The sequence below is a fragment of the Mixophyes fleayi genome, chromosome 10 (assembly GCF_038048845.1).
Source record: "Mixophyes fleayi isolate aMixFle1 chromosome 10, aMixFle1.hap1, whole genome shotgun sequence".
Taxonomy (NCBI): Eukaryota; Metazoa; Chordata; class Amphibia; order Anura; family Limnodynastidae; genus Mixophyes; species Mixophyes fleayi.
The window spans coordinates 25,443,856-25,588,034 of record NC_134411.1 but is presented as its reverse complement, the minus strand read 5'-3'; the positions used below and the strand labels follow the sequence as shown (position 1 = coordinate 25,588,034).

Below are 144,179 nucleotides of genomic sequence, written 5' to 3'. Positions count from 1 at the left end.
TGTCCAATATCTGCACAGAGATTCTGTAATAATTACCTGCATGTGCGGAGACCCCTGGTCATCTACATCCACACCAGGAGTTAGCCAGGGCTGAGAAGGAGGTGTACTGTCTAAACTGTGCACCTCATCACTACACACAGTGTCGGGGCTACATTTGTATTTTCGATTTTTGGTCTGTACCTAAAAGATATAGAATTCTCCTACTAAAGCTATTTAACTTTTATCAGGTGTCATAGATTATTCCATACAGAGATAAAGCATGTTAATATTGCCTTAAATATTACTACAATGTGCTATAATTTGTTAATGAAAAATTGTTTAAAAAAGTAGTTTAAAAAAATAAAATGTATCTTACAGTACAGCTGAATCAGTGAACAAACTGAAATACATTACAGACGAAAAGCAACCCCCCATGGTTCTCTCTTGCCCTTCTTCTTGAAAACTACATATAGAATTGGCTAAAGGTGATCAACTATATTTAATTTGGTTTACACCATAAACTCTATACCACTGTATTGCAAGAAAGATAATTGTTCATTCTATCTATTTTTATTAAGGTGCTAAACCTTTGATGTTTCTTTCTCTAAAATATATTTTTTAAATGACATATATTATGGTATAGTTCAACAATGAGTAAAGCTGGGTACACACTACACGGTTTTTGTCCAATAATCGGCTAAATCAGCCGACATACGACCGCTCGTTCAAAAGTCGGGTCAGTGTGTGCAGTGACACGATGGTCGAAAGTCTGCCCAAATGGACGATTGTCGCCTTATTTGGTTGGTCGTACCATTTAATATTTTCGTTCCAATCTCGTTTCCGTTGTGTAGTGTGTATAAACTTCCGACCGATCCACAACAGTGAGTACGAAATTACAGTCATTGCTCACGACAACATGGCTGTCGTCGCTAAAGGGACACCGCTCTTCCCTTTATCGTCCTAAACAAGGCTAGTGTGTATGCAGTCCATGGACCGAGCGATCGGACCATCGATCGCATGTAAAATCGCTCGGCATAAAAAGTTGGTGGAAAATTCTGTAGTGTGTACCCAGCTTAAGTGTGAACATCTTCTGTTTCGTTCGCACTGTTCTCCACTCATGGTTTGAGGATGCATATTTAGAAAAAATTGCTCATATTAACATTAGAAGTAATCAATACGAGCACACAATTTTAATTTTTTTGTTTTTGAATGTGTAGTGTAGGTAGTGGTCGTTTTTTTTAACCTAGTATTTCAAGAGATTAATGTAATCAAGACGGCACTATCGGTTGGTATTTTACCCCAAAGTATAGTATTGTTTAATTTTATGGTTCATAATCTTTGTGTAGTTGCTAATAAAAATATATATATAAATAATATACATACACTTATAACTCCACTTTTTATCCCCTTAGATGTTTTGGGTGGTGTATAAAGAATAATTGTATATTTACAATAAACAACAGTATCTTTGCGGATTTGCTGTTTCTCAAGCCTGACATTTCTGTTTCTTCCCAGAGTGCAGTACAATTATAAATAACTTAGTGACCTACAGTCTGATTTGTTCAAAACAATGTGAAAGCGATACGCAAGCTCATTGTCTATATTAATTACATTGTAAATCGAGATAATAAAAAAGTTGAACAACATTGGAATAAAATTGTGGTAAAGAAAATAAATATATATTGGAAATTTAAATAGCAAAATACTAAAATTTGAAATTGTAATAGTGTATTTTTTTCATATTTTAGTTACACTTTTTTTTATCTTCCTTCCTGATATTATTTTATTGGGGGAGTTTGAAATTACGATGTTCTCCCCCAAAAAAACCTGTTTTAGAGCATACCAATAAACATTGAAGTTTTAAAATTATACCCAAGTGCACCACAATGAGATAACCATGTTTTCTTTTTACAATAAACATGTTTACTGGGTGTTATGAGTGGTAGTATCCCCAGAATATTATTAATATTATTCTGACAACTGAAGAAATAAGGAAATAAACGGTCAGGGTTTCAAATTATTGATATAAAATAAGTCGGTGCGGTTGGTATTTTTCTTTTTAGTACTATAAAGTATAAAATATGTACTAACAAAATATAAATAAATTATTTGTTTGGAAATGAGTTATTTCTTGACAAATATGTGTTAATATTCTTGGTAGTATTGGTTAATATTGTTTACTTATTATATATTATACATTTTACATTTTAATAATTTCTTTGGGCCTCCACATTTGTTTAAATTTCTGTTTATATCCAAATCATTTTTTTTAAATAATTTTTAACTTCATTACTTATGAATATAGATTAATATGACACATGATGTAAAACGTAAAATGAAAAAAGCAGATAAACGCCGATTGTTTTTACTTAACTGTTTGTCTACAGAGAAAAATGGATGATGATCATAATGCACAACTTGTCTTTCAATCAACAAGATTCACATTTATCGCAACCAAGACTAGCTTTACAAATCTTTCTTAATGATAATAGCTGTACACAAGTTGACAATATACATTACAATATCTATAGTCTCCTTGTCATTGTGTTTCCTCATCAAATAAATCTTTGACATTTGAGTGAAAACATTGTGTTGTTATTTTGTATTGCAATATTTGATTTATGTTGAAGTCCTTGCACTATGTAATACATTTAGGGGTATATTTAATGATTATTAAAATCTATTTCGGTATCATATTTTTATTTAAATTACAAATACAATCCCATTCTTTTTTGACAATATCTGGATAATATTGTAAGTGGTGGGAGGGTTGACGATAGCTAATTGCAAAGTATAAATGCCAGATGAGAGAGCGTATTTGGGCAAAGCGCCGGTTACATTATAAATCTTTATATATGGATTCTATAGGCTTAATATGTATGTTGTAACCCTCTTAATATTAACACTGTTGCTTCATCTCCTTTCAGTGAAAAAAATTAAAATGTGATGTGATAATGTTTCAATCCTTGAAGTCATTTTAATTTTGCACTTTTGTAGCCACAGACTAGGTATATTTTTTGCAATTTCTATCATTATACACCATTTTAAAATGAAAAAAAATGGACTATTAGACTCTATTGTCAGATCATGTTACTTAGAGATAGAAAAACACCCAAATTGTAATTGTCAATACATCTACTTACCAGTGTTTGTTTCTACCTCTCATACAACAACCATATATTAAAAATCATAGGCACTACTTAATATATATATATATATATATATATATATATATATATATATATATATATATTTACATACACATACATACAGAGTTTTATTGACACATTTTTCATCTAATACAGGATGGCTTTGAAAAATAAAAAATACACCATCATGTAATAAAATAAATATTTCTAGATAATAAGATGATGGTTTGAAGGGATGAACTAGCCGTCCTGATATTGTCATTAAATCTGCTGACAAAGGATGGGGGAGTGTTATTTTGAATAAAGAACAATACTGTAGACATGTAAATAGATTATTTAGAGATAAAGATAGATACAAACTGCTGGAATGTGATCATACTATTTGTTATAAATGCAAATTGTATAATTGAAGAAAGCCTTGGAGACCAGAATGCAAAGCAGAATTTTTTTTTTTTATTATTATTCAACATATTATATATTTTTATTATTTACCTAAACTAAACGAACATCAGACAAGCCCATTATGAAGGTTTATAATTTTCAGGATTGATTCTGTGACATTGGGCTTTTCTATATATGTTGATAGAGGATTTGGTAGTGAAATTACCACCTTACCTTAGAGATTCCACACGGATCATTAACATTTTACGACAAAATATTACATTATTGTACTGTTGATGTGTTATCTTAGAGAGTGTTTCTTTTATTCTTGAATCTAATTATTTTGAACTTTTGGACCGTTTTTATTTACTAATACATGGCACAGCAATGGGAACCAGATTGGCTCCCAGTTATGCAAATCTATTAATGGGGTTCTGGGAGAAAAACTACATTTGGCAAAAAGAAAACTAAAATTTTCTGCAAACCTGGTCCTCTGGCCTCATTATATTGGTAACACTGTCTTAATTTGGAAAGAGCATTTTAAATATTTTGAATTCATTTTTATACTTTTTAGATATTAATCCACTGAATTTGAGATTTGAATCTAATAGTGATAAGGAGAGGCGTGTATTTTTAGATTTAGAAATCTACACTAATGGCAGCAGCTTTCAGACTAAAACTTATTTTAAAGCACTGGATGTTAATAATTATATAATTCCTACAAGTTGCCATAACCCTCAATGGATTATATCTATTACCAAAGATAATTCAGAAGAGTAAGAAAAAAACATATATTTAATTATCAAGTGCAATTTTTGTCGTCTGTATATTCCACATCTCCCACTCACGAAGGACAGCCCATGGGACAGCCTGTTGTGTTTAGAATTTAATGATGGCTCCTTTGCTTCCTTGGGCTGCATGATCTCACTGAAGTCCAATTATGGTTCCAAAGAAGAGAAGACAAACAAACCAGGCGTATCATTTAATATCCAAAATATATGTATAGCTAATTTGAGAATTACTAACCATATGTCACACCTCATAACAGAGAGTAATAACTACATACTGTATAATATCTGGATGCTATACCACACTATGCTATATATCTGTACGTTGATGATTAGCTCAATATATTATGTTTGTTTACTATATACCTATGAAAAACAAAGACTTCTAGTTATGGCTCGCCAATGTTACTCTTCACGTGTGTATTTTTGTATGTATGTACACACACTCCAAGTATATAACATATCTATAAGGAGCACAGATATAGTGAAAATGAACATTTTGGTGAAAGACAATGGTTGAAACCTCTGATAAATCCATATTTTACCTATATGTGTGATAATCACATACTAACCTCTATGTGACAATATATAAAAGGTGAGGGTATAAAATTGTGCCTTATTATTCAAAATTGCATTCAACTTTAAATAACTGAAAGGTGCTCTGAAATCCAATTGGATGATAAAAGGTTTCAGTGCATGAACAACTTGTGACAGCACTGTAACTCCATGTGTAGCCAGCAGGGGGCAGACTATACAGAAAATGTCTCATCATTGAACTATGCAGGATGGGGCATGATTTTAAGACAAAACTATGGAACATTGCTTGAAATCCTGCCGTGTTCATTTACTTACTGAATCCATTTCAAGTGTGGGATGTATTTTCCCAGCTTCTAATTCTACCTAAGCAAATGGACAAAACAATGGGTGCTCTGTTATTCTTGCACTCCCAACTGCCGTGCATTTTAAAGGAGATTTGTAGAGGAGCTATAGAAAAAAACAAAAACAAGAAATCAATGACTATTAATGGCAGATAAGCACCAATAGATCCATTTAATCTTCCCATATAGTCCATAAATTATTATTTTCCAAGCAGAGAATTTTTATTCGAAGTCTATTTAAATTTCTTTATCCTTGTGACATCTGGAAGATTATGATAGGTTAAAATAGTATTTCCTTTCATTATTCTCCCAGCATCAGCAGTTTTGCATTGTCCTTTTTATAAATTGTGGCTTATATTGTAAACATCCTTCCTAAATGTTACTGAAATCGATTAAGCTCTATAAATCTTTCTTTGTACTGTAAATATTGTACATAGGACCCTGCATTATTTTTCCATCCTCTACTCTATAACTGTCCTTCTAAAAGTGATGTTTCCAGAACTGAACACAACGCTCCAAGTTGTGTCTAAAGATCCGTCCAGAGAGGGGGAATAACAATATGGGGTGCAGGGGATACAGTGACTATGGGGCTCAGAGATAATGGGGCTCTGCAAAATTGAGCCGAGCTTCTTTTAGAGAATTGAGCGAATGTTCCTTCTGATTGGCGCACAATGGGGGCATAATTGGACCACACATGCCTAGAAGAGGCCCCACACTCTGCTCTATTGAGATTAGAGCGGGGAGCCAAGAGGCAAGAATAACATTGCTGGGTCCCTACCCAAATTTTACTATAGGGCCCAGTGATGCTCTGTTCTATTCCTGATCCAGAGGACTCAAAACATTTCCTCTTCCCTGTTAATCCATCATGTGCAGCCAAATATTCTGCTAGCCTTACGTATTGCCATCTAGTTAGATCAATACCCACAACAGTTTCAGCTTAGTTTGTAAGTTGGGACAATCTCATTCCTGCAGTCTACTGACCTCTGTCATCTGATTATACACAAAAATGAGATTTAGCTTTAAATATATGGGGATCTCTGGCTTCTATTGCCTTACTGGTATGTATCTAAAATCAGGCACAGTGGAAATGTCCCCTCTGGCTCTTTAATTCCTTCTTTTCACCAGCTATAAGTCTATATTTGCTCACACTTATCAGCAGATCCTTTAAATCAGTATTCAGGTCCTCTGGGTAATGAGGCTCATCATTCAACAGCAAATGGACCAGTTTTGACAAGTCTTTCCTGGGATAGAAAGGATAGTTGCCAGTGGCCATTTGGTAGCAGATAATGCCAAAAGCAAACCAGTCGACTGCTGATGTGTAATATTCTTGACAAATGACCCTTGAAAACATGAGGGAGAGAGGAAGAATTAGTACAGTGGACGGTCGGGCAGGATATATATATAATATTCCTGCCGTTACTATGTGTTCAGAATGGATTTGGCTGAAAGCCGACATGTCTAAAATATATTTAAGGGACGGGGCTTGTCTATCTGTCCCCACTCTGCACTGGGCAAGGAGCAGAGGGCAGTGTAAGAGGTCTGTTCTCACTGACTGGCATGAAGACTGTTAAGTAACAGAAATGCTTCGGATAGCTTGCTGGACCCCACGCAGGGGCATAACCAGAGAGGGGGTATTTTCTGCTGATTAAGTAAAATATCTTATCATCACCCCTTATACTCTATATACCCAGCAGCGGGAAGTCATGGAAAGGGTACAAATAATATTTTAAAGCACTAATTTCATTCCAAGTATTAGATACATGATAAGACTGGTATGTAAGACATTGATGCATAACCTGTTCCTCACCTCAGGAGCTGTATATTGAAGAGTCCCAACCATTCCTGATGTTGTGTTATCTCTAAAGACATTGGTTACTGCGAGGCCAAAGTCTGAGATCTTAATATGGCCCTCGCAGTCCAGCAAGATGTTGGCTGGTTTCAGATCTCTGTGAAGAGAAAGTTTGAAAGTTCAGAGAACTACCGGCTGTATAACTTGGTTTGTGTGGAGAAAGGTGCACAGTGTAATATTAGGTTTGTCTGTAGAGAGGATCAGAAGCACAATATGGGTCATGTTAGGGTCAGAGAGATGTAATCCATAGGGGAAGTATAATGTTTACAAGTACTTTCTGTAATTTGCTTGTGATGCAATATGGTCCTCTTAGTAAGCTGCAATACAATGCACCGCCACTGTACGGCAGCAAAGACCTAGTTATACTACTAATAAAATGTAATGTCAGAGTGATCAGCACTGTATTACATAGTATCTCAGTGTGCGGTTACTGCTCTGCCTTCTTACCAACATCCCCATTACTACACAGTGGTTTCCACCAATGATATCCGTCTCTGGTACACTCCATCCTACACTTACTGATAGAAGCTCACCAACTATTAGGGGCAAGTTACATTATTTCCTATGGGAGAGCTGGGACTCCTGTGATACCAATGTCCCAACTCTCCCCAGTGGCCGCAGGATCTAACTCATCCCCCTTAATGGGGAGACTGGATATAGGAAATTACATTAACTTAATAATAAATATGTGTACTAGACGGGGGCAGACAATGTATTATATAATCATTAAGAACATTAAACCTCTACAGTCAGCAGAATAACTGTAATTCTATACAGGGAGCTGAGATATTTCATCATTAAATAAGGATATGTAAGAATACATTAGTATGAAGTCATACCTGTGAATTACACCATTTTCATGTAGGAACTTCAGCCCACACACAAGTTCTACTGCTATAAATCTGATAGGAAAGAGGAAAGGATTTATGAACATGAAAGATGGTGAACACTAAACGAAGCAAATAAGAATGGAATAGTAAGTTCCACCTGGTATAGTAAATGAACATAACAGTCTATGTGACACCGGCTTTACTGAAACATTATGATTTATTCATGACAAGACGGTATTCTACCATGTTCAATCTGGGTTTTATTAGGTTCATAAAAGAGAACTAAATGTCCAGAAAAATACAGGTTTTTTTGCCCTATCAATGCACATATGTTTTATCTTCACTTGAATATTAGATTAATATGTAGCCATGAGATATAAATAAGTGCATTCTATATGAATATTGTATGTAATTAATGTATGTATATAGAAGTCATCCTGAATGACAACCTCATATTACAGTCTAATAACACCACGTTCTTACTTTTATTGACCTCCATATAACTTGTCCTTTCAGGAGTGATCAGTATAGGGAGGTGCTACAGGCTGCATTTTTTAAATAAAGAAAATGTCCTTTGCCACCAATCAGCTCACAGCCCTCCCCACCGAATATACCTATTGTCAGTCTTACCTTGTGGTGTGGATGTTGAATGGAGCGTTGCCTGCAATTAGTTCCTCGAGGTTTGCTCCACCCATGAACTCCATGACATAAAAGATGAAGTCCTGTGTAATAGACAGAGAACGTGGTATATGTTACAGTCAGCGGTCAAAGGGAAAATTTAGAAGTGGAATGTGACAGTATTACAATGATGGTAGTAGGAGAAGTGGTGGTATGACATACCCCATATACACCCCACTCCTACCACTGTGTATATATATATATATATATATATGTGTATATATGTGTATATATATATATATATATATATATATATATATATATATGTAAGTGACTGGAATGTGATAGTGTTACAATGAAGGTAGTAGGAGAAGTGGCTGTATGATATACCCCATATACACCCCCCTTCCTCCATTATGTGGCTCCCCAACTCTTGCTTAGGGAACAGTAGCGTTTGTCTCTAAGCAGCAGCAGCCGCCACTTACCCGCTCCTGGGCAATGCCAGGGGAGCCTGGTACCGTCACCCCACTGTCCCAGGTCCCCCAGCTTTCACCTCACATCACCTCTCCTCTGTCTCTTTCTCTGCCTTAATCTTCTCCAATCCCCCCTCGCTGACAGCCCCTCCTCCTTCTCACAGACTGGGCTGGGTTATCACCATAGCAACCAGCTTGTGTCACTTTGCACAAACACCTAATACCACTTTCATACTGCCGCCTCGGCAATATCCTGGGTATATGATCCCAGGATATTACCGGGGGACAGGCTACCAGGCAGGCAAAATCCCGGGTCAACTGGGTTCACACTGAACATGGGCAGATCCAGGTCTGACAAAAAAAGAAAGAAAGATTGAAAATAAAAGAATAAAAAAGTTCTTTTACCTTAGTATTTTCCTCATCGCTGCCTGTCCGGCAGGTCACATGAAGTAATTACGTCATTCCTATTGACCGGGGAGAAAAGTATGCATTTAAAGTGGCAATAGCGGACCCTACGCCTGTATAATGTAATCCAGGACTTTTTTATTCTTTTTTTTTTTTTTTTTTAAGTAAAATTTTTTTTAAATTCAACTATAATACTTTTTTATTTTTTTATTTTTACTTATTTACACGAGTCGGTGAGACCCGGGTTGCTCACCGTTCATAGTGCAGGCTTAACGGGTCGGACCCAGGAATTACCTCACCAAAAGACCCGGGTCTAATTCCCTGGTATGCCGACTCGGGAATTACCCCTGGAGTCATTCATACTACAGCCTCGACCCGGGCCCCGACAAAAACCTGCGTCAAGGCTGCAGTATAAAAGGGGTATAACTCACCCTCCAGGTGACCCCTACTGCAGTCACATGGTTTATAAAATGCCACTAGTGGGTGTTACATACATTTACAGTGCATACTTCCCAACCGTCCTGACCTTCTTGAGGCAGTCTCAGTTTTCAGTGTCCAAATTAGGAGTGGCCGGTAGAAAAAGGGTGTGTCTAGATGTAGGCATTTGACACCATGTTTACTAGTGTTATTATGGCCTGCCCCCTCTAATTATAGACAGATTACCTCATTATTGTCCTTTAAGTACTTTTTGACTCTCACATTGACATGATACAACTGGTGGGGGAGAGGTGATAAAAAGGCTTTATAACACTCCTGTGTCTGCTCACTTTTAACGCCTTAATTGCTCCATTGGCTATGCCGAAAGTTGTTGATGGCCATTGATAATTCGAAGTTACCTGCTCATTTAGATACTGAGCCTGCAAATTCACCATCTAGTTTTAGTATTTCCTGTACAGGAAGAGCATCTATGTGGATAATAAAGAGCTCACCAGATCCATAAAGGGTTATGTGATCTCACAGTACATGTTATGTAACATTTAAAGGGAGCAGAGACTTTTCCCCACTACAAAATAACTTGTGTTGTATCCATCCTTAGAAGTGGTGGGCATTAGCTCACATCATAATCTCTCATTGGTATACCACTTACTATGTACTATACACAGAGATCTTGGGGTTCAGGTGTACTATACACAGGGGAAGTGGGGTCCAGGTGTACTATACACAGGGGACGTGGGGTCTACATGTACTATACACAGGGAACGGGTTGGCTACAGCTCTATGATGGCAAGAAATCCGACAGAGAAGACCTACAAGAAAAAAAAGATTTCATGATTTCATGAAAAAATTACAGCAATATTGACAGACTTATCTGAAAAATGACTCTGCAGATATCCAATGGCAGCAGAAGGCTGGCAGGACCTCCTTCCGAATGGACAGCTCTCCGGCAGTAGTGTCTGACGTCAGTGCAATCTGAATGAATTTAAATTTAAAGCTGCAATGTCGGGACCACGCAGAGACAGACAGACAGACAGACAGACAGACAGACAGACAGACAGACAGACAGACAGACAAACACACGCGCCATCTGTCCTGGTTCTGGAAGGGCAGTCCCAATTTTGGGGAGGTATGTCGCATTTCACGTTGCACTCCCAATTTGTCCAAGCTGGTTATATATGTAATGCCTGCACCAAACTATGGGGTTAAGTCCACAGAGGTGTTTAACAGGCCCTGTGGGAGCAGAGCACATATGGGGTTAATGCACATGTGGTTTAATATGGTTGCATATGGGCTAATGAGATGTACTGATACATATGGTGTATACAGATGCTGTGATATAAATATAGTGATAGTGTGATGAGGACTGTGATATACATGGAGATTTGTATAATATATATGAGATCAGTTGGGATCAGATGTACCCAGTCGCCCAGAGCAGCAGGTAAGGTAAACTTGGAAAGGCTCCGTAGGGACAACTGGTAGTGTTTTGATTGAGGGAACACTCGAGGAGCCAGAGATGAGAATTGGGCTTTGCAGTCTACTAGGATCTGAAATGGCAGGTTGTGAATTGTGTTGGCTTAGGGCTTGATGAGAGGTGGGGGAAGTTAGATGAGTTAGGGAATGGGATATTTATGTGGGCAAGGGGCTCACAGTGGTATTGGATCATGGGGCAGGAAGGATCGGATTATGAGGTCTGCCGATAAGGTTGGTCAAATTGTTTAAATTTTGGTGGGAAGTGCCCCTTATGGACAGATGCTTTACTGGGCAATAAAGTGTGGAGCTTATTGTTTCCAAACAAGTTCAATCCAAGATGCGAGACCACTTGGTTATGAGGCAGTAGATGATCACTGCTGGTGATATCAAGGTGCAGATTGCAACTTGAGGGAACACAGTCTGATCCACATTCAATGTGACATCCGATATGTAAAGATGGACATCAATACCCTTGAGAATCTATGGAATAATTTGAAAATTGCTGTTCACCAATTGTCCCCATCCAATCTGAGGGAACTCAAGCTATATTGCAAAGAAGAATGGGTGAAAATACAGTTACCCAAAATAGACTCTCAGCTCTAGCTACAACTAAAGGTACTTATATCAAGTACTGAAACATGGGGTGAATGCTTATGTAACCAATTACTGTCTATTTTTGATTTGTAATTAATTAAGAGAAAGCTTTAGAGATGCTGTTTTTTACATGAGCTTATGTATGTGTTCATCAATGGTAAGACATTGATACATTTTCCATGATGTATGAAAGTAAAATGTGCAAAATGCTAAATTGTTGAATACTTTTTATAGCCGGTGCATCTCTGTAAGCAAATCAATCCTCTGTATGTGTCCCATGTATAGAAATCTGTCCCAGGAGGACATAGAGGACACCTTGCAGGAGGTGCAGATAATTGTTTTTCCACCTGCTGTTTTTAGAGCCTGTAAGCTAGAGCTCCGCAGCCTTCAGGAACTTTGCATAGCTGAGAGTTGGGTTTCTATGTTCTTGTCACACTAGAAGGCATTGTGCCAGCTGAGTAATTAGTTACTGTTTATGGGGGATTATGATTAATTAGTGTCATCGGAACTAACACTGATCGTGGTAATATGCGCTATGCAATGGCTACTTTAATCTCTCTAGCGTTGCAGTGACACGTGTCAGCTGGGATGCATAGTGACAGACAGCTCCTTCATTTATTCACGTTTTACAGCTTTGCAGGAGATCTTCTGGGCAGGTATATATATACATTATATATATATATATATATATATATATATATATATATATATATATATATATATATATATATTCCAGTGTATTAACGAGAGTGTGAAAATCCCTTGTAATCGTAGCCACATGTTCACTCTGCTCTTGAGAAAATGTATTTGTCACCAATAACATGTAGCTTTCAAAACAGACTTCTGATTGGCTATAAGTTATCATGAGATAAGTTCTACGGAATTTTTAGCCAACACCTAATTTACATAAAACTTATAGCTCTATACCAAAAAGACAGAGGGGGAGGGGCACATTTTCATACCTGATTTTGTCGAAAGTGTTATAAACGATATATTGCAAATTAGCTTTTTCATGGGATGCAAACTAGATAATCATCATCATCATCAGCAGCTATATATATAGCGCCACTAATTACGCAGCGCTGTACAGAGAACTCACTCACATCAGTCCCTGCCCCATTGGAGCTTACAGTCTAAATGTTATTTTTTTCAAAACTGCATGACACGTTTAATTAAATAAGGAATACACCTATGCTGACAATAGCCTTGTTCTGGAAGGGAGTTAACATTTATTTATCCCTTTTGTATCTTTAAAACAATCAAGTACAATCCATGTGACAGGAAGTTTACTTTGTCCATGAAAGCTACAGAATTCCTACATTTGGTGGCCATTACTGTAAAAAGCTTTAGAAATCTATTCCCACTAACTGTGTGTGAATCTGTATTCCAGAAAATAAGCATTCCAAAAAGTATCTGCCTGAGAAATCGACAGCTTTCCATCCAATACAATCCTACCAACACCTCTTATAGAAAAATCAGGAGATATTAGGCCACTCTTCCAATCCAACCCAGCAACAGAACCGATTGTGTACAAGACCTTTAAATGCCCAAAACATAAGACTGTCCTGCTGAAGTCGGAATTGCTGGCGGTTATGTAACACTTGCAGAAGAAAACATAACTGGCTTCTTGCAGAAGACATGTAAATGAATGTTATGAGAAGGGTCTTGTTGGAGATGCCGCTTGGACTGACTCAGATCATTACATGCAATTTTGAAGGGCAGCATGTACTGTACAACTTCACAAAGCTCACATACTGTACTGCAAAAGCTGTCAACACATGGCAAGGACAAGCCCAGGAGAGTCACCCAAAACGCCAAGTGCCAGAAGCTTTGAATAGCTTAGCACAGCAGACTTGCTGCCATCGTTATCCTGGGCACAGCATTCAGATGTCAGTTTTAAGCTAGTAAAATTCTTGATAAATTATTTTCTACGCTTGGATTATCCACTTCTCCTCTGCAATCTTAACAAGGAGCAAACATATTAAAAGAATATTTTTACTTCTCTTCACTCCATACCCTTCCCATTATGTGTCTTGTAAGCACTAGAGTTGGTCCGTCTAGTCCTGTCTCTATTCCTCATTACTGCTTATTTTAAGTTTATTTAGGCCCTATTTGTTCAAGTTTTCAATTATACTTGTCATATATTTTCTTTATTATAGCAAAGTATTTCTTATAATATAATTGAAAAATAACATTTTACTAGACATCAGTAGAAAAGCCGTATACACCAACTATCTGTTTTTTTTTTAAGAAACAAATCTTTCCTCTTCAGGGGCCCTTGTTTTTTTGGGTGAATTGTCTGCACCCCAATAATCTGTCACCAAGGGTAACTAATTAGGGTAAACTAACGGCATTGGCGGAACTACTATTGATGCTGCAGGTGCCGTGCCACGGGGCCCATGGTGAGAATGGGGCCCGCTGCAGGCAGATGCAGAGTGTCGGGGGCCCGGTTCTCTCTTCCCCGCCTTCCTGCATCGAGGTCCACAGCTCACTAGTTCCACCTCTGACTAATAGTAATATGATTAATAGTATTATTTTAATAAATATTAGCCAAATAACTTTTATAACTTGGTCATTTAAGCTATTCGTGCTATTCACGTTATTTAGTTAAAACCCAATGACATCAGGTATATGACAAGACCGGACATATGAAGAGAACTGCTCATGCCTAGCTCACTGAAGTTCCACTTTTCAGAAAAATGTACAAATTAGACACTCTCTGCTAAAGAGTGTATCTTTTCAATAATTACAGATAATGTACAATTGACATTATATTGGCAAAATAGATCCTTTGGGTCTAGTTTTCACCCCCTGCCAACCACCAAAACAAGTATTGACTTACCCTTTAATAATACAAATTATATAAAATCTTTAAATCTGACCCTGCCATAAATACTTTTACTCAGCACATATAATAGCTGCCTTAGAATTTGGAGTAGGCAGTTGCTGTTGTCAGATTTTATAGGATTAGACACCAGCAACTGCAGAGTCAGAATACTAAATTTCTGTAAGGGTTAGTTATGCATACCTCCCAACATTTGGAGTTCCGAAAGAGGGACAGATAGGCCTCACCCCCCCATTGAGCCCAATCAGCGCCCACAAACTTCCTGTTTGCGCAGTTCGCCCCACTTCCGCCTAGACCACTGGGAAACTGGCTGCCATGGAGTTTGCGCATGCGCAGTAGCGCTTTTAGGACAGACGTATTGTCCCACTTCCTCCTAGACCACCAGGGAAATTGGCTGCTATGGAGTTTGCGCATGCGCAGTAGCGCTTTTAGGACAGACGTACTGTCCCACTTCCGCCTAGACCACTGGGAAACTGGCTGCCATGGAGTTTGCGCACGCGCAGTAGCGCTTTTAGGACAGACGTACTGTCCCACTTCCACCTAGACCACCAGGGAAATTGGCTGCTATGGAGTTTGCGCATGCGCAGTAGCGCTTTTAGGACAGACGTACTGTCCCACTTCCTCCTAGACCACTGGGGAAACTGGCTGCTATGGAGTTTGCGCATGCGCAGTAGCGCTTTTAGGACAGACGTACTGTCCCACTTCCACCTAGACCACCAGGGAAACTGGCTGCTATGGAGTTTGCGCATGCGCAGTAGCGCTTTTAGGACAGACGTACTGTCCCACTTCCGCCTAGACCACTGGGAAACTGGCTGCCATGGAGTTTGTGCACGCGCAGTAGCGCTTTTAGGACAGACGTACTGTCCCACTTCCTCCTAGACCACCGGGGAAACTGGCTGCTATGGAAAAGGAGAGTGGCGCTCAGATACCGGGACAAATTGTAAGTCAGGCGGTTTCAGTGGACTGTCCCACTGGAATCGGGACACTTGGGAGGTATGGATATGTGCCAAAAAAGTGGAAAGCCGCAATGTTTTTGTAACATCATGTACTTTTGTACATGTAACTGAACCCTTGGCTAAATCCCACCCCTTTTTTTCAAAGGAGGGTCCCCCTGATTTTTTTGAATCCAGAATAGGGGAGATTGGTGCCCTCTTCCCCCAACCCTGGACTTCTTAATTATTTCTCTAGTGTAAAAATGGCTTATGATCAACTAAACCACGTCCTGGTTTCTGATGACCTTTTCCCCGACAACTTCATTATTTTAAACATTTTCTGTCTGGCCGGGCCAACTTCTTTCAGAAACCTTACATGACCTTCTCTTAGTCTAAACTAGATCTCCAGCAGATATCTAAGCTACTTTTGATACACGAATGTCCAAGATACAACAATATTGTAATTGCAGTTCACAGCCACGGAATCCTGTGAAAGTGGATGTTGCAGGAGCTCAAAATGACCTCAGTGCTGGGTTTAGACTGTTTGTGGAGCGGACTGGTTGGGACACCTGCTGTTTCCCATCGTCCCATTAGGTTCTTATCCTGTGCCCAATTACACTCAAACATTAATGGGATTGGAAACTAATTAGATCAGTATCTAAAAGAAGTGAACTGTTAGATAGACAAAATTGTTACTTTCAGTTTTTCTCTTTTTGATAGGTTGATTTCTGTTAACCATTTAATATTTATTCTTTTGTCATTATAATATGATGCCATTATGCTATATTATATCACAGCAATAGCCTAATGTGAACTTAGAAAATGTAAACGTTTGTTTTAACTAATATACAGTCATGTAATTGTATCATAATCACTACTATTGTTTTATAATGTTTTATTAGTTATTATGTGAAATTATTTGTTTTACAACAAATGGACTTTCTATGGGAGATTAATCTATTTGTTAATGATTGGTGGACTGGGGTTTAAATAGCCTCCTCTAGAGATGTAATTAATGCCTGTAATGAAAACTGCTGTTAGTGGAGGAATGTGTCAGAACAACCGTTCCAATGCTGGAATTCTTAGCATTGATTAATGGACACAGTGGAACTTTACTGGTCTTGCAAACAGCCAAGGATTATCTGAATTGGAATCATAAGTACATGCTCTAAATGAGCAGATCTTAACAACATACACACTCGTTTTAATCATAAGAGAGGTGTATTTTTGCAGCACTGCATTGTTATTGAATGGTCCTGGAATATTTTAATTCCCACTTTAACCATATAGGGACTGATATACTATAAAAATCAGATTATGGGCTAGGTTTACTAAACTGCGGGTTTGAAAAAGTGGAGATGTTGCCTATAGCAACCAATCAGATTCTAGCTGTCATTTATTTAGTGCACACTACAAAATGACAGCTAGAATCTGATTGGTTGCTATAGGCAACATCTCCACTTTTTCAAACCCGCAGTTTAGTAAATATACCCCTATGTTTGAAGGCATTTTTATGAGCGTTTATATAACTGTCATAAAATGATTTAACTCACTGTACAATTTCCAGTTCTTAGTGTTGGTTACTGTTTTATGAACAGATTGATTTTAGAATCATGCACTTTAAATAATATTTGTATTTTATCTTTAAACTTTGTCTCTTCCCTTTTATTCCAATGAATAGAGTAATTTTATCACTACTCATTTTCTATCTATTGTGTTATCATTATCTTTCAGGACTGCAGAATTCCTAGAGCAGCAGCAAATTACTCTATTTTTCAAATAACGCTAGATAGGTATATGAACCGAGCCTGCATAATATCACAAATGTACTGTCAATATAGGAAACTAAGAAGATGAACTGTAGAGAGCAATCTTAAGACATTATGAGATATATTTACTAAACTGCTGGTTTGAAAAAGTGGAGATGTTGCCTAAAGCAACCAATCAGATTCTAGCTGTCATTTTGTAGAATGTACTAAATAAATGATAACTAGAATATGATTGGTTGCTCTAGGCAGCATCTCCACTTTTTCAAACCTGCAGTTTAGTAAATATAGCCCTATGACTTTGATGGCTTCATAACAAATACATTTATTACTTTATATGTTGATATTTTATTATTACAATAACCACGGGTGCAGTTGCTTGATAGCATGGTGTCAGAAGATGCAGATGGCTAGAGCAGAGAGAAACCAGTACCTCTGAACCATTCTGAATTAAACCCAGCGTGCACTAGGTAACAGACTTTTCTCTATGGGTTTTGCTTCAGACCCTGCCCTAATCATCATCATCTATTTATATAGCGCCACTAATTCCGCAGCGCTGTACAGATGTGCCCTAATGTCTCCCCTCTGGTACCAAATCTACTACATCTGAGTGAAAAGATTATTTTACTTGCAGTGTGGTTTGTTTAGTCGATATGATTAATACACACTTTGTTGTGTGTAATAATATGTTGTATGAGATAAGACTTTGTAAGATCAAATTAGTATGTCATTAGGATGTCAGTCCATATGCGGTGCCTAAAAATGTGCTTTGTTTAGACAAAAACTAAGATAATGACGATGATTGTTCACTCACAAAACATCCGACTGAATTTAGAGCTGTAAGTTGAACTTGGGCCCTGGAAACACGGAACAGGGGTGTTCACATGCAAGTTAATTACATGTAGTGTGCCCCCCTCGATATGTGGCCTAGTTAGCCCTGGCTGCATCTCCTGATACTCCTTTTTGAATACCTAATTTTTATATATTATTCTACTTTTGATTAGAGTCAGTAGAATGTCTGTAAGAAGTAGAGATGCTCAGGCTCGATTTTCTGAAAACCGAACCCACCCGAACTTAGGGAATCCGAGTAGACTTCCGTGCTAGCTCGCTACTTTCGCGCATGCTGGATCTTCCCAGGAGATCCAGCACCATTGCTCACACAGAAACAGGGGTAGCAGTGTTCTTGTCACTCTCCAGTGCCATTGCTCACACAGAAACAGGGGTAGCAGTGTTCTTGTCACTCTCCAGTCTCCAGTGCCATTGCTCACACAGAAACAGGGGTAGCAGTGTTCTTGTCACTTGACTAAAAAATTGACTGGAAATAATTAGAAATTAATGTTATTGAGGTTAATAATAATGTAGGGATACAAAAGAGCCAAATTATGTGATTTTAGCAAAATGAAAACTGGGATTTTAGAAGAAAATCGGGATCCAAAACCAACACATGCGAGGGTGGATTTGCCAAAACCAAAACCAAAACATGAAGTTAATCTAGATCCAAAACCAAAACCAAAACCAATACAGGAGGGTCAGTGAACAACTCTAGTAAGAAGGTCATCAAAAGGTTTTAGGTTTGTGTGTTTTATGAGTGAGTTAGAGAAGTACATATCTGAGGAGTTGTTGAGATAGTCAAATAAAGGAAGCAAATCATTGAATTAAAGGATAAACAGAGCTAGGAAATCATCCACTCTTACAAGGTTAACAAATATATATGTATCCTACAGAATATTGCTTAAGGTTAATAAAATATATATTTTACAAGTAATAGCTTAAGCAATCATATGCTTTGTAGAATTGCATAGATAAATACCTATTTTTGCATAAAAAGTTAATAGAATCTGTTATGAGTTCAATACAATTCATCAACCAACTCGTATGCTGCTGTATTTACCTGATATACTCTGCTGGACTGTGCCTTAGAGAAATAAAGCTTAAAAAAATATCTCTGTGACGATATTGGCATCCTGCGACAACCTGCCCATCTGCCATTATATCTGTCCCCAGGTCCAGACTAAAGACCACATGGCCTGGGGCTGAAAATGATAAAGGACCTATTGTGAGAAGTGCCGTCCCAAGAGAGTTATGGTCAGCTGTGTGTGGGCATGGCCAGCACCATGGAGGGCATAGCTTGCGCTTCCCTCCAACCACCTACATCTCCCTTCCATCTTTCCTTAAACAAAGAGTGCACCACTAACTGGTTCACACAGCATGTATGTAAAGTGAAGAGTGGAAATAGGAACCAGTTGTCCCTCATGTCGGGACAAGCTCCTGGCTAATCTGGACAGTCCCCGTAAATCAGCACTATCCGGATGGATTTGGGGACAGTTGAGGGATAAAGGTATGTTATTTTATTGACCATTGAAGACAAAAATACAAACAATGGTTGATCATACTTATTTATAAAGTGCTTACATGAAAAATGTTAATTTTTAACTTTTAAACTTTGAACAAAGTACAGGGTGCTGAAAACTTCAGAAAAATAAAAAAAAAAATAAAAGTTAAATCTATGTATAAATATATATATAAATACACTGTCTATTGTATGCATAAAGATTGATCCTAATATATAAACATTCACTGTCCACTTTATTAGGTATACCTGGACACCTGCTAGTTAATGCAAATATCTAATCAGTCAATCATGTGGCAGAAACTCAATGCATAATAGCATGCAGACATCAGGGGCTGGCTGGGCTGGGGACCAGGGGCCAGTCCCATAGTGGGCTACCTTGGGCTGGGTCACTGGGCCACGAGCATTTGTTTTCTTTAAAATGTTCCTAATAGGCTGCTGAGTTGAGTCTTGCCCCCCCGGGCTAATATTTGCCAGCCCTCCCTGGCAGACATGGGCAAAACCTACAATTGTAGTTCAGACCAAACACCAGCAAGGAGAAGAAATGTGATCTAAGTGACTTTTACTGTGGAATGATTGCTGTTGCCATACGGGTTGTTTTAGGACCTTAGAAACTGCTGATCTTTATGGATTTTTACAGATAACAGTCTCTACAGCAGGCCTGTCCAACCTGTGGTCCTACAGGTGTTGTGAAACTACAAGTCCCAGCATGCCCTTCCAGCTATCAGCTGGTTGTCTACCGGCAACTGGAGTCCTCTATTTCTCTAAAAGCCTTTGGTATCTGATTACTTATATTTCTACATAGATACTTTAGAGCTTTGAAACAATGGTGTCAAATCATTCTGCTCTGTGGTGGGGTTTGTACATGTCAAGGACTATAGGACGGGGAAGGTGACAAGTGATATGTGGAGTGATGATGATGATCTTGGTGTGGCTCACCTGTTCAACAGACAAATCACGGCTGGGGGCAGTTTGTGGTAGTGGTTAAAGAGAGACCTTTGGGGCCTCCTCACACTTGGGGCAGTTAGTGAGAGAGACAAATATTTAGGTTCGGTACAATTAAGTTATAACTAAGTTAGATACAAACCTGATAATACCTACCTGTGTGATGAATGTCAGATATTACTCTGTAAGATAGACACAAAGGGTCTGATTCATTAAGGAATGTAAATGCCAATATATGCTGTATTTTGCGTAAAATCGTTCTGCACATACCCAGAAACAAACCATACGCCAGAGGGTGCAGCAACGTCCAATTCATCTTTGAGTATAAAGGACCCTACTACAATTTCAGGGGTGGATCAGGGAGGGAAATGGGCGTATGCATGTAGTCAATGTACAGTAAGGGTGTGGCAAGCCCGATTCAAGCTTTGGGCATCTTAAAGGTACGTGTTATTCTGTCAGATCCCTTGCACCAGCTACAGGTCAGGTGTAAATGCTGATTACAAGTGATGATGGTCACATATACATGCTAGAACATGTGTTTGCAATCAGAAGCAACTGTATAAGTGCATTTTATGTACAGTATACATTAATAACATCCTAATAAATGTTTTTTATGGGGAGAAATTTTTTTTATTTTTTTTTATGTTTTTCATTAATAACTATAAACAGGTAACGTTAATTTTTTTATTTTTTCTACTGTGCGTGACTTTATATTTACATATGTATTGGACGTAACCTGCAGTGTATTGTCTGTTCGAGCAGACCTGGGTCTGGGCTTATTTCTGTGGAGAAGCCTGGGGCTACAGCCCCATCAGGCCCATTGTTAATCCGGCCCTGTCTGTCCCAAGTGTAATATGGACCTTTGAACTATCCGCACAGGTGTAGACTATAAACTTACAAGTGGACGGATGGAATTAGTGAACTGGTCCAGATTTTAAGGGGACACAATATGGACTTCATTTCATCTGGTTCTTAAATGAGCCATGTAGGATATATTGACACATCGTGGTTTTTATTTCCCCCTGGTATTACATAATGGTGTCCTGGACACTTCTTTGCAAGAAAACCCCACTCTCCAGCCAAAGTCAGCAACATCTCAAGCCCTCGCCACATAACAAAAGCTTGTAAGAGGTCTTCATAGACTGGAATCAGAAGGCCTTTTAACCAGTTTATGCTAAATTGTTCTGAGTCTCCTTCTGGCTTCGTCTCGTGTGGTGGATTGGTTGAGTTATAAGTCTAAGATAGATTAATTAATATTGGGAGATTACAAGTTCCAGCATGTCCTGGCCCTACTGAGTGCCTGGGCATGCTTGTCTTTGTGGAACTACAATTGCTATCATGCCCTTGGCTGCCGGGGAATGTTGGAGCTTGTTGAACTACAAACACCAGCATACCCTGGCAGCTAGGGCTTGCTGGAAAATGTAGTTCCATTGCAGCATCGAAAATACAGTTATAAACATTTTAAATGGAATGCCACAGCCTCTCAAAAACATCGCCGTGCACTTTTTCATCACACCAAATCCAAAGAGAATCTTAGCTGTAATCCCTCCCAGTATATATCCAGTATATATTACCGGATATGTTTGCTCAGATAAGGGATAGTAATTCCACCTAGCAAGTCAGAGTTTTGTTTCCAAGTTCACACTTTATTTTACTGTTATTTTTTAAATTTAAACATCCATCTTGTAAAGACGTTTTGCATACCAACGCATCCTTTAAGAAAATTGTAGTGATGAATATTTGAAATCAATTTGTGAGAACGCAGCTTTGTATATTTTGCTGGGGTTATGCAATGAAAAGAATTGGCACATATGATGAGCTTGCATGCAGCGGCCTTGGGTAACTTACATAGAAACACAACATGTGTATCCCAAAAACAACCATGATGCCAAGTAATAATCCAAGTAATAATCCGATTGAAATCAATAAGATTGATTTAATAAATGTAGATGGCAGATGATCAAAGATGACCACTAATGGCCTGTGTCATGTTGGAAGTTAACTGGTTGCCGAACAGAGGGGACGAATGAACGGTTGTCGTCCAATTGGCCCACCTACGTCAATGACCAAATTTGACACTGATCCTGTCACTTGGTGCTCATGCTGAGTAAGAACATTGAAACATGTGTGACCAACTTCATTGCTTGGATCCTGGTGAAACATAGTCTTGTGGCTTTCTTTGTACTCTGTAGAGGTGATTGTAGCCGTGTAAGACAAAAGACCTGGTTTCTAGAGTTTTCTCAAGAAATCTGACCTAAAACGATTCAGGAGGTTCAATGAATGAGGTGTAGATAGATATATCAGCAACAATCTAATCTTATCAAACCATCTATATACAAGAATTAGTCTGATGGACTAGAAGAAGTTGTCAGTATGGAAGTACAGGTGGGATTTCTCAAGGAGGGCCTCACGGGGGAATGGTGGCCCCCTTAACCCAGGGGCCTCCATTCCCTTAATCCGGCCCTGAGTAGGTGAGCAGTGAGGGTCAGATAAAGTCAGGTAGGTTAGAAGTAGGGTTTAAAATCAAAATTCTAGGTGTAAGGGCCTCTATAAGGTTGTATTGTTAAAAATTACAGTGGTTTGGGATATTTTAGTTAACATTATTTTATATACCATTATTGCAGGAAAAAATATCTGGAGTCCAGTTTTTGAAAGAAAAAAAAAAGCCCTCCTAAAAACACAAATTAGAATATTAGAATATAAGTGGGTATAATTTATAATCAAACTTTGATTCCAGATCTTGTCATAACGAACCAAGTAGAACCAACCCTGTTTAATTTGACATTATCCAAGGGCAGCTGGATAATGTCAATATTATCTGTATTTTTACCATTATCTATTTATTATACTTCAATCCAGGGACGTAACTGGCAGTCACTGGGCCACACCATCGATGATGCGCATCTACTAACTGCCCAGGGCCCGATTAGCCAATAGACTGACTAGGCTTTTGGTGGGAGCACAAAATATTTTTGGGTGCAAAATTGTGACAGGGAGAGAGAGGTATAAACCGAGAATAGTTGTTCTCAAAATTTTAAAAGAAAATACGAAAGAAAAATATAATGAGGTCTTAATCTTGTCGTATTACCACAGGTAAAGGCTGAAGACAATGGGCCTGACTCATTAAGGAAAGTAAAGCAAAAAAAAACATTTTGGCAAAACCATGTTGCATTGGAGGTGGAGGGAAATTTAAAATGTGGGGACAGATTTATATTTGGGGTAGGGCATGTCCTAGATCAACTTTACATTTCAGTGTAGTAATATTAAATAATTAATTGTAATAATTAAAACTAATTTGCACCCCTTGCATTGTAACATGGTTTGGTCCAGGAGAAAACTTATTCATTTTTTTGCCTTACTTTCCTTAATGAATCAGACTCAATAAGTCTTCAATGAGTTCATACCTCCGTTCTAAGATACAATTCTGATTTTAATGAAAACTAGTCGCAAATATTGCAGTGACCCTTTTAAAAAGCCAAGCCCAGTTGAGTTTCGAAAACATGCAAACATAAACATCGATGAGGTAGAGGGGCAGTGAAGGAACGTGGATTTTAAATTAAGGACACGGTCATCTGTAAGGCAAGGATGAGCTTGGACCGTATTAGCCCGCATTAGCCTAGGGTGGCCTGAAAACTTAATCAGGCCCTGTCACCACCCCAAATGCCCCAGCTCTGTTGTTCTGAGCATGCCCCTGGACCTCTGCTGGAGCTTGCCCGCACCGCAGTAGTTATACTGCTACATTAATATCAGTACCTGACCTTACCATTTGTCACAAAAAAGACATCACATTAAAGCACGCTCTAAGAATATTCTGCATTCTTTATTTCACCTTCCAAAATAATTTTAAGCACTTGCATATGTTATTAAGGCTATATCATTACTTAATATGACTGGAAACAGTAGTCATATCTCTCCATCCCCTCCGTATAGTTTAGGAGACAAACAACAACAAAAAAAGAAAACACTAGAACAATCCGAGCTGATATATCTGGTGTAGAATCGCAGTGGACACTGCACTGACATCTGTTGAAATGATGATGTCACCAGAATATTGGATTTTATGATTCTGTATTCTCGATATGACTATTTGTGTTAAATAACTAAATTCATTAGATTGCACTTTTTCCAATTATGAAGCTTTTCCTTCGAATCCCATCACCTGTGAAGAAAAATTACATTGGATTAGGGGAGCTCCCAGTCTTCTAGAGCCATACGTCACAGAAAAGGTCTAATTTATAACATAAGGTCACTTGTACTTTGCCTTGTCCATTTGTTTAGTTATTTGTCCATCAACAGAACACTATATTTAAATCTGTGTATAATTTATATTTTTTGCTGGGATAAATGTCCCTATAGTGTGGAGACGTAGCTGTTATTACTGTAGATTTTCTCCTCCAGTCTTAATGACTTATCACAGCAGTGTAATTACAGGAACAACGGGTTGGGTATGAAATCCTGACAGAAGAAATACCGACACTTATCCTGCCGACATGAAAATACCTACAGGGTAAATGCCAGTATTTCAATCTCGCCGACATTGATTTAATACCGATATTGTGATTGCTGACAGTGACAATCTTCCACACTAGGAACAACAGGTGCTCTGAGACCCAGAGGCCAAGGCGCTTCTATCCATGTGTTAAGGAAATAAAAATCAGGAGATGCATAGTGATATATTGCCTGAAACAGAATCGTCGCCCCCTTTATTAAGTATTGGCAGAGATATTTCTCCTACTGTCGACAAATTGTCATAGGGCTTCCTGACCGCCGGGTCATTTTCTACAGGTTGGTAATAGATAAATGTAGAGATGATTAAATTCTTAAAATATTCAGAACTGGATCAAATTTGGCTATGTTGTAAGCCTCAAGCAGGTTTTGCGGGTCTTGATTTTTGGGATGGGTGGATTTCGGTTCGAACGCTGCAGCCAAATAAGAAGTTTGAGTTTGAAGTTCGCAGGGAAAACAAAAGACATTAAAATTAACTAAAAAACATTAATTTTTTACCTAAAATGTTTATGTTTAATTATATGTTTCTTTTAATTCTAACAGCAAACATTACTGTTTAGAAAACCATTAAAAAAATTATATACAATGTAGCTATTTAAACCCAAACATGGTTGAACCTGTTTGCCTTGCTCAAATTTAGGTAGCGTTTTTAGACTATCTAGAATTCGAAAATGTATTGCAATTTTTTAACTTGAGAATAGAGATAGAGATAGAGACAGAGACAGAGACATATGTAGTCCAAACTTGTGTCATGGTATCAATGTTTTTTTTTTTTTTTACTGTGCATTAGCAATATTAGTTTTAATGTGTGTTATCAATGCTATTTTGATGTGCGGTATCATTGCTAGTTTTAATGTGGAATGTCAATACTCATTTTAATGATGGGTTTAGAGTGCTTTAATGTACAGCATTTTTTATGTTTTATTTTTGCTTTGTTCCGAATTCATCTATTTGGAACCCCCCCCCCTTAAAAATCCTGCATTTGCCCCTGGCCTTCATTGTGCAACAAACAGACTATAAATAGATGAGTGCATCTTGCATTTTTCTATAATCATTTATAAATCAGGATGGATACTGTATATCTGCTTGTTGTTCAGTGGGGTGACGGGCAGCTGTTTTCTTCCCATGGTGTATTTTGACCACTGACATCATAGCAATGTTGTCAACCAGAGCTTTATGTGTCAGAAGCAGAAAGCAGCTGTATTCTGAGACCCAGTAAAACAGCCTCACAAAACTGACACTTGTGCTCTCTGCATAGCGCTGCTCAGCTGAGCCCTAGTGAGGGGGTAGATAACATTACAGCTGAGGGATGAGGCCAAGCGACGAAGTTGTTCCCGGCTGTGCTGGCAGCTGTCTCAAGAGAGAACAGTACCTCCCAAAACCACCGGATGCAGTGTTAAATTTAAAAACACATAGTAAGCAGCCAGACGTGGCTTCACTAGCATACAGCTGATCCTTGTAATGTGAGCTCCTAAGTGTGGACAAGTTATTTATACACTTTACTCTTCTGTATCTTTAACCTTTTTACTGTGGCAATAAAACTTGCAACATCTCCCCTCCTGTTGACTACTGTGCTGTATATTTTTTTTATGACAACAATGAAATACTTTGCTCTGATCGTATATACTGTACGTTTGATACGTCCACAGATAAGAGGGTTTACAGCGCTGACTCAGTTTTTACACACACTACTGTCCAATAAAACCAACCATAAAGCAGCAATCCCATATCGAATGTTTCTTTTCTTTAAATTATAAGTTAAGTACCTTTTAAGCATGCATCCTATAGTCTTTTTACTTAGCTGTCGTTATACACATTATCTCCTTTTCAAAACCTCTTTGGAGGTTACAAAATATGACTGCCATTTATAGACACAGCTCAGGTGAAGACAGAGGGGGAGGGGGGATTTTACAGTATGCAGAGCTCAGAGGGGCATTCCAAAGCCTCTCTGCTCACTACATCATGTACCATTTGACTGTGGTTGCCATGGTAGTATATGACACTGAGCAAAATTAAAAGTAGTACTAGCAGCGTGAAGAAACAAGTCAATGCCAAATGGTAAATACCAACACTGTGCTTGTAAGATTAAAAAATAAAACTTTCAGTGTTCTGCCTCTGGATGCATGCTCAGTGTGTATTAGAAGTAAAACTTCTATAGACTAAGTCCATGAGCATGCTCAGTGTGTATTAGAAGTAACGCTTCTATAGACTAAGTCCATGAGCGTGCTCAGTGTGTATTAGAAGTAAAACTTCTATAGACTAAGTCCATGAGCGTGCTCAGTGTGTATTAGAAGAAAAACTTCTATAGACTAAGTCCATGAGCGTGCTCAGTGTGTATTAGAAGAAAAACTTCTATAGACTAAGTCCATGAGCATGCTCAGTGTGTATTAGAAGTAACGCTTCTATAGACTAAGTCCATGAGCATGCTCAGTGTGTATTAGAAGTAACGCTTCTATAGACTAAGTCCATGAGCATGCTCAGTTTGTATTAGAAGTAACGCTTCTATAGACTAAGTCCATGAGCATGCTCAGTGTGTATTAGAAGTAACGCTTCTATAGACTAAGTCCATGAGCATGCTCAGTGTGTATCAGAAGTAACGCTTCCATAGACTAAGTCCATGAGCATGCTCAGTGTGTATTAGAAGTAACGCTTCTATAGACTAAGTCCATGAGCATGCTCAGTGTGTATCAGAAGTAACGCTTCTATAGACTAAGTCCATGAGCATGCTCAGTGTGTATTAGAAGTAACGCTTCCATAGACTAAGTCCATGAGCATGCTCAGTGTGTATTAGAAGAAAAACTTTTATAGACTAAGTCCATGAGCATGCTCAGTGTGTATTAGAAGTAACGCTTCTATAGACTAAGTCCATGAGCATGCTCAGTGTGTATTAGAAGTAACGCTTCTATAGACTAAGTCCATGAGCATGCTCAGTGTGTATTAGAAGTAACGCTTCCATAGACTAAGTCCATGAGCATGCTCAGTGTGTATTAGAAGTAACGCTTCCATAGACTAAGTCCATGAGCATGCTCAGTTTGTATTAGAAGTAACGCTTCCATAGACTAAGTCCATGAGCATGCTCAGTGTGTAGTTCTGTACACCGCCTCCCTGGTTCCAGCTGCCTCTGATTTTGTTTGATTGCTATCATTTAAAACGAGGACGTTTCCATCAGAACTTTGCAAAGCTATTTATGGTCTGTTACCAGCTCCTGCAACATGTGTTCCCCTGACCATGACTTATTTCTGGGCTCTTCTCAATTCCCTGATTTCATCTGACTCATAATTACACAGTTTATTTGCAAGTACTAATTGTGTACAACCCCAGAACCAGCATTGTCCATTTCTTATTACTTTTAATACTCATTACTGCTCCTGTTCCAGTGACTGTTTGCACCGTGTGCTTGTTTCAAAATTATACTGAAATAAAAGATTCCTGATTTCATCCCAGTTACTGCTCAGCTCTCCCGCTGGACATAGTGTTTGTGACATTGTCACAGTGATTGATGTAAACATAAAACCACTTCATTTTATTCATTGCTACTTTAAGATGAGTGAAATGTTACAATTGTATAGTTTCATGATTTATTAAAATAGCAATACTATCATAGAAATAAAAACAGTATCTTTATAAAATCACATATAAATGTAGAATGGGACCTACACAGTTGTAACAGCTAAATAGTTGAGTCAATAACTGGAGCAAAGCAGCCCCTTAGGATATAAAATCATCAATGTGGTAATAAGCACTTAGAAGTCATAGGAGAGTAGATCCATCATATCACAAAAAGGTCTAATTTTAGGAACACGAACGTGGCAGTTCTTTTATGGATAATCACTTGGAAAACTTATAATGAGTTCACCTACCCCGTGTGGTTTGTGGACGTAGAGTGCACCGTTCTGTCGGTTGTCTCATTGTTGATCCTGTACAGTTAAGTGTTCATATTTTTACTATACACTTGGATCAAATTTACATTCCAGATACATAATATCCCTGTAAATAGGTTCTGTATTCCGGCCTTAGTATGTGAGGAGTCAGCAAGACACAACATGAAGGTTAATCTATGTATACACTGCAGCCTGAGCACTGAGAGTGTAGATCTCTGTGCAATGTAGCCCAACACTTGTGCAGCCACAGAGGACAGACCGGGCCGCTCAGTCCTTGGGCTGAAGAACTGGACTCTACAGGGAGAAATTAGGGCAGTTTGTTGATGACTCAGTCACCGGATAACCAGATTTTCCTGCAGTTCTGACCAATATTAATCCTGATTCGCAACCATTTGGGCCACAGATGCATCCATTTAAATCTAGATCTCTGCCTATATACAAGTGAACTCTATAACATCTGCAAAACAGAGCTGTCTAAACTTTCACAGACAAATAATACTGAACCCACCTGCCGTCATCCATCACTGTTATTTACTGTGGCACTGCAGAGGAAAAGAAGGAAATATTATTCAGACTTTTAATGATTTCATTGCAAATGGAAAATGATAACTTAAAATCCCCCAACCAGTGTTTGTACTCGTCACCCCCAATTAGCAAGATATTTGGTTCCCAACCCCAGTCCCTTTAACAGTCCAGGTTTTAAGGATATCCATGTTTTATTAATCATTGGTTTCCATGGGGCAGATTATTTAAAGCCTGTCACACTGCTATCGCCATAATCCCTGTTCTACTAACGCCCTCTTATTAACAGAAAGAGAAACTGACAAAATGAATTTATTGCTGCAAGTACATGTTTTATGCAACAAGATGAAAGGAAGCAGAAGCATTTTGTGATGGGATCTCTAATGACTCGTGGTAAAGATCTGCGACTCACCTCGCACCTCCAGCCGGCACTCAGTCTCTGACTCTCCGTGCTCATTCACGGCCTTGCACATGTACACACCACCATCAAATGAACTGGGCTTCCTCAGCTCCAGAGTCAGGACACCCTGCTTACTGAAAGCGCGGTAACGGGCCTCTGCGGAGAGGTCCATCTTGTTCTTGTACCAAGTAATTCTGGGCTAGAAAGAGAGAAAAATAGAAGATATCTAGATGTTACCGCAAAAATATCAATATCTATCTACCTATATATCAATTTATCTATCCCATATGTATCTATCTATCTATCTATATATCAATCTGTTTATTTATCTATCCCATATGTATCTGTCTCATATCTATCTATCTATCGCATATGTATCTGTCTCAAATCTATCTATCTACCTATCAATATGCCTCCTATATCTATTTATTTATCTCATATATCTACCTACCTATCTATCAATCTACCTACCTATCAATCTATCTCATATCTATCAATCTACTATATATTTATCTATCTTATCTGTATATGTCTCTCTATTTCATATCTATCATCATCATCATCATTTATTTATATAGCGCCACTGATTCCGCAGCGCTGTACAGAGAACTCACATCAGTCCCTGCCCCATTGGAGCTTACAGTCTATGTTCCCTAATATATACACACAGAGACATACAGACTAGGGTCAATTTTGATAGCAGCCAATTAACCTACCAGTATGTTTTTGGATATCTATCTCATATCTATCTATCTCATATCTATCTCATATCATCTATCTATCTATCTCATATCTATCTATCTCATATCTATTTCATATCTATCTAATATATATCTCATATCTATCTATCTATCTCATATCTATCTCATATCTATCTATCTCATATCTATCATGTATCTATCTATCTATCTCATATCTATCTCATATCTATCTATCTCATATCTATCACGTATCTATCTATCTCATATCTATCTCATATCTATCTAATATATATCTCATATCTATCTATCTATCTCATATCTATCTCATATCTATCTATCTCATATCTATCATGTATCTATCTATCTATCTCATATCTATCTCATATCTATCTATCTCATATCTATCACGTATCTATCTATCTCATATCTATCTCATATCTATCCATCTCATATCTATCTATCTCATATCTATCTATCTCATATCTATCTCATATCTATCTATCTCATATCTATTTCATATCTATCTCATATCTATCTATCTATCTCATATCTATCTCATATCTATCTCATATCTATCTATCTATCTCATATCTATCTATCTCATATCTATCTATCTCATATCTATCTATCTCATATCTATCTCATATCTATCTATCTCATATCTATTTCATATCTATCTCATATCTATCTATCTATCTCATATCTATCTATCTATCTCATATCTATCTCATATCTATCTATCTCATATCTATCTATCTCATATCTATCTCATATCTATCTATCTCATATCTATTTCATATCTATCTATCTATCTATCTATCTCATATCTATTATATCTATCTATTTATCTATCTATCTGTTTATCTGTCTATCTGTCTCATATCTATCTCATATCTATCTCATATCTATCTAATATATATCTCATATCTATCTATCTATCTATCTATCTATCTATCTATCTATCTATCTCATATCTATCCCATATCTAGCTATCTATTTATCTATCTGTCTATCTACCTACCTACCAATCTATCTCATATCTATCAATCTACTATATATTTATCTATCTCCTATCTATCTCCTATCTATCTGTCTATCTCTGACAGTTGTGGAAGCTGGCATACCCACTCTGATAAGATCGGGAGCAGCTGGCTGAGGGGTCGCACATGAAGGCTCGACGGGCTGCTGTTATAGAGCCTCTTGTTAGCTAATTTGTTACAGATTTCAATTGGTACCTGTGACTTGAGCTGTAAGGCCAGTTAGCCACTGACATTATAAATGTGCTTATACTAGCATAGGTGTAATTCTGGTTACACACCGCATGTCAAACATGATAACTATGTGGTGCCACTGACGTTTTCCTAAGAGGAGAGGGTAACCAGTCTAAAGGGAGGTAGGTAGGAAGCTCAATTAAATGAATAGCTAGCAGGTTATTGATAATACTATAGTTATTTAACAAACATAATAAAACTATGAAATATCAGTCAATTTAGCGTCAACACAGGAAAATGGCAATATTTTGAATAAATAACTCAACGAGAAAAGGTACCTAAACTAATTTTACATACATCAAAATATAGAAAAAAGCAATTCAATAATTGATCTGCACTAATACAAAACTTCAAGAACATTTACATACACGGGCAGTGGTGACTGATGCCCTTATATGTTCACATCTATAATTGTATCTAGGCAACCAATCAGATTGTAGTTGCCAGTTATATAGTGCAGTGTAGAACATTCAAAACAAATGTCTGGTTGCTATGGGTTACAGAACATTTGTCCCCATTGTATGATATTTTTCTATAAGCCCATACGTATCAAGGAGCATGTACCTTGGGTGACCCACGTACTGAACAGCTGAGGGTTGCGTTGTAACCTGCAACTACGGAGCGACTCGCAAGTTGATGGGTGAACTTGGGAGCCTCCCCAAACTCGTGCTCCTTGTAATTGGGGGGTTTATAGGTGGAGCCTGAGGGAAAGAGCAAATATTAGTAAAACTACATGTAAGCACTCAGCCATTCATATATAGATTCCCAAATCGAAACGTTTGTTGGACGCTCTCTTAACAATATCAGTATTCATGTGGCTCGTCCCTACTAGTTTTAAGGATTTATTAAATATGACCGCATCACAAGTAATAATTGTTGCACCTAAACACAACTGATTCCCATAAAAACTAATTTTCCACTCACATACTGTCTACAGGAAATTATGCTTACAGGATAATGTTCTTTTCTTTATCACAAATAAAGGTGACGAAACGCGTAAGGACACACAAATGATAGTAACTTCTATTTATTGTTTATTGCATTGTGGATATGGGTGCCTGAATTTAACAATGATATTCACACACTGGTGATACATTGTGGGCAGGGCAACCAAGAGGGATTTCGGGCCCCGGTACAGCAACTTCTTGGGACAGCTTCCATAGCTGTGGAAGGGGGCGTGGCTACACCAGGTTGGTAGCTTCTCCCTCTACACAGACAGGCCAGGACCCCCAGTACTTTGTAACTGCTCGCCCCGTCTCTGCGCCCTTAATTATGTGTGTACAATGTTTCATTTGATGGGAACACACGGATTATATACAGAATCACCTTGGCCATTTATATCAATTGAATGAAAACAAAGGATGCTTAAAGACATTAACATAACTATAAAGACCATACAGCCTGATGTCTGTTTGAGCTGATGTTTAAAGTGATGAATATACTCTAAGCAATTGCAGCTTATTTACGTCAATAGCAGAGTCTGGAAAGTACAGCTATATGCTAATCCTTTAAAACCCCGAAATTCAACAATGGGATGAGGTTAAATGGTGGATTGAATTAGTTGGGCTATTTTTGTGGTCCTAATGCTCTCATCTCCATCGCTGGATTAGGTTCTCAGGAGTGGGACCTGTTGGTTCCCGATTCATTGTCTGGAATATTTTCATAAATTTTTTAGCCCTTGGACATTATACATTATTTATAATTTATTTGATTGAAAGGTGATATAGCCACATGCTAAACAATGTGATGGTTTTATTATTACATATTATTTTGTATTATTGTTTAACACATTTATTTGCATGTTAATAAATAAGTGTTTAATTTATTGATTAGCGCTTTTAGATATTTTTAGTTGATAGGATGAGTTTATTCCCCATTTATTCCTATCCACGCTGGATGTAATGTGACCCATTAGGACAGAGTATCAAACTCTCCACAGCTCAGCAGCGGCTTAACAGATTTGGACATCTGGATCCGCACCTTGGATACGGCGATGTGCAAATCCGTCAAAAGAGCTGGGACTGGTCTGTCCACTGCTATTTCACCAAGGCCAGAGGTAAAATCTCAAGGGAATGGGTATGGAGAGATATACCTTAAGCATTAACTATATTCTGTAATTTTTGTGGTTTCAAAAACAAAATGGCTCTTGTTCATTAAGGAAAGTAAGTAAAAAAATGAGTAAGTACGTTTTCTCCTGGACAAAACCATGTTACAATACAAGGGGTGCAAATAAGTTTATTACTAAATTTAGATCCTGGCTGTTCTTTCATGTAGCACACAAATACTTGATAGGTGTAATTTTACCCTGAAATTTAAAGTTGATTTAGGACATGCCCTACCCCAACTATAAATCTGCCATAATATTTTAAATTGAGCTCCGCCATCAATGCAACATGGTTTTGCCAAGGTGCAAAGTTACTTAATTTTTTTGCTTTAATGAATCAGGCCCTATGTGTATAGTCGCCTTGTAGATTGGTTGCCAAATTTACTGTAATGAATAATTGAGGGGGGCTGTGGTAGACTAACTGGCTGCATTCTCCTGTGGACAAGTATACAGCTTTACAGTGTGTTCTGTTCCACCAGATAAAAATAATTCTAATGATATGTAAATAACCTCACAATCAATTTGTGGGATATAATAACGAACAAAAAATATATATATATAAATTAATTTTTTAAGAAGATTTTTTTTAATAAGAATAGATATGAATGTTCTAAAAATGTAAAAGACCAGGGGGTAAATGTATCTAGCTAAGATTTTTCCGGCGAGTTTGAAATACCAATCAGATTCTAGCTATCATTTATTTAGTACATTCTACAAAATGATAGCTAGAATCTGATTGGTTGCTATTGACATCTCCACTTTTCAAACCCGCCGAAAAACTCTCAGCTTAATACATTTACCTTATGAAGTCAAATTATTCTCTGATATCAACTAGAATTATAAGAGCAAAGTATTTAATATAAAACTAACATGCTATAAGCCGCAGTAATTTATTTAATTTATTATTAACATAATCCTTCCAATCCAATATAACTATTTGTATTATTAGTTTGTTAGTAAAGTTGAAGTCCGGATCCTGCAGAGTTGCAAACCTTTTAGATGTTTTGTCCATTTATGCATTAATATATGTGAAGAATCTATTGCCCTTTTTTTTTATATATTGGTTATAAGATTGAATAAGTGATTACATGTATGTTAGCGGTTTCCTTGGATTTCTTGTTTGAGGTTGTCAGGTAAAACATCTGATTAGATATTAGATCTGAATTAACACCTTGTGGATTTAATTATTTATGCTGTTTAACACTTTTTCACAGACAGTCCATGCATTGTGGTGAAATAAGGGCCCTAAACAAATGCCGATTCAGCTGCACTGACAGCAGCTTCAGTGTATGCATTTAGTATGGAAGGTCTTTTAGAGTGGAAAGAGAATACATATCGAGACATTACAGAACAAGAGGAAATATAATATGGATTCACGTATAACGATTCCATCAATCCAGACACATATACTGCACAAATACCACATTAACATACTGTACACACAGCTTTATAAGGGTGCTCATCGAATGATCAGCTAGTTTAAATACACATCTTTACCGGGTTTCTGGATATATGCGCTGTTCTTAGACGTTGCAGGTTTCTCGCTAAGGCCACACATGTTCCCGCTGAAGACCCGGAAGAAGTATTCATTACCAATGATCAGATCAGACACTACGCAGTTTAGACGTCTATAATGTTCAAAGACTGTGAACCATTCCTGAGATAAGAAAAAGTTACAAGAAAAAACGCTCACGATTCAGCATAGAGAACACTATAGTGATTACTGCATCGCTTCTCTTATATACATAATTCCCTTTCCCTCATGGCTGTATTTAATCAAAATATATTGACATCCCCAGTCCATCATTCCCCACCGGTGGGTTTCAGTGTTACCCAGTATGATCCAAGAAGAAATAAGTGGGACCAAAAGTGTCAAAGTTTGTAATAACACAAAATTTTTAGCATTATGTGAATAAAAATGTATTTAAAAAAAAGAAAAAAGTCAATTGAGATTCAATGTCCCTGTAGAGCAGTGTAGATTTTCATTCCCATAAACCAGGATTGGATTTATAATTATTCCCAAGCTGTGTCTCACTGATTAAAGTTATGCTTCTGTTATAAAGTGGAAAAAGTCAAGAGCTGGTTTTGATCTGTGCCCTATTCTGGAGGCCATAGCTCCAGGAGGATATAAATACATTAGAGACTGTGGCAGCCAAAATGGTTCATGACCTACAACACAAAACTTACCCGGAAAGACTAAAATATCTTAATATGTATAGTTTGGAGCAGAGAAGGGAAAGGGGGATATGATAGAAACTTTCAAATATATCAAGGGTTATAACAAGGTGCAGGAGGGAAACATTCTACAAAGGAAGAGAAGTATTAGAACACGAGGACATGTACTGACACTGGGGGGAAGTAGGGTCAGAGGAAATCTGAGGAAATACTCCTTCACAGAAAGGGTAGTAGATATGTGGAATAGCCTCCCATCAGAGGTGGTAGAGGATAATACAGTAGAGCAATTTAAACATGTTTGATATCGATATAAGGATATTCTTGCAAAGAACTATGGATCAAATATGGCTTGAGGTTACCATAAGTTGCAAAATGGGCAGACTAGATGGGCCAAGCAGTTCTTATCTGCTGTCAAATTCGATGTTACCATGTTTACGTACGTCCTTAACAGGTACCTAGAACGTATTTTGGTTATGTCAACCTTTCCCATCTCTAGATTCCTAACTGCTCATTCTCACTACTCACCATGGTCTTTTTGTCTGCTTTCTGGACGGTGTAGCCTGAGCTCTCAGCATTTCCGTCGTCCTGAGGTGGAGACCATTCCAGGGCCACATTGAATCCCCATATTTCCACAATCTTCAGGTTCTGAGGAGGGCTGGGCTTGTCTGAAACAGAACATTTCTCTTAGGATCACCTTCGCAGCACATACAGCTTACAATTGTTTGGTTCCTCTCTCCTTACCACGTACCTACAATCTGGATATGGATGGAGGCTGTGTCCTCGCAATTCTCGATCTGGATTTTAACCTGGTATTCGCCAGAGTGGTGCCTCTCGGCTGACCTGATGAACAGGATGGTGTCGGCATCGCTGTTCCGGACGCCAATCTGTTTCGGGTCAATAGGCTGCCCATCTTTCAGCCAGGTTACCACAGGGCGAGGTTTTCCCTGCACCCCAAAAAGTAATAACGTGTTACAGCATATACTAATATTGATGGTAAAGCTGCACACAGAGTAGTAATTACAGATATACACAACTTAACTATAAGATAAACATAACAAGATATGAAATACTGTATTAGCCAACTAATCATTTACACTTTCAGATGTAGCATATACAACAGTGGCTATGTTATTATATCTAGTATGAGGGACAATGACACTATTTCTAGGGGTAGATTTACTAAACATTCCAAAATGGAAAAGTGGAGATGTTGCCCATCGCAACCAATCAGATTCTAGCTATCATTTATCTAGTACATTCTACAAAATGATAGCTAGAATCTGATTGGTTGCTATGGGCAACACCTCCACTTCCATTTTAGAAGGTTTAGACAATCTACTCCCTTGTCTATAAACAACAGTGGTAGTACAACATTTTCTATGTTATTATATTGCAGACAAACAGTTATCATTGGATGCAGATACACACAATGACAGAGGTAGCTCTCATCAATATAATTATATAGTATTATTGCAACAAACCGGTGCTCTGCCATGCGTGAATTGTGTCACTTTCTGACAGAGGATGATAACAAAAACACCAAACAAGAAAGAAAAATAAATAAAAGTAAATACAATAAAACACAAAACTGTCATTATTTACCATTATGTAAACAGCCAAAACGTGTAACATTCAGGTAAACATATCATTGTTGTTTTCAATAATAGTTGTATAGTTTACTAGCAGCTAGTACATAAGCTCTATGTCTCCAGCTTCAGATCAGCCCTCATTTCACAGGCTATATACATAGTACAGTGCATGTTCCAAAGTTACTGCAACTGTGACTGCATTCCATCCACTACAGACACCTTAACCATACTCTCCGTCCACTCTCGCATTTTATCTATTTCCATTGTGAAAGTGTGATATAAATACACCACCTTAAACACATCTCTTCTTACAATTTATATCAACATGGGGCCCTAAATTTAACCACTGCTCTGCCCCTGACCTATATCTACCGCTCTGTTTTACTAATCAGTCAACATCTCCAGAATTCTGCATTACGCCGCAGCTGTTTTACATTCCATTCACTCATCTTCCCACTTCAACTCGCTGGTCACTCATCACTGCGTATCTGTAGCTTAATACACTTAATACAATACTCTCAGCTGGATCCCCTCATCTGAAGGATAGTAATTAAAATGCTATTAATAAAAACAGGTACAAATCCTGCAAAGGACTCAGATCCTGCAAATCAGAAGACGCTATCTCCCTTACGTGGCTAGATTTACAAAAAAAAAAAAAAAAAAGAGATGGAGATGTTGCCTATAGCAACCAATCAGATTCTAGCTGTCATTTATTTACTACACTCTACAAAATGACAGCTAGAATCTGATTGGTTGCTATTGGCAACATCTCCACTTTTTCAAACCCGCAGTTTAGAAAATATACCCCACAGTGTCTACTGGCTGATATTACCTATTTTCACTGGAAGCTGTGCTACAAAAACTGTGTAGGATCTGTTTCCAATGCTATTCAATAAACCCCGTCTTACCAAACGGTTGTAGCATGGATCCATAGTACCACTGTACATGTGTCATCTCACTGTTCTCTCTCATGCTTAGAAGATCATAACACTTTTATCTCTATCTTCTACAAAACACCAATTATTCTTATCTTCAAGCTTTTTTTGGATAAAATTGCCCTCTATATAGTATAACAATAAGATAAATTCAATGACAGTCAGCAGCTCAAAAAGAAACAAGAGAATATTAATATTGCTGATTTATAATAATTTTTTTAAACCTATACCCAAATATGCAGTATTAGCCAACTGTTCACAATAAAGATACAAATGGAAAGAAATTGGATACATGCAACACAATTACAGAGTATATATTAAAACATTCTGAATGTTTCAGTGAGAGATCACATATGACACATGTAAGTGAAGATGGAGGGCTAAGAATAGTTCCCAGTCACATTTAATTTTGGAAACCAGTAACTTAAAAAACTTTGTTTCCAAGAATTCAGATGAGGTTGGACTGAACCAACGCCTTGTAGGGGGTGTCCCAGCCTTCTGGTTAACGGGCTTGTAGACTCTCCCTATGGCATGCATTGCCATAGAGGACAACATATGATTGGTTGCAGCTTGTAGCCAATCATATGGCACCATCTACCTCAAGGACCATCCCTCTACTTTTCAAAGCACTTTTAAAATCAGGGATCAGCATTTACAGAGTGCAGAAGCCCTTTATAAATATAGGAGCAAATACAACGTTACAGCAACTCGTGTATTGCTAGGCTATAGCTTCCAGGATCCTAACCAATGTGAGGCTCAGTTAGAATCATGGTTAATCCCCCACAATATCTTTTTTCTCCTCCCCCAGTTATTATAACTGTAACCTATTACAGCCATTTATAATGCACTGAGATCATTGTTAAGCCTCAGTAACAGACAGCTTGTTTTTGGCTGGACAGTCGATTATGTGAGTGCCCCACGTCTGGCAGAGATCTGCAGTGTTTAAGGAGAGCCACAGGCTAAACACAGAGAGCCTGGTGTAGAATTGGACATATCTGTTTTATTTGTGTCACTGCAGATGTGCACAAAAATTCCTTCCCGTGCAGATCTGGCTGCATCTTACAAAAGGTCCCTTAGGGGGCAAGGGGCTTCTTCAGACCCCTTCGCCTCAAGACTAGGTGGGCCCCTTTAGCCCCTGGGATTCACTGAAGCTTCACCCAGGGCTCGACAACTGGTCCAATCCCCGGAAGGAAGGACAAATGATTGTTTCAGAGGGGCCGGAACCTCAGGGCCACACAGCCCTCCTAGATCTCCCAGGGAACGGAGCCCATAAGAGCGTACCCGCACTTCAAAAAATCCAAGAAACGTGAAAAACATAAAAGTGAAAATGACAAACGTGGAGAAAAATAAATAGTGCCGAGTGGGTACGGCCCAAGCCTGATGGCTGGGCTGGTTATACAAATATTCTCGCCCCGCCAAAAGGCCAGGGCAAAGAATAAGGGTGGTGTTAAAGGAAAGTGGTCAAAAGTGCTTGGGTGCCAACATAATCACGTGATCACTGTATTAAGGCTTTTGCCCATGATTTTTGGCACCCCCAGGTCACCACTCCGGAGGCACAATTGCCGCTTTAAAAGACACAAGCCTTTCAAAGCAGCATGCCCGGACCTCTCGCCAGAGGACCAAGTGCAGCTCTGCTACAACTGCACTTTATCTTAGCCAAAGGCAGAGAAGCGATGGGGCATATACTAGTGTTGTAGACGCATTGTGAGGTCCAACACTACGTGCGTCTGAGTGTCTGTCAGAAGAATCCTGCAGTGTAACGTTCACAATTCCCCCCTTCTAGCCTAGAGACCGGAACATCAGCGACATTTCAACCTGACCAGCCTAGCATGGACTGTGCCCTGTGCAACTTAGGGAGATGGGGCAGGGGTGAAAAAAAATATTTTTTTAGTACACATTGGAGTTTTGTATATCTGCATGGGACACTTATCATTATGTGTAAATTGTAACCTGATTATCAGCTCAGCATGACCCCCCTGATAACCGCCCCTGGTGATTGGATTACACCCCAAGTTTTAGTCTATAATTGCACATTTCCTTCCAGTGTACATAACAATACAGCCACACTCACCTGGAAGGGTATGACGATGTTCACTGTCTCACCCACTCTCTTCAAAAATTTCTGTCTCAAGTATCTTGGCAGCCAGATCTTTGGCCGTTCTAATGAAAGATGGGATTAAAATGATCGGTTAGAATGTTGGCATACACCAAACTGAAATAGCTTTTAACGTGCATCAACTTAACAGATAACCTATATCCAAGTAAGTGCCCTGTGACTAGTTTCTAGGTGCAATTCCTCAGGTACCAGATGCATATACTGACATCTCAGGTGTTGTGCTTTAAATATCTGCTGTCTATTCAGCCTCATGTCTAGACCTTGTGCAACATCTGAGATATATATGTCTGATGATTGAGGAAGACGTGCTGCAGTTTAAAAATAGTTACAGGATACAGGTTACCTGTTTTCTACTTGAATCAGTGCTAAAAAGTGCTCTATTCATTAAGATCTCGTGATTTATCATAGTAAAGACCTCAGCCCTATCACTATTATTATTAAAATCTCACTGAGACAGGTGAGCATAAAATAGTTTTTGACTGTATAAATGCTATCTATCATTGCCAGTATGAGTTCACTTTCAAACGCCCTTGTGGTCAATTTCTACAGCAATAAGGATTACCCTTGAAATAAGCTAAAAAATTGTAGACCGCACTGGGTAAACCCATACAGAAAATATTTAATAAAGTCAACACAAATGTGACCTATATAAATAATCTATTACTGATTTGTGGTGCACCCTCATATACTATAACATGTATGTCCAAAAAAGAAAAGAGAAAGAGAAAATATGTATAGAGGGGCACTCAAAGAATTCTGGTCACTATTACTCATTTACATTTTTTAATATTTTCGCTAATTTTGTGATTTGTCATTAACCCCAAATAATACATGGGGAACTCTAGTATTTTAATGAATACCAATAAAGTTATGTTTTTTTTTATATATATATGAATTTTTCTCAATTTGATAGTCTACATTTAACAATTTAAACCCTTTGAGTGCCCCTCTATACATATTTTCTCTTTCTCTTTTCTTTTTTGGACTTACCCTTGAAATAAGTCTAATTTATTGTCTAGTTCATGGCCTCTTGCGACTATTAATAAGTCTATTTTGTTTCATTGTATATCTATTGAGGGGTGTGATTTTTTTAGCCATGTATTTAGATAATCATCCAGGATGTTTATTATCAGTACCCTTGGATAAGACACAAAGTTGTTCTCTGGCTAAAAGTGCTTCCTATGTATAGGACACAGCGGAGCTGTGGCATATCCAAGGATAACAAAAACAAGGCAATGTATTCGGTACAGTACATGGTTAAGAAAATAGAAGGGAACCAGAAGGATAAAAGAATGTATTTCGTAAATGTTACAAGAGACCGTCTATAAGTCACAGAATATTATTTTAGAGAGGACAACTCAAAAAATGAAGTTGGAAAATGCAAAAAGACCAAGGGATAGATTTATTAAACCTTCTAAAAGGAAACGTGACAACCAATCAGATTCTCGCTATCATTTATCTAGTACATTTTAGACAGTGATAGCTAGAGTCTGAATGGTTGCTATGGGCAACATCTCCACTTTTCCTTTTTGGAAGGATAAGTAAATTTACCAGCAAGTGTCTATGTGGTTGAGCTCCACTCGTGTAGGAAATAAAATGTTTCAATGGACATTATACCATTATAGTTTGAAAATATCTTATTGCAACAACAGTTGTATTTTGTGAGCAGTACTTAATGACGTTTTTGTGTTGTGTAGTAATCTACAAACTGTTGTCCATATCTCAGGTACATGGAAAGGTCCCTGCAACACTCACGCATGATCTCACGGATGGTCACAGGCTCTTTCATGGTACATGGCTCACTGGGTCCTGCCAGGTTAAATGCTCGGACCCTGAAGGTCAGCCTCTCCCCGGTGGGGAGGTCTCGGATCAGAGAAGATGTTCTTTCGGTCAGTCCCTGCAGTGCGGGGACCCATTCGGAGGCTGCAGAGAAACAACAATTTGCTCAGAGAGGCCTCATGTAAACAGGGAATAAGGTGCAGGACATGAGCATAACAACAAGTGAGGCCTAAAGCCGAGGACTTTTAAAATTATGTGTAATGTCTCCGAGAGGCACTTACCATTCAGGGTTAAGTTTTGTGTTTCCTCTTTAGACCCAGCCAATAGGATTCCATTGGGAGGTGTCCTGGTACCCTAGTAAAGCAAGCCCCAGTGGATGCCGGGTCTTTCTGTTTCCTGATCGTCGCTGACACTTCCCTCCCACCCTACTTAGAGATTAAAGATCCAGGTTTGTTTAATCAAATTTTTCTTCTTTGTACAGGGGAGGTGCAGTGGGTAGGAGAACTGTGCAGTGGGTGACTAATTGAAAGTGCTACCCTGATTGACCGCACGTCATTGCCCCATTGGAAGTAACATGACTCTTGATCCTTTTGCATGGAAGGTCCCTTGGCGGCCTTTGTGTGGGCATGCCGAAAGGGGAGCAATCACGCTGACGCCAGATTAGCACCGGCCAATAGTAATGATGTAATTCTTGGTTTAGTGGTTGAGCGATTGTCCCTCACGGTTACTGGTTGAAGATTAGTGGTTAGCTGACTGCTCTGCTCTCACCGCCACCAACAAGGTATAATAACAAAAAATAAACTGTGACCTTAATTTCCAAAAAATAGGAGGGTCTGTGTCTTATTTCAGGTTTTGCATGATTATACGCATACATACGTAGGCTGGTATAGTGCTGGAAGGAAAGAATATATACTATTATTTTATTTTGATTAAATTTGACAGTTTTGGAACAATACTGTACAACGGGCTTGTGAAGAAATAATCCAGGCTGGCACAGAGCAGTTCAGTGGTTAACGCTTATAAATAAAACCTACACACAGTGGCAAAGAATTCACACACCACTAGATTTCTGATACATCTGGCAAACGCTTTAAGTCTTATACTTGCACTTGCAGCCGGGGTATGGGATACATGAATAGATGTGTCATTATTTTACAAATGGAAACAGAGGAGAGCCACTCATCGCTGAGATGCATTCCCAGCAGCTGTGGATAATCTCTTGGCCTCTCTGCGTATCGAGCACGTTGGCACATTCTGCCGTGGCTGCTTGCTGTGTCAAGCAGCAAAGGCGATAGACAGAAGCACCGGGGATGATAAGAGAACACAGCCAGCTTCCTGCCCAAATCACATTTAGTCATTGTCAGCTGTGCAGAAGCCAGAAGTAAATGGATACAGGGTTATGGAGCATTGAGCTGAAAAGCTCAGGTAACACCTGATTAGAGATAGCAGGGATACCAAGCCAGGATTACAATTAATCTGCACATTCCTTGGCTCTTCTCTGAGTCCTATAGTGTGCTGACTACAAAAACACTGGAGTGTTTATCATGGACGAGCCCCAGTTCTTAAGAGGGAAAGAGGAACTCAAGATGGTCTGCTATTAAGCTGCTCTCTTGTAGTGTCAGGAAATGTTTGAAGTAACCCTATGCCTACCTAAGGAGCTCACAACAGGCCAATAATAACATGTACTTGATCCATCATGTAGCAGTGTCTGTCAAGAATATGAGTTCCAAGCAGTCCGGATTAGACAGAGAGCAATATAAGTAAGTGCCTGGGGCCCGGAATGTTCAGGGGGCTCGCTATGGTTCTGGAAGTCGCTCTGTCTGATGTAGTAATTCTAACAATAGTCTGCTGATATAATACAGTCACACAGCGAAATCCAGGTCTACTCTCAGACAGCAGGATTCAGCTACAGATTTCCTGACCAATCAAACTTGTTATAATTATTGTACAGTCAGCAAATCAAGGAGCTACTCTTGTTACAAATGTAATACGTAATACATACAGCCAAACATTATAGGAATATGTCAAATTACTAACTATAATACTAACAATAGGACAGGGGAATACGTCTTTCAGAGGTAATCTCAGAAGCTGACCGCTCCTTTGCCCTATAACTGGACCAGTTAAAAAATGGTATTATGTTCGGCTCACGCGGGCTGATTCTGTCACTCAGGTTGAGGGTTAAATGACAGGATCTGTTTACAATTTGGCCAATCACACGGGTGATCAAATTAGGCCGATACATCAGCTTGCATTGAGGTCATGTAAAAGAGTCAAATGGGGGTTTATTAGCGAGGTCTACAGATGACCATGCAAACAGATTATTATTATAATTTTATTTATTATTTATAACACCCCACATATTCTGTAGCACCAGACAATCGTACAAACACAGACACGTATAAAAGATAGGGCATAAAATTCAGCAAAATACATGAAACAGTTACACACAAGTGTAGGGACTCAGAGAATGTAGCAAAAGACATAACAGAACATATGAGGAAGATGGACAATAGACAAGAGACTATAGGGAGAGATGAGAGCTAACATTCTAGAGGGAGGGGTGGTGAGAGACAATAGGTGCAACTGGGATAAAATGGAGATGGAGGGCAAAGGAAGAGGAGGTGATGGACAAGAAGGTCAAGGGGGGACTGGATAGCGGAGTATGAAGAGGTGAGTTTTGAGGGAGCCTTTGAAGTAGGTTGAAGGAGAATCAGGTGAAGAAGGGGTCACAGGCTGCCTGGTTGACGGTCATGCCCAAATAATAACAGATTATTTCTTATCATAATTTTTCGGGCCTTATGATAATTTTGGGAAGACATGCAGAGAACCATCACTAAATTAATAATGTGCTTTTATATTGAAATTGCTGATTAAAGGACCAGTATTTCTCAATGGTCAGACCATGCGAAGCACGATGTAAAAGTGGTGTAGAAGACAATGTGAATAACACACTTACAGCCCTCCTTGCAGTATTCCACGCTGTACCCGTCCAATCCTCCTGCGCCAACTCTCTCTGGGGGCCGCCATTTCAGTGTAATGCTGGTATCACTGACATCCTCCACCGTCAGGTTAGTGGGTTCACTGGTAGGTGCTAAACAGGTAGAAGAGCAGAAAACCATGTAAATACTTACACAACATGAGCAATACCTGACTGAGTATGCACCAGGATTGATAACCACTTGTGGGAAAACGTCAGACGATAAACGTCTGACATTAAATTGGAATATGCATGCAATTGCTGTATACATTAGTTCTGCATCTACTAACCTATAAACCTTATGTTTTGCGCTCACACCTTCACTTTGTGGTTCAAGCTGCCATTTTCAGCCTATAGGCTTTTCACTTATTACAACAACAATAAGACACAAAGTGTAGCAACATTCACATTGGTTGAATTCCATTTACATTGTAAAGCAGTTTGCTGTCACTATATAATGTCACAGTATCAGGATAATAATAATGCAGGATTTTTTTTATTTTTTTTTAAACAAGTGTTTATTAACGGTCAAAAAAGAATTAACAGTGCAAAAGGATACATGCTATATCAAACAAAATATATTCAGTACATTGGATAGTGAAGTAGAAGTTTCCGTGCTTCAGAGATAAAAATAGCACAGATTCAATGAAATAAAGACCGGCATTTTTATATTTAAAAGAGAAGAAAGAAAAGAAAAGGAGAAGGAAGAGAAAGAGCAAAATAAAAGAGAAGATGAGGGGTAGAGGGGGAGAAGGGGAGGTGCGTGGGAAATCCCTCTTGAGTCAAAGGCAATGAGATGGGAGGGGAAAGGGTTATGCCGGATTTATTTTATATAGTGTTTATGGTTGCAAAGGGCATATAAAAAAACAGATGTGTAACCAACACTCTTAATTGATTTTTATGTTGGTTACAATCTGGAGAAAGTCAAAAGCATTTCAGACACCACACAGTCCAGAATATGGACGGTAACGCTCCAATCACAACACAGCGTCATAAAAAAAACAGTCTGTATTGTGTCAATAGGCATCTCCATAAATAAGGTGCAGAATAGTATAATGTGGATATTACATGCAGTGTTTTGGGCTGATGCAAATCTGACCTCTTTTTTAAGACTCCCTCCACATAGTGGCTGGATTTGGTATCTATTTATATGTGGCTTCATACTTTAAGATAATTTATAACCAGTGAGATATTCTGTATCAGATATGATCCTTGTATAAGAGATGTGAATACGAGCAGACATTGCTCTCATTTAAATGCTTTATTATGGTCCATACAATTGTCCCAGGACCAGCATTCAGACCCACCTTGGTCATTATAATATTATAATATGATTATACTGCCTTGTGTGCTAAATAATTGCCTATTATTACAATGAGCTCTTCAGAAAGACCAGGGGGTATATTTACTAAACTGCGGGTTTGAAAAAGTGGAGATGTTGCCTATAGCAGCCAATCAGATTCTAGCTGTCATTTTGTAGAATGTACTAAATAAATAATAACTAGAATCTGATTGGTTGCTATAGGTAACATCTCCACTTTTTCAAACCCGCAGTTTAGTAAATATACCCCCTTATGCCAGAAATATTAAAATCTCACCATTCAAAAGAACCACGTGCAGAATTGATATACCATGTATGACCTGAGAGGATGCATCTGAGCTGTGAGTTTAAATAACTAGCAAAAATATTGCATACCTTCTGCTCATTCAAATATATGTTTAAAAATAAACTGCATCAAACAAAAACCAAAAACTTCTACAGCCGAATTATTGAATGATCTTCTTTGACAGATGTCTTTCTATTCTGCTACTATGTAATTTTGCCAATACACTATTAAATCATCGTCATAAGACACGATTAATTTTCTAGTATTTTATCAGTAGCAATAGAACACTTGGAACATCTGGAAAAGTTTGAAATTCACGGCGAAGCCAAAAAAAAAACCAGATAATAAAAACCTGCACTAAAAAATAAAAACATCATACAGACATAATGACCAAATACAATATTACAAAAATAAAAAGTCATGTAAATGAGTCTTAATCAAACAAGCTACCAACAAGAGATAATGGCCATTTCTAAGCTTTTAACAAGCCACAAACTTCACCTTAAAAGGACAGAAATTAATTTCATGGTGTAAAACACAACTAAATCCAAATTTTCCTTGAAAAAATGCTGACATCTAAGGTCCAGGGAACATAAAACTAGTTCCACCAGTTGGTGTCAGAAAACTAACCCCTGAAACCAACACAGTGTTACTCCTCAGGATCAAGATATATTAAATATTCCAATGGGATCAGCCCAGACCTTTTATTTCTTTATCAAGTTTCTGTCTCCGCGCTGTCCTTGGGGAATCTACTTGCGCAGGTTCCTCGGTCTTCGATACACGAGTCATGGTGGATCTGACGGAGTCTTCTGATACAGAAACCAAACTCCCGGCTCACAGCACAAGTGTGAGGATGGCAGAGGAAACACCGGGATGTAATAACCCAGGATTTGTACTAGAAAGGGGAGGAGGGGGGGATGATCTCAACAGAAGCCCCTCACCCCACCCCTTCTCCATAGTAAGGAACATTTCTTCCCTGCACTTGGGGCCTTGATCCTCAATCACCCTCATGCTCTCACCTCTAAATATAGAAGACACATTCCCATCAGCACATTTATGAAACTAAAGACAGGCAAGGAATGATTATTTCCCGGGCAAAAAATTATTTGAGAGGAGAAATAAGTCGGGACAACAGAACTTCTCACAAACCCCAATAAACAAAGTCTGTGAATCTATATATATATAAATGTGATATGAGGAGTGTAATGTGGGATACTGTTCATGTCAGTGAATCACATCACCTTCATTATGTAAAAGGTGACTTTAGGTGACATAATATTTTATGAAAATAGATAAGATGCACATTATCTTAGCAACGTGGAGATTATAACAGCTGCTGCTATGGATCTCTTAAATGTCGCAGAGATCTGAGTCATTTGTAATATAAAAATATATTCCGCTCTACATCATAGCTCTTTATTGAGGGTGTTTAAAATAACACAGCTGTGATCAAAACATCAAATATACTCTTTACCATCCTCAATCCTCAGGGTTAGGGATTATCTTCCTCTTTAATCTACTAGTCCCGGACAACCAGCGGCTCTCTAGGTGTTGTGAAACTACATGTCCCAGCATGCTTTGTTGGTCAATATATATATATATATATATATATATATATATATATATATATATATGTATACCATGATGTAATATTTGTACATTCATAGAATGTTAATTTATGGAGACAGGCTTTAATAGAGGTTGTTTTTTTTAATATTACTAATGCAGTAAAAGTTACAGTAGTTTAGGTAGCCATCAGGCCTGCAGCCACGGCTGGCATGATAGATCCATAGTGGATCACAGTAAAGCACAGAGAGAGGTATATTTACTAAACTGCGGGTTTGGAAAAGTTGAGATGTTGCGTATAGCAACCAATCAGATTCTAGCTGTCATTTATTTAGTGCACTCTACAAAATGCTAGAAACTGAGTGTGTGTGGCTGGAGGTCAGATTCTGTGTTTGTAAGTTTGAGCACCTGGAACCCATAGATTGTAAGCTTGCGAGCACGGCGTTCTTACCTCTACATATGTATGTATTACCCAGTATTGTTTTATTGCTGTTGGTTCCCAATTGTAAAGCGCTACGGAATCTGCTGGCGCTATATAAATAGATGATGATGATGATGGAACTATAAGTGGGTTGCTGGCGGCACAGAGCGTAGTAAAGGAAAAGGGAGATGGGGTTAAAGCAGGAAAGAGAGTAGAGCGATCAGGAGTGGGAGCTTTGCATCCCCTTCACCCTTAGGTATGCACCAGGCAGTTATGTACATATTACAGAACATATTTTTAAATATAGTAATAATTTAATCTAAGATCAGTATTAATAAAAAAGTCTAAAAAATATAATTGTTAAACGATGAAAAGCAGTAATACGAAGACACTGAAACGACACTGGTACCAAGGTTAAATCACACTCAAGGTGCCCTCTGTCAATTTGGACAAGTGTCCTTCCTACCTCAGTCCGAGTGCCCAATGCGTCACGTTAGGCTAAATATACTGCAGGGGGAAAAATTGTGCAGCGTATAATGAAATAAAATACATACTGTGTTCTGGTAGACTGATGGCTGTAGACTAATCGCAACACTGCTGTTTCACACAAACACAACTGTGCCCTCATCCAGCTGCAGATTTATATTCTGAATTGTTATATGATTTAGTGCAGCCGTACATCGGGTCTACATGGCTTGGAATCGAGTACATGTAAGAGAAATGTTGGGTCTAGCCTATCTGAGTGTCTAATGTGTCTACTGTGTCTCCTGTGTCTAATATTTGTCTCCAGTTACAAAACCTGAAACCTTCGGGATTGTGACAGGTGGGCGAGTAGATTCTCTGCATAGACAACATTATGACGCCCATAAACAGCTGTGTGAATGGGGAAAGATTCCATTGTGGCAGACTGGGGGACATCAGGACACATTTGCTTATGAAGAAACTTCAGTGCTACTTCCAAATAGTTGTATAACATAATAACATTTACAGTAGGCTTAAATCCATACCATTAAATTTGGTTTGCTATAAAACTCTACTATAAAAGATCTAAGAACTGAACCTAATAGGCGTATTAAAATGAATGAGAGTGGTCCAAAATCTAAAATTGGATGCATTTTGTGCCCCAAACCCATGAGTAATAATAATGTCGCAAAAAACAACATAAAAACGTAGTAATGTGTGTACGTTGAGTCGCACGGATCTCAACATAAGCCCAAATCAAAACACAACTATGTCAGGTATAGAAAGTTATGTCAGATATACAAATACCACTTTATAATCCAATGGGAATCTTATTACCTGCAGTGGTCCAAATGGATAGAACAAATCAGAAATGTGCATAGGCAGCCACACCTTGATATAATGTAGCAGCGATGCTAATAGAGTACTATCAGCAGGAGGGGTTATTAAGCAAATAGCCAATCTGAAGTGGCTAGATAGTGCTGCTGATGTCATCAATTTCATCCCGTATTGTTACACCAGGCTTCAGGTAACAGCAAATGGTATGCCTCTAAGAAGTATATCTGAGATGCCTCTAAATTTAATTATGTTGCATCTCCAGGGAGTCATGTTGCAGTTACATGTCCATGCCTTGGCTCTATTCAACTTGAACTTGTACACCTCTATTCCGCCTCTCCATGCGGTGCTGCAAGTCTTAGATATGCAGAAATCTAAATATGAATGCATTGTACTCATACTTGCTTACTTTCCTAGAATTTCGGGGAATGTTCCAGGACTCCGGGAAGAGTAGGCAAGCCTCATGGATCCTGAAAAATGCAAAATTCACGGCACTGAATATCGGGGACGGGGCTTAATTGCATCATTTCCGCGAAACCCCCCCCCTTAATTCAATGCCGTTAATTTCAGGATTTTATGGTGGGGGCGGAGCTATGTTGATGCAAAGAAGTCATAACACCCCCTCCTACCCCTGTCACAAAGTTGCCAAGTATGATTATACTGCACATGTGCAGTACGTTAATGTGTATATTTATGAAACAAAAATGGACTTCCCTCTAAAGCTAATCACGTATCTGAAAGTGAGGTCTCTGTCTCCTGCATACTAAAATCACAAGCAAATCGGGATTCAGAATTCATCCAAACCCAAATCTTACTAAAAACCAGAACGATTCAGTAAGATCCTAAACTACATCTTGTGTTTAGTGCTTCTCTAGTTTTTTAACACATTTAATAATTCGCTGTATACTTGCCATTACAGAGAAGAGATCCGAAGTTTTAGCACTACGAGCTTTGACTTCTGCTTAGCCATTCCACATATTTGCATTTCACAGAATTTATAGTGTATGAATGGAACGGAGATGATGAAGGTCAATTAATTCTGCTTTTTGTTGAGTTTCGGGTATGAATGGGAACACTAAAGGCCAAATTCCACCTGCGAAACGCGTAAAATTTATCTGCCAAATGCAGACACTTATTTCTACTTGCCGCTCATATGTTAGATTATCTGTTGTAATGGATCATGCAATAACTACACAGGAAAAATGGTGGAGAGTTCTGGTATTTTTACAAATGTATACAAAGTAGTCCTTGACTAGACTCCATGTCTTGGAAGACAGACTACAGCAAAGGCTATTTTGAAAGCATAGTACCTTAAGGTGCCATTAAAATAGAATTTGCCTTTTCTGGATCTGTGCTAGAGTTGTCACCTAGCTGATGTTTCTGGGCCTGGAATAAAGCTAAGTGGACATAAAAGCAATAATAACAATGTCAAAAGTCACACCTTCTTCAGATCCATAGATCAATACACGATTAAGAAGGTTGGTCAATACAGTGATTTGTTCATACGCAGCATAAAGTCATATGAAGGTCGAATATCCAGTTATTGCCTCAACCAACGTTCACCTAATTCAGAAATATGCAATGCTAACTCCTAGCATGCCAACCTGTGGGCCCCCACTGTTACATTGATAACACCACTTGACGGTGTTTAGTCCTAACATACAAAGGACCATTCATCATCATCATCATCCACATTTTTTTATATAGCGCCAACAGATTCCGTAGAGCTTTACAATTGGGAACAAACAGTAATAAAACAATACTGGGTAATACATACAGACAGAGAGGTAAGAGGGCCCTGCTCGCAAGCTTACAATCTATGGGACAATGGTTTAATACACAAGGGTAAGTGATACATCATATTGAATATTTATCCAGCTAGAATGCAAAGGTTGCAAAGTATTTAGTAGGCTGTATGCTCAGTCACACAATTATGTTGGTCAGAGGGTTGTTGTCTTGTCTTAGCTGTGCAGAGATTGGTAATAGGGTAACCAAGGAAGATTAAGATGCTGGTTGAGGAATATTATAAGCTTGTCTGAAGAGGTGGTTTTTCAGAGAACGCTTGAATGTTTGAAGACTAGTGGAAATTCTTGTCGTGCAAAGGAGTGAATTCCATAAAATGGTTGCAGCCCAAAAAAAGTACTGACCATTGGATTATAGAGGGCACAAACGTTGTTGAATATTCAGGAACTAATAGCAAATGAATGGAGACGTGGATGTACTGTGGTTCAACCTACACTTAAATTTTAACAGTAGAACTTTTGAATAACGCTTTGCTCTCAGTGTGATTCACTGCTCCTTTTCATATATAAGACTCAACTATGTGAGTGTACTAGCAGACAGAAATATGGACGTACTAGTGGGGTCTCAGTGGAAGGATTGCCACGTTGTCATGTTCTAACTTGGGTGTCTTTATCACAAGCACTGGATTGGATGTGAGAGTCACGTGATCAGCTGACATACCAGCCTGGGACGACCCTGAGACCAGGTTTGACCAGCAGCATCTCAGTGAATGAATGGTTTCTCCAGCTATGGAGGCCAGCTATGTACCAGAATATGTATCAGTCCCTCAGCATCTGCCCACAGAGAGCCTGTCATGGGCAGATGAAGAGGGGCAAGTGTGTGCAAGGCCGTTTTGAGTAAAATTATCCTCTAATGTAGGGAGTGTGGTAGACGTTTAGTGATATTTGTTATGTTTCCACCCAGGTTGCGTGAGTGGAGCAACTGGAGCATGTGATCCAGGCAGTGGGGTGATCAGGGTGGACACCCCCCTAAAATGTAACTCATCCTGGAGATATACTCCAGAGGTGTTTTCTTCCTTTCTATTTCACCTACTTTTGGCTCCCTTAAGCATTACAGCGCCATTACGTTACATTCATGATGGTTAAGGGAACCGAGAGGAGCTAAAATTAAAAAAGAAAAGTGGATGGTGCCACTGGAGAGGAGATGGTAAGTAAAGTACTGGGGGGGGGTCGGGGAGGTGGGAGAAAGGGCATGGGTTCAAAGCGAGAGGCTCCGGACACCATGGCTCCATGCACATTTTGTTGGCGTATCAGCATTCTGCATTGCTAATGATTGAATTACCAGTTTAAAAATAAAATGAGAAAAAGACAGATCATCGTAGCAGAACGGTTAGAAAGGTGAGCTCACTGTGCTCAGCTTACAAGGCATAGTACTCCCGACACTGAGAGGGGCAATCATGAGGAGTCCCGATCAGCACAGGATGAGGGTTATGTTTCACAGGCATGAATAGATATCCCATAAATGGAGTTTTAATAATTGTGCTTTAATCGTATGTTCTGATTTTTGCTGTTCATTTGCACTTATGCCTTTCAGGACCTAAGGGTGTTTGAACTTTAATGACTACAACAGTAGTTGCATTTTTTACTGCATTGGTTTTGCCTTGAAACACTTTTTGATTTCTAAGCCTAACTAAGCCTGATCATATGGTAAAATAATGAATATTTTTATTTATTTTTAAAAAAATACAGTTTCCTAAATTCTTCCTAGTCACTTTCACGCAAATAGTGCAACCTCCAAACAAATTATTAAATGACTTAATTCCTCTGAAAATGGGGATCTCAGCATGTATGTGTGGGGATAGAACCTATCGGTTTCAGTGACTTCATACCCACTTGCACCTGCTATCGGGAGTGGTGGTGCAACAGCTCCTTTTGGATGCTACATGCTCCATTTATTCATGTTCACTGCAAGTGAACGTAAGGGGTTCGATGGTGCGGTCAGGAGAACACAAGTGCAAGCTCTGGTTACCACCACATGTCAATCTTCTTGAACATGCCAGACAAGCAGTGTCCCTGGCATTTTCTTAATGCCATTGGGAAACCAGTCCAATACACATACTTGCCAATTTTAATATAGTCCCAAAGGGGGGTAGGGGGGGGGTCAAGAGCAAAGGCAGGGAGGGGGAATGGGGCGTGGCGCTTGCAATGTGCCATTATGGACCCAACCCCAGGATGAAATGCTGCAAAGTGTCATAGCAAACAGTGAATCACGTCATTGTGGCCCCCGTACCCCCAATTCACTATGAAGTTGGTGGGTTCTGAGAGAATCCAGGGGGTCCAGGAGAAGATTTGTGAGTACCATGGACATTATGGGAGAGTAAGTAAGAATGTGAATACAGCCTATTACATCAGATTTTGCATCTGATTGCAGGCTCTCATGTATACAGTGTAAATGGGTCTGTTTAATGAATATAACTTCAGTGTATAACACATAGGTCCATATTTAGCATTAAGAGTAAATCCAGTTAGAAGGGGCAATTTTGCGGTTGCAGGGAAGCAACTTGAAAATATGTGGACAGATGTAGCGTTGGGAAGGGGGCTTGCTCTAGCCGAACTCTAAATCCCACTAAAGCTGTTTATAATTGTGTGCTAAATGAAAAAGCAAGCGGTATTTCCTTGTAATAAAAAATTACATTTGCATCCCTTGCATCGCAATATAGTATGTCCAGTTGCAAATACGTACCCTCTGTGTCTTACTTAAGAGTTGAGCACAATGGGTGGCCCAAATGTACGAGTAAAGTGTGGGCCCCAAAATTGCGCTCTTAATTGTGTGTTAGAAGTTGGTTGTACCAAGAAACGCTTAAACCACATTAATATACTTTTGGTGGGATCTACTCTTTTTTAAAAAAAATTATTTAATCTTTTTTTTAAACCCTGCAAAGATCCTGATGATAAATCATCATCAGCTAAACATTGCTTTGTTACTTAGATAAAAAAATTACCATATAACACAGCTACTGTAAATATACAAAGCTACAAACATCTCACCACACTAATGATACGATAATATACAGGTTGACAGCTGTTATAAATTCAAAAGCCTAATATGCAATGTTGGGAGCTAAGGGATAAATTTATATAACCTGATTTATATATCAGATGTAAACTAAGGTCAGGTTGGAAAGAAACAAATGGGATGAATTAAGTCCAAATGAGGGAACGTGTAGTGTTGCACTGGTGCATTGTGGGTCTGTTTAAATGTACAATTGAATCACTGCACATTTAACTGTAGAGTATTAAATGGATTTCCAGATTCCTTTTCATAGAACGTGGTACAACTGCTGCACAAACACTACTCTACAGAGGGGCAGTTGCTAGGTAACCCCCTTTAACTCACAAATTACCAAATTATGCATGTACATGTTTTCGTAACACTTTGTATGCTTAAGATTGCACCTATTATACACAAGGTGGTTGTGTAGGAAGGTTGGGAGGTTCTACAATTACCATTCCAGGGCTCCTATTCCAAAGCTGCAGATATGGGTATGATAGGGCACAATTATAGGCATACTCGCCAACTTAATATAACTCTCCTGCGAAACGCGTCATTGAGACCCTTGCGTCCTGCACACTTCACTAGGAAGTAGACAGGATGCAGGAGAGTAGCCTGCTCTCCCGTGAGTTCAAGAGAACTACCCAAAAATTCGATAGTCTGCCATACATTCCGGGAGAGTTAGGAAGTATGACTATAGTTGGTTTACTGTCTCTAAGCTAAAACAAATGGAGGTCATCTTTATCACACAGTCCTTGGGTTGCAGGATTTCTCTACAGGCATATCATTAAGAACAGGGTGTTGTAGTATGTGACGTACACATATGTGTGTAAGAGAAAAGTTCAGAAGAGCAGATTTAGTGTCGGCGTAGCAGTTGGACGGGGATTTCCGGCCCCCTTCCCCTCCTTGCCTCATAGCCGTTGCACCCCCTGTGATCCAAATAGTTCTACCCCTCACTGCAATCTATACAACATGCAGAGGCCAGTCTCAAACCAAGGGGTAAATTTATCAATCTGTGGGTTTGAAAAAGTGGAGATGTTGCCTATAGCAACCAATCAGATTCTAGCTGTCATTTTGTAGAATGATAACTAGAATCTGATTGGTTGCTATACTTTTTCAAACCCGCAGCTTGATAAATTTACCCCCAGGATCCTCTTCACGCTCTTTGTCGGTAGTCACATACCGCAGTCATGTCAGTCAGGATGAGCACCTGCCAGGGAGTGGCAGATGTGGTATCCTCTTAGCTTCTCTATCCAGTAAGATATTTAGGACAGCAGTAGTGTGACTGAAATAAACACGTCAAATATGTGCAAGAAAAAACAAGAATCTGTATATGTTACTGCTCATGCATGAATCCTGCTAGTACCACTGTGGCAGCAATGCCAGAATTGCAGGATATTATCTCAGTTTATGATATCAAAATACAACAACTGTATATAATACACTGGCTGCATTAAGATGAGTAGCATCCATGCATTATAAACATAGCACTAATTGTACCTCTTCCACTTTTTCCACCTTCTGATAACATTAACTTATTGGTTTGTACGCCCCTTCTGTGATCCTTGCTAAATAAATTGTTTTTATCCCATCTGTGTCTTCTACAAAGGTCTTTATTCAGGCAGAGCTGTTTATGCTGTGGGCTTTGGATACAACACAGAGCTGCTTTATTCTGTGCATTGGATAAAATAGTACACTAGTGCACTGAGAAGTTTTATGTCCGAGGATAACGAACATAAACTCTGCCTTCATTATATATAGGCCTTGGTGAAAAACACAGAAGGAAATAACAAAGATAAAACAACGTATCAGTTAAAAGTTGCAAGAGGGCATGCACAAGCCAATTCAATTCATCATCATCATCATCATCATCATTTATTTATATAGCGCCACTGATTCCGCAGCGCTCTACAGAGAACTCATTCACATCAGTCCCTGCCCCATTGGAGCTTACAGTCTAAATTCCCTAACATACACACAGACCGAGAGAGACTAGGGTCAATTTGTTAGCAGTCAATTAACCTACTTGTATGTTTTTGGAGTGTGGGAGGAAACTGGAGCACCCGGAGGAAACCCACGCAAACACGGGGAGAACATACAAACTCCTCACAGATAAGACCATGGTCGGAAATTTAACTCATGAGCCCAGCGATGTGAGGCAGAAGTGCTAACCACTGAGCCACCGTACTGCCCCAGTTCAATTAAGGTTATATGAAGGTGAAAAGTGCTTTAACATGAAAAAGAACATATAGGCTGTACCATTTTTGTCCAACTTACCAATGGGCATGAACGGCTGGGAGGGCTGGCTGTGGCGAGACATGCCGATGGCATTTACCGCATAGATACGTATCTCATAAATCGCTCCCTCAATCATTTTTTTAGATTCATAACTCAGTTCCTTCACCAGGTCGTAGTTTAGCCGCATCCAGCGGAAACTCTTCTTCTTCTTCCTCTCCAAGACGTAACCTGCAGGTGTGACCCAGAGGCAAAATCAGTGAACACATTTCAAGAAGCAAGATGGCAGCAATTCAAGAGCAAAATATCACGTCTCTTCAGAGATTACACCTGCACTGGTCTTCTACCGGCATTGAGACATTACTGATGGTCACAGAAACATGGAGAGCCTATTGGGATGTGAAGCTGTGGGTACAAATCTTCTGATCACATCATTTATACGAACAAGCCTGCTCCCACTATGCATAAGCATTTAGGAATGTTCCCACATTGAGGCAAGCTGCCTGAGACCTTTGTCCATAGGAGGACAATGTATAACACAAGCCTACCCTAAGCTATGAGGTAGGTGGGCAAGGGGATATAAGATGCACACACATATTTCTCATCATGCTGGTGACAAGACCACGCCCACTCATATGACATCACATGGGTAGTTGGAGCCTGTAGGATACCAAGAAAGTTAATAACAACACTTTATAGGCAAAACAACTGGATTTTTCCCTATATTATATGATTTATTTGGGACGCTTTTACAATAAGATCGATAAATATTACATTCTCTATTGTTCTATATAGTTTCTATAGGCTCTGATGTTCTGGCACACTAGTACAAACCATGGACATTATTTATTATTATAGGTGTAAACTGTACCCCCTATCAACCAATCAGATACTTGCTGTCATTATTTTACTTTGCACTAGACCAAAGGCAGTTGCTGATTGGTTGCTATGGGTCACTGCTCCGTATACAAACTACTGTTCACAAATAATCCTTATTGTGCTTAACATGTTTTCAGGTCTAGCCGTTCCGCTGCCTGTTTCTGATGGCAAATGAAGTGCTTCTCTTCTCTTCCAGTACACAAAGTAACTTAGACTTTTATATTAATTTCTACTTACCAAAAAGTCAGAAATCAATAACGCAGACTTTTGCAGCAAGAAAATCTAGCATATTTTATTAATTTTGTACAATTTGCTGCCTCTCACACCTCGTTGCCTGAGACATCAGTTTAATTATAATCCCATCGCTTCTCCTCTAGTACATTAATATTCATAAGCAAACCCCTCGCTCTTCAATTTGTACATGTTTGCTGGGCCTGCGGTAAGTGAGTTCTCTGTGTGTTTGTTCCTTTTAGGATAACCCCACCCTTTCAAGCACCTGCTATGAGCCTATAAATTGATTGAGCAACTTCCACTTCTGTATGGGCCTGCAGTAAGTGCCATATGTGGTACTTTGAAAGAGGTGGTAAACTAGTATCTGAAATGGAGCACATAGCTGTGTGTTCACCCTGCTCCCTCTTATTGATGTATTCTTGTAGTGGAGAATGGCGATACTAAGCAATAATTTTACGCTGGAAATAGATTGACATCCCAGGTAAGGTGAGCCTAGGAAATCCAGATCTTTCTCTCTATGTATATAGTATTACAAATGGTCTGTAATTTTTCTAAATGGTACATAACTAAAACATATGTCTGACACTTTATAAATAAATAGTAATTATCCATTTTGCAATTCTTTTCCCAATGGAAAAAAATGTGATGAGATTTCTAGAGCAATGCGGTGCCGTGATAGAGGCGCTATAACAAATGTCTGTGCTAATCATGTTTCAATTATTAATCAAGCCTTTGGTGATAGTCCACATCCTAAATTGGGGTCAGCTGGGGTAGTTTCACAGGCCCTGGATTGTAAGGTTAACTAAATGTAGGAATTGACTCCTAAAAACACATATGCATAAGGCGCATTGTCTGAATTATCCTTTGAACCTTAATCCACTGTTGACTAAAGTTTCTGCTTATAATGCATTTGAACAAATACATTTATTTTGTAAGTAATGAGAAAGACATTGTTTTGTTGCCACTGTGCAATCTTTATGCTTACTGTTGTTTAGAGAGATTGTTTTATGAAAAGTTATTTAATAAGAGGGGGTGGGATTGAGATCTTACCTAGGACTGGCATGCCTCCGTTATATTTGGGTGGTTCCCATTGTACGGTACAGAAATCCTCTCCAATGTTAAGGATCTTGGGGACCTCAGGTGGGTCTGGGACCTCTGTAACAGGAGACAGGCAGAAGGTTACACAGATTGTAGAAGACTGTTCCTTTGGATTCTGCAACATGGCAAAGCAATACAGAAGGTTATTTCAGCCTATATGAGGGTGACTCCACAGTTGGAAAACACATCAAATATTTATTTATTGCATGTGTTCTAATTAGCTCTACAATGGAGGTTTGGCCTATAGGTCTAAGGGCTAGATTTACTAAGCTGCGGGTTTGAAAAAGTGGGGATGTTGCCTATAGCAACCAATCAGATTCTAGCTTTCATTTATTTAGTACTTTCTACAAAATGACAGCTAGAAGCTGATTGGTTGCTATAGGCAACATCCCCACTTTTTCAAACCCGCAGCTTAGTAAATCTAGCCCTAAGAGACATAGCCGGCAGCCAAACATATTAACTGACGCCATTGTCTTCCTGCATAATAATAATGTCTACACCTATTTCCTCACCTGATACCTTGGGCCTGATATAGAGTTGCATGTAAGTGCATTTGCATGACATAAATATGTGTTTTGGTGCAAAACGAATGCCCTTTGCATGTACTGAGCTGGTGTTCATATTTAGATTTGCATATTGTTTGTATTTGCAGCCTCTTACACTTGGAGGCGGATCAGGGGGTAAATGTATCAAGCTCAGAGTTTTCCGCCGGGTGTGAAAAGTGAAGATGTTGCCTATAGCAACCAATAAGATTCCAGCTGTCATTTTGTAGAATGCACTAAATAAATGACAGCTAGAATCTGATTGGTTTTTCAAACCCGCTGTAAAACTCTCAGCTTGATACATTTACCCCCAGGACTGTTAACGTGCAAGTGCAGTTCAATAAGGCCATGCAACTCATCTTGTGTGACACAGATGTTGAAATGTGATCAGGCGCGGGCTGGTAAAGTTCAGCCCGGGGGGCGCACAGGTGGCCGCATCACATGACACGCGATGCGGCCGTCTGTGCGCTGACGCGGCCGCATCACATGTCTTGTGATGCGACCGCTTGAAATATTCATTAAATATTGTATTCAACGGGGGTGGGGCGGCCCAAATAGCTGTCGGACTGAGCGGCCTGGGGGCACGATGCCCCCCGGCCCAGCCCGCCCCATAATGTGATAGCTGTGTAAATTTGGGGTTGATTGTGATGATTAACACTTCTTTGCTCTGAATATGTACAATACAAAACAGATGTGGAAACAGGTGTGCTCAAACGCAAATGTTGTGTCTCTACGGTCAACTCTAAATCAGGCCCCTGTGTAAGTATGCTGCGTGATGCCAATATAGGCCAGTGATATCCGGCCTACAGACACACAACTGTTTGTGTTATATTCAGGCACTGAGCAATTAGTGCTTTAACTGTTACACCGATGGACGTCCTGTTTGTCCTTATACGTTAGACCATTGGAGGCCTGGGGGAGAATTTCCCTCAAATCCCCTGTTGCCACCTACCCTTTGGGGAAGCCTCCTTGTGCCCCAAGAACGGTCTGCTCCCCTAGATGGATAGTTTCACATCTAACATTATCTCATGTATAGCGCAGTAAGGCATAGACCATGTCATTATTGCCATTTCAGACCAAAATCTAACGTTGGAGATGTGGTTTACTAGGGGCAGTGTATCAGAACAGTATAATCACCATTCAGCCTCAATCTTACATAATTCTGTCCATGCTGCAAGGTACATTTTGTAGACAAACCTTGTGCTCAACTTAACTTTAACTAGCAAGTTACAGTGAAACTAACAATTTAACATGGAAAGAGATAATATCAGTCCATTCAACCTCATAGCTCCCAAATGTCCCAATTCACATGGGATCATCCCAATTTCAGGGGACTTTCCTGCAGTCCCACCAATCACAACGTTTGTCCTCATTCCAGGACAGTTGGGAAATGAATGCCACTAAGGGGAGTGCTTGCAGCATTGAAAGGGTGTTTTTATAGGAGTGGATAGGGGTTTGGGACAGCCCAGTGTTTCAAATGTGTATTTTGACCATGCCGCCATGCCCCCTACGTTCGCACACATTGTCCCAATTTGAATTTTCCAAAAACAGGGAGATTAATGTATTTGTGAATTTGTTCTGTGTGGGAAGCATTATTCCAGTGGACCCCTGACTTCCTGTTGATAACAGTATAAAAGTTGCTTGTTCTCAGCTAGACAATATAAAATGTTATCATAAGAATAATAAATATCTTAAATATCAAGCAAATATCTAATTAGCATAAACATAATGAATATCTTAAATGTTCTTGTCTATTCTTGGAGGCCTGTGAGCTTGTCTCTAGTGACTCACCAATGACCTTCACATTGATAGTGGCCTTGTCCTCTCCGGCTTCGTTCTTAACCAGAACAGTATATGCCCCTTCGTCCATCTTCTCTGCCCCCTCAATAATGAACACACAGTGGTCGGCGAAGGTCTCCACATGGACTCTGCCATCAGTTTCTGAAATGACCTAGGGGTACAGGTTTGTAAACCTAAATATCATTTTAAAGAAATCAATTTCCCCTGGGACACTGATGTGTTATGCATGGCTACAAAAATTATACTCATTGGATACACAAAAATGTGGATTTATATTAATAGCCAAATTGTGAAGGATAGAAAGAGCACAGTTATGAACATTTAGTGCAAGTCCATTACAAAGTTTAAGATTGGAAACTAAAGAGCATTCCAAAAAAGTCAGAGATATGATTATAGAGGCTCAAACCTGGGGAACACTATAAGACCATTGCAAAGGCATTAAGCATTCCTTGGAGTTCAGCGTGCTCTATTGTCCCACCAAAAAATTGTTCTTGCCCACCTTGAACAATTTTGCAAATATGTGCATGTCGTTTGCGGCTTGTTCTAAACTGCACGCGGCTCGTGGTAATCTGTAGGCGATTTTCATCTTTTAAAACCATCGCACATCGAATGCGATTTTAAACTCTATAGTAATAGATAATGCAGTTTGTGTTTGAAAATTGCATCTAATTCATGGTGGTTTTAACATCATATATTAAACCACACTTTTATACATCTCTCCCTTGGTTAATTAGATATCCAAAAAACAACTTGCTTTAATAGCTGCCAAGGGTGCTTCACATAATTATTGACAAATGGCCGTGAACACTGATTAAATTAAAGTATTTCAGTTTCTTTATATTTTTATTACTTTAGGGATTACTATTATATTTTTTCTTTTTTTGGGGTGATGATGACTGTGTGACTCATAATTAAAAATTCCCTTTAAAAATAAAAAAAAATACCAGGCTCTGATTCAGAATTGGAAATGAAAATGTAACTATTGCATACATGCAAAAACTTTTTCTGTGGCTGTATATTGAGTTTCATATTATCTTTAAATTCATGCAGCTTGAAATCTAGTGTATAGATATGTCCATCACAAAGAGGCTTCCACCATTAGCAGCATGGAAAATTACACCAGGCCTAAGGAACGTGCAAAGATATGCATCCTAAAAGGCATCTCTTAAGGTCAGATGCATCTCTAAGGGACATGGATGGCTTGCGTTTCTGCGCCCCTCCTGTAGTGAACTTACACATGAGCGCCCCTGACACACCCCAGGCGCAACTTGATGTCATCATTAACGTCATCAAGCGAGCAATTACGTTTTTAACATTTGTGCAACTTTAAATCTAGTGTGTAGATAGGTTCAAAGGAAAAATGCGTTCATCACCTTGGGCAAAGTGATAGGTAAATTAAAATTGCACACATCTCTAAGGGACGCGGTTGGCTTGTGTCACACGCTCATACTGTACTGAATATATACAAGCAAGACACAATTCTCTGAGCGAATAAAGGTGTAAGTATAAGATACGCTCTACACAAAATACATAAACGACAATCATTCAGTAAATATGACATGATGGTAGTGCTCCAGGATCTGCTGAAACACTATGGTGCACAACCTGCTTTGATGCTCCAGCGTGGCAGCTAAGCGCCCCTGGGAACTATGGGTAAACATACACAAGGCATGCAGATGAATATTTTATATTATCCCCTTATATAAATAATTTTGTTGTACTTTTACAACCTGATACATATGCAATGTATATAATGCATGGTTACATTGTAATTACATAATGTATCTCTTTTTAAACTCCTAAAGCCACAATTGCCTGTTCTTCCAGGAGTCTAAGAGGTCACGCCACAATCTGGGAGTATCCAGGACACTGGCTCAAAAAAAGACTTAGTAGCACACTGACTTATTTTGTGGCAACAAATCTTTTATAGCACACAATTGATTGTTGTTGCACAAAATATATTATACAGTACCCAAAAAGAGGATTTTTGTACTTACCATTAAATCCAATTCTCCAAATTCATCTGGAGGTGAGGGCGCAGAAGCTGCGCACTTAAGGATTAAACTTCTGAAGGTGGCAGCTACTCCCCTCTCCCAACCTCACGGATCTTCAGTTCAAAATAAATGCCCAAGGAGCTGAGTTGATTTTATGGGGCTGCTATTATTGTTCTTTTAGGGTTTATTATATTTAATTTAAATAAGTTTATCTATATCTGTATCACTGTTAAGACTCTGCCATTATAGTGAAGTTGGCCTGCAGTACCTCTTTACTACCAGAGGTGATACTCAGACCATTCCCCTAACCTGCAGGAATTAGTCTCAATAACTTTTGGATTCAATCCCCTGGGGCTGGCCATTAAGAGACTGCCTTTCCCTGCAACTTGTTCAGTTCATCGTTTGTCCTCGCTGCTGTTGGTTGTCTGTTGTACTGTGTGTTTGATCCTGACTTTCTCCTTGGTTTTGACTCCTGCCTATTCCTATGTTTTTGCACCATTACTTGTGACCCTGACCTCTGGCTTCAATCTGACTTTCCTCTTGCCTATTCCCTGATACTTTGTGGATCTCTCTGCTTTGACCTCCTGGCTTGCCTGACCTTCCTTTGCTTGTACCTCCAGTGGCTTGTCTGGTGCCTTGGACATCTTGGCTACCTGGAATTCCGATACCTGCAGATCATCTGGTGCCTTGTGCCTCCTGGCAAAGGAGTAACTTTGTCTCCTTGTCTCTGCATCTGTAGCTCACACCTGCTAAACCTGTGCTGCAGTCCACCCTTTGTGTCCTGGAACCGGTTGCTTCTTTGGACGTTTTTCCATTCGCTACAACTGTACTTTATTGTCTAATCCGTATTTACGTGGTATTCCTGCTGTTTGCAACCTGCCATTCCTGTGAATGGAGTTGCTTCTTACTAGCTAACTGCACCAATTGACTTTCGCGTATATCTGCTATAATAAAGACACTCTTGTTTTTTAAAACACTATTACCTCTCGCTGGAGTTCATACTAGGAATCGTAACAATTACTGGAATTACAACTACTGCTGGTATATGACTGGTCCTTAATTGCTGCCATTTCGCTACTGTAACTCACATTTTATGGACATTAATGCTATACCTACATCACTACTATTGTGGGCATATCACCGCTACTGCTGGCGTAATCTGGGAAGGGAGTTGTGGGAGGGGAGGTAGGAAGGCTAGAATAAGAGGCCATTGGTCAAATTTCATGAAATATGTGAATGATGAGTGACTTGGTATTATGAAGCAATAACTTTGGCCCAATATGTCTATAAAGCTTAGGAGAGCTGTTGTTTTTCACAGACACAACATACACACTCTATATTCTTTAAAAAGTTTGTCCAGTTCACGTGATATTTATTTTATAAAGTAGTGCATTTTGTTGTACCTCTACATGAATATCGAAAATTCCTTACTTTTAGCCGGCTTCATTTGGTTGTCATGTTGCTTAATTAGGAAATTCTGCCACTGGCGTGACTTAATAGTAATGTAATGATTTAAATTAAGTATTTCTGGATTCAGAAAACAAATACATATTGTACAATATCTCTACCTACAACACTGCAGTGACATTAATTTTATGAAGAAATCTATAGGATATATATCTTAACAAAGACAGCCACACATTTTCCATTTGCATGTGGTCATTTTGGATACAAACATTTCTAAAGTGGACCTGTTGTCTACATAAAGTTGAGGCAGCTATTTATGTGAGGCAATATCCATGAGAGTGGAATCTATCAATTCACTAAAAGGTAATCACCTCAATGAGGCATGAGGCTCAAAGTGGATGAAGCCTCAGTGAGGTCGGTAGTTCTTAATAAATTGATAAACTGAATTGTGCAGGGTTTCTCAAATCCGGTCCTCAGGGAACACTAACAGGGCATGTTTTCCATATCTCCTTGCTGAAGCGCATGTGTTTTCCTGGACTCACGGAAAAGAAGGTCTTTCTCCTGGATCCCGCCCACTTACTAGTGAAGTGAGTGGGCCGTTCTAAAAGCCACGGCTCGATGACGCAGTTGTGGCATTTTGCCATGGGCAGGAGGCGGGGGCAGGGGGAGTCCGCCACCTGACCGGAGATCCCACAGAGGAGCCTGTTACAGTTAGTGAGTATGATATTTATTACTGACGCGCACATTTTAGAAGAACCACAGGTGATATTACTTCACGTGTGACCTGGAAAACCTGCACCCTTAGAGGGCCCTGGGGACTGGATTTGGGAAACGCTGGAATAGTGGCTCCCTGATTTTAGGTGACAGGTTCACTTTAAGATCAATCGGAAATATTGTACTCATATGCAGTGCTGCCCCCTGCAGTTTAAAAGATGCAGTTAACCAACCAAAAAAGTGATTGTAAGTTGCATGTGATCGCACAACGATGGTTCACACGTGATGTAAGTAAATGTGCTTTTGTTATTCACTCTTAAAACCACTTGAAGGGCAAAGTGCCCACACTTACATCCAAATCTTCGTTTGCCTCCTCCCCAGGCTCAGGGTCAGTCCTGACAGCTCTCTGCTCAATTACCTGATTATGGGAAATAAAGCTGAGACTAAAGGGAGAGTAGAGGATCTTCCAGGACTAGGGTGAATTGATATTAAGGTACCAGGATAAATTTTACTCAAGACAGCTGGTTGTCAGGGCAACATCAATGGAAAACCAATAAGAGTTAGAACCCTCACTGTCAATTTTGCCTTATAGACTTCCTAGAAGAGAGTACTGCGGTTATTGGGATTTATCCCTTCCAGTCTAGGCCTTTCCAGTCAGCTGGTGCAAAAAGAAGAGGTTCAGGTTAATTGGCAATGGATCCATCTACCCCAAGTATCACACCCAAATTGGCCAAATCCTCGTGTTCCCATGCATTAGGCCTTTCATTTTCCCACATGATAAATTTATAATTAGCAGCTTCTTTTATCTTAGAATTCATCCAAACAGGTTATGCCTCAGTGATGTCATTAATTCCTAGACTAAGCAAACTGGCTGCCCCTAGTGTACGTTTTAACTTGTCAGGGAAATACATGTGGCCAATTCATACCTTGTCACCTTTACTCCAGATCACAGTAGGTGCTGGATCTCCAGAGATGGGGACGTCAAGACGCAGCTTATTGCCAGCAACGACAATGATGGTGTCAGCATTTCCAGACGTAGTGTCCAATTTAATCTTCGGGGGCTCTGAAGAAGTAAAATAAGTTCAAATCAGACATGAACTAGCTCAAAGAACTAGTGCAAAGAACTACCACAAAGAACTAGTGCAAAGAACTACCACAAAGAACTAGTGTAAAGAACTACTACAAATGCAAAGAACTACCACAAAGAACTAGTGCAAAGAACTAGCGCAAAGAGCTACCACAAAGAACTAGTGTAAAGAACTAGTGCAAAGAACGAGCGCAAAGAACTACCACAAAGAGCAAGTGCAAAGAACTACATGAGACAAGCAGACACATTGGCCGCGTTACTGCTGAAAGTAATGCAGCCTATGCACTATTACCGATATTATTGTAATAACGCTCGTAATTACTGTTAACACGGTAATTTTTTATTTATGTATATTTATTTCTGTTAGCGTAATCCTGAGGTTTTGTTAAATAGACCATGTCACACATAAACACATTACATATAACGACAAGTTCTGTACTATAACAGACAAATGGCTCCACTTTACATAATAGCATCTCCTTTACACAGCACCACCAAACACACTCACTGATAGGTCACACAGAAAGACCCATGGTCACGTCACTTAGCAGCCATACCTTGTCTGGGAACAAAGTCAATTTTCACCTCTGGGGAAAAACAGAGAGAGAGATTATCACACTCATGTAAACCAGAGAACTTTATATAGAAAGTTAGAAACAAAGAATTTTCACTGATTATAAAAAGGGTTACAGTCCTTAAGTGTTTGTTTTTTTGGGGGAAATATGTGCCTGTTATTCCTGCTTTGTTTTTTTCACATACAAAAAAAAATACTAATGAATAAATTAAATACACCATAAAAACTACAAATTCTATGTAATTTAGTGTATAACTTATTTAAACAGTGGAGAAGGGTGGGTGTCAAAAGACTGACTTCGGGAGGAGGGTGTCAGGGATAGGGAGAAGGTCTAGTGCCAGGGGACAGGATCCCAGGAGTGGGGGGACAGGGTTCTAGGAAAGAGGGGGTGCCAAGAGGTGAGAGATCTAGAACAGGGTGCTAGAAGAGACAGCAGTGGATTCCCGGTGACAGCATACCTGGGATAGAGATTCCATCTTTTATCCTTTTTTTTTTTTTTTTTTTTTAATAAAAACACCATTTTTTATTATTTTTTATAATATGGAGAGAGGGCTCCTTTGTATGGGGAAACATTTGGGGAAATATTTGGGAAAACTTTTCCTGAGGGACCCCCTTAGGACTCTGATACCACAGTGATTAGTGAGGATGATAAAACAGAAGGTGGAGCGTAACAGCGGCATTGAGAGGGGGACTTGTTAAAGTGCAAGGGGGGAGGGTGAAAGGTCCCCAAATGCAGCAGAGGAACCCTGACCGGCAATCATTATTTGGGCTTTTTCAGTTTTAACAGAAAATTACAGAAAACACCTTGGAGATTTTTTGGGGGGCTCTTAAGCACAATCTGTATCCCTAATTATAAAGAACAACTGGTTCATCCAGTCTGCCCATATTAATGGTTTATTCCAGGTCTACCCAACCTGTGGCTCTCCAGGTGAAACTACAAGCCCCAGAATGCTTTGCCAGTAAATAGCCACTCCATAGCTGTCAGAGCATGCTCGGACTTGTAGTTTCACAGATCCTGGAGACCTTAAGGTTGGCTATCCCTGCTATATTCAAAAGGCAGATTTGTGTTTATCCCAAGCATTTTTCAATCCATTTGCTGATATTTTTCCAACTACATCTGCTGGAGGTTAATTCTCAGACATCTACAATTCTCAGTAACCTCCTAAACTCTATATTCTACTATATCCTATACATTTGGAAACACACACACCTCCTCAGAAAACCTGCAATTGTCCTTTGTTGTTCTGGAAAAATAATTTATTTTTGAACCTGGCCTGAAATCCATAATGTATTTCAACGTTTAATCATGTTTTCCCTTTTCTTCTAAATTGTACATGGTTTTTCCTCTCCGGGGGACCACATCATTTAATGCCATGTGTTGGGAAAGGATATATCAGTAGGGTTCCCTGGCAAAAGAAGGCATCAAGTTATTTGATTGTGAGTGTCACATGCTCACATGACATCTAATAACGGGATGCCCTCTTCGTCCAGGAACTCCCATTGGCCTTTCCCGATCAATGGTGCTGAATGATGCAATTTTTCCAGAGCAGGACGAGCTTTCGACTCCACAATTGCCTTTCAGTGAGGTCTAACTAAAGATCTGTAAAGTGGAATGAAGACCTCTCTCCTACGATTGCCAGTCCTAGCTCCAACTTACCCATAAAGTGCAGCTTTGCAGAAAGATTGAAGGCAAATCCATTGGGAATGAAGGAATAGTCTCCTTCATCTGATGGTATCACGTCATCAATGGTCAGCTTGTGGACTCTGTAGCACAAAGGAAATGATTTGTTATAGATTTTAATGAAATACTTATTACGGCAAAGCCTTGTTTGTTTTGTACAATTATTCTTGGTGAGAAAAATCAATGTTTCTGCCAAATCTGAAAAAAAAACAACACATTTTTTTTCCAAGCGCATTTGGTAAATCTAATTATGAATTACACCTTCAAAAGTCAAAGTCTACAAGGACAATGGACTAACTTTACTGTGACCAGGCAATTATTGTAGTATGTTAATGAATGTAAATATGCAGAGAAGTACTGAATCTAATATATAAATGTCTAGTGGCGTGTGTTAGTCTGTCTGTGTGTGTGCAAAAAATAAAAATCAAAGCTGCAGCGCCACCTGCTGGGCAGAGTTATACACTGACCTACTAAATTCTTAGAGTGTGTGTAAAAAAAAAAATTCAGAAAGGGCTGAAATTTGGTATACGAAGATGTTTTTAATTTGTTAATTGTTAAAAGTGTTTATAAATATTTAAAAAATATATATATATATTTCTTGAAGGAGAAGTGACAGTGGGGAGTGGTTGGTGGTTGCTGGGGGTGACAGTAGGGAGTGGTTGAGGCCTGGGCTATGGCCCAAATGCATGACAAGAACCTTTTTAACACCTTAAGTAGCTTGATTTGACTAGAATGCATGAGTATCATGCACGGGTTAACTTGTGTCTATATTTTACATCTAAAAATAAATGTGGTAAAAATGTATAGGGTTTTATGATTTAATAAAATATATGAGACACTTACACATTGTGTGCAGAAAAGTAAATGTGAAAATACTGTTTATTTTTATGTTCTATTCTTCTGTCTTTGGGTAAAGACATTTCTGTTGGCAGTGTTGGACGGGCCCCTAGGATAATGGGAAAATGCCCAGTGGACCATGCCCATTATCCTACCTCACAACTCCCCCTGGATTCTTCTTCCAATCTGCTTTGAATCTAGAGAGCTGAACCAATCCAAACCCTGGTGTGTATGCAGAATATAGCTTTATAAAGTAAGAGACTCAATCTGGTGCAACACGGTCTGTGGTAGACAGTGTTGGTGATACAGCCATGAGTAATCAATCGCCGAAAATCAGCATGTTTAAAGAACAAGCAAACAATGCTTGTTAAATAAGGCCCTAGCCATTGTCCTAAGTGTTGTGAGTGAATTCACCCTACCTTTGAAATAAAGCAGCCCACGAGCGCTTGATCCTGTACCCAATACCCTCCCCCTTTTTATAGGGGAATCTAAATGGTCCGTAAAGAGGAAGTAGCAAAATAAATTATAATAGTAAAAATTTAAATGAAAGTATAAAAAGCAAATAAAATATACACAAATTCTATGAATCAGTGCTAGGCAGGTGCTTAGTTGACCTATTTGGTAACTGCAAATGAGCTTTTATCTCAGTTCAGGCCATTTTCACCAGTGTGTATACCTACCACAGTGAATCCACATGTATGATATAGAAAGCTCTGTTGTCACGTGTGTACTCTGTGTGCTGCACACTGCATTCTGCAAACATGGTCTATTTTTGAACATTGCATTAGAAACAGCTACAGCGCCCATTCCTACATTTATACTAACGATCACAGGAGAATAGTGAGCAATTTGGGCAGTTCCAGTTCAGCATTGAGGGTGAACAATCACCTTCCAATATGGGTGATTTTGATCCTATCGTTGGGAACAACCTCCTTCCCGTTCTTCATCCACACTCCTGTGACGGTCTCGTCGGACACCTCGCACTTGAACAGCGCCTGCTCCTTCGATTTCACTGTCAAATCCGCGACACCCTGCAGGACTTCCAGCTGCTTTTCTGGAGGGAACAATTGAAATGTTAAATATAACGGCTGAGTGAGCCTATAATATATGTGACAAATAACTGCAGCTGGAAGTGGTGGAGACAGGGAACACTGTAGTTGGGGTGATTCATAGCTGTGGATTTTGTTATTAAAAATATAAAACACAATAAGTTACCTCAGGCACAATAAATGACGTTTAGATGCAAGAATGACTAGATCTGTACCTACCCATCAGCGGATAGACAGACCTGACTGAGTGAAAAAGGCATTTATATAAGAGACACAACAATGAAATACACTGAGCATGAATCAAATCTTATTTTCAAATACTCAAAACTGTACATGTTTCCAGAGAAAAATGTGCCTGAAAAGACCAAGTACTAAAAATCAAAACTAGATTTAACTTTGGCACGTACCTTGTACCCTAATCTCTGACACTCACCTCGTACCCTCCTCTCTGACACTCACCTCGTACCATCAGCTCTGACACTCACCTTGTACCCTCATCTCTCACACTCACCTTGTACCCTCATCTCTCACACTCACTTTGTACCCTTATCTCTGACACTCGCCTCGTACCCTCATCTCTGACACTCGCCTCGTACCCTCATCTCTGACACTCGCCTCGTACCCTCATCTCTCACACTCGCCTCGTACCCTCATCTCTGACACTCGCCTTGTACCCTCATCTCTGACACTCACCTTGTACCATCAGCTCTGACACTCACCTTGTACACTCATCTCTGACACTCACCTTGTACCCTCATCTCTGACACTCACCTTGTACCATCAGCTCAGCCACAGACTCTCCTCCGTTGGTCTTGATGGTGTAGTTGCCGCTATCCTCCAATGTTGTTTCATTAATAATGAGGAAATACTTTTTCCCATCCTTTTTAAACCGATATTTAAAGGTTTCTTCTCTAGTCAGTTCTACCCCATCTTTCTCCCTGTAGGAAATAGAAAGTAGTCACAAGATATGTCTATCGCTTTAATGGGCGAACACACAGGTGTTAATTAGCTTTAATCTGCCATTAATTGTGTGATATAGATGAAATATGCCATTATTTTTTACTTTGCACCATTCAATTCTTTCCTATTTCCCACTATTGCGCCCCAAAAAATTGACTTTTCGCTCTTATATTATTTCGCCATAGAAGATATAAGGTGGGCGCAAAAGAATCTGTTTCATTCATTGGGGCAATACTGCCGCTTGTGTGCAGCAAATTGTTATCGCTTGAAAGGGACAGTAGGATTCAAGCACAAATGTAATATATATGTTGTATAAAAAAAAAACTAAAACTACTATTATTATTAAAAATAAAAGAAAACTATTTCCCTGATTCCAGCCAATCGTCATGGCCCAGAACATCTCTAAGCTATTTGGAGGGAACCGTTTATCTATTTAGGTGAACATCTATTTTATTTATAATTTACTAACATTTTATCCCCAGGACAGCTTAATGATCTGGTCTGGAGCGTTAATGGTTAATTATTGTATTGCCAATCCAGCATGTGTATGCGTGAGCTGGCTCGCCAACTTTCCAGCTCCCCCAACTTTTGCACAAGGTTAGTGAGCAGGCATTTCCATTGAACTAGCTGATACTTTGGGCGAGATAAGTGGAATTTTGGGCTTGGAGAGGTGTGCGAGAAAGTTTCTACTTATTGTGCTGGATTAAATCTGCCCCTTAATGTTCATTTCAATCCTCCTCCATTAAGAAGAACATTACAATGATTTAGATTTGTATTGCAAAACAAAAAAAGATTAAGTATAAAAACATAAATAATTGACATGCTCTGCTGGTAGCAGCACACTACCATAATCCTGACCAGCAATATTATGTTGCAACCAGTGCTTGCAACATTACATTAATTTTATTTCCTCTTTTGTGCACTTTAGAAAGCAATTGTTCTGAAAAAGAATACTTTTATTGTACAGTATTGTTTTGCTCCTCTTGGTCAAAAAAAAAAAGAAAAAAAACTTTTTTTATTTGGGTTCGAAAACTGTGTGTAATGTTTTTTATATACACATAGGTGGTGCTGTTGTTGTTGGAAACCCCAAGTACGTTCTCGTGTGTGAACCATAACAAAATACAGTACAATACGGCTCCCTGAGATGCCGCAGGGATCTGCCAGGGGTGCCGAGGGCCAGGCTGGTGGTAAGCTGGGGAAAATGATGAAGGGGCACAGTGTGAGGGTGAACGGGCACAGTGTGAGGGTGAACGGGCACAGTGTGAGGGTGAACGGGCACAGTGTGAGGGTGAACGGGCACAGTGTGAGGGTGAAGGGGCATATGGTAATGATGACGGGGCACAGTGTGATGGTGAAGGGGTATATGGATATGCTGAAGTGGCACAGTGTGATGGTGAATGGACACAATGTGATGGTGAACGGGCACAGTGTGATGGTGAAGGGACACAATGTGATGGTGAACGGGCACAGTGTGATGGTGAAGGCGCATATGGTTAAGATGACGGGGCACAGTGTGATGGTGAAGGCGCATATGGTAATGATGACGGTGCACAGTGTGATGGTGAAGGGGAATATGGTAATGATGACGGTGCACAGTGTGATGGTGAAGGGGCATATGGTAATGATGACGGGGCACAGTGTGATGGTGAAGGGGAATATGGTAATGGTGACGGAGCACAGTGTGATGGTGAAGGGGAATATGGTAATGATGACGGTGCACAGTGTGATGGTGAAGGGGCATATGGTAATGATGACGGGGCACAGTGTGATGGTGAAGGGGAATATGGTAATGGTGACGGAGCACAGTGTGATGGTGACGGAGCACAGTGTGATGGTGACGGAGCACAGTGTTATGATGACGGAGCACAGTGTGATGGTAACTCCACAGTAATTATTTTGGCTTTGGGGTGCCTTGAAAAAATTATAGAGTCCCTTGACTGAGAATGTTTGGGAACCACTGAGGTACATCATCTCATTTTATTGTTATTATAATTTAAACTCATTCTATAAAGGTCATTGTGTTTCCCAGGTCACAAAAAGAGATTGTAGGCTCCAGTGGAAAACAAATATTGTATACAAAGCAAGAAGGAGAAAATGTCAATTATGATATAATTTTTATTTATTTTGGACAGCTATACACAGATATTTCAGCACGTTTTATCTGCCCATTTTAGATTTGTATGCGTGGAATTCGGGTATGTAATGTGATATGTTTAAGGACAATGGGTATGAACAGGGGTCTCCTGTGTCTCTCACTGCCATTAATATACTGTTGATGTTATACAGTCAGCAGGTCTAACCTCTGAGCTCGACCTCGGTGGTAACCGTTTGCCTAACACAAAAATGTCTACAAGTTTAGGATATTGCATCACTTAAAGGGACATTTGGTTTTAAAGAATATGTTTTTAAGCGAGTTTAAATGTTTTTAGGAATGTTTTCACTGTAAAAAGAACATTTTGTAAAAACAAACAAAAATACTTTTAAATAATTTATATTAAAACTCAGATAGGAACATTAAAGGGCTGCTTTTGTCCCTTGTAAGCTACATTCAAATATGTGATATCTTCTCTAGCTCTCGTCTAGTCATATGCCGAACTGTCAGACCTGTAGCCCCCTCCTCTCACCACCCCTGCCCCATTTCACAATTCTCCCAGCTGGTAGCTGTCAAGACATAGCCATGTTAACGTAAGTCATACTTGCCAGGTCTCCCGGAAAGTCCGGGAGACTCACAAAATTCGGGTCAGTCTCCCGGGCTCCCGCAAGAGCTGGCATTTCTCCCGCATCCCGGAATTCCCTTGTTAAAATGACGCGATTCACAGAGAATCGAGTCATTTTGGCCCCGCCCCCCGCGACAAAACGTAATTTTATTCGTGGGAGCGGGGCCAAAATGACTCGATTTGAGGCGCCCCTCTCCCGGACGTCGCCTACTGAAAGTAGGCAAGTATGACATAAGTATACCATAGAACAGAGGATAAATGGATGATACACTGTAGTGTATAAATAAACTGTGAAAGACAAATTATTAAAGCTACCAACAAGCTAGAAAGCACTAAATGATATTTTTTCAGCAAAACAATTAGCATTTTTAAATATTTTATTTTTATAAACCTGTTGTCTGAGAAATATCCCCCAGTAGTGCTTCACTATAGGCAGAACCCAGGCCTTGTTCTTTCACAGTGCTAAAATAATGGAAATAGAAAAAGTATAGCCATTCCAAGAGAAGAGTTCAAAGGGGATTGGGAGATGTTTTCAAGCACACTGGCACATATTAAATGCATGGGGTAGATTCACTAATAATTATAACAAGGTAGGAGGTGTTGCCCATAGCAACCAATAAGGTTATAGCTATCATTTACCTAGTACATTCTATAAATGATAGCTAGAATCTGATTGGTTGCTATGAGCAACACCTGCACTCTTCTTTCTTAGAAGCTTTAGTAAATCTACCCCTATGATTGGCTGCCTGCTGCTATTTTACAGAGGTCCTCCCAAGGTGCCTATTGTAGGCGTTTTGCTGACAAAGCTTCACTTCTCAGAGTTTGTGGTGCTGGTTGATGCATTTTGGCAGCTGCGAGGTGACATCGTTGAGATGGCATCTTCGGTTTTAAATGTTTAGTAAAGGAACAGATAGGCCACGACGGAGAGGTGCTATTTTAAATGCTGAAACATATCCTCTATCAATTCTAAGGGTCGTAAGAACGGTGTAAGGAGGTTTGATAAAATGTCAACACTTCCTGGGAGACGTGTAAGACTCATCCTCTGGAATGTAAAAGTTACTTCTCAGTATAAGAAGGAGCTACGGTGGCTTCCAGACCCGTAATTAAAAGACATGGTGCAAACACGTAGAGTGACCAGAGGATCGTGTTGCAAAGGGTCAAGGGAGCACGAGGGTGGGAAACCGTGAGAGGCCAGCTGCTGGCACCATTTCAAGCAACTTCCTTGAGTCAGGAAGCGTTACCCTCGCAGCCACTTATCTCCAAACAAGGCCATCAACTAAGCGTTTATAAATACAGAAGCCGGGTTTCAAAGCTCGCAGAATAGAGACAGGTTCATTAGTAGCGAGAGAGCTACTGTGTGCAATGCAAAGATCAAATGCCACCAGGCAAACTGTGATATGAATAATATGGGCCAGCATGAAGGACGACTTGTTGTCCATAGATACTACAATGGCAATTGTGAGAGGAACTTACATTACTGCTGATGTCAGAGCCATTAATTAACTAGGACTTTAAAAGCCTGACAAATTCTACCCCGTTCTCTTTACATGCCACATTCCCAATGAGAAACTCCCTGCTTGTCCTGCCCAAACATTGGGAATGTCAACTGGAGGCATGTTAATAAAGCTGTCAATATTTAGAAAAAACAAAAACCAAGCAAACTAGGAGACGTGGCACACGATGCCCTAGACGCAATGGCGGAATTACCACCACTGCAGGGGGTGGAGTCACTATGAGGCCGGGAGGGGGGGTTGCCAATTCCAGGTCACCCTCCCAATGCCCCTGCTCTGCTCCAGAAATTTCTATGTGCACAAATACCAGTTCAGTAAAATATGAATTTGTATAAATGTGATATATATAATAAATACGGTCCAGATTTGTCCTTGCTTCCATGACATATTTCAGGCACAAATTAATTGTTAAGCAGTTCATAGATTGCAGGGATAAGAGACCATAGATATAACATTGTACAGTAAAATGTGCGGTAAATGTGATTGCTAGATCCCTAGGAAGTACATGATGGTTATATGAGCTAGGTTATATGAAACCAGGACCAATGGCTATTTGTGTCAAGTGGATCTATTGTTATTCCCCATAGACAGAACTATAAAATATAGCACCATCCATACTATATGCTTCCCCCGTAGTGTCTCTTACCATTTGACCTGTGCTCCTTCCTCCGACACCTCGCACTCAAACTCCACTCTCTCTCCGACCATCACCGATTGATCCTCCAGGGGACGGAGGACCAGGATAGGTGGCTCTGAAACAGAAGTGGATAACATTGATTAATACAAGCGAGTTCAAACAAAATGATTTTTCCATAGATTAGATTTACTGTGCTACAAATGGCAAACAGTAAAGTTATATGACTACACTGCTAATGATTGGGTGATTGTGGCAATGATCATTCTGTAGTGGGAATTCTTCAGTTAATCCTTTACAGCAGTACAATAAGCTGCTCCGTAGTTCCCTATAGAATCAACTTGGTTTAAACCCTTTCATTTGATTGATACAAATTCTGACCAGTGTCCACAATCATTGTTGCACTACTGATCAGGATATTGCATGGTAGCGCCAAAGCTATGCTGAGATTTCTTCAGCCTACCCCGTCCACAGTGCACTGTGTGATGCCATAAAGCCTGCCACATCTGTATATTATCCTATAAAATAAACTTGTGTTTAAATAATTTATTGATTCTATTCCTGGTCCCACAATTGGTTAAACAAGTGGTCGATCAAAAGCTGTGATCATCTATACAGAAGCCCTGGATTGCAGGGGAATTTCCTAGCCGAAATAGGACCCCAAAAATTAGGAGAGATCAATGGCATTTACATAAAACCACCAGGGACAGGTGTTGCTCACTAGATAACTATATACATGACATGTATGTATATATGATGGACGAATGATACTACAATCTAATAGAAATATCTTTTTTTTTTGTATTTTAAATGCAATGTATTCATAAGGAAAATACAACACACACAACTGTTACTAAAATATACATCTTCAGTACAAAGCTAAAATGCTCAGTTCAGATGATAAGTCTTAAAAAACAGGCACAGTAATGCGGCCAAACATTTGCAGGAACAAATCCTCAAGATCTTTAGCAATCTATGATACCAGTGGGTAGATTTGCTAAAACGTCTAAAAACGAAACAGGGGAGGTATTGCCCAGAGCAACCAATCAGGTTCTAGCTATCATTTTCTAGAATGTACTGGATAAATGATAGCTAGAATCTGATTGGTTGCTATGAGCAACACCTCCACCTTCCTTTTGAGAAAGTATTATAAATCTACTCCTAGGTCTCTTTTACAACCCATTATCATAGTACAATGTACTGCTAATTTTCTTGCTGACAAAGACCTGTTCCTTGCAGTAGGAAAATCCATCAATGTCTCCCTAATTTTAAATGGAAGTCATTTTAAAAAAACAAGCTGGAGGTAAGAACTTTAATACAGGGGTGGCCATGACATATTTCTGCATCAGATTGACAGGAGTCCAACGTTGCTCTTTCCACTATCTAAAGCTGGGTACACACCACAGGTTTTACATCCGATTGTAGTGCCAATCACATGATAAGTGGCTGGTAAGTCCGATATTGCATTAGTGTATACACTACCACGATCATGTTTTATCGCACCAAAGCACATCGTATCGTTTGGTTTGATTTTAGAAATGGACTACAAATCTTTATAAACGGTGTCGGGCAAATACTGCAGTGTATACGCTCCCACGATCATGTATTAACGTACCAAAGCACGGGCAGCACGGTGGCTTAGTGGTTAGCATTTCTGCCTCATAGCATTGGGGTCATGAGTTTGATTCCCGACCATGGCCTTATGTGGCCTGTGTGGAGTTTGTATTTGCTCCCCATTTTTTGTGTGGGTTTCCTCCAGGTGCTCCGGTTTCCTTCCACACTCCAAAAACATACTGGTAGGTTAATTGGCTGCTAGCAAATTGCCCTTACTCTCTCTTGGTCTGTGTATGTTAGGGGATATATATTGTAAGCTGCAATGGAGCAGGGACTGATGTGAGTTCTCTGTACAGCGCTGTGGAATTAGTGGCGCTATAGAAATAGATGATGAAAGCACATTGTATCGTTTCATTTGATTTTATAAACTTCCTAAAAACCACAGTCAATGATGGATTGATGTCGGACAAATTCTGCAGTGTGTATGCACTGACGACCAGCAGTGTAGACAGATCTCCATAGAGTTTACAGAGTCACGATCTTTTCAGCCAATGGCTATGACAGATGAAGAGCAGAGATCTGAAGGTGAATCGTGTAGGTCTGCACACAGGACTCGGCACGCTGATTGGGTCTTTAGGTCGTTGGTACAATTGTTAGAGATATGGCATCAGGAGGAATTTTCTGTAGTGTGTACCCAGCTTAAGTCAGTCTGTGATTTCTTATTTGTCTTGATTACCCTTCTCACATCATGACACTGTCCCTATCACACGAGGCCCTGTCCTCACTAACATGACTAGACAAGCGAACTGTTGCTGTCTACCATAAAATCAACATGGCTGCTGAAATAATCTGTGCTGCTGTGAACACTACAATGATCTGATGGGCTACATGTTGTTCTATCCTCGCCTCCCTCCAAACTGGTGACACACAGACATTCAGGAGATGAAGGTGATAAAACTCACCTTAAGGATGAATAAGATTATAAAGGGCCAGCTGGTGACTGTCATCATCGTATCACTTTGATGGAGAAACATTTATAAGAGCGCTACGATGATACGAACCTCTTACAAATAACTCGGTGAAGCACTTCTCATCGCCGATCACACACTGATACGCAGCATCGTCTGCCAGAGAGCAATGGTTAATCGTCAGAATCCTCTTATTCCCAATGTTCTCAAAGATGTACCTAGGAAATGACGGCGAAAATTAGTCCATTCATTATAGCTTATATTTTACAAAGACCCTGTTCTGACTAAGAACCAATGAAATTCTGTCGTTCAACAGCGCACACGTATTTCTTAACAATAAGATAGTAAGTAATACAAACAGAGAATAAACATCACAATCACAGCACAAGGAATATTCTACATAGAGAGGCTCCGAGTAAAGTGTGACCTAAACTAGTGGCGGAACTATCATTGGTGCAGCAGGTGTGGTGCCCTGGGGCCCATGTAGATAATGGGGCCCAATGCACAGGGAAGTAGCGAACTGTGGGCCCCGGTTCCCTCCTCCCCGCCTCCCTGCACCGGGGGCCACAGCTCGATAGTTCCGTCTCTGACCTAAACACAAGTAAGTTACAGAACATCTTAATGAACTCTGTACATAATAGGAGCAATAATAGTCACTTTACCAAACGCCACAGTAACACTTCCAAGTTAATAAACTCCGTCTTATCTAGTGACTGTTTCCATATCTCTGAAACCAAACAATCCCATAACATAACATTTGCTCAGTCCATACAACAATCTGCATGATTCCTGTTGGGTGGCGCATGCAATGAAACAGTTGGGATAGAAACTATTTTCACCAATAACTATTCCAAGTTACAGATTTTCCATGGAAAATGGGAATTTCCAGACAAAACGTGAATGCAAATTCAAATTACTAGGAACCAGCTGCATCACAAAATGGCTGCTTCAGTCTAGTTTCTGCCGACAACTAGTGATAGTCTGTATTCTCATAAAAAGTGGTTTAATCCACAAAATGGCTACTGCTAATATTCCAAATAATGTAACAAAGAGCCAGCTACAGCCAACAGTCTATCAGGTTATAAACTATGGAACGCACGCGAGTCCTTAATACTCATTCACCCACCAGCCAATATAACGCCCACAGCAGCCACGCAACACACAGTTAATACACAGACACAGGACACGTATGCACATATGTAGAAAATATTAGATAACTCACTTGCTGAAAGATTCATGAGCAATTCCGATTGTATGGTGGAGGCCGAGAAAGAAAGGAGAGAATGTGAGAGCGATAGAGAAAGAATAGTAGACATCACACACAACATAGTTTGCAAAATAGAGTAAATTCTGTGTACTTCTATGCACGTACCGATTTCATGTAAGTTACTATCATTCATATGTATGTTTTGTTCCAGGACACAGTGTATCGTCAATGTCTTCCTGTTGCGGTTTATGGAGAGTTACTGAGTAAAGTGTAATGTTATAATATCCTCTATAATCCCATTGAAACTATGAGACTTGCTATGTTAAAGGTTAACTTTAATAATTATTAAGTTATAATATAAAATTCCATGTAATAATCTACCCTCGCCCTCATCTACCTCGTTTCCTTATCACGTGATTGTGACCAGCTATCTCCCCAATGTCAGGGAATTCATATAGACTGAATAGGATTACCCCAAAGTGTTCTTCTCCCACCCCAATGTCATTCAGCGGATCATGATTTTGGGGAATACAAGTTGTCAGCACAAACAGAGATTCCCGATGGCAGTTCTGCTGTCACGGTGTACAAGCATTGCTGGTTGTCTATCACAAGCAGCTACAAATTGTAGATAGCTTAGACCAGTGTTGGCTAACTTGTGACGCTCCAGGTGTTGTGAAACTACAAGTCCCAGCATGCTTTGCCAATATATAGCAGCTTATTGCTGGAAGGGTATGCTGGGACTTGTAGTTTCACAGCACCTGGAGTGTCACAGGTTAGTCAACACTGGCTTAGACTGTTACCTATTAGCACATGTTACTTGAAAATTTTAAAAGTGAGATGGGAAAGGGGGTTTCTATTAGGAAAAAATGTTACCTAAATAAGGAGGAATATTACATTAAACATTAACTATGAAGTGCCTGGTGCAGTGTAGATTCCGAAGCACTAAATCCGTAATAGATACAATACTTGCACGTAAGTATATTTATCTCTTCTTCTCACCTTCCACTGACACGGATCTCTTGTCCATTCTTCAGCCACTTCACCTCTGCATCAGGATTGGCCACTTCCACCACCAGCTTCAACTTCTGTCCCTTATCCACCTGGTATGCAGGGTCCAGCTTCTTCAGGAAAGCTAAAGGACCGGAGAGAGTGGAATAAATCAGGGGCAAATGCAGGATTTGTAGAGGGGGGTTTCCAAACCACGCCGCCAGTGGGCGTGACCAGCATGCATGGGGGCGTGGCTATAATATTAGACAGTGCTTGGCTGCTCTCCACCTTTTCCTATCCCCATAATATACATGGCAATGCTGCTTGCACTACTGTTAGGTGCACGCAGCTCTCCCTTTTCAAGCAGAACCGTGTGAAGCGGGAGCAGGGTCCTGCCACCTCAATTATACAGTGCCCCAGGCTTGGAGGGGGATTTCCAGGCATTAGGAAAACCCCCCCCTCGGTTTGCCTATGTAAATGATGGGTGTGGGGTACAATTATAATCTCGCTGTGGATTTAGCAGGATATGTCTTGATTTCTACCAGTGCACAGTGATCCAAAAACTGTTCAGGGTTGTTCAAGGTTTTTTGGGGGGGGTTTAATTGTGCTTTTGATTTTTTTGTAATAAGAGAAAGGAAAGTTGTCGGACAGCTGTGTTTTATGAGGGCATTCTGCCTGTGACAGGTTTCTGTATAAGGGAAGAGGGTGGAAAGAAAACGATGAGCAAACAACTGTGAAGCACTGAATATTGTTGTTGTCCTTCTCTGGCATCGATGTTCTAAATTGATACCATAGGGAAATATATTGTAGCTTTGCAGACCAGTGATAACAGAAAGTGACAACAGTAAGAATATCTATCACAATAATTGATATAAGAGTTCACACCCAGGGGCACTGAGGGGAAGGATGTGGGGCAGGTGGTAGGTACCCAGGACTTCATTGGCAGTGCTGGTTATGGTGAGAGCGAATGGAGCCACAGCCCCAGGTCTGGTTATTTCTGTCGATAACAATTTTCTCATTCATTAAATCCATGCCTAGCTATTTATTTGGCATGGTTTAAATCTGATTTGGGGAGGATAGGCATGCCCCCCTGTGGATGGTTTGTGTGAAGGAGGAGTGGGCAATGAATTTTTATTTTTACCTACTTGTCCAACAATGCATTACAAGGGGTATACCCACTTGCCAGCCTTCTGAAGCACCTCTGTAAGATCAATCTGCACCTACTTTGAAGGTTGGAAGATAGTATGAAAAGTGCATATGGTGGAAATAGTAAAAATGTCACATCAGATTCCAACCTACTTTAACTTTAGGCGCATCCCCTTCATTAACTTCAACTTTTCTGTTTCACAGACCTTGAAAGAGGTAGAGCTTACACAGAAGTAGGAGGGGTTTCACCAAAAGAGTGGATGTATTTGGTTGTTTGGGGGTGGGAGCTTACACAGAAGTAGGAGGAGTTTCATCAAAGAGTGGGTATGTTCGGGGGTGGGGTTTGGGCATACTGGGTGGGGCTTATTTTATACCAGATTTGTTTGGATGAATGCTAAAATACTGCTCAGTGTAGTCTAATTTATGTGCTAGGCCATGGGGACTGTTATTATTACATGTGTTACTTTTGGGTGTTTCAATGTTTTAATGACTTTTGTTGAAATGTTCCTATAAATTAATTATTCCACAAATGTGCTATTGGAGGGTACAGAATGTGTCCCATTAAAAAGTTTAGGGATGAGTTTAAGTCTCCAGCTCTTCTGACTGCTCAGAAAATTCCTTTTTTGAGCAGGAAAAAGCTGATTCTCTAACTATAAATTCCCCTTCTCCCCCCCCCCCCTCCCCCCCGCCTCCTCAGTTACATAATCTCGTCCCACAGAATTAAATCTCGTTTTTCCACCCCAGTGCAAACCTAAGTGTGCTTATGCCTCTAATCTGCCCTTCACACCCCTGACCCGTCCAATTCCTGCCATCAGACAGAGTAAATTTAGCAGTCGCAAAGCAAAATAAAAATGCAAATTTGCTCCTGGACAACCCATGTTGCAATGTAAGGGGTGGAAATGCATTTTTTGTTTTGACATGCAGGGAAAATGCTGCTTTCACATGTATGACATCAATACTGGACACTTAATCTTTATACTGCGATTGAGAGCTAGAACATGTTCCTTCCAACTCTAAATTTGTCCACACATTTTATACCCCCCTCCCATGCAGTGCAATATCGTTTTGCCAAGATGCAAATTTCTCCTTTTTTTTGTTTTTCTCCTAGCTAAATGAGGCCTTAAGGGTTTACAGGTAAACGTCCTCACCTGTGCTCTTCTTTTCTTCTTTCTTCATCTTCTTGAGACGTTTGAGGAGTCCACGGAGATCAGTGATCCCATACTGGAAAGCGATCTTCTCGTACTCAGAGGGGGGTGCTTTACGGAGGATCTCCCAGACGTCTACATCTGGCTCCACTTCCATCTTTGCCTCATTGCTGTCAGAAAATGTAAAGTCAACAAGCTTCCAAGGTGGCCTCCAGACTCTAACCAGGTCAGAGTATGGAAGGCTCAACCATGGGCTTTATAATTGGAATTGTCGCAGAGAGAATGATTTACTAACATTGTGTTTGGGGACAAGTTTGTACTAAACCACAGCAACCGAGAAGACCCTTGCTTTCATTGTCCATTTTGCCCCAGAGAAATAAAAGCTAATTGCTGATTGGTTGCTGGGCCAGATTTGCTGTTTTAGTGGTATATTAGGTATTTGTGCATTATATGTTGCACAGTTCATTTACAGTGGGGAATCTCTGCACTAGGATTTGTAGGTTGTTGCCCGGGTTGTGTGACATGTCACAGATGTATGATTCTGCCCAGCTACCGTTCAGAATTTAATTACAGCGTAATAGAGCTTCAGTTTACCCATAATAAAGTAGCAAGAGACTGCAAATAGAAACTTGTTACAAAGCAACGTGCTCTGGCCGATGTTCAGAAAAGATCTGATACTGTACTTACTACATTACACTGTAACTTGCAATTAGCACATGTGTTTACAGGGGATAATAATCTCACAGCATGTACAAGTTGATAAGGACAGTAAATCCTTTCTTAAAGAGGAGGCTGAAGACATCAATCAAGTGAACTCTTCAAGATACAGAACTCCCTCTCTATTTATCATGACCTGTCAACCTGATATTATTTCGCTGGCTCTCCTTGAACACAGTAGGATGAGCTATATTTAAGTTGGGCCTAATTCAAGTCTGAACGCAAATTGGCTGTAATTTACCTGTATAAATAGAGCATGCAACTTTTGTGTAGTTCCATCCACATTCAAATCAAAGCTTATCATAAGCCGCGATACGATTTAAAAATGTATGAGCAGTACTTTCCGTTTGTAGACACACATGGCAGATTGAAATAGACGCACGTGCGTATTTACAAAGATTTCACATCAGAATTCACATAACTTCAATTTGATCGGAAAGTAAAATAACATCTGCTAACAGTATAACAATTGAAAAAAAATAAAATAGAATATATTTTTTTATAGTTTCACAAATTATTCTAAATTAAATAACTACATTTTTAATTCTTCAATGCGTGAAGTACATACAATGGGCCCGATTCATTAAGGCAAGTAGGCAAAATAAATGAGTACGTTTTCCCCTGGACAAACCATGTTGCAACGCAAGGGGTGCAAATTAGTTTATTATTTTGCACATAAGATAAATACTGGCTGTTTTTTCCTCTAGCACACAAATACTTCACAGCTTATTTGTACACTGAAATGTAAAGTTGATCTAGGACATGCCCTACCCCAACTATAAATCTGCCATCACATTTTAAATTTGCCTCCCCCTCCAATGCAACATGGTTTTGCCCAGGTGCAAAGTTACTCATTTTTTTGCTTTACTTTCCTTAATGAATCAGGCCCAATGTATTTTGAAAATAAGTCTTAAATGCATAAAGGTTTTTTCTGTGATAGCTACTGAGACGTATATGTGGTAGGTTTTAATAAAAGACTGTGTTGTGTAAGTCATCACTGTCATCTGGTGTTTACATTTGCTACAGGGCAGATATGGATGTAAACAAACGTACTTACAAGGGATTTGAATTAGCTGCATCTGTGGGAACACCCCCACAGTACATGGCCCATATTAGTTTACCCTTCCCTCCCCTATTCCACTTCTCATGTTGTCCGATGTCAGATGCGTACGGATATGAAGCACTTACAATTGCATCCAGCTTCATAAGTTTGGTTCCTGGGCATGCGTAGTGTGAAACCACACTAGAGTCGCATGTCCAGACTTGAATCAGGTCGAATGTCTTTGGCAGCATAGTAAGGACGATATGGTTACTTAGTACATGTTCCTCTGGATTATTTCTAACTGGCCTCTCTGGCTTTATCATCTAAGTATCAGGAATTAGGGGCTAGATTTACTAAGCTGCGGGTTTGAAAAAGTAGGAATGTTGCCTATAGCAACTAATCAGAGTCTAGCTGTCATTTTGTAGAAGGTACTAAATAAATGAAAGCTAGAATCTGATTGGTTGCTATAGGCAACATCCCTACTTTTTCAAACCCGCAGCATAGTAAATCTAGCCCTAGGTCTTAACAGGGTAACCTTACTTTGGAAAACAGCAAATATCACTTTTATTAAACGTTTTCAGTTCACAAACCACCTCTTGACCTTATCGAAAGACCGTTGTGTGTTCTGGGTCTTACCGATTTACGGAACGCAGGAAACTGCTGGACTCGCAAAGAGGCATTCAGAAAAACATGCATCGGAGACACCGCCCGCACCACCGGGGGCAAGAGAGAGCAAGACAAGTCAGTGCAAGGCAACCACCAAACCCATGTTCACTGGCTGAGACCAGGCAAAGAGGTAGACAGAAATACAGACAAGAATTCTCGGACATGCAGTAGATAAGGCAAAGAACTGTACCATGGCATGCAAAGAGAAAATATGGCAATTAAGAGTGCATGCAAGATACTGATGCAAAACCAGAAGCAGCTCAAGTGCAAGAGAAAACTCAGCAGGGTGTATAATGCACAACGGGCAACATCCAACTATGTAGCTGTGACAGCATTCTTAGATCACAGCGTCCGTCTATCAGACACTCTGTATAATTCAATGTTTCTTTCTGCCCTCACAATACCTAGAATTGCATAAATTTACCATAATTACTTGTGCCCAAAATGACAATATGGTCCTTTAGATATGTAGCATTCATGCCCTGGTAGATAAACATCTCTACGCCCTTCATACCTTTGGCCCATCTGATCTCCCACAGTAAATCATTATGGGCAACACAGTGGCTCAGTGGTTAGCATTTCTGATTCACAGCACTGGGGTTATGAGTTCAATTACTGACCATGGCCTTATCTGTGAGGAGTTTGTATGTTCTCCCCGTGTTTGTGTGGGTTTCCTCCGGGTGCTCCGGTTTCCTCCCACATTTCAAAAACATACTGGTAGGTTAATTGGCTGCTAACAAATTGACCCTAGTCTGTGTGTGTGTGTTAGGGAATTTAGACTGTAAGCCCCAATGGGGCAGGGACTGATGTGAGTGAGTTCTCTGTACAGCGCTGCGGAATTGGTAGCTCTATATAAATAGCCGATGATGATGATAGTGGATTTAGGTGGTCCATGATTAAAACTTCCATGTCACCTGTTCTATGATGCTCCAGAGCTGATAGTTTAAAAGTAAACTACTGCAGGATGGCTCTCAAACAGTAGCCTATAAGCCCTGAAGCATGATGGGACAAGGTTTCTTCTGAACAGTAGGGATGATTCTGCTAGTTGGATTAAGGGGGGCTCACTGTAAAAATATTTAATGTAATTCCTCTTTAATTGAATATTTTTATGCTCTCTGTGCCCATCAGTTTTGTTTTTTTTTGCAAAGTGGGCAGACAGAACAGGCCTTAAAATTAATGAGCCCATAAGCTCTATGGCTTGGTGAATTCAACTTTAAAACATCCATCATGTGAAAACTCAGAATATTTACCAACCAACCCAAATGCCCACCATACATCTGAGTTCTTCACCTTCACAGCCAGTCACAAATTTGCAAAATGCATGAGTGTGTATGTTTTGTGTAGGGACAGACACCCGTAGAACCCACAGTCTCAGTGAGGCAATTCCTGTGACCTTGTGGGAAAAATAGTTAATAGGAATTTGCTAGCAGTTGTACATTGTGTGCGACCTTTTGCAGAGTTTCTGCAGTTTAAGTTGCTGTGGGGGTAGTGACAAAGAAACATTTCATTTTTCCTCTGGCCAATTGCTGTCTCAGCGACATAGTTGTAAACAGTGTGCAAAAATACACAGTTATACCTACACATACAGTGTGCAAAAATACACAGTCATACCTACACAAATACAGTGGAACCCATCTGATACTACACATCATTGTGACATGTTAAAATACACTCATCACATGACACAGTGGAGTCACCCAATATATTGACCGTACTGGTGCCTATCAATGTACTACGAACGGCTCAGTAACTCACTGAACGCTTTGTGTCACTAATTCCTAGTTATTGGATAGCTGAATATTGAGTCAGCCCACAAAATAGTTGCCTGCAATTCATGCCCAAGTGTTGGCCTCAGCTCACAGTGAATTGATTGGCTGTGGCGTCATAAAAATTGGTTCATCTCCAATGTGTGCAGGTGATGGGGAAACTTTAAGTACATTTCATTACAAATGGATGGATAACCTTCAGCACTAACACTAGGGAGCCTCTACCATGAGCACCATAAATGACCAGATACCAGTTAAGCTACCTTAGTTCAGGTTCAGATAGAGCATCCGCTAAGCCAGCGTATCCCAGATAACGCCAGCTAATTTAACAAATGCTTCCAAAATAGGGAGCCTGATAAATTAGTTTCATATAACTTCTACTTTTAATTCTTTTGAAATCCATTGGGATAACTAATGCTCTATCTCTAGCTCCCATAACCCATTTTTTTGCAAACCTACAAATGAAATAACTCCCTCATTCTTATTATCAGTATATGGAAGTAGCCGTCCCCCTTTCTGCGCAGAATGTGTTCTCAACACTGGTCCTGCCCTCTACCTTATGCTTATCCAAGCTGTGTGGTGAGGAGAGATATTCTTGACCAGCAGTCAGAGAAGGGTTTAATATAGTAAAGCAGCTCTGTCTTCAGACTATGATGCTCAGTATCCTATTACTCACTGGGAATCAGCTGTCACTACACAGAGAGGTGCCTTTCCCACCATGAGAATGACAGCTGCCTTACGTGCTTTTCTGCAGTCACTTTCTGCTCTGAAGATTAGACAGACTGGACACGCAACATACAACTGACCAGTGTCATCACTGGCTCACTTTCTATTTATATCAATGATTAGCAGAACCAGTGACATTGACGCACTAGTAAGAATTGGTCAGCAGCGTCAGAGAATAAGTGGCGACATTCGCTAAGCGTTACTAAAAGCGTATTACTGGCCTCCAGGCCTCGGTCAGAGCCACTGGCATAGTCGATTTGGCTTGAAGCATCAGTGAAACGCTAGCATGCATACAGCGTGCATATCAATTAGAACTTACTCTCTGTATGCAGCACGGAGGACAGAGGAAAGTAAGAAAAAGATCATTATGGAAAAGAAAGAGAGGCAAGTGGTCATGTAAGATGATTATGTGTGATAGAGGAAGAGAGGGTACAGGAAGTAGATATGAAAGAGGTCCAGTAAACTTTGTAAGTGTATAATAGTAAAAGGATGCGGCAAGCATTGCAAGAGAGCAGGGTGAGAAGGATGCAGCAAGCACTGCAAGAGAGCAGGGTGAGATGGTTGCAACAAGCATTGCAAGAGCGCAGGGTGAGAGAGGTTGCAGCAAGCATTGCAAGAGCGCAGGGTGAGAGAGGTTGCAGCAAGCATTGCAAGAGCACAGGGTGAGAGGGTTGCAGCAAGCATTGCAAGAGCACAGGATGAGATGGTTGCAGCAAACATTGCAAGAGAGCAGGGTGAGAGGGTTGCAGCAAGCATTGCAAGAGCACAGGGTGAGATGGTTGCAGCAAACATTGCAAGAGAGCAGGGTGAGAGGGTTGCAGCAAGCATTGCAAGAGCACAGGGTGAGATGGTTGCAGCAAGCATTGCAAGAGCACAGGGTGAGATGGTTGCAGCAAACATTGCAAGAGCGCAGGGTGAAATGGTTGCAGCAAGCATTGCAAGAGCACAGGGTGAGATGGTTGCAGCAAGCATCGCAAGAGCACAGGATGAGATGGCTGCAGCAAACATTGTAAGAGCACAGGGTGAGATGGTTGCAGCAAGCATCGCAAGAGCACAGGATGAGATGGCTGCAGCAAACATTGTAAGAGCACAGGGTGAGATGGTTGCTGCAAGCATTGCAAGAGCACAGGATGAGATGGCTGCAGCAAACATTGTAAGAGCACAGGGTGAGATGGTTGCAGCAAGCATTGCAAGAGCACAGGGTGAGAGGGTTGCAGCAAGTATCGCAAGAGCACAGGATGAGATGGTTGCAGCAAGCATCGCAAGAGCACAGGGTGAGATGGTTGCAGCAAGCATTGCAAGAGCGCAGGGTGAGAGGGTTGCAGCAAGCATTGCAAGAGCGCAGGGTGAAAGGGTTGCAGCAAGCATTGCAAGAGCACAGGATAAGATGGTTGCAGCAAGCATCGCAAGAGCACAGGGTGAGATGGTTGCAAGCATCGCAAGAGCACAGGGTGAGATGGTTGCAGCAAGCATCGCAAGAGCACAGGGTGAGAGGGTTGCAGCAAGCATTGCAAGAGCACAGGATGAGATGGTTGCAGCAAACATTGCAAGAGAGCAGGGTGAGAGGGTTGCAGCAAGCATTGCAAGAGCACAGGGTGAGATGGTTGCAGCAAGCATCGCAAGAGCACAGGATGAGATGGCTGCAGCAAACATTGTAAGAGCACAGTGTGAGATGGTTGCAGCAAGCATCGCAAGAGCACAGGATGAGATGGCTGCAGCAAACATTGTAAGAGCACAGGGTGAGATGGTTGCTGCAAGCATTGCAAGAGCACAGGATGAGATGGCTGCAGCAAACATTGTAAGAGCACAGGGTGAGATGGTTGCAGCAAGCATTGCAAGAGCACAGGGTGAGAGGGTTGCAGCAAGTATCGCAAGAGTGCAGGGTGAGAGGGTTGCAGCAAGCATTGCAAGAGCACAGGATGAGATGGTTGCAGCAAGCATCGCAAGAGCACAGGGTGAGATGGTTGCAGCAAGCATTGCAAGAGCGCAGGGTGAGAGGGTTGCAGCAAGCATTGCAAGAGCGCAGGGTGAGATGGTTGCAAGCATCGCAAGAGCACAGGGTGAGATGGTTGCAGCAAGCATCGCAAGAGCACAGGGTGAGGTGGTTGCAGCAAGCATTGCACAGGAATAGGGTGAGTGGAATGTGGCAACTATTGTAAGCTAATCGGATGAAATGATATGCAGCATTAGAAAGAGCACGAAATGGGGATGCAGCAAGCTCGCTAGAGAGCAGGATGAAAGCTATGCATTGAGCGAGCCAAGGAAGGAATATAAAGCTTTATTCAGCTATATGGGGTAGAGAAAGCAAAAGCTTTAGAGAACATAGAGTTCGTGTTGGGTATGGAAACAGAAGGTAATAAAGGCATAAAGACAATCATCATTTACAAAAGTACACACTGATATGAAGAATCTGTCTTTTACAAAAGGATGTTACAAAGATCATGTAATTAGTACAACCCACAATGCTGTGCTGATGTGACTCATTAATAAGGCAGTCTAATACAGTATCTCAGTTAGCCAGAGTTAACGGGCAGCAAATGACAGGGAATGTTTCTATAAGTCCACATATTATATATTATATGCTATAAAATATTCTCATCCTGAAAGAAGAAATGTAATTTTTTCATGTGTGTGTGTATACATTGCATATTAGTGTAATTAGGTGCATGGGCAGTACGGTGGCTCAGTGGTTAGCACTTCTGCCTCACAGCACTGGGGTCATGAGTTTAATTCCCGACCATGGCCTTATCTGTGTGGAGTTTGTATGTTCTCCCCGTGTTTGCGTGGGGGTTCTCCAGTTTCCTCCCCCACTCCAAAAGCTTAATTAACGTAGGTTAATTGGCTGCTATCAAAAAAATTGAGCCTAGTGTCTCTCTCTCTATCTCTCTCTCTCTGTGTATGTTAGGGAATTTAGACTGTAAGCTCCAATGGGGCAGGGACTGATGTGAGTGAGTGCAGTGTTTTAAAGTGCCCAAAGTAACACACACAAGTGATTTGCTTCTTTGAAAGATTCCCGTCACTGCTATGTGTCACTATGGGTATTTCAGGTTACTGCGCTTTTCTGGATATAAAATTGAGCGTTGTAGAATTCCTCTGTGACACCAGCCTGAGAGCAATATAACTGGTCTTTGTAAGAGGTATATAAAGATGTGTTAATGTACTGTGCTGGGGGTATATAAAGAACTGCTGGAATACTGTGTGAGAGGACTACAGAGTAGAGTCACAATGTATAGTAGGAGTAAATGATGAAGCTGTGTATACACAGTAGTGTAAGAATGTCCTCTCCTATCTGCTGGAGACTGTTAGGGTTGACGTGGTCGGAGATGGCAGATTACTGGGTATGAGATATATCCCCATGAGTGATAGGTAGGTAAGTATGGAGTATGTATATGCAGAATGTTTCTTAGGGGGATATATTGCTACCTTACTCTCACCTTTTTTTGAGAAGAGCGCTGAAGTCCAGTTCTCCAGCTTCTTCTGTTCCATCGCCACTGGAATAAAAGGAATGTAAAGAGGCAGAGATTAGGCAAATGAGACAAACACTTTGTCCCCTGAATGAGTTTCCAATGACACTTGCACCCGCAAACCTCACACTTTCATATTTAATAATAAACATGGGACAGCCAATACCTTAATATGCAACTTTATATAAAATATGAGATAGATGGCGCTGTTCTGTAGAAACATTTTGCGCTTTTGCTATACCTAGGAGAGCTATGATATCAGGCGCTATTAATAGTTATGTCCAATCTCTAATACACAATTCTAAGCTTATCATGCAGTGATTGTATGATCTAATGTCCTTTTATACCATTTATATTATGTCTGCCAATGTATATATTTCTTGCTGATTGTATTGTTTTGTGGTCATTCTCTAGGGCTCTCTCTTTTTATGCTGTAATCATACTGCATATGCAGCAAACTGTGATTGCATATAAATGATTACAATAATTGCTGCAAACTGGATGTTATGAAGAACACCAAGTTGTTTATTAGGAAAATATTTCAGAGAACTATAATAATAATTTTCGGTAATTATTGGTGCAACACATGAAAACCAACAGTGTAATGATAACTGTCTATTCTTAGATGAAGAACAATACTCTGTTTTTAACATACACTTTGGTTCAGTGCGGTCAGTTCCTCAAATAACTGTTGGGCTTCTTGTTGTATCCCAAGGCGGAGCTCCAGACACTAATCCATTATTCCTCCTAGTATAAAACTTTTCTTGCTGACAAAAAGGCCAAACAGCCCCTTTGTGTTATGCACACAGACCAGGGACGGTGTTTGGGGTTACGCCAGCAATTTTGACATTTGTGCACGTTTGAGACAACTAGGGGTCATTTATCAAACTTTCTAAAAAGGAAAAGTGGAGATGTTGCCCATAGCAACCAATCAGATTCTAGGTATCATTAATTGGCCATCACTGTACTATAGATATGATAGCTAGAATCTGATTGGTTGCTATCAGCAAGACCTCCTCTTTTTCTTTTTAAAAGGCTTTTTTTTTAGAAGATATATTTACCCCCTGGTCTTTCCTAAAGTCACCATCTCCTGCACAGAGGCAGAGGTTTAGTATGCAATGTGCACATTTACCAAGCAGAAGAACATAAGAAAACAGATATTAAGGTTTAGACTTTATTGTTTTGCTGTGAGGGGTGTAAAGTTATGTAATTTGCCAATTCTGTAACTCATATCGCACTTATTCTATGTTTAAAAGATGTGTGACATCTTTTAGACATTGTCTTACCTGTAGAGCTGCCTACAGTCTTAACCCTTTGCAATAAACAATACATTTTACAAGAGGGTTTTGCTGTATACAGTGAATGTAGAGTCACTTTATTCCATGTTTTCTAAAGAAGAGTTCCGTAAATAAATTGGGTGGAATTCATTATGTTAAACTAAAAAGTGGAGATTTACTTATTCTGGATGCACCATTTGTCGATCCAATGGTTTCCCTGAAGCCCTCAATAGTCCAGTCTATGCTACCACCCCTCATTGGATTCAGACAGACAAATTTGCTATTGATACCCCTCCCCTATAAATTACCCCTTGACATGTACTGGGACATACACGGAAGAGGGGAACTGACAACACATCTGGCTGCTTCAAAAATAAGTGTTTGTCCTGTTGAAGGATTTAGGACACCGGTGGATTGGGGGAATGGCGCACCCCAGCAGATAAAACACAGGATTTTAGTTTAATAGAATGATTCTCATTAATACTCAATTTTACATATTGGATGGAAATTGGGCTTTTACATGACAACATCAAGACGCTCGCCAAACAAGCATAGCCAAAAAGATTGGAGCCACAAGCAAGGGAGTCACTGCGCAGGCAGCGAATAACATGAGTATATTAGGTGTTGTACACTTTGCACACGTTTCACACCCACAGAATAACAATGGGAGAACATTGGGGATAACTTAGGTGGGTTTTCCGTACATCTATATAAAAATATAAACGTGGAGGCTGTTGGTCACCTTGACACTGAGACTTGGAAAAATGACCCCTAGATCCTGGAAATTACAATACATAAATATTAATTACTGAAATCTGTTTACATACTAAGGGCCTGATTGATTAAGGATCTTAACTTAAGAAACTTCTTATTTCAGTCTCCTGGACAAAACCATGTTACAATGCAAGGGGTGCAAATTAGTTTTCTGTTTTGCACATAAGTTAAATACTGACTGTTTTTTACTTGATAGCTTTTATGCACACTGAAATTTAAAGTTGATATTTGTGTGCTACATGAAAAAACAGTCAGTATTTAACTTATGTGCAAAAGAGAAAACTAATTTGCACCCATTCCATTGTAACATGGTTTTGTCCAGGAGACTGAAAAAAGAAGTTTCTTAAGTTAAGATCCTTAATGAATCAGGCCTAAAATATTATGTACAAATGAGAGAAATAAAATAAGCAATAGAGAAAGTAACAGATATATCATATACAAAGTGCACAATGTGCTTGTATTGCAAGGAGCAAACATAGCATGTGGCAATATATAGACATTACAAGCTGTAGGGTTCTGGTTCTTCCAGAGAAACATTAATCTTTAGGTGACATGTGTAACACAAGCTTCCTAGACCGACTTGCAGTAAATCCTGTGTATATATATGGCAGAAGCCAGGGAGCATGCTGGGAAAAAGTGAAGATAGGTGACCAGGATGGAGGTGTAAAGTGTCAGGTGCAATATTGTAGGTTTTCACACAGTGACAGTAAGGAACACATAGTCTGTCAATCAAAATCCCAGAATTAAGTTGTATTGAAAGTCAGAGGAGAGAATCACATCTTCCATGACAACATACACAGAATTCTGGATCTTTATTTGCTCAGCAATCATCCCAATGACAATGAAAAAACAGTCTTCCTAACTTGACATTAAATCCGCCTTTATACTAATCTGAACAGGGGCAAAAGCAGGATTTGTAGAGGGGAATTTACACACCACGCCACCAGTGGGCGTGACCAGCATGCATGGGGGCGTGGCTATAATATTAGACAGTGCTTGGCTGCTCTCCAACTCTTCCTATCCCTATAATATACATGGGCAATGCTGCGTGCACTACTGTTCGGTGCACGCAGCTCTCCCTTGTCAAGCATAGCCGTGTGAAGTGGGGGCAGGGTCCATCCACCTCAATTATATAGTGCCCCAGCCTTGGAGGGGGTTTCCAAACACTAGGCAATCCCCCTCTGTTTGCCTATGCTGAACTTTGGGTCTTGGTCTATTTTTCCCAGACACTGACGTTTTCTCATTTATGTTTAGAGGCTGCTGAGGTACTTTCTCATTTTACATTGCAGCGCCAGAGAAAGGTTGGACAAAGAAGCAACATTTCATTGTTCCCAAGTGCGCGTTTTCAGGAGGATCTGCAAACCTGCAAAGCTGACATACATCCAAGGATGGGACAGTGGGCATACACCTAGAAGGAGTGCAGGTCGGCATTGTATGTGGTTCTTAATGAGCCTTACTGTCTGACATGTTTATGAAATATTGTAAAATTGAAATATTGACATTTCAAGCTGCACAGTTGCTTGTAAAGATGAATTAACTCTAAGCAGCTTCAACATGATGACGTAGTTGAACAGAGAATAATTCTTGCAACAGTATCCCCCTAATCAAGTACTTGTTCTGGTAATTCTAAAGTATGACCACTGATGGAGCTCAGAAACACTAGGGGTATATTTACTGAACTGCGGGTTTGAAAAAGTGGAGATGTTGCCTGTAGCAGCCAATCAGATTCTAGCTGTCATTTTGTAGAATGCACTAAATAATTGACAGCTAGAATCTGATTGGTTGCTATAGGCTACATCTCCACTTTTCCAAACCCGAAGTTTAGTAAATATACTCCTAGATGTGCAAACTGAGTCTAATGGATGATATTTCTGAATGGGATTTGACCCATGAACATGCAGATATTTCCCCCAGACTTGCATGTAACCCCCCCCCCCCCATCCTTAAATTAGCCCACACATGGCTCACAACTTGAGCATCAAGTGCTCGGACTAAAGAGGTCACACATATATATCGCTAAATTGGAAAGATCTTCGGCCTCTTTCATTAAGAATCTTAACTTAAGAAACTTTTTATTTCAGTCTCCTGGACAAAACCATGTTACAATGCAAGGGGTGCAAATTAGTATTCTGTTTTGCACATAAGTTAAATACTGACAGTTTTGTCATGTAGCACAATACTTGATAGCTTATTTGTTCACTGAAATTTAAAGTTGATATTTGTGTGCTACATGAAAACACAGTCAGTATTTAACGTATGTGCAAAACAGAATACTAATTTGCACCCCTTGCATTGTAACATGGTTTTGTCCAGGAGACTGAAATAAGAAGTTTCTTAAGTTAAGATCCTTAATGAATCAGGCCCCTTGTCATTTGGCCCTCAGGCTGACTAAGTGGATCCTACAGGGCCACATTTACAACAGTTACTATCTGACCGCTTTTTCCGCCAAGCCTTATCGACAACTGCAAGATCCTGGTCACATATTAAGAACTATCATTTTGGGTCCATACAAGATGACATTTGTGGGCAGCTAGGTCTAAACCTTCTATATGCGGATTCTCTGAATGCAAAATCTCATTAAAATAATTAAAAGTTCCACAAGCTTATAAGATCTGCAGATATGTGAGAAGATCTTATAATTAAATCACTGCTTGGAGCCTCTTTTCTGGCTGACAAAAATGAACAACGACTCGCACTCAAGTCCATAGCATATGTGTATGTGCAACGTGAAATATCTCAAGTTTACTCAAGGTATGGAAACTTTGTGGTATATAATTGTGAATGCTGTTGGTAGCTTAATTAAGCAACTTGCATTTTAGGTTCGTGGTCCTGAAAGTCAACCAACAAGTCTTTCTTCTGAGCCAGCACCTTGGTGAAGGCTTAGATTTAGGTCACCCTAGCCACTTATCCCAGTTTTTAATACTATAAAGACGGATTTTATTACTGTCAGTTTCGGAAGACGTTCATTGGGATGTCTTAGAGAAGTTGCTGAAGCAGAGCTTTATCTACCTGGCAATGGATATCCTTCTTCTGGCTGGTCCTACTATGGTCCTGGATGTTTTAGACAAGTTTTAGAGGCACACACGTTCACTATGTTATTGTTACAAATCACATTCATTGTATTTTTACATAACAGATAGACTAACTTCCGACAAAAATTCTGTATTGATGAAACATACATTTTCCAGTGTTAGATCATTTTTCTTTTTTATTACATTATTTGAATAATTTTACAGAATATTATTTAATTGCACAAAGTAAAAGTTGACTCATCTACTTGTTTGCAGTTAAGCTGATAAATTAAAATGTTATTTTTCCCACAAGACAGGAAACAAAATCATTACAGTCCTTTAAATATTATTTGGTGAAAATAAATATTAAGTGAAGGTATCCACTGACAGAACTGGAACCTATTGGGAAAAGCATTTATTCAGCTCTATAAATTTAGTGGTCAATGAATAGGACGTCTTTTACCGTATTAGAAGCACGTTAGTATTTTACAACTTACTAGGGTTGGAAAGTCGTGTTTATCAATGATCATTATTGTCAAAACTTCTTAACACGAATTACATCATGGTTTATATTCCACATTTGTAACAACATTTATTTGTCTTACGTGTTACAAACACAACATTAAAACTAGTTTAAGAAAGTTAAATGATCAACTCTCCAATTCCCCAAGCTTTTACAAAATCTTTAATTACACTCTTATTAATGTCATCTATCCAGCTGAATGATACCTAATTGCCACAAGCATCAGAAGACAATTTAACTGATACCTTGAACAAGACAATAACATGAGCGCTTGCGTTAGACAGATACTTACGTGCGTTTGAATGCAGAGCGGATATCTATGTCCCCAGCATTGGCGGCTTCTAGACAGAGGAACAAAGAGGAAAGAACAACTCAGAAAAAGAATGTATAATAAAATATCTCTTTACAGCCTGTATGTGGATTTTCTATTGAAGGGGATCACCGGGAATAATAATCTATAATGGACTGTTTCATCCAATAACTATTAAATTACAGGTGTCTCGTTACTGCCATCCCTGTCACCCCACTGGCACCCAACGTCCAAAGCTCCCCCGTTGGTTTGTTGGATTCCAACAAACTGTGTGGAATCCACTTGGAATAAACACTTTCCAGGAAGAGTGAAAGTTGGGTGTCAACAAAATAGGGAAAGCCCTGATAAAAAACTACCATTATGCATTCATGTTCGGGCAGCACGGTGGCTCAGTGGTTAGCACTTCTGCCTCACAGCACTAGGATCATGAATTTGATTCCCGACCATGGCCTTATCTGTGTGGAGTTTGTATGTTCTCCCCATGTGTGCATGGGTTTCCTCCCACACTCCAAAAACATACTGGTAGGTCAATTGGCCGGTGACAAAGTTAACACTAGTGTGTATGTGTGTGTTAGGGAATTTAGACTGTAAGCTCCAAATTTTAACCTGGAGAGCAAGACTCGACTCAGCAGCCTATTTTAAAGGGACAAAATGCAGGTGGCCCAGTGACTCATGTGAATGACAAATGTTCTCTATACAGCACTGCAGAATTGGTGGTGCTATATAAATAAATGGTGATGATGATGTGTGAATAAGACCATTAGAAAAATACAAAGGGAAAATGATTAGAATATCAAAGCTCTACTGACATACTTGGTACATAGAGGGTCAGGAAATACTATCATTGAATGATAGCCCTCTACAGGAGATCTCTGATCAAGCAGGACAAGCCTGGAACTAAGTCATTGTGTTCCAAGTATTAATTGTAAACATTAAAATCTTCATACAGCTCCACCAACAAATGACCTGGAATATGCCCCTCCCCGCACCCATTGCATTTCTGTGTCTATATTTTTAAGCATTAACAAGTAGCAACACTTCGTGCACCTAAATCATCTGTCTGATCTTTCAGGAAGAACATTTGACAGTCTGTCATGTGACAATACCTTGAACATTCAAGTTGAAGTTGCAGCTGTCAAATTTGTCCTTACTGGACACTTCACACCGGTATCCCCCCGCATAGGTGGTCTTGGCTTTAATAATATGGATCTCGAAAGTATAAATCTGAAGGAGGAACAGAATAGAGAAAGAGAGAGAGGGAGAGAGGAAGAGTTATTTATTAACAAAGAGGAACAACTGGAAGATGCATTGTGCGGGTATAAAAAGAAGAGGTGTGTCCAACTTGCTGACATCATTTTCATCACTAAGTAAGTGACACAGCGACAGTGCTGAACTTAAGCAGTATATATGTAGCTGTGTGTCCCTAACCTTTACCACCACCATGCTTCCCGGTGCTGCCCTGCCATTAACACAGCATTGGTGCTGTACATGGGCCATACAGCAACTTTCATTTCCCAGTATTACCGATTACAGAAGAGAGAACAGCGGCTGCGAGGGACTACAGGGGGTGTTCCCTGTGACCCCCTCCCCCCCATACTCTGCTGTCTTCATACTAAGCAGCAATACTAGAAAATAAAAATGAATGTATTGCAAGCATCAGGGGCCTGATTCATTAAGGATCTTAACCTGAGAAACTTCTTATTTCAGTCTCCTGGACAAAACCATGTTACAATACAAGGGGTGCAAATTAGTGTTCTGTTTTGCACATAAGTTAAATACTGACTGTTTTTTCATGTAGCACACAAATATCAACTTTAAATTTCAGTGTACAAATAAGCTATCAAGTATTTGTGTGCTACATGAAAAACAGTCAGTATTTAACTTATGTGCAAAAGAGAATACTAATTTTCCCCCTTTGTAATGTAACATGGTTTTGTCCAGAAGACTTAAATAAGAAGTTTCTCAAGTTAAGATCCTTAATGAATCAGGCCCCAGGTGCCTAAGTGTGGTTGGTGAACTCTGTACAGGGGAGGGCTGGCAAATTTTAACCTGGGGAGCAAGACTCGACTCAGCAGCCTATTTTAAAGGGACAAAATGCAGGTGGCCCAGTGACCCAGCCCAAGGTAGCCCACTATGTGACCGGCCCAGGGGGCAGACGCCCACCTGCCCCCCAGCCCAGCCAACCTCTGCCTCTGTAAGTTGTGAGCATGCAAGCAGGGGCAGATCCAACTTATGAGGGGCAGTTGGGCAACACAAAGAGCTTACCAATACAAAAGGCAACACCTGTAGGTAAATGTATCAAGCTGAGAGTTTTCCGGCGAGTTTGAAAAACCAATCAGATTCTAGCTATCATTTATTAAGTACATTCTACAAAGTAATAGCTAGAATCTGATTGGTTGCTGTAGGCAACATCTCCACTTTTAAAACCCGCCGGAAAACTCTCAGCTTGATACATTTACCCCCTGATTTCTTTTGTTCAGCAAATTATAAATTCTCCACTGACTCTACTGAACAAGAGTGGCGACTTATAGTGGGAAGCACTCGTATGGAAGACTTGCATCACCTCTGTATACTGCTACCTGTGTGATCCCTACCTTATTGTTGCGGTCATAGGTCTCAGAGATCTGCAGGTGTTTGCCCACTTTGCTAGACAAGTCCATCCATTTGCCTTTAAACCATTTTGCCACAGGTTTCTTGACGAGGTTGGTAGCATTCACCCTTGCGGTAAATTTTATGTTTTCGCCTACGGTTTAAAATAAAAAGCAAAAACAAAGAGATGAGCTATAAACTATGCGTAACTCATGCGACACACATTTTGGTGTTTAATCCCATCAAATATGTGACTGCTACAAAAAAATATACCGACCAACAGTGACATCTCCATCAACTGGTCTCTCCAAGAATAGACCGACTTCATTCGTAGCCGCCTCTGTCTCAACTATAGGAGCTGTAATGTCGTAAACAAAACAGAAATATCATCTCTACCCCAACAGTAACTATCACACAACTGGGGTTCATATTTAATGTAGCTCTGAATATGTTATGTTTCTATAAAAAGGAAGTTGAGCAAAACAATTAGCAGGACAATGGGTTTGTGCTGATTACTGCCTCGATTAAACCAGCTTAGTGATATCTGTAGAATTATCTATAGGCACCGTAGACCAAACTTTATAACAATTCTATTTTGCATTGGCTTATTTCGTCATTAGCCATGTTAAAATAAATAAAAAAATGTGTATGCAAATTTATATACAATTTACTGATACTACTACAAGATAATCTGCATGTGAGAGGAAAAGTGGAGGTGGTTCCCATAGCAACCATTTATCTAGTACATTCTAGGAAATGATAGATAGAATCTGATTGTTGCTATGGGCAACACTTTTCCTTTTAGAAGTTTAAGTAAATCTACACCTGGACTTGTTTTGGCTCAAATTTACTTTCAACACATTCACTTTTTCTCACCTTAATATATGTATATAGGGCTGAACAAATTCTTCAGCCAGATAGTCAAGGGCGCCAGAAAAGCAATATCTATTTTTGGTACTTTCTATACACCTCCTTTGTGTACCTCTTCCTGGGCATCTTAAAATGACAATTTGGAAGCTGTTCCTCAATTGTACAAAACAGAAAGCAGCCCTGTGTATCTTTATATTGAGTCTTCTCACTAGGGGCAGGTACAGGTCATCACACCTCCTGATGAGGAATAATTGCCCTTACCGGGTGGATCCTCTTTTTTCTCTTCTACTGCCACTGGGGCAGGTGCTGGGGCTTCTGGCACTTCGGGAGGAGGAGGAGGAGGGGCAGCAGCTGGGGCTTCGACTTTTTCTAAAAGTTGATGATAGTACTTCAGTTAGTTTGTTGCAAAGACACGCCCCTCTAAAATAATATATATATATATATATATATATATATATATATATATATATGTATGTGTGTGTGTGTGTGTGTTTATGACTAATATTATTAGACAATTGTCTTTTTTAGGATTCTTCCTCTCAGCTTAGTTCCACAATTCTGTTCTCCAACAATCTCGGGTGAGGGGCTTGGTGGAAATAGGAAGAAAATACATTTTAGATTTCATAACAGAAAGACATAAAAACAAATTCCAAATATAATGCATGTGGTGCGGTTATCAGAGTCAAATGACGGGGAGAAGCATTTTGTCATAATGCACAGTAAACTGACAACTAAGGGGCGCTGTTCAGTTTCAACCCATGGCTGTTTTTTAAATTTTATCTCAAACAATACGATAGTTGTTGATGGTTGTAGTAAATTTCCCTTATAGAAAGTAGTCCCAAAATGCTCTGCTAGGCTCTGGATAGTGGCGTACGCTGCAGTTGGAGATCCATCGGTTGTTTACATCTGGACTAACTCTTCCCATCTCATACTTACTTCTAGCTTTTGATATCATAACAGAACAATATCATTTTTATCTCTTCATGTATTTGCTTTCCTAATAAATGTATTTACATTTAATCTACCCTGGTAAACGAGAAAATGTGGTTGATCCGTTTGCCAGTCTGTACTTATTTGGATTAAATGAACAGGGGAGAAATAAGTCACAACTGCAACTTGGCTAATAGAGTACCAAACTCATTACTCTGATGGTGGCTCCCTGTCGTCACAGTCTGCAAGATAAGGAGAGGAAAGATAGTGCACACAACTCGGTGCTGCAATTATACTCTTAACAGTCCATCATTGTGGAGTGGAGTTTGTTGTGTATACCATTTAATTTATGGAATGGTCACATCATTTAATATAAAATAACTATGGGGTTTACCGATTAATCCAATGAATTAGGGGGGCGGGGGGGGGGGGTGATCTTGTTGCCTGTCCAACTGAAAATATAATGGGATTAAATGCATATTTCACCATGTGACCAGGTACAAATCCTAGTGCTAAAAAATTATGTTGATCCATAACTATTAATTTGACCTTAGTCTCCTTTGGTCTGTGTGTGTGCGTTAAGGAATTTAGACTGTAAACTCCAATGGGGCAGGGACTGATGTGAGTGAGTTCTCTGTACAGCGCTGCAGAGTTAGTGGTGATGATGATGGTAATGATGATGATGATGATAACAGACAGTTTATTTTAAGCCAAGTGGCATCATTGGTGATGAAAGGAATGACATATTTAAAGAGGAAGGAGGCAGCTGACGAGCCGAAAGGAGGAGGTGGAACTGGGAATATAGACATAGAGGACAGAGAGGGGAGGAAGAATGTTTGAAACTGAAAGAGAGGGTTGAAAGGAGAAACATTTTGCACTTGGTGTAAGATTCGCTCGGCTTCCCACTGGCGGTTCTGCAAACGGTATCTTGTGTGGTTCAAAACATTTTACAACTCATTTTAGCCTGAGAACATGAGTGGACTTCTCGTGTCTCCATAAGAGCCACTCCAAAACCAATGACAGAAACGGGGCCACTAAGACAAGCATTTGAAATGTTACTTTTAAATTATTTTCTTGAATGACTTGGCCCTACAAATAAACGGGGAAACCATGGACAGACATCCTTTAAGACATGATTTGCAGGTATAATGGAATTCACTGAATACTTGCAGGAAGAACTGTGTTTTTGAAGCTATTCCTAGCATCATATGCTCAGGAAAATACATCAGTATATATCTGTCATGGGGAAGTTGGAACAGAGCAATATTCAGCAGAACTCTAGAGAGGTTACTAAATTATTCTGCATATTATTAATAGTACAGAAAGTAAAAGGAATTTTCTGCAAAAGAGGAACTAACAGATTTTGATGGTGTAAGCAGTTTATTGGTCGATGTGCTCAGTTCCTGCACGGAGCAAATAATCTAGTTACACCTCTGACCCCCCCAGTAACTTCCTTATATCTTCCTTTCCATCTCTTCTGAACTCTCTTTGGACCATCTGTGGCAATATATCTTTCTTCTCCAGGAGAGAGCAATCCGATTGCCTACACAAAGGAAACCATGTTCCAACTCTTTTTATAACTGTACTTTTATTAAGTTCAAAGGACATTGTTAGTATGCGGTAGTGTAGTTGCCAACATTTTAAAATCGTTTCCAGGACAATTTGCAGTTAAATTGGTGCATCAAAGCACCTCTCTAGCAATATTGTCTCTGTGAGCCTTGGAGCATTATAAATAATCCCTATCATGTCATGTTTCATTAATTTGGTCATACCATTGACCATGGCAGCTCAGACTCTTTGCCACACTGGATTGTGTGGGTGGTAGCTTTGAAAAGGGGTCCTTGCATATGAAAATTTGAACAAGTGAAAGTTGAGATAACCTCAACACAGCAATTTGATTAATCACAGTGGGCCTGATTCATTAAGGAAAGTAAAGTAACTTTTCACCTGGGCAAAACCATGTTGCATTGGAGGGGGTTGATAAATTGATGTGGGGACAGATTTATAATTGGGGAAGAGCATGTCCTAGATTAACTTCAAGGGCTAGATTTACTAAGCTGTGGGTTTGAAAAAGTGGGGATGTTGCCTATAGCAACCAATCAGATTTTAGCTTTCATTTATTTAGTACTTTCTACAAAATGACAGCTAGAATCTGATTGGTTGCTATAGGCAACATCCCCACTTTTTCAAAACCGCAGCTTAGTAAATCTAGCCCCAAATGTCAGTGTAAAAAATAAAGCTATCAAGTATTTGTGTGCCAGTATTTTCCTTATGTGCAAAATAATAAACTAATTTACACCCCTGGTTTTGTTCAGGAGAAAACTTACTCGTTTTTTTGCCTCTCCTTAATAAATCAGGCTCATTATGTTTTTATTATGATTCACATTTTAGTCACACAATCTGCATTTTTAATAACCCTCATCAATAAATAACAACATATAAAGCCTAGATAATAAGAACTGATGGCGATAATTCCATCTAAGAACCGGCATGGTGGCACAGTGGTTAGGATGGCTGCCTAACAGCACTGGGATCAGGGGTTGATTTGCAGTATAGTGCTGAGTTCAGTGGAAGAATTATAGTAGCAATAATACTACTGCTATTAAGGGCATTCAACAAAATTGTGTATAATCTATAAAACATTGATAAAGCTGTTTTAACACAGAATTCTCATTATTCATAATAAAATTACCCTCTTTCAAAGTATCTTTTAACTTCCCCATAAAGGTCTTTTATAGCAGTTCTGTGGTCTCTGTGTCAGCAGACACACTCTGTCTTTCCAGAATACTCTGCAGGCTGCCCGCACCTCTTCTTTTTTCTTCTCTCTCCTCCCAGCTCAGACTCACTGCAAGGGCTGACCTCTGTTTCACCCTGCGTTCACATGGCAACAGGCTGTCCTGTCTGCATATAAGAACAAGACAGCTTTGCTACAAAAGCATCTAATTTTTCTGCATACTGTGTATGCATTTCTATCTCAGATGGCGTTAACAGAACAGGTATTGTGGTGATACAAATGTGGAAGGCTGCCCAGGGAAGAAGAGAGGTAACTACTTACCCGTCCTGTGGTTTGGCAGAATTTTCTTGTGCTGGACAAACCAAATCTGAATGAATTCACTTTGCACCAATCAGAGGCTATTGCGGTAGAGCAATCAGGATACATCACGTCAAGCCAAACAGATTACTCTATGGCAAGCCAGTTCTCATGTCATCGGCCCGCCCTTATCAACCAGCTATCAATAGGCACTCTGGGCAGTAGTTGAGTTGAATAGCATAGAGGATACAGTTAGCATCAAAGAGGAGAAAAAGACAGAAGACGCTGGATCAAGACAGAAGACTCCAAGTTCAAGATAGAAGACACAGGGGTCAAGCAGTGCCACGATGGAGGAAGTAGACGCCAGAGCCAACGGAGTACATTGCAGAGAAGAGAAGAATGACTGAGATAGATGCGTCCAGCACTAGGATTGTTGAGACTAAGACAGCTGTGGACCCCAGAGTGGCCACGGAGCAGTAAAGGCCGGCACCCGACAAAGAGTTGCCACTGTGCCCCCTCCCCAGTTCAACCCCAGTCCTTAGTTCGGTACCATGCCTCAATTCAGCAACAGGTTTCAGCCCTGGCCTCCATCCCACGCCAGGCCTTTAGCCAGCCTCAGGTCTTCCGAAACCCTTAGATCACAGTCAATTAGGTCCAAGCCTCCATACACCTCCAGGGCTTAGTCTCAGCAATAGGACTCTATCAGGAACCAACCTTTTGCTCTTGCCAATTTACAGGCCTTAGGTAAGCTGTTCACACCTCCCTGTGCCCTGTTTGTTGTACATGTTGGTGCATTGTTGTTTATGTTGATTTTGCTGCTTGATTAGGAATTGTTAATGTGGATTATATCTGCAGTAGCAAAGTTTGTAATGTGCAAAGCAAGTTGTTTAAGCCACACACACATAGTTTGCAGTGTCAGCATTAAGGTAACTTAGAGCTAGTGTAGAGAGGGAGGTGTGCTTTGTCTACTGGGATCCATCAGCAGTCCAGCAGAACCCTGTCATCGGTCACTCCGGGTTGATGTGCGTGAGTATTTTTGAACCCTGCACACAAGTAAGGAGGAGAACAACAGCTGAGGTGAACAGGATCATCCCTTGCTTCAGTTCAGGCCCAGGCCTCAGTTCAGCCCCAGGCCTCAGTTCAGTCCTAGGCCTCAGTTCAGGCCCAAGCCTCAGTACCACCCCTTGCCTCAGTTTAGTCCCAGGCCTCAGTTCAGGTCACAGGCCTCAGTTCAGGTCACAGGCTTCAGTTCAGTTACAGGCTTCAGTTCAGTCACAGACCTCAGTTCAGTCACAGGCCTCAGCTCAGGTCACAGGCCTCAGTTCAGTTACAGGCTTCAGTTTAGTCCCAGGCCTCAGTTCAGGTCACAGGCCTCAGTTCAGGTCACAGGCTTCAGTTCAGTTACAGGCTTCAGTTCAGTCACAGGCCTCAGTTCAGTCACAGGCCTCAGTTCAGGTCACTGGCCTCAGTTCAGGTCACAGGCCTCAGTTCAGGTCCAGGCCTCAGTTCAGGTCCAGCCCTCAGTACAGTCACAGGCCTCAGTTCAGTCACAGGCCTCAGCTCAGGTCACAGGCCTCAGTTCAGGTCACATTCTTCTGTTCAGTCACAGGCCTCAGTTCAGTCAAGGCCTCAGTTCAGTCACAGGCCTCAGTTCAGGTCCAGGCCTCAGCTCAGGTCAAATGCCTCAGTTCAGGTCCAGGCCTCAGTTCAGGTCCAGGCCTCAGTTCAGGTCACAGGCCTCAGTTCAGGTCACAGGCCTCAGTTCAGGAATAAGCCTCAGTCCAGGTCCCAGTCCTGTGAAATCTTGGCTTTGATAATTTCCTGTCTGTCATTTGTAGTGAGCAGTTATCTTGTTTTTATGGGGATTTGGATTATGACAGATCAAAAAAGAAGAAAATTATTTTCACTGAAAGTTTTTTGGAGATTTGTCTATGTGTGTTAAATATTTATTTTCAAATGGCAAGTGCATGGGGCGTGGCACCACACATCTCATAATTTTGGCCCATATGGCGCAATGCTGCAATTACTTGATTGTGTCACAGGGGCAGGGGCCAAAATAATGACAGGATCACAGCAATTTGTGTCATTGAGGCCCCCGTCCCACCCACTTTAGTAGGAAGTAGTCAGGATCTGGGAATAAAGACCTGCTCTCCCCGAGGCCTGAGAGCCCCACATTTTTCAATATGGGAATTATTTTATTACTCAGTGCTCTGCGAATGGGAAGAGTTTGTCTTATTACGAGTATAGGATGACTCTCAATCTCCGTCAGTTCTGAGCTGGAACAGAAGTCAAGTGCTTTTGCGGAGGCGGAATCACATGACAAGGAACATTGTTGTATGTCTTTACAACAACCTTGCTCTGCAATATGAAATCTCGTTTCTTCACTGCTCAGATAAATCTAATATTCCGTACTTCAGTGGGAACACTTTCACTTCGCCCAACTCTGCCCAATTTCTCCCCACTACCTCTGCAAACCTTTACACCCCTGCTGAAATCTAGCTACGTTTCTGCAACTTGAGTCACAGAGTGGGTCAGAAGCTGTATTTACGCTGTTGACCGGCTGTTTTACCCCATACTTACCAACTTTCTGTTGGTGAAATCCGGGAGCCTGCAGAGGAGGTGGGCGTAACGGGGGGGGGGGGGGGGGGGGGCTCCAAATGGCGTCATTTTGGACCCGCCCCCATGACGTGATGACGCAAAATGCATCATTTGACAGCGGGGGGGGGGGGGCAAACGCCTCGATTCACCGGGAATCGCGGCGTTTGGGACTTAATTCTGCCCACTTTACTAGGAAGTGGGCAGAATTATCCAGATGCGGGGGATTGCCACACTCGCCCGGGAGTCTCGCAAAATGCGGGAGTCTCCCGGATATTTCGGGAGAGTTGGCAAGTATGTTTTACCCTTCATGAGTGACCTCCACTGTTTATTAAGACCTTTCAGTGGGAAGGTTACTAGGAACTGGTCGACAATCTAAAGAGTGACAGAGGATTATAATATATGAAATAATGCACTACATCACTACTGTAAATAATATCAATACTAGAAGTAACTGAGGTGTTCTGTGACCATAAAAAAGCATAAGTATATAGGTTTTGTGCTTTTATACAGGTCACAGAAATCAGAGGTGACTTCTAGCATCCGTAATCATTTACTGTATTCCTTATAATACACCAGTTTTCCTAATGAAACCTGAAGTGAAGTATCATCATCATTTATTTATTTAGCGCCACTAATTCCGCAGCGCTGTACAGAGAACTCACTCACATCAGTCCCTGCCCCATTGGAGCTTACAGTCTAAATTCCCTAACACACACAGACACACAGACAGAGACAAACTAGGATCAATTTCATAGCAGCCAATTAACCTACTAGTATGTTTTGGAGTATGGGAGGAAACCCACACAAACACGGGGAGAACATACAAACTCCACACAGATAAGGCCATGGTCAGGAATTGAACTCATGATCCCAGTGCTATGAGGCAGAAGTGCTAACCACTGAGCCACCGTGCTTAAGTATTATTATTATTAAATAATAATAATAATAATAATAATAACAACATTTATTTATATAGCACCAGTGTACTCAGCACCATTTTACAATTGGGATCAAACACAGTAATAAAACAAGACTGAGTATTACCAAACAGACCGAGAGGGCTCTGCTCTCATGCTAACAATCGACAGGTAAATAGGAGTTTGATACATGAGGTTAAGTATCACAGATTGCATATTGGAACAGCCAATGGGAAAAAGCTCTCAGTGGGACTATACCATACAGTCACACAGCAAGGTTGGTTTGGGGGTCAGAGGACTGTTTGACCATAGAGAATAAGAGAGAGAATACATGTAAGAAGAACTATGGTAGTCTATGGAGGTCAAGCTTGCCTGATGAGGTGCATTTCAGGGAACCGTTGAAGGTTTGTAGATAGGGCAAAGTCTTGTTGTTATACAAGGAATGGAATTCCATAGGATTAAATGAAAATAATATGCACAAGAAAAACAATGCACATTTTTTATAATGAAATCAAATATATAGAATGTTACACAAAATATTAATTACTTATAATTAGCCCAAAAGAAAGTGATGTTGGGTCGTACCTGGCTCCTTCACTTTGAGCTCAAACTTCACCTTTGAGGTCCCAGCAATGACTGAATAGACCACCTCATCCTCTGCGCTAGCATTGGTGATGGTCAGTGAGTGGTTTTTGCCATCAACCTTGATGCTGTACTTGTCACTAGCGCTGATGTCTACATTATTTTTCTGCCACTTCACCTTAACGCCAGCTTTCTCAGTCTCAGCATCGAAGGTTATGGAACCACCGACCTGTACTTCGCCAGATTTTGGCTTCTTGGTAAAAGCTGTGTAGACAAGGCAGCAGAGAGCAGTGGAGTCATGCGATGTACAAATATTAAAAAGGTCCCTGTACCGACCGACTGACAAATACAGTATGTGCTTCTCCACCTCTTCCTTACGTCTACAAGGCTAATGCCTCAACCACTGTTATCTCTTCCAGCCCTAGCAGTTATCAATCAGGTTCTGATTGGCTGCCAAAGTTCAAGGCAGGACAGGAAGTGCGGTACTGGGAGTGCAATACCACGTGGATTAACTGCTAGGTTAGATGGGAAGAGAGTGGGCAAGGATATTTGACACCAGGTATGGGTCTGCATATTAGTCTTGGCACCAGATATGGCTGTGCATATTAGTATACTGGCCTCAGATATGGATCTACATATTAGTCTTGGCAAATTATATGGCTCTACATATTAGTTTTGGCATCAAGTATGGCTCTGCATATTAGTATACTGGCCTCAGATATGGTTCTACATACTAGTCTTGCCACCAGATATGGTTCTATATATTAGTCTTGGCACCAGATATGGCTCTACATATTAGTCTTGGCACCAGATATGGTTCTACATATTAGTCTTGGCACCAGATATGGTTCTACATATTAGTCTTGGCACCAGTTATGGTTCTACATATTAGTCTTGGCACCAGATATGGTTCTACATATTAGTCTTGGCACCAGTTATGGTTCTACATATTAGTCTTGGCACCAGATATGGTTCTACATATTAGTCTTGGCACCAGATATGGTTCTACGTATTAGCCTTGGCACCAGTGATGGCTCTACATACTAGTCTTGGCATCAGATATGAGTCTACATATTAGTCTAGGCACCAGATATGGGTCTACATATTAGTCTTGGCACCAGATATGGCTCTACATATTGCTCTTGGCTCCAAATATGAGCGCAACTAACAGGAGTTGCAAAGACAATAAAGAAGTGGAGTCGATGTGCAGAGAGCCCAAGGAGGAGGTGCGCAGTGTAGCCGGTGAGCAAAAGGTATAGGTAATGAGAATAGGAGGTAAGAGGGTCCTGCTCACTGGAGCTTACAATCTAAAGCGCAAGGGGCAGACCAACGGTTGATATATGGGGTGAGCCAATGTAATGTGATCCGAGGGCAAGGAGCAAGAGAGGGAGAGATGGAGGATGAAACAGTGAGGTATATCACACACATATATATATATATATATATATATATATATATATATATATATATATATATATATATATAGCACATTAGTCTTGACATCAGATATGGCCCTGCAAATTAGTCCTGCATATGGCTCAACACATTAATATTGGTGACGGATATGTGAGATGCAATGGTGGAAACTTTTGAGTATGGTTCTGATGATTTTATGTTAATACTGCAGCAGCTGCCTTAGAGCAAGAAATGTAAGTAACAAACAAACAAACAATTAGGGTGTTACGATGGGTGGTTTGTGTAATACAGCCGGCAATGTGGCTATTGGCCTGTGCGGTAGGTGCGTCAGTGAGACACGTAGACCCGTCGTTAAAATCCTAACAAACCAATCAACAGACGTGCCCAAGAGTGTGATGTGGGTTTTAATTTAATATAGTCCCAGCCTAGGTTTAAATAAAATAACCCTATGTTTGCATAGAAAAATCTGCTGTGAACGAAAGTTAGTGAATAACAGTTCATCTCCAGGGCTGTACAGAAGGCAAAGCATTGGGAGTCAGTATGCCCTAAATTTATAATTGTGCTTCTCATATGTTCATGACCTTCTATCCAACCCCATCCTTGACTAATTTTACTAGGAAAATTAAGTGGTTGGTAAAGATCAAGAAGCAAAAACAAAATAATAAAGGGACAGATGGATAAAGTAGAAAAATTACCTAAAAAAACCCACATTTTCATGCCGCCCCATGAAAAGGGCTGCCCTAAGCACATGTCTAGCTTGCCTATATGGCAAATGCAGCTGCATCCAAGGATCTTTTACTCTGTACCTATCTAATCATAGACATGTTGCAGGAAGGGGTGTTGGTCGGGGATATACAAGTTCAATTTGTGCTTAATTACTCATCTAGGGCAATTTATTCCCTGTACCTTGGGGCATTATGACAGGTAAACACTGCCATGTTCATTGGTCACGGACACGAGTTCGGATATTAAAGTGTCTCTAGGACCATGTGAAAGGGATTTATAATTGTGTATATACTGCAAATTTCAATGCACTGAAGTATAGCGCTTTGAGCTAAAAATGACTTAGGAAGGGTGCGGTAGGCTGCTATTACTGGGGTCTATTTATAAAGTGCTCACATTTACTACAGCCCAGTAGAAAAAGAGTACGTGCATGTGAAGCAAAGTGCCATATGACATATACACACCAGCCTGCTATCTAAAAATTAATAATACGGACTAAATAAGACTTGAACTCAACAAATGATAACTCAGCACATCATTGATAATTCTTCTATTTTAATTAAATAAATAACAGCATCAAACCGAGAGCCATTAAGGACTAGATTTACTAAGCTGCGGGTTTGAAAAAGTGGGGATGTTGCCTATAGCAACCAATCAAATTCTAGCTATCATTTTGTAGAAGGTACTAAATAAATGAAAGCTAGAATCTGATTGGTTGCTATAGGCAACATCCCCACTTTTTCAAACCCGCAGCTTAGTAAATCTAGCTCTAAGTGTCTAAACACAAATTTAGATACATTCAATAGATTAGTAGATAATGCACTACTGCTTTAGAAATATAACTCACAGTCTCCTTAATCAATCTCTGGGTTCTGCATTACTTGTGGCATGAATCGTCCAGACACTCAATAGAAAACCTCATAACATGATACACAATAGCTACAATAGCTACAAATATTAGTAAAAAATAAAATACACAGTAGAATTCCTTTTCAATCCATCTTATTTCTAGTTCATAATTCAAGAGGTTGCCCGTGATCAAATTTGCATTAGAAAAGAGCTTGGAAAATAAAATTTGAAACCCTAGGTAGATACATCTAGGAGTCAAAGAAGAAAGGTGCTCAATAGACCTGTAAAATACCCCCAAAAACGGATGGTCGACAGCAGTCAATAATCAAGTTCAATAACTTACTCACCCCTGTGTCTAGCCCAGAAAGCTTTTATTACTTAAACCAACACATTTATATAACAGTTCCATGATTCATCACACCTCATCTATCCATCTAATATTGGAACTAAATCCTTGCACTGATGATTAAATAAAATGCTGTTTGTAATAACATATTCATTCTATCATACTTGATGTACACATATACCTGTGAGATAGCTGAGATGACTACAGCTGCTGTAATGAAATACACCGGAATCTCACGGTTCATTAAACATAATCTGATTTCTCCAATCCAGCTCGTGGATACTTTTATACACCCTGCCTGAATGTCATCTGAAAGTCATTCATCCAACCGCCATCCAGACCAATGTGTCTAATCTCCATCCTGACCAGCTAGGGCTGTGTAATTTCACATGCATTATTTATTCCAGCTGTCCTTATTAATCACATTGTCACCTCCCCACTTATCCCATGTACCTGTTTTCTTAACAGGCTCAGGCATCCTTCCTTAACCTGGTAGAAACACCCAAAAGATGATTTCAAGTTGCAGCAGGATCAGCCCAGTCTGTGGTCGAGACTGGTATGAAGCTGCTGGGATTTGCAGACCCCTTAAAAAAGTAAGATAGGGAGAAACCCTGTGTGCTCCACCCCCCACACTCTCTCCTGTTGTCACGGTCCTGTCACCTTCTCAGCAGCAGACCTCACTTGACAGGACATATCAGCTGGGATAAATATAGCTAAGCTGCCAGTGCCTTGTTGTGTGACCTCTGGTCCAACTGGTTTTGCACTGTCCAACAAGTCTGCTTTCAATGCCAACCATTGTTCTCACCATGCCTGGCATTACTGGCCTGATGGCACCGGCACGGTCGGCACCCCCACAGATCTGTGTCCCAGTGCTGACCCGGAATCACTGTGGTCACCGGAGCATTCTGTGTCCTTGCTGACTGGAGTAGCAGCACTGAAAGCTTCTGTCACTCTGCAGCTGACCTTGCATACATGCAGAACATGTGCACAGTGTGTACAGACATTGCAAGGAGCCATAGCTGTGAGCGCGCCATTCTGTGGCACTGATGGACAGTTGAGCTCATGCCAGTCTGCACAGCATAAATTGTGCAAATTAGCATTACGCAGCATCATCATCACCATTTATTTATATAGCGCCACTGAATCCGCAGCGCTGTACAGAGAACTCATTCACATCAGTCCCTGCCCCATTGGAGCTTACAGTCTAAATTCCCTAATATAGACACACACACACACACACACACACACACAGACTAGGGTCAATTTTGATAGCAGCCAATTAACCTACCAGTATGTTTTTTGGAGTGTGGGAGGAAACCGGAGCACCCAGAGGAAACCCACGCAAACACGGGGAGAACATACAAACTCCACACAGATAAGGCCATGGTCGGGAATTGAACTCATGACCCCAGCGCTGTGAGGCAGAAGTGCTAACCACTGAGCCACCGTGCTGCCCCAAAGCATGCTGCAAAGAGAAGGCACACATATGCATCTGACCCTTGTACCTCCCTACGGTTTGAGAGTGGGGGAGGGAAGAGGGCGTGCAAACGCAGGTCAATAACAGTAAGGTCGCGTTCACGGTCAGATTCAGGCTTTGCCGTATTTATGAAAAAAGAAATACCAAACACAGTGTCGCCAGCACCAGCGCTCACAGCCTAGGCTGGTAACGATGACATCGGGGGAGCAAACAGTGTGGGGTCTATGAGCACTAGGCTATGACAGCCTGGGCTTGTGTGGTGTCCCCCTGCCATAATGTCAACCCCTCCCTAGTATGTTCAGTGCGGTGCTGAATTCCTAGGGGATCAGGCTGGCAAAAGAAAAGTGTCCCCCACCCTCCAGAAGAAACCAGCCCCTGTACCAGTATACACATGGCTGTCAGAACATGCCAGCACTTGTAGAACTATAAGTATCAGCATGTCCTGGCATCCAGGGACTACCGGGATCTGTAGTGTACCTTCAATAAAATACAGTAAAATAAACACACAGCACTCTATATTAAAAGTCCTCTATTCTACATAAAAACACATACACCCTGATTCACCAACTGATTTATTCAATTATGTTAAATTTGCGACTAATCCTGCATCAAGACTAGTGTATTTTGCATGCAACCAAGGGCACAATTACTGGGGTAGCGGGCATAGGTGCGCAGCGTAGGAAGAGGAGACTGCCGGCAGCTCTGTAAGGTAAGTGAGGGAAGGGGGACAAGGGTGTATTTACTTGGAAACCTTGGGGGCCCTTCAATATTTTGCTTTGGGACCCATACATTTTTAGTTATGCCCGCCTCTCCATTGTGACAATGAAAAATACAAACCAACATAAACAGATGTAGATGTAGCTAGTACTTGACTAAAGTGTGATTAGTAATTCCCTCTTACTAAGCTGCGGGAAGATAAACAGATCAGTCTAGAACACTGTTGGCTAACCTGTGACACTCCAGGTGTTGTGAAACTACAAGCCCCAGCATGCTTTGCCAGTAGATAACTAGCTAATAGCTGGCAAAGCATGCTGGGGCTTGTAGTTTCACAACACCTGGAGTGTCACAGGTTAGCCATCACTGGTCTAGAAGGAAGAGTGTAACACTGTCTACACACACCACAGTTTTATCATCTAGTACAATTACAGTACAACCAGATCTGTGGCCACGTGTTAAGGGCTAAATTGTACAGATCTGGTTCTGCCACATATTCAGATTGACCATTGACTTCATATATAAGTTAATGCGATCACTGACCAACCATATTGGTGTGTTACAATGGTACAACGATTTAACACTATTAAGTAATTTAATGGAATAGTAAATCTGCAATACATGTTGCCTTATTTAGAAGATATTCATTAACATTCACAAATGTGTAAATGTATCCATACATTGACAGAACTTGAGATGTCTGACATTCTATTTGCTATGTAAGCAAGTGAAAGCTATTGTTCTCTGATATCAGTCACTTTCTGCAAAAACAAAAAAGTTTTCTTCAATAGGATTATACACAATCAGGGCTGCCATCAGAAACTGTGGGTCACAGTACAAATTAAAAGGTGGGGCCCCTCTTCCCCTCCTCCGCAACCCGTGCCGCGATTCCCGGTGAATTGCAGCATTTGGCCCCGCCTCCTACTGTCAAATGAAGCGTTTACGTTATTACATCCCGGGGCGGGGCCAAAATGACGCAAATTTTTGGAGCCCCACCCCCATCACTTTTATTTAAATAAACAATGAAAAAATGTAGGGGTGATGAAATCACATCTTTGAGTCCCACTCACCCCCAATCTCAGGGGAGCTGGGAGAAGCTTGCCTTGCTGTCATTGTTGGGAGACCAGAAAGTCTCCTCTAATTCAAGAATCTCCCTGATATTCCAGGAGAGTAGGCAGCTTTTGTTTAGTGCATATGTTTGTACATAAGTAAATGAGCCCTAATGATTGACACAGGTCAGGATTTATACAAAGGCACACCTCTCAACTGTCCCGATTTCTTAAGGACAGTCTTGATCTTTTGACATATTTGTCCTGCATGTGGGACTGTTGGGGGAGGTAAGTAATGGGCAGCCTAGCGCTTAACAGCGCTATGCAGCCCTCTGGGGGCGTGGTGACACTCATGGTCATGCCCCCTGTCCCGCTGCCGGAGACAGACATGTTGGGACATATGGCAAAGGTCACATAGACCCGAGTCTAGATCTACAGTGTGGCTGTGGAGGCAGACAAGCAGTTTCCCTTGTGCACAATAACTACAGCAGTTCAAAGTACCTTGAAATTGACAGACTTATACCATACTTATCTACTTTTAATACCTCACCCCTGGATCAAGTACGTTCATGACTGATGAAGAGTATATAAATAATCTATTATTTTATATATGAACATAACATATAACAGATTCAACCACAATTGAATGAGCACACTGACTAGGAACAAAACCATCCTTCCGCCCACTAGAAACATGGCTTGTGAATACTTGTAAAACCAGTCTTCATTTGGTCTGTAATTAACATATGTAAGACTGTGGTCTGGTTCCTGTGGAAGGTAGTCTCTGCCCACAAGAGGGGGTTTACACTTACACAAGGAGAAACTGCTCTTTGTGAGCTACTCACAGCCTGACCAGACATGCGGCCATATCAGGGAAGTAAGTTCCCTGTCTAGTAGGAATGATGGAATTTTTTGAATGGAATGAATAAAGGTGAGTGTGAGCTGGAAACATAAATGTTATAAATGTTGTAATGTGTTGTGGAATGGAAGACGGTCGAATCTGGATGCTTACGTGTAGAGTAAATGAGAATGAATGATCATTTGGCGTTAGTAATATGGACATTTATTTGAAGGTACAGTTGGTAAATGTGAGCGGAATTAAGTTTAGTGCAAGAGTTATTTCGAGATTGTGTTGGTTTTAAAGGTTAGACCTTGTTTGGTATGGATAGTGTTAACTGCATGCCTTGTAATAATGTTGCAATGCTGTGTAGATATAACATACGTAATGGTATGGTGTTCATCTGATTTGTATGTGATTGTATAGTCTAATAAGAACTGGGCCCTGTTGCTATGAAAGTTGCATTTGGCAGTAAATTAGGCCATCACAAACACGTGTTATTAAGATGGCTGACAATGTGTTGACTCCTGTAATGCTGTATAATTCTTGGGATTCCTGTTGTGTTTGGGATGGATTGTTGGTTTAAATGGAGGCATTTGTGTTATACATGGTTCTGTGTTGGTTAAGTTTTGGTCATGGAAGCATTGGTGGTTTGTGGCTCTGAGTCTCTGAGGAGGTTGGGATTTGGATCCATGGAGGGTGATTGGATGGTTCAGGAAGTGGTCAGATTGTTAAATATAACGTTTTGTCGGACTGTTGGTTTAAAGTGTAGTTTGTGGCTCTGAATCTCTGAAATAAGGTGGTTGAAATGCCATGTATTTAGAGCCGAGTTCAGACAATGGAGAGGATGGATCTGGTGTCTGGCAGGCCCGTAGAATGGCTGCCATCTAGAGAAACTCATGTGAAGGGAATATGGAAAGTGAATAATGGCTGTTGAACTTTGAATGAGATAAGTGAAATGAAACGAAAGTGTGGTAGAGTATGTGAGAATATTTGGAAGGCTAACATGTGTACATGATTGTCTGTGTGGTATTCCTCCCCCATAGGTCTCCCCCTGTACAGATACAATGCATTCACACACCTGGCACAATAGGTATAGCTTAAAACACACACACACACACACACACATACACACACACACACACACACCTTTAGACAATAGTTAGTCAAAACACACACACAATGACTTGTATATTTATATTACAGGCAATAAATGTAATATATGGCACCAAAATCTATACTTTGTGTAAAATATTGTTACGCTGTTTACTGTTTCATAATATATACATAAGTTTCACAATTAGAATGTTAATAATACAACACACTTTGAATGAAGTTATATCTTGCCTGTGGTTATTCTTGAAGATATGAGCATAAGCTATTATATGAATATTGATCCTGTGGATTTAAGTGAAAATAGGAATAATATTTCTTAGGTTAAATCATAAATACCTTTGCGAGGAGTTGGTTGACGGTAATAGTCATATATAATGGTATCATATGGTCATCCATACATTTGCCAGATTACTAAGGAGATTAAAACCCATAATAAACGTAGAAATCCTTTTGCAATGACAATGGGATTATCACGGCTGGTCCCCTGCAGCGCAATGCTTCAATTCGTCTCATCCCATCATGATGACGCAATTTGCAGAAAATCTTACCATCAAGGCCCTGCCCACTTCACATGATGATTTAACGGGAGTCCGGGAGAACTCCCCGATAGTACGGGAGAATAGGCAAGTATGACTCATATGTAACATAAATAATCACTTCCACAATGCTTAGAAAATGAGCCCTTTATAATGCAGATGTTACCTTTGTACTCTACACTGCCCAGATCAGGAAGCCAATCACCTACTGTATCAGTGACATGGTGACAGCTACCAGGAACTCTTGAAGATTATCTGAGTTCACATTCTTTGCTGTCCTTTGTGACCTTCATAACTCTGGGATCTGACACTGAACTCTGAATAAACAGAATGATGTACAAGAGTGACTGTCAGGAACAGATTAATGCTGAGCTCCTAGCATGTATTATTATTATTATTGTTTGCCTTTCTCGTAAGTAAGTATGAAGTCAGTGACAGTGACAAATGCTGGCATTGTCATGAGCAGTATGTGCACTGAGAAGTTTGGGACAGAGGCACAGATAATACACTGTGTGATTAGTAATGTGTTTTGCTTGCACCGATTTGTAGATTTTTCTGGTGCTTATACAGATTACGCAGTTTACAGAAGAGGTTACACTTTAGTATGTTAACATAACTTGCCAGCCACATTGGTCATTGTTCTGCTCAGAGGGAATTTTATTTGCAAGCTTGGGAGATTATAAAATTTGGCATTGATCCCTTGCTTTGATCTGTGACTTAATAAGGGATTGTCAAAGAGTTCTCTGTCAGCGAGGAGCGGTTTGCTGTATGATGCTGCTGTGGGAGATAAAGGGGACTGTGGGCCCTGCGTTGCCCTCCCTACGCCCAAAGCAGTGACAGATGGTGCCATATTTCTGGTGCTCTCTTAGGGGCAATAAGTGGACTCTAAAGAGAGCACAGGGGATATGATGCTGGCACTGTGTCAGAGCCGTCGTTATCTTCTGCAAGGGCACCATATATCATTAAAGATGGGCCCACTCATTTTTTTATAAGGTCTGTGCTGCATTTTTTGAATCTTCTGACACCATGGGGTAAATGTATCATCATCCGATTTTTTTCAACCTGCCGGAAATCGGCGACTTTGCAGATAAAATTTAAAGCGGCGATGGCTTGTAAAGGCAACTTTGCCTTTACAAGCCATCGCCGCTTAAAATTTTCAATGCAAAGTCGCCGATTTCTGGCAAGTTGAAAAAATCGGAGGATGATACATTCACCCCCATATCTTTAAATGGGGTTACTTTACCCATTGCTATAAAAGTTGAGCCAAACTCAGAACTGTTCATTATAAATGTGCTGTTCTTATCTAAATGTGCTTTGTATGTCCTGCCAATGACTCCTTAAACCAAGGTCTTTCCTGTTTTGTTATCGGTCCTCTTGCATTGTTGTTTGCTGGTTCTGACCAATTAAAATAAAGAGTTTAAAAATAAATGGGTTTACTGGCTCAGAATAGTACACCTTGAAAGAGGTGCCCAGGAGATGAGGACTACGTACCTGCTCACCATTGCCGGACGGGTAAGTTCTTGGCACCCTCCGGCCCTGGACCAAGGGAATCTGTAAAGATTTGCTGCCCGCAAGCATCAATAAGCCTGGATTAACTGAATGTCTTTCCTTGGACCACTTTTTATAGGCACTAACCACTGCATACCGAGAACACCCCAGAGCACCCGCCGTTTTGGCCCAGTCGTCTAGCCATCACGATTTGGCCCTTGTCAAAGTCGCTCAAAGTCGCTCAGATCCTTACACTTGCCCATTTTTCCTGCTTCCAACACATCAAATTCAAGAACTGACTGTTCACTTGCTGCCTATTATATCCCACCCATATTTAAGTAGGTCTAGTAGTTTGTGAGAGGGATTGTGTCTATGTCTGTTGCCAGATGTTGAAACAATCGAGATGGTGAACTTCAATCAAGGAGAACCACGCTTTGTGGCGTTCGCTCCTGGTTTTGCCTGGTTTTTGGTCAAAGAGATGACCCCTATTGGCCTGTGTGGTCATTTTTGAACCACATTAAAATGTTCTACTTACATTGTAAGCAAGCAGCCAGTTCTTTTCCAATTTGGCCAACTATGTGAGTGTTCTAATTGGACAATGATCTCATTAGTCAGGTCTAGTAGCATGATCTATCCTGTTGTTATGGAACTACAATTCCCGCTCTCTGCCAGCGGCTTGCTGGATCTTATAGTTCCACAAATTCCTCTCTTTCCAATTGGTAGCGAATGTTTGGGACAAAAGATGTGAAGTTCTTGGTATTCAAAGATTGGGAACAGGAACAACATTGGTGGGGAATGTTAATAGAGCTAGTGGTGGTGAATATTTGGGACATGTAGTGGGTAGTGATGGTGAATGTCGAGTACACATTATGTTGGGATACTAATTTGATAGAGATGGAGTTGGTTAATGTTTGGGGCAGGAGATTAGGAGTTAATAGTGTTGAATATTTGGGGCAAGCAGTGAGTAGTAGTGATGACTGTTTTGGTCAAGAGATGAGAAGCTAGTCATATTGAATATTTTTGACATTTAGTGGTATAGTGGTGGTAAATTGAGAGGAAGTGGAGATTGGAGTGGTGATTTTTTGGTACAGGAAATATGAAGATAATTGTGGAGAATGTTTGGGATAAGATATGTTAAGATTGTGATGATGATTGTTTAGGACAGAAGAATATGGAGATAATGGTGGAGAATGTTTGGGACAAGATATGTTGAGATTGTGGTGGGGATTGTTTGAGATAGGATATGTGGATATATTGGTAGCAAATATTTAAGACAGATGTAGACAATACATAGAACAGGCGTATGTAGTTGTAGTGAATGCTTTGGGCATGTAATTATAAATTAAGATCTATGTCCAATTTAGTCACACATGGCAAGATCCTGTTAAGCACAAATAGTGCAGGAGAGCATTAAACAACCCTATTGGTTTTCAGTTTCCCAGCATGAGACCTAGTTAAAGTGGCATCTGCTGGAGAATTATTTAATGCCCTTGCATTGGAAGTCTATTTAACAGGTATTGTGACATCCTGAGATGACAAGTAAAGATTAAAATCATTAAAACAAATTCTTTATTCTTTCAATAAAGCCTTTTTCCAATACGATTTTTTTTTTTTATTCTTTTTATATTTTTTTTATCTATTTTTACAATTTTTTTATTGCTATTAAAAAAGCCCTACCATGGCAGGCAGGAGGTGGCAAGGGACAATAAAAAAAAATTAGCCTTAACACCGCTAAATGAGACCTATTCATAAACAGGCTCCATAGAGAGAGTTGGTAGTAAAGGCTTGGAGCTGGAGACATGGGGTTAGAGTTACTAAAGCTCCTAAAAAGGAAAGGTGAAGGCATTGCTCATGGCAGCCAATCAGATTCTAGCTATCATTCTCTAGCCTGTACTAGATAAATGTTATCTAGAATCTGATTGGTTGCTATGGGTAACACCTCCACTTTTCCTTTTTAGACATTTTAGTACATCTACAACATGGAGTTGTGGTAAATGTTTAAGGCAAGCAATAGTAGTGGTAAATGTTTAAAGCAAGCAATAGTAGTAGTAAATGTTTAGGTCTGGAAATGGAGAATCAATGTTTTAATTAGAGATGCTCAGGCTCGGTTTCCCGAGAACCGAATATACCCGAACTTAGCAGATCCGAGTACTGAGCCCAGTCAGCTCGGTACGTTCGCGCTTTTTCAGATTTGAAACCGAGGCAAAATGTCATTGTGACGTCGTTGGATCTTGGATCTCGCGATTTTTGGATTACTTTTTAAGATCCAACATAACACATAACGGTGGGTGGGAGGGCGGACCCCCATTTTTCTTTTCTGCCACTGCTGTGTGCCAATGTGTCCTAGATGTGCTAGGAACTGCCGTGTGTTTGTGCCATTGCTGTGTCGCTTACCATCCAGCCAGGTCACTGCAGTATTTGTCCGAAAGTGTATGAAAATAATATTGTGATCTGTGAGGTGATCAAAATTGACTGCAAATGACTTGAAGTTAGTGTTATTGAGGTTAATAATAATGTAGGAACAAAAAAAGAGGAAAATTATGTGATTTTAGCATATTTTAGGATTTTTCCTAAAATATCCAAAACCAAAACACACGAGAGCGGTTTTGACAAAACCAAAACACGAAGCTAATCCAGATCCAAACCAAAACCAGTTCACGGGGGTCATTGAGCATCTCTAGTTTTAATGTTAGGGCAGGAAGGTATATATACATGAAATATGAAGTAAATCAGTGATTGTTTTTCCTTTTACAACACTAAGGATCATAGTCTGTAAGCAGAGCCCTAAAACATCTGATCACCTCCACCCCAATTGTGTCATTATCAGTTCCCCCATGAAAAGTTTTGCCCAAATATAGTATTTGGGTCCAGTTACATATGTAGTAAAACAGTTAATAGTAAAACGACGCAGGTCTACCAAGTACAACCTTTCATGAATTCTAAATGTGTAGCGTTGAGCAAAACCCCCCAGTGAGGCAGTTCTCAATTAACTCACAGGAGGAAAAAAAAATTCCTTCTATACCCCCAAAATAGCAGTTGGATGAATTCCCTGGATCAATCACCCCCATGATGTCATATACTAAATATAGCCACAGATGCCATTTTAGGGCCTGATGCTGAATTAGGAGCAAAGCAAAAAAACAGGAGTGAATTTGTTATTACAGAAACCATGCTGCAAGGAGTGCAATTTAACTATTTTTTTTGTATTTATTTTTTTGCACATAGGGAACATACCGGCTGATTTTGCATATAGCACACAAATACTCGGCACCTCTATTTTTCCAGCAAGATTTAAGAGATTTGAGCTAATACACGCCCCTCTCCCAACTTTCAATCTGTCTGTACGTTATAAATTTGTCCCCACATGGTTTTGCCAATGTGTAAAATTATACTTTGTAGTTCTGTTTAATCCTGACTCTAAATGATGCCCTCATTGTGTTGATGTGTTTATCTGTACAATGTGTTCACATTATTGCTATTTATAGATATACCACATGCTTCTCCACTCGCTTACACCAATATAACTATTTTCTTCCAAATTCTTTTCAGAGATGGTGGCTCAGTGGTTAGCACTTCTGCCTTACAGCACTGGGGTCATGAGTTCAATTCCCGACCATGGCCTTATCTGTGAGGAGTTTCTATGTTCTCCCCATGTTTGTGTGGGTTTCCTCTGGGTGCTCCCGTTTCCTCCCACACTCCAAAAAAACAAAAACATACTTATAGGTTAATTGGCTGCTAACAAATTGACCCTAGTCTGTGTGTCTGTCTGTGTATATATGTGTGTGTGTGTTAGGGAATTTAGACTGTAAGCCCCAATGGGGCAGGGACTAATGTGCGTGAGTTCTCTGTACAGCGCTGCGGAATTAGTGCCGCTATATAAAATAAATGATGATGATGATGAGATGTTAACAATCTGATAAGTGATTACGTTATATTAAAAACACTTGTTACATCTTATATGCTGAATATTATAGAAAGATAATTATCTGCCAAACTCTGGCAGACTTACCCTATGCAGGTAATTATCGTAGGTCACATATACTAAGGCTGGGTACACAATACAGGGTTTTCATTCGGTTATCTGGCCAATCACACAATAAACGACATTCGGCCCGATATCACATTAGTGTGTACGCTCCAACGATGAACGATTGTGGTTCTAAAGTACATCATATCGTTTCATTTAATTTTTAAACTGGACTAAAAATGTCGTTCGATGATGGAACAATATCGTTCCAGTTCTGTGGTGTGTACGCACTCAGGACGGCAGTGTCCATAGATCTCTATGGAGTGTGCAGAGTCAGGATCTTTTCAGCTGATGGTTATGACAGATGACGAGCACAGATCTGAAGGTAAATCTTGTAAAATGTGTTTAGTGTGTACACATAAATCGGCTGCTGATCGGGACTTTTTTTTTTACCTTTTGTCGTTTTCTGTAGTGTGTAACCAGCCTAACTGGATTTAAAGTGCTTTCATGGGTTGTAAAGTATACCCACCAACCAGATGTCAGATTTTATTCGTCTGACTACACTAAACTGCTAACATCTACTCTATGAATTGCTGTTATGTGTTAAAACACTTCTATTTTGCACCATCTTAATATTTAAGCACCTAACTGTAAATTATACATAGGATGCTTCTGTTTATTTCCCACCAAGAGTTTGCAGCAGTAATCTCCAGCTGTCATGGACTATATAGGGCCTGATATAGAGATGAATGTAACTTGCACTTTCCAGAAGAGCTTTATATGGGGAAATGTCCATTTCCAGGACTGTACTAAAGTCATTCAAGTCATAAAAACCGTACGAATGTCCCCTCACTCTCATGGTTTATCTCATACATAAATAAGGCTAAACTGAGTAGCGTTTTAGAAAAATGTAAATGAATAAAGAGGGTTATTCTACAGTGTCAGTGGAAGTGATGTTCTCATCCTTTCAGTCATAAGCATTTTCCAAAACAGGAATATGGGTGATGTGAGTGTCACTTGTCTTTGTTGGCACAAGACCCTTTCTCATGTTTCATACAGGGCGCTGCTGTTCGTGCAGGGTGGCAAAATAATGTTATATTCAGAAGCCAGTCAGTAATATCTAGGAGCCAGCAGGGTCTACTGAACAGCCAGGGAAGATGTGCAGCTATTGACATGAGCAAAAAGTACTCCTGAATGTCGAGCGTCAGCAGTCATTTTTTGGTACATTAAATACCTAACACCTATTATTTTTCCATCCCTTTCTTAGTGTAAATATGAACAGTACAGTTGCCTTGTGTCATTGCTCACTGGCACAGTAAATTGTTAAGCTCAAAAGCTTGTACACACAGGAATTAGATAGTTTAGTTTACTTCTTTTTTTTTGTAGGTGAACGGAGGAGAGATGGACCCTCGCATAAGGATAATGGCACGGTGTCTTTACAAACTGGATGACAGAACCGGGAGAGGAACAAGAAGAACATACTCTATTTCCCCCCAATCTTATGGAGTCATCTCACTTGCCATTGGCTGTGTGCACCATACCTGTATCACTTTACAGAGATCACCTGTCAAGAAGGGACTGGAGGGGAGACAGAATCCTCTGTGGTTGCAGCAATGGAACAATATTCGTTGGAATTGATTTTCTGGACTTCAGTGCTGCTGGGGAATGTCAGGGCCATTTGGGCCTGCTGCAGTGACTGTCGACAAGGCCGGACATGCCACATCTAACTTCTCAGGATAAGTCACTTCTCACAGCTTGCCCTCCGCTACCATTCTTCTGTCTTGCTTGGGCTCTCCAAGGGAAGTCTCCCTCTAGTGTCCTGTATTGCCTAGCAACCTGTTCCGGCGGCTCTGTGCATGAGCAGACTTTCTGAAGCTTCGTCTGATGTCATCAAGATGCACCTGACAGGTACTATAAAAAGGACCTATCTTCATGCAAACATTGATAGGTAATTGTGCTAACTTTATCCAGCCTCTGTGTATGTGCTTTTGTTCAGTGTACTGACCTGGCTCTTGGATTTCTGGACTTACTGCAGCTTAAGCCTTTGGCACTTTGCTTGCTTACTATCATTATGCTGTGTAACGACTTAGCTCTGCACCATTGGACTCGCTGCTGTTTAACCCCTTGGCACTTGCTTATTTATTGCTACACCTTGTGCCGACCCGGCCAGATCGATGAACTGTGCTGTTGTGAACTTGGAAGCTTAGTTCTATTTGTTGTCTTCATGTCTGCATTATCCATCTTCATCAGGAACTACACTTCTGGATTTCTTCCTCTTGGCAGCACTCCAGACCCACCTTCCTACCACAATGCAGACTGACCCCTGGCCCTCCTGCTGCACCACCTGTCTACACTTCACCTTGCTACCAGCCATTGGAGTTTAACCACCGGAAATAAGTAACTAAGTTAGCTCATTGTTACTGTGACAGGGAGAGACTGTGATATCCATTGTGTGTAGACCCCTCCATGCATGTCTTATTTGAGCTCCCACTATTTTACACCAATAGAAGTAAAGAACTCCAGTACCATGTTTTTTTCTCAAATTAGAAAGACCTGATTTTAGATGGGGAGTTAGGAATAAAGACATAGCTGGTATTGTACTGTCAATGTGGGCAGGGGTGCAAAAATAATTGCATTATAGTTTTTTCCATTGCAGAATGGTTATTGTGTGTTCATAGTCAGGAAATAAGTTTAATAATAAATTTGTCATTTAGTTTAGCCAACATACCAGGCTCGATCCCTGCACAAAGGGCGAGATATGACATTTTAGAAAGGTAATGAGGTAGGAGAGTGATCCTATACATTCTTAGTGCAGCTTATTAGTTAGAGTGAATAAATAGGCTGCATTCTCATAGATTGTGGTTAAACCTGTAGTCTGCAGGAGCACGTTAACTACAGAATCCTCACTTGTGCGCCTGAAGCCTTGCATTGAATTTAATCTATGAGCTAGTGCTCCTTATTTTATTTATCTAAACTTAAATAACTACGCTTGACTTGAAAGACATAGACGTCCATGTCACTCAAGCACAAATCAGGGCCACCTTAACAACTTTATGGGCCCCTGGGCAATGCAGTGTACCGGGCCCCTAAAAATAAATAAATATATATATATATAAATAGTGTGTGTGTGTGTGTGTGTGTAAAAAAAAATATATGTATGTAAAAAAAAACGTGATTATATATATAATCACTTTTTTTTACATATATATATATATATATATATATATATATAGGGGCCCCCTTAACTTACCTTAAGTTCGATCCTCTTCTTTTTTCCGCGCCGCTGAGTCTCTTCTGCCCTCTTCCGTGCTGTGGTTGCAGTGAATGCTGGGCGTGACATCACGCCCAGCATTCACTGCGAGCACAGCACGGAAGAGGGGACCAGGGAGGGAGCCGGATCACCGCGGATGTGACCGCAAGGTAAGTATTTAAAAAAAAAAAAATTTCTTTTTTTTTTTAGGATTCGGGCGGGCCCCCGGGCACCTGCCCATCGTGCCCAATGGAAGAGACGGCCCTGGCACAAACAGCTTCTTCTGATCTAAACACCGTAAAATCACCTATTAAATATCTAGTGCGTAGGATAATCGGCAGCGTCAGCCAAATGCCAGTAAATCTAACAACAATGTAGATTTAAAATGTTTGGGGGGGACCTTTGCCTAATAAAGGAGTCTAAGACCCTCTGAAAATTGCATATTGCTTTGGATTACTAAATGATTTGATACCAATGGAGATTTGGTGTGTGTATAAGAACTTTTGCTATTGGATGTGCTATTGTGTGTTCCCACACCCAACCTACGGAATAGATTGTGTCCAAGTGTTCGTATTAAGACTGATTGTGTTCCCTAAATACTTGGGACACTAAAAGCATCTACAGATAACAGGACAGAAGCTTCCGCACTTAGTGCTACAGATGCAGCAACATACATTAGCATGTTGAACAATAAAATAAAAATGCCATATATACTATATAGAGTCTAGACAATTCAACAAGCTAGTTTGATTTATTATCAATTATACTCCTGTGGACCTCAAAAAGAAGATGGAATTTCTTGATACGGAATGATGCAATTCTCTTATCACCCACCAGAATTTAAGGCCCAAGTTACACTACACCATCAATCACAAAGACATACCAGTACCCAATATACAAACTCTTACTACACACTGCAAAACGTGCCTACTTTCCAGTGTTTTCACCGTGGCACATGACCTAATGCATACGGATACACCGTGTAAGTTTGTCTGTGTTACGTCTCAGTAAAGCGGAATGCTTCTTCTGGAGCCAGAATGAATCTCAAGTGTGACCAACATCTCTGCTGGAGAACTTCAAACACATTCTGCTGCTGTTAATAGAAAGAGCAGTTTGGTGATAGATGTAATACGCTAAAGTTCTCAGCTCAGGAAATGGAAATGCTGAGTTTAAATTGGCATGCTGTACTCTTTAGTAGAAGCAAATCAGGGAGTAAGCAGGAACAAATCTTCACCGTGGCTCCAATCTCAGTCCCAGTTTTCCACTTTTCTGGGCAGAGGTACTTCTAATAGAATGTGATAGAGAGACTAGGCATAAACTAGTGAAGATATAAAACAAACAATTCAGTTAAAAAAAAGGTGCTATTAAAAATCAGTATAAACATTTAAAAAAACTTAACTTGCTTTACCCAACTACTTTCAACCTCTCGGCACCATGAAGTTATTTAAGCAGCATGATCTAAATAAACAGACAACTATCCATTATTTTCTGCAAATTCATGTTGCTTCTCACATTAAATACACAGCTCACTTTTGAATTTGGTTAAGGGGTTTACCTGGAAGGACACTTATTATTGTTTAATTTGTGATGTTGAGTCAATATTTTAATATTCCTCATAAAGAGGGCTTAGCTTTGGTTAGACATTTTTGCACACAGATATATTTCTATAAAAAAGGGACAGTGAAAATTAATTCTGCAGTTGATTGCCTGCATTTTGTCACCTAATTATTTTATTTTTCATTCCACATATTATTTACAAGTTTTTGGGACTACCATGGGCACTAGATTTACCCCAAGCTTTGCCAAACTATATATGGGTCTTTCCTGCAACAATTTATTTGGGATGGTTAATTCGGGGTGACTCTAATGATCTATGGCAGATATATAAGGTATTTTAATTTGTTTGGATGAGGATTCACAATCAACTGATAGGTTTCTCACTTAGTTAAATCACAATAATCTTAACTTTAAATTTACTAGCTCATACCACTACACAATAAGGGATATATCCAAAAGAGATACTCGTATGCCTAAGCCAATAGTGAATAAAATGAAGTTTCATAGATTCTTTTCATTTGTGTCCAAATATAATTCATATTCACATAAAAGCAAACAAGTCATGAATAAAAACTGTCCATTGCTAAAACTGGCTGAGGTGTTGAAACTGTTTATTTTAGATAAGGTCTCAGTTGTATTTAAGGCTCTTAGTTTTAAAAAATAAAATATAAACAAAAATACATTTTTAAAAACACATGATGCTTTTCAGCCAACACCAATGTGGTTAGTACCTAAACCTGAAGCTTGCTTTAGATGTGGTAAAGGTTTGTGTATTACACTTCTAAAATTAGAATACATAGATTCTAGAATACATTGATTCTACTCACACCTGCTAGCTTCTTTTTATCTCAGCACAAGGGAAATAGACTTTTGGCTAAGGTTACTCATTAGTGCTAACACTTGCCTTTACTAACATCACACGGTGTGTATATATGAACATATGAGGATTTCTTCAGCGTGATTTGAATTTACATTTGCTGGCTTATCCTCATTCATTTCACAGACTTTGTTGATACTGTGGGATTTAACACTAAAATATCTATTTTCAATCAAGTGGATAATGCCCTTTTAACCACTGGGTATTTAAATTGATATATTGTTAAAATATAAATATTTACAGTAATTTTCTTATAATGATTGGTTAAACTGTATATGAAGATTTCATGTGATTTGTATTCAGTTCTATTATTATTAACTTTAGAATACTCTCAGATGGAGTTTTGTGTAATTTATGTTTTTGTGTTTTTAGTATTGCCTTTAAATAAAATTGTTTAAGATTGCTAAGCCGGTATATGATATTTTTCCTTTAGTTATTAGAAGGAATTTTCTATCAGCACTTCCATTTTATTTATTTGTTTTTCTAACCCACCTGAAAGAAAAGTCTGTTACTTTTAGAAGTATATTATTTAATTTATACTTTCACTCTACCAAAATATCAAATTTTCCTATCTCTACAAAGTCCCGTTAACACCTGATTTTGTGTTTTATACTAAACCACACTGTGAAGATGACTGAAACCCACAGTCTCACCTGCATTTACCACTGAGGCATTTTAAAATGTGCCATAATTATTGGTATTTTGGTGAGGTCGTCCATTGGAACTCTGATAGATCATATATATATATATATATATATATATATATATATATATATATATATATCTATATCTCCCCTGTAAGCCCTTCATGCACCAGTACGACACTGAACTCTGGTGCCCTGGAGGAAATCACAGCCCAGTTGAGGTGACAGTGAAAGAGGCAGGAATGTGTGTGTGTATGTGTGTGTTCGGTCTATGAGTGGGGGTGTTTGGACTATGAGTGAGGGTGTTGGGGCTATGAGTAAGGGTGTTTGGGCTAGGAGTGGGGGTGTTTGGGCTAGGAGTGAGGGTTTTTGGGCTATGAGTGAAGAAGTTCGGACTAGAAGTGGGGGTGTTTGGGCTATGAGTGGGGGTATTTGGGCTATGAGTGAGGGTGTTCGGCTAGGAGTGGGGGTGTTTGGGCTATGAGTGAGGGGTTTTGGGCTATGAGTGAGGGTGTTTGGGCTATGAGTGAGGGTTTTTTGGCTATGAGTGAGGGTGTTTGGGCTATGAGTGGGGGTGTTTGGGCTATGAGTGAGGGTATTTGGGCTATGAGTGAGGGTATTTGGGCTATAAGTGAGGGTGTTTGGGCTGTGAGTGTGGTTGTTTGGGCTATGAGTGAGGGTGTTGGGGCTATGAGTGGGGTTGTTTGGGCTATGAGTGAGGGTGTTGGGGCTAGGAGTGGGGGTGTTGGGGCTAGGAGTGTGGGTGTTTGGGCTATGAGTGAGGGTGTTTGGGCTACAAGTGGGAATATTTTAGTCTGAGTTGCGACATTTTGACTATGGGTGGAGGCATTAGGCCTATGAGTGGGGGCATCTGAATGGCATCTTCATTTTCTGTGTTCAGCTTGGACCTTTACCTGAGAGCAAACCCAGGTAAGTGGACCTTTACTAAGACTAGTTGAGTAAATCTGCTTTCTATACAAATATAAGACGTTACATTTACCCAACAAGACCCAACCAAAAGACATATCTATGATTTTATTATACTCTATACAGACATAGTACATGACATGCACCACATAGTGTACAACATGACCCAGCCATTGGACATGACCATTATGCAATTCTATTACAGTCAAACAAAAGAGGAAATATTCTATGTGTGCGTACTCATAAGTCCCAAACAAATAAGTATCATTATTATATTTATCATTGCTAATCCATTTAATTATTTATCTTTATTATTCCTGTATTAAAAAGCTAATGCTTGTTTTGTATATGCTGCCCAATTGGCAAAATATATATTTATTTATTTTTTTAAACCCATTGATTTTATCAGGTGTAAAGAGTTCTTTAACAGTTATATACTGAATAGAATGAATTCCAAATGATATACAACATTCTCTATTGTGATTATAATATTTTTAATGCAGAATATCCTATAATTCTATCCAGAATAAATGATTCTATATTCTCACTATGGTGCAGTTTATTACATTATATATCTCAGTTTTCTTGTAAGTTATTGTGTTCCTTCCGAGATAATTCTCTGTCAATAGAATTCATCTTTGCATCACTTCAGATACGATCTGATGCATCATTTATTCTTACAAAATATCACTATTGCAATTCAATATGTGACATCAAAGCAGCAAAGCATAACTTCAGCTGTTGCTACTAATACGTTCTTTTCCCTCTTGTGTGTTACTTTAGAGGTGTTACTGATATCTTGCATGCAAAAGCACGCTTTGTGTATGTGACTATTATTATTCACTATCTGCCCACTCTGTTGCCATGGTTCAAGTGTATTCAGAAGCATCTCAGTCATACACACTATGTTTGTGTGATTATCTTTATTCACAGCCTATTCAGTATGTTGCCATAGTATGAGTCCATTCATAAACATCTTGGTCTATATCTCTTGGCTAGTGGATAGTCAAATCCCTACACCAGCATAACTGTCCAATGTATAATAGCGGAACAATGTTTTGTATCTTCTCACACAGATGAATGAACTCAGGCTAATATTCAGTCTGCCAATAGTATTTAAAGATTTTAAACCAATAGCATTCATGTATTTATGTGGATAAATTTATCAGCCAATAAAGAACAGGAGATAGTTATCTGCTACGAATATTGAAATGGTTAGTTCAACATTTTATTGACCAGATCTTTGAACAATTACAAAAGTTACCTAACGGCGAGGCTGAGAGAATTAATTTTTATTTTCTTAAATTCATTTGAATGAATCTACTGGAATATAAAAAAATATTGCCACAAACGGCTTGTGCCCATGGCTTGGTTATAGTAGCGGGTGGCTTATAATGTCCAGGCTAGTAACGTTAAGCGTTTAACACATAGATATAGGTAACTTACCTTTGCTGATTGGCAGGTAGACTCCGGTGCAAAAGAAACATGGGTGGCAGGTTTCCACCTACCAAAGGAGGAAACCAGTGCAAATCACATATACATAGCAAACAGCAGTTCAGAAGAGGGAGATTTTTATAGGATCAGTTAATACGTCATCATCGGTGCCCAGGGCATCGCAGCAGCTATATTACATTGTGTCTTCCTTTGAATCAATGTCTGACTCTTATGTTCTTCAAATTTACCAAACCCTCAGCTATCCCTTGGTAATGTACTGTATGCAGTGGTGGAAGTGGCAGGGGCAAATGCAGGATTTGAGGAGGGGGGTTTCCAGGCCACGCCACCAGTTGGCACGACCAGCATGCATTTGGGCATGGATATAATATTAGACAGTGCTAGGTAGCTCTCCAACTCTTCTAATCCCCTTCAAATTCACGGGCAATGCTGTGTGCACTACTGTTAGGTGAATCCAGCTCCCCCATGAGCAGAGCTGTGTGAAGCGGGACATATCTCCCAACTGTCCTCTGATTTCGGGACAAAGTCCTCACTAAGTGGGTCAGTCTCCAAACCCAGGACTTACCCAGCAGAACCAGGACAGTTGGCAGACTGTCCTGCTCTCTCTTACCTGTTCTTGCTGCTTTCACTACTTGTTGCTGCTGTTCGTGTCCTAAGATCAGTTGCTGCTTGTCTGGATCCTGGAATGTTGGGTCCCTGTTTGAAAAAAGGACAAGTACATGAGATACTGAAAGCCTAGCAATGAGTGAACACTGTAGGGCTCCTTCTCTCTATGTAGTCCGACATTAATTCAAAAGAACCCATGTTTTATTATTAATTTTATTCAGCTTTAATAAAAAGACCTATTTCCCCAAACAAACCCAACATTAAATTAATAAGTTTATTTATTAAATGTGATTACTATTTCCTTCCAAACATTAAATAATTAGCATTGACTTTTAAGAAATAGTAATCCTTCCCCCCAAACTCAGCCACACATTCAATTAATAGCACCCAAATCACCCCAACATTAAATTAATCATCCCACCATAATATGATGTGAATGAGTTCTCTGTACAGCGCTGCGGAATTAGTGGCACTATATAAATAAATGATGATGATGATAAGTCCACACCAACTCCACTATTAAATTAACTAGTGCCCACCATCAAATAAATCCCCCCCCCACCAATAAATGAAATGCTCCCACCCACCATTAAACAATTTCTATATATGTACATAAAATATAATATTCCATTCTACCTAACGTACAGGAAGGCGCTGAGGCAAATAGCGCTGGTGATGTATATGGAGCAAAACTGTTATTTGCTGTTGCTTAGTAATAATAATATCTTTGAAGCCTGGTTCTTTTTTTTTTTCTTTTAGAAATAGCCGCATAATTGTCTCCACTGTGGCCTTTGTTTTTATATGCAGAATTGATGAAAATATCATCTTGCATAATGTGGTCACTGACCTCTCACAGCCATCTAGACCCCAGATTAACTATATATGATCTACAAATCTAGATACTAAAATGCATCACTGATTCCACAGCGCTGCACAGAGAACTCATTCACATTAGTCACTGTCCCATGGGAGCCTACAGTCTAAATTCCCTAACATACACACACAGAGCGACTAGAGTCAATTCTGTTAGCAGCCAATTAACCTACTAGTGTGTTTTCGTAGTGTGGGAGGAAACCAGAGCATACCCACGCAAAAACGGGGAGAACAGAAAAACTCCTCACCAGGGCCGGTGAGCGAGACACAGTTATGTGTATTATATTTAATTATTTACTTGATATTACAATGAATTGGGGTAATGGTGCACATAATGATTCCTTGGGGAATGTTTGGAATCAAAGATAGGTTAAGGAAAGATTAAGAAATAATGGAGTGGGTTTCGGTCTTCAGTGCCACACTACGTGCAGTCGTCCTTGCCTTTACTAGAAGAAATCCTCAACTTATCTCTCTAAGCTAGAATTATTACTCAGTCACGTCTAAACCGGGTACTGAATCCACCTCTTCACTTATTTTATGGCCTTTGCCTCTAGAGTTTCCTGACTGTTGTCAAAACTTATCTATTTTTAGTTTGAAGACACTTTATAGTCTATCATATTCCACTTTTACTTATCTTCTCCTTGAGTCAGGGTTTTAAACGTTTAAGGCTGAACGACACACCTGTTCTTCTCCATATGGCACCGCAGAGTCTAGGAAATAAAATGTACACATAATAGATGGTAATTCAGTGGTTATTAACAGGGGCTGGTAAATTTTAGCCTGGAGTGCGAGGTTAGGAACATTTTAAAGGGAAAGAAATGCAAGTAGCCCAGTGACCCAGGCCAAGGCAGCCCACCATGGGACCAGCACAGAGGGCAGATGTCCTCCTGCCCCCCCCTGCCCAGCCAGCCCCTGGTTCTTAGCCAGGGTTGAATGGGGGCAGCACAGTGGCTAAGTGGTTAGCACGTCTGCCTCACAGTGCTGGGGTCATGAGTTCAATTCCCAACCATGACCTTATCTGTGAGGAGCAGGCCCGGCACTTCCATTAGGCAACCTTAGGCAGTTGCCTAGGGCGCCAGGACCAGAGGTGCAGCGGCAGCGTGGCACCAGCTGATTTGTCCGTCCGTAGGATGCGCCCAGGCAGCCGCACTCACACATGATCACTGACTGTCAGTGATCATGTGATCTCTCTTTGGCGGCGCCTCTGTCCAATGTGCTCTCCTGTCCCTGCTCCTGATCTTACACTGTCTGTCAGTGACAGTGTGAGTAAAGTTATTTCCCCTTCCAGCATGCACTGCTCCACCCTCTCTCCTCTGTGTGAAGCAGCCGAGGAGCTGCCATTGAAGAGATAAAAGACCGGACCAGAGAAAAAAAAGTGGGGGAATTACTTTTCTTGGCACCTTATGCTCTATATTTGACCTGCAAACTATGGGGTAGAATTTCTACACTATAGTTCGCAAGTGATGCGGAGGGGGGTGCAGTGGGTGTGATGCGGAGGGGGTGCAGTGGGTGTGATGCGGAGGGGGTGCAGTGGGTGTGATGCAGAGGGTGTGCAGTGGGTGTAATGCGGAGGGGGGATGCAGTGGGTGTGATGCGGAGGGGGGTGCAGTGGGTATGATGCAGAGGGGGGTGCAGTGGTTGTGATGCGGAGGGGGGTGCAGTGGGTGTGATGCGAAGGGGGGTGCAGTGGGTGTGATGCGGAGGGGGTGCAGTGGGTGTGATGCAGAGGGTGTGCAGTGGGTGTGATGCGGAGGGGGTGGAGTGGGTGTGATGCGGAGATGGGTGCAGTGGTGTGATGCAGGAGCATATGTTTGATGAAGGGACATGTTAGGGCCGTTCATTGCCTTTCACAAGTGCATAATTCATAGACTTATTGTGTCAAGTTTTTTGTTCCGAAATCTAACACCTGGATACCTCCCCTCTAGAAATCCCGTGTCTGCAGTGGAGTCTGGACAGCATTCTGCATCAAACATCACTGCATCTGGACCACTGGAGGAGGTAAGGCTTATCTTTTTTTCTCTTTTTTTTAAACACAAAAGCACAAAGTCAAGTATGTAAAGGTTTGTGAGGCGGGTATTTGGTGTGTTTTCCGGGGGGAGGGGGTTATATTTTTGCCTAGGGCGCCGAGAACCCTTGCACCGGCACTGGGGGTATAAAATCTAAAATATTTACTTTAACCAGAAATTACCCAATTCATTATACCACAAAGGTCAGCCAGGGTCTGTGAGGCCCAGTCTCACTCTGTACTGCTCTCTGATACCCCGGGCTGCATACAGAGAGTGCAGACCCTGATGCAGCAACTTCTTGGGGCCCAACCACCACTACAGTCCCTCCTGAAAAAGAAAGTTAAAGTTCCAATGACTTAAAGTAGTGAAATGATTATTTGGTCTGCTTTGGGTTCTGCATGGGCGTGTACTAGCTCAGCTCCTCCTCTGTGAGCAGTCCTACACCTCATTTTTTTATCTGATTACCACTCACTCAAACAGTCATAGCTGTTAAAGGATAATTACACCCAAGCTAAAACTTTTATTTTGGGAGGAATTGGGTGTGACTCTTTAATACACAAATTGAACTTGACCATCCTCCAGCGATCACTAGATTCTGTGGGTCCCACAATAAAGGCCTACAGTCTGTGATTCTCCTACTTGCTCGGTAAGGCATTTGTTTTCAAACTAACAGGAAGGTTGGTAAAACCCCTCCACTGTAAGCTTTAATGGGGCATTTGAGGCAAGGATTTTTAAAACCTAATTTAATATTATGATGCCTTTCACTGATTGTATCTCACCGGTAACACACCTCATTTTATCTTTTTTATACTTTTCTGCAGTATTTTATGTTGTTTAAATGCATGGCTTTCTCTCTCTCTTTTTGTGTGCATCATTTATGAAAGTGCAAAAATGCTCCTTCTGCTGTGCAAACGTCATTTGTACCTATTTTTGTGCAAATGCTCCCAATTCTATGCAATATGCACAGGTTTTACATGTGAAAATGGATGTATTTGTGAGGGTGTACAATTTTCCAATGTCCTGTTAGGAGGAACTGGGTGTATTAGGTGCCCCTTGCTGAGCGCAGTCTTGGTCCATGAATGAGCCTATTTATACCACCACATGTAAATACAAGATTTTGCTTTGTGTGAAAAGATTAATTCAGTGAGATCCAATGTGTAGAGAGGGTCCATTTGTGTGTGTGTGTATGTCACTTCTAATTCCAGCCTACTACCGCACTAGTATTACCCCTCTATTAATTAAATACAATTATATTACATGAAATTTGTTCATCAGCACAATTTCCTGTATAACGTGAGACCTAAAAGAGGAACAAGGCTTCTTCATTGAAAGAGAAACCTATCCTATGGTTTTCTAACACATTTGAGGAATTGAAAAAAATAAGTCCTAAAAATGGACTGTGGTCCCTATTCTCCTCTGATAACCTAAATGTACATTCCTCACCCCTTGAATCTCATTTAAATGATCTGTCTTTTGCGTGTGGGTACATAACGTGGCGCATTCATGTGTCTAGCCTCACCCAGGCTAAATTTTGCCCCATTGCAAATATATCCATCTCAACAGTGGGCAGCACGGTGGCTCAGTGGTTAGCACCTCTGCCTCATAGTGCTGAGGTCATGAGTTAAATTCCCAAATAGGGCCTTATCTTTGTGGAGTTTGTATGTTCTCCGTGGGTTTTCTCCCACACTCCAAAAACTTATGAGTAGGTTAATAACATGGTGACACATGTAAAGAGGAAGTATAAAGAGTGTCATTAATGTAATAATCTGATAAGCCATTTCTAGGTAGTCTGACCTTGCAGCATAATGTACAGCAGATACATAAATGCAATGATGAAAGTATGTAGGGCCCATCAATTAAAACAAACAAAAGAAGGTGTGCATCAGAGTGAGCACCTGCAGAAAACTGTCCACAATCCAAACAGACTATTTTACTTATATAAGATTATTTAGATCCTGGTAACCGAGGGATGAGAGACAGGTGAAAATACTCCCTTCCTGTCCATTCTCATTGGAAACAATTTTTACTTGGGAATTCGTTGTGGGTCCCTGGAAATTATACTATCGTCTCGATCTGCCAGCCAGGAGGTATTAGATGATGCAGAAGCTGACACCAAACATATCATAAGCAAATAGAGGCTGGTGCTACATAAGGTTATATTGTTAAAGGATCAAAAATAACTTTATATTCAACCCCGGTTGCCATAAATACGCCCCTACCCCCTCTCCCCCTATCCTTCCTGGCTTGATTGAAAAGCCCAGCTTGGGTAACACGTAGAGTTTTCGGCGTGTGACTCTATTTATAGCGGATTAGGTTCCCTGATGCCTACTTCTGGTCTAAAAGATTTTCCTGGACCACTGTCAAGTCTTGGAGTGACAGCTTTAGGACAAAGGAAGGTATACACCTGGACAATGGGGCAGTTATTGGTTAGGTAGAGATCTGTAGAATTCCGTGTCTTAACCCATTAGTGTAGCCTTCAACCCTCCTTGTCCTCCGGCTGTCCTTTGGGACTGTGTTAAACCTGGACGTATAGGGTATTGGCCTGGTAAACGCGACATAAGCCCGCGTTTTTAAAATTAACAGTATGCTTTAAGAAATAACAAGTTGCCACCGGACTTATGATAAAGCTGTATATGTATACATATATGTATACATGGGGCATTAGTCCCTTATTATTGGTCCAAGGAGAAAAGTAGGACCTATACAAGGTTGACCTTTACTATGGCCCAGGCCATAAAGGAGCACCCTGAGAGTGTTGGAATTTAGAGTTACTCACTGACCCCCGTGAACTGGTTTTGGGTTTGGATCTGGATTATCTTCGTGTTTTGGTTTTGGTTTTGGTTTTGGCAAAACCACCCTCGTGTGTTTTGACTTTGGTTTTGGATTTTTTTTAAAAAATATCCTAAAATATACTAAAATCACATAATTTTGCTCTTTTTTTGTTCCTACAATATTAGTAACCTCAATAACACTAATTTCAAGTCATTTGCAGTCAATGTAGACCTCACAGGTCACAATATTATTTTCATACACTTTCGGACAAATACTGCAGCGACCTGGCTGGATGGTAAGCGACAGAGCAATGACACAAACACACGGCAGTTCCTAGCACATCTAGGACACATTTGCACACAGCAGTGACAGCAAAGATAAATGGGGGTCCACCCGCCCTCCCACCCCTCGCTATGTTGGATCTTAAAAAAAAATTCAAAACTCGCGAGATCCGAGATCCGACGATGTCACAATGATGTTTTGCCTCGTTTTCGATTCCCAGGGCACGCAACACTCGGCTCATTACTCGGATCTCCTAAGTTCAGGTGCATCCGGTTTACGAGGAACCGAGCCTGAGCATCTCTACTGGAATTACAATTCACTGAGTTAATGGACCAAGAAACCGAATTTATTGGAAATAGTGATTATATTTTAAAAAAAGAAAATAATTTTCTAACTATAAAAGTACAGAAAACATGAATACACTTTTCTCATCTAACCTATGTAACATATTATACTATGGCAACTATCACAAAAAAATGTAAACCTTTTTATTGTGTAATTACTGTATAATATGTTGCTTTTTAGTACAAGTAGGTGACAGCATGGAACATTTTGATCTAAAGGAAATGCTTCTCTTTTGTGGTGCATCATTTGAATAACTTGTTCTGAATAACATACACCAAGTTGCTCCTCTTTGCTTTGCTACAAACAGTGCAGATGAAATGTATGCTATCACTGCTCTGCATGGTGTCATCATTATACTGATTATCTTAGATTAGCCGAGTATACTGTTAGATACAATTTATTCTGAGAGCAATTTTAATGTGATTGTCACCGCTGGAGTCCTGCAGCGGAAATGTACGTACCATAAATGGTTAGCGTTACTGACTGGGGAAACTGTAGATGAAGGTGGTCTGCATCCAATGATCTCTTCCCGCTTGCAGCAATGATAGCAGTCCGCTTGAGTGTTAGATAACGATATTTATCTAAGAGATAATGTTTAGATTATGCAGTTTCTGAAATGACCCATGTCACATCACATGCATTCATTGCATGGTGATTGTACTGTATAATGTGTATCTTATCTATTTTGTTTGCTCTTAGATACCACACTGTTTTGTGCAGTATATATAACTGTTTTATATAGGCCATAAAATGTTTGTTGTGTAGAGCTGATACAATTATGTAGATTTATGTATCTTTACATTTCCCTGTGTGTATTTCTTCTAGTGAATAAATACTTTGCAGCAGAGCTCAGCAATGTATAGAGCTCCTCAGTGGGTATTCACGGGATAATCAATATGTTAAAATCAATTTCTGCTCATAGGGCTGATTGAAATTGGTTGGCGAATCACTGAGCAATTTAGTTGATTTGCGGGTTTAAATAATGGGGAATTAGAGAGATAATTTAGATCAATATTGTATAACTACTATTAAACTGTGCTTTTATATTAACCTCCTAGCTACAAGGATGGATTAAGATGACTTTGAGCCCCCCCACCACTTCTCTGCAAATAAGCCCCTTTAACTACTAGTACACTGCATTCATTTAATATGATTTTCCCCACCTGTTAATATTAAACACACTAATTGAGTGCCAAACATAAATATTATATAATGTGTCCCAGAAGCAAAATAAAAGTATCTAAAATCATATAGAAAAAACCTTAAAAGAGCTTTAAAAAATACATGAATTAATATAAAAGTAAAATGAAACTCTCCCTCCGCTTTTTTTCAGCATCAGGCCTGGCCCTCTAGAGATGGGCCCAAGCTAACAATTGGGTCCCCGCACCTAATGATTGTAAGTAGCATTGGGCCCTCCTGGTACCCCTGACCATTGGGGGCAAGGTAAAAAAAAAGAGTGCAGTGTAGGGCCAAAAGTGTTGGCCTCGCTTAGTCTTATGAATAAATAACTGTGCTCCCTGAGTCTTATACATAAATAATTGTGTCCTGTAGTCTTATAATTATCTAATTGTGCCCCCTTAGAGTGATAAATATATAATAGTGCCCCCTGGACATTAAAAAAACCTCACACAGACAATACTCCTTACGAGGAGTTCCCATCACCCGACTAAAATGTAGCCAATCAGAAGAGGTCTCTCATCAGATGGATATTATCTATATGGATTATGTGTGATCAAGCAAAGTAGAAGATTTTAGGTAAGTATTTATTAGGGACACTACAAAAAATATTATGGTGGCAATAATATTAAAAACAGTCCTGCGGACATTTTAATTATTCATTTATAAGACGAAGGTGGAACAATTATAATTCTAAGTGGGCACAATTAGATTCGTAGATGCTGCAGTGGAGGCTCGTGCTTAACAGCACCAGGAGCCCCATTGGCCTTCATGTAGCGCAGGTAGCGCAGGTATTATGCTAATATACGGCAGAACCACGGTAATAAAAGATGAAGAGCTGTGGCTTCCAATTTAAAGATTGCGGCAGCGTTCTGTCCACAGTGCTTAAAGAAGGAGATGCAGCTATAATATCCAGAGGAAATCACTGCCTGATCTATTAGAAAGGTAATGTAAGTGAACTGCTGGGAAGGAGGAGAATGGATGTGGAACAACCAGAAAGGGAAAGAGAGGAGAGAGAACCAGAGGGAGAGACAACCAGAAAGGGAAATAGAGGAGAGAGAACCAGAGGGAGAGACAACCAGAAAGGGAAATAGAGGAGAGAGAACCAGAGGGAGAGAGAACTAGAGAGGTGGAGGAGGAGAGAGAACTAGAGAGGTGGAGGAGGAGAGAGAACTAGAGAGGTGGGGGAGGAGAGAGAACTAGAGAGGTGAGGGAGGAGAGAGAACTAGACAGGTGGGGGAGGAGAGAGAACTAGAGAGGTGGGGGAGGAGTGAGAACTAGAGAGGTGGAGGAGGACAGAGAACTAGAGAGGTGGGGGAGACGAGAGAACTAGAGAGGTGGGGGAGGAGAGAGAACTAGAGAGGTGAGGGAGGAGAGAGAACTAGAGAGGTGGGGGAGGTGAGAGAACTAGAGAAGTGGAGGAGGAGAGAGAACTAGAGAGGTGGAGGAGGAGAGAGAACTAGAGAGGTGGGGGAGGAGAGAGAACTAGAGAGGTGGGGAGGAGTGAGAACTAGAGAGGTGGCGGAGGACAGAGAACGAGAGAGGTGGGGAGTAGAGAGAACTAGAGAGGTGAGGGAGGAGAGAGAACTAGAGAGGTGGGGGAGGAGAGAGAACTAGAGAGGTGGGGAGGAGTGAGAACTAGAGAGGTGGCGGAGGACAGAGAACGAGAGAGGTGGGGAGTAGAGAGAACTAGAGAGGTGAGGGAGGAGAGAGAACTAGAGAGGTGGGGGAGGAGAGAGAACTAGAGAGGTGGGGGAGGAGAGAAAACTAGAGAGGTAAGGGAGGAGAGAGAACTAGAGAGGTGGGGAGGAGAGAGAACTAGAGAGGTGGGGAGGAGAGAGAACTAGAGAGGTGGGGGAGGAGAGAGAACTAGAGAGGTGGGGAGGAGAGAGAACTAGAGAGGTGGGGAGGAGAGAGATCTAGAGAGGTGGGGAGGAGAGAGAACTAGAGAGGTGAGGGAGGAGAGAGAACTAGAGAAGTGGGGGAGGCGAGAGAACTAGAGAGGTGGGGAGGAGAGAGAACTAGAGAGGTGAGGGAGGAGAGAGAACTAGAGAAGTGGGGGAGGCGAGAGAACTAGAAATGTGGGGGAGGCGAGAGAACTAGAGAGATGGGGGAGGAGAGAGGTGGGAAACACTCATCTACTATGAATAACATAGAGTAATTGGGAGAAAGGAGAGAGAGATAAATATGTGGGAGAAGTGAAATGGGACAATGGCAATATTAATAGCCACAACCTTCCAGTGGGATAGAGAGGGCCACAATGAAAATTGCACAAGACCCCCCCCCCCCCCTTTGCAAAGGTCTGCTCTGACCATGCAGCACATCAAAATCAGGACACGAATTGGTCGTAACTAAGTTGTAACACCCGTACTGTGCACGGCCTACATTTATCCACCCCTTCCCACCCCTGATTCGCTTCTCAAGCTGTAGGCAGTCATAAGTGTACTGCCTACAACCTGAGAAGCGGATGCATTTTCAACTTGAGAAACGGATGCATTCAGACATAAATCAGCATAAGGCCCGTTTTTGGGAACGCTCGGAGCTATTTCACGCAAGATACGCTATGCAAATGGACTTATGTCTAAACATTAATCAAGCCCACAGGGTGCAGCAGCTGAACGGAGATGATAATAAGTAGATCTTGGTGTGATCATACTCCTTATAGGCCTAGTTCTCTGATAGTTTACAAAAGGAGGTTAGCTAAGAAAAAAAATTAGTCTGCATTTCTGGACATTTTCAATATTTCTGTGGGAAGAACAGAATTGACCTTAGAAAAATAAGATTCATAAGAGTATTATATAAGCTCT

At 40.2% G+C, this 144,179-nt stretch overlaps 1 protein-coding gene and 1 long non-coding RNA gene across 2 annotated transcripts; both read right to left on the bottom strand.

The window, feature by feature from the left end:
- Positions 1 to 3,239: 3,239 nt before the first annotated feature.
- LOC142103435 (uncharacterized) lies at positions 3,240 to 7,122 on the bottom strand. Its single transcript, XR_012679351.1, has 3 exons — positions 6,959 to 7,122; positions 6,323 to 6,501; positions 3,240 to 5,281 (listed from the first exon to the last, which is right to left on the bottom strand). It is a non-coding gene; the product is annotated as an uncharacterized LOC142103435 (long non-coding RNA).
- Positions 7,123 to 24,494: 17,372 nt separating this feature from the next.
- Positions 24,495 to 113,898, bottom strand: MYBPC3 (myosin binding protein C3). The gene is made up of 31 exons (XM_075188628.1): positions 113,874 to 113,898; positions 110,090 to 110,350; positions 102,290 to 102,397; positions 101,436 to 101,516; positions 101,164 to 101,312; positions 99,676 to 99,793; positions 98,552 to 98,600; positions 92,645 to 92,701; positions 84,297 to 84,463; positions 82,015 to 82,147; positions 81,330 to 81,332; positions 79,902 to 80,026; positions 77,299 to 77,404; positions 72,236 to 72,402; positions 71,304 to 71,469; positions 69,555 to 69,661; positions 67,881 to 67,910; positions 67,163 to 67,299; positions 62,113 to 62,272; positions 59,732 to 59,836; positions 57,614 to 57,802; positions 45,632 to 45,766; positions 42,649 to 42,816; positions 40,849 to 40,937; positions 37,002 to 37,197; positions 36,779 to 36,918; positions 35,576 to 35,735; positions 32,539 to 32,675; positions 30,015 to 30,201; positions 29,589 to 29,622; positions 24,495 to 24,852 (listed from the first exon to the last, which is right to left on the bottom strand). Exons 1-30 carry the CDS (start codon positions 113,896 to 113,898, stop codon positions 29,612 to 29,614), a joined length of 3,666 nt encoding a protein of 1,221 aa, XP_075044729.1. The 3' UTR covers positions 24,495 to 24,852; positions 29,589 to 29,611.
- Between the last annotated feature and the right edge of the window lie 30,281 nt (positions 113,899 to 144,179).

What these genes read in the sequence shown, in the direction of transcription:
- MYBPC3 (XM_075188628.1), bottom strand. Translation starts at nt 113,898, where the DNA reads ATGCCTGAGCCTGTTAAGAAAACAG. An exon ending in AAAATCACCCATATTGGAAG is followed by an intron (nt 69,662 to 71,303) that starts GTGATTGTTCAC and finishes TTTGTGCTACAG; the next exon opens with AGTCCACAAGCTGACCATTG. An exon ending in ACATCGTCATACCCTTCCAG is followed by an intron (nt 37,198 to 40,848) that starts GTGAGTGTGGCT and finishes TTTGGGGTGCAG; the next exon opens with GGAAAACCTCGCCCTGTGGT.